This window comes from Acomys minous (assembly GCF_964271855.1).
Source record: "Acomys minous genome assembly, chromosome: 1".
Taxonomy (NCBI): domain Eukaryota; kingdom Metazoa; phylum Chordata; class Mammalia; order Rodentia; family Muridae; genus Acomys; species Acomys minous.
The window spans coordinates 182,450,129-182,594,307 of record NC_140483.1 but is presented as its reverse complement, the minus strand read 5'-3'; the positions used below and the strand labels follow the sequence as shown (position 1 = coordinate 182,594,307).

At 37.9% G+C, this 144,179-nt stretch overlaps 1 pseudogene across 1 annotated transcript; it reads right to left on the bottom strand.

Moving 5' to 3' along the window:
* Positions 1-30,276: 30,276 nt before the first annotated feature.
* Positions 30,277-133,808, bottom strand: LOC311607133 (dnaJ homolog subfamily C member 14-like; annotated as a pseudogene). Its single transcript, XR_014783548.1, has 4 exons — positions 133,778-133,808; positions 133,259-133,444; positions 34,574-36,531; positions 30,277-30,531 (listed from the first exon to the last, which is right to left on the bottom strand). The product of XR_014783548.1 is annotated as a dnaJ homolog subfamily C member 14-like (transcript).
* Positions 133,809-144,179: the final 10,371 nt, after the last annotated feature.

The window sequence follows — 144,179 nt, the reverse complement described above, 5'->3', positions numbered from 1 at the left end:
AAGTTGCAAAAGTAAATTTGTTTTTTGTATTCAATATTATTTCCTCAATTTTTCTCTTGGGAAACAGAGTGGTGGCATTTGTATGATACCATGAGCTCTATATTCTAGATGTGTGCAGTACCAAGCATGCAGATACTAGAAGCAAATATATTCCCCACGAAGAGCTAATATTTCAGTGGATGCAAAAATGTGGAGTTCTACCTTTCAAGATATTTTCTTAGTTCTGTATGTTTCTAGGATTGTGGTAAGATTTAAGGTAACTTTTGTTCATTAAAAAAGCCTGCAGAAAGGTATTGAAAATGTGTTTCCATGGGCGTTAATTGGAAAGCTATTAAGGTCATGACATCCTTGGAATTCTTCAAGGGATTTTTTTCATGAAATGATTTTTATTTATTACATTTATTTTTATTTTGTGTTTGTGTACACATGTGCCATAATATACATGTGGAGATGAAAAGACAACTTGTAGAAGTCTGTTAACTCCTACCATGTGGGTTCTGAGGACTGAAGACAGATCATCAAACTTGGTGGCAAGCATCTTTAAGGCAATGGCATCTTGCCAATCAAGAATTATTTTCCTTGAATCCATCACATGAGTAATATTGTTTCTCTTTTGCAGTTGATATAGTCTCTTCTCACTACCAAAGAGAACCGTTCTACATATAGTTCACTTTCCTCTTCAACCTACTAGATATTCAGAGTCAGATTCAGTCTAATAACTGTGTAATGCCAATTAATTTTTTTCCTCAAAGTGTACTACTTTTAGTCTATCTTAGTTTTTTATGATTCTGAACTTTTACATATTTTCATATTGCACAGATTGTCACACCACCCATGAGATACTTGGAATGTGGTGGAAGTAGTGAGGTAATTGCACAGGAACTCAGATATGTGCAATCACGTTTTCATCATTTAGTAGCCCCACACTTCTTCTTGTGTTTTCTATTTTGAGTGAATCCGTCTGGTTACAAGAAAACTTTGTGATGCTGTTTGTGAGGTGAAGTTGAACCTAGGAAATCAGTTCTTCATGGGTGGTCACCCTTGAAACTTTCCCAGAAAGTTTGTCAGAAATAAAGAATAACAGGTGTCAGTAAATGTAGCACCATTAAATTTTCACCCAGAATTGTAGACACAACTGTTCATTTGTCTAAATATAATGTTGAGAAGTTGATTGTGATTTAAGGTTAGACAGATAATCTTCAGTGTTTGGATAATAGTATATAGACAAAGAACTTAGGCATTAAGAGGAAGAGTTACAGCTCTATTTTAATTTCATGATGGAACATAAAAATTCACTATTTAAACTGAACGTCCATTCTTCTTTTATTCTCTGTTCCAGTTATTTATTACTTGGTAATAAACTGCTCAGTAACTTAGTTGTTAACATACAGGCCTTCCTACTAGCCTGCTTTGGGGACCCAATAGGCTCCAGTGTCATCTCCTGCCACCACCAGGTGAGGGCCAGGTGAGGGCCAGGTGAGGGCCAGGTGAGGGCCAGGTGAGGACCAGGTGAGGGCCAGGTGAGGGCCAGGTGAGGGCCAGGTGAGGGCCAGGTGAGGACCAGGTGAGGGCCAGGTGAGGGCCAGGTGAGGGCCAGGTGAGGGCCAGGTGAGGGCCAGGTGAGGGCCAGGTGAGTTCCAGATAAAAGGGACCCACCAGCCTAGCTCTCTCTCCCAGTCTCTGTGTCTCTGTCTGTCTGTCTGTCCGTCTGTCTGTCTGTCTCCCTTTCCCCCTCCCCCCTTCTCTCTCTCCCCTTTCCTCCTTCTCTCCTCCTCTCTCCCCACTGAGTCTGGGTAGCACTGTCCATATGCACACAAATGTGTGGCCATCTATCAGAGTGTGGGCAGCCTGTGCCAGGCCACAATGCCTGAAAAAAAAAAAAAAAAAAAAAAAAGGTCTCTTCTTCTCCCAACAACTTTTAAGATTCAAGAGTTTTTCTTTTTATTCTAGTAAAACTGATTATCAAAATTAAACATCAAAAATATTAAAACAAATTTCTTATATCTCAGTTATTTTAATTTGTAACTTTTTCCACTAGTTGGAAAGCTGGTAATTAGAAGTAATGCTAGCTAGAAAGTAATACTGAGTGAGGACTCAAGGGAAAAATGTTTCTTTGTTTCTTCTCCACAGGGGTGGCTGCTGACAATCTTGGCTTGAACCTGACCGCCCCCCCCATCTTCCCCCACACAAACACATAAACACTAATCTTCAAGGTCCTGTATTCTCTCTCTGATTTTTGTGTCTTCGAATCTCTCTCTCCATGGAAAGGTACCAGTCATTGTGTTAAAGGGCTTTTCTGTTGTATAGCAATTTCCTCTGAATTGAAACATTCTCTCCAGGAGGGAAGAGAAGGCACCTGAGACTCAGGAAGTAAACAAAAGATTATGTGTGGGAAAGTGGAAACTTGGAAGATTCTGGAAGTCCCCCTCTCTAGCTTTGTAGAAGGAGTAAACAACTGGGAGTTTTGACCAGCAAAATAGCTGAGAAAAGAGTTTCCCACTGATGAAGTGTCCGCCAGCTGTGCAGAACGCTCTGGTGGCATTTTCTGTGAACTGTCCCCTGTGCTGGAGTAGGCTTTCCTCTGTTGCAGCTGCTGCTTTGATTCATTCTGGTTCCTGTAAATTACAACTCCCCCATATTCCTGTTGGCTAGTCCCATGCAAACTTACTGGCTCACCGAGCTGGACTTTTATTATTACTATATTTTTTTTATTAGTTTTTTGGTCTGTCATGTGTTCTGAGATGAGTAGATGTGAGTCCCTCCAGAATAACTCCACATTCATTTGATAACTCTAAAAATGTTTATTTCTTCAAGGTATCACATTCAAAAGTATTAGGAGTGAGAATTTCAAAGTGATTTTGGAGGAACACAATTCCATCCATAACCTCAAACTCTGCCAAACTAGGCTAAAGGAGCGAAGGGTTTAAAGAAAGGATTTGTTGCTGCCTCTAACCTGTCAACCCCCTTTTCTTTTTTATTCTCCTTCCTTATATTGCCCCAATTTTCTTCTGAACTATAATTTAATTTTACAATAAATGTGTTTTTTAATTTTTAATTTTATTTTTATTTTTATAATAAATGTGCTTTTTATGCAATTCTACTACCTGAGTTCTACATGAGAACATAGGAAGGGTAAATTTTTGTTTTAAAGTGACATTAAATTTAATGTTTTAAAAAATTGTAATAAATTTTATAAGGTTTTATGAATTTTGATAGTGGTCTAGGTATATGATGTATGTATTTCTATATATGTGATAAGTATGTAGGAGAGAGGAAAGGAGGATGGGAGATTGCACTGGGGTCTACAACACTTTCAGTGAACAGACTGTGGTGGATGAGGCTGCTCTCTGATGAACCTTGAGATTAATAAAATACCTTTTCATCAAATAGAAATTTATCTGCTGCTTCTCAGGATGCTCTCATATGAAACAGAAATTAAACAATTTTGAGACTTACCAATAACAAGACCATGGAAAAGATTTACAAAGAAGAACTTGTATGCTTCCTCCCAAAGGTCACTGCATAAGAACCTGATGCTGCATCCACTATCTTGTGATGCTGAAGGAACCACCCCCCTTAAGGACCCCCATTGGGGCCAAAGTCTGGGAAAATGTAAAAGTCGCCCTACCCAGTTCTCCCTTAAGGACCCCCATTAAGGCCAAAGCATGTAAATTTCTAGAGGGTCCAGCTTGAACCAAGGACAGAGAGATATCAGATCACTGTTGGGGGGGGGGGCAGGGACAAGAAAAACCTTGAAGAGTACAACTTGACTCAAGGACTCAGTCTTTGCTCAGGGTCCAGCTGGACTCAAGGACAACCAGCTGTGTTTAAAATTTCCACTACCCCTCCCCAACTAAAATAGTTCTTAAACGCCCCCTGTGACTGCTTCAACCAATCTTTTCCGTAGGTTAACTTGCCCCTCCACCCACTATCCAACCACCAAACGCCAAGACTTGAATTCCCTGCTTGCAGCTTTTCTGCCCAAATGCCAACCAATCACATACTGTAAAACTCATTTCTTTGTCTAGAACCAATAAAAGGCCCATGCCTCTGCTTCTCGGGGTCTGCAGCTTGAAAGAGCTGGACAGATCCCGTCGCGTTGGCTCAATAAATTCCTATTCCTATGCATTTGCATCGATAATGGACTCCATCTCTTAGTGGGGACTCCGGGAATAGACTAGAGATCTCTCTAGAGATCTTAGTCTTACAATGCCTCCAGGGCTTTCTGCTAGCTAAGGCTCAGCTCTTCCACTTGGCCGCCTTGTTAGAATGATCTTTTCAAGTAGAAGCCTCTAAAGCATGCAGACAAGAGCATTTTAAATAAAAATACTTTCCGTATGATAATACCCGGTTTCTTTTATTAGTTTAACTGTATGCATCTTGAATGATTTTTTTTTTTCAGTTCATTTTTTCATTCCTAATAGGATGCCTGGCTTGGCCCTGACTACAGAACCTCTCTCAGAAGGAGGGACACACTTCCTTGTCCACTGACTTCACACTTTGCTTGACTTTCTTTGATGATTAAGTGGAAAAGCTCTGTGTCCTTTCTGGGTGAAACATATTCAGGAAGCATTCTATTACCTCTCTGCCAGGGATGATGAGCGTGTCCCCAGCAGGCCCTCCTCCTCCTTGGCCTGCATCCTGGAGTAATGGAGCAGAGTCCATGCCACTTCACAATGAAAACATGATGGAATCCAGTGTTTTAAACCATTGAAAATTCATAGCCTTGAGTCTTTAGAATACCTCAAAAGATTTCAGGAAAATGATATCAGTGCTTTTTCAAAGGAACAAAGTCTTCAATCTACTGGAGCCTTAGGAAATTTCCTTGCGTACTCATAACTTCGTGTTATACACAGCTGTGTCTTTAAGTGAGGTTTCACTCAATTCAATGATTAAATTATTGGATCTGCAGCTGATATTATTTCAATTTCTCTCTCTGTATTACATCAGGCAAATATCCAACCTCTTCAAGGTTGTGTCATCTAATCTAGAAAATGGAGACTGTAATACATTGTTTCATGTGATTATTGAGAGAATTCAGCGAGCAAAGCCGTAATTATTGATGAGGACAATTTTGCCACCAGGATACACGAGACAATGTCAGGCAGCATTCCTGATCCCTGTTATTGACACAGGAGCCAGTGTCTGGAAGGTGGAAGTTGGGTTACCCGAAAACTCCCCACACTTCTCAGGAAAGCCCTCACAGGTTAGGGTTAGGGTTAGGGTTAGGGTTAGGGTTAGGGTTAGGGTTAGGGTTAGGGTTAGGGTTAGGGTTAGGGTCCGTCAGAATAACACAAAGACATTAACAGAGTTCTTGTCAAATAGTAAAAACAAGAAAATGGTTGCCACATTTGGAATAGCAAGTAGGATTCAAAAACAGTCTGGAAGTACTTTTGCAATTATTAGCTATAACTCAAATCTAGTTTTATAACTTTTTTTATAAAGATCTGTGTTTCAAAGTGAACAACTTTGTGGTTGTCCCAGGTGTAAAATAAAGGAGGCTTGGAATGTGAGAAAGTTTCATAAGACTTTTTATAACATGCTTCAGGTAAATTATTGTTACCATACACTTTACTTTACACAGTGTTTATAAATCATATGCATTTAAATGTTATATAAATATATAATGCATATGGTAATCTTCTTGAATAATAAATGTATTTACCCAAGGTATAAGTAAATCAGCTTCTAAGAAGCTGTTCCAATTATTCAAGTAAACACTGGTGCCCATGTCTGCCTTTCTTTTGTTGTTTTGTGCCATAGGAACAAAACTACAAATACTATCTTATGATGAAGGTGGGAAATGACATTACCTAAAGCATGCCCAAATCCTCTGTAAAAACGATACTGTCTTACTGTCTCCTTTTGGCAGTGTTCAAGGACACTCTGGCATCTCTTTAGGAGTCTACTCTTCCTAAAAAGGGACTTAGTGGAAAATGAAGACTGTGTCTTCACTTGTAGGGAAAACTGTTCACCGGTGGAAAAAACACTGGCAGAACCCTGAGTTCAGATGCGGATGGCAGATCATCGTCTGACATGGAAGCACATGCTTTCTGTAGATAAAATATACTCATTCCAGGATGAATGTGGAGTTAAGTGTCTATGTGTCTCACCAGTTTAGGAGCCATGTGAATTAGGTCTCTGTGAAGTCCTACAGAACACTTACATTCCATGGCAATACTGTTACCATTAAAAATAGAGTGAGAGTAAACACTTGGTTTCCGGCGGCAGATGATGACATCAGAGGTTGCTAAGAAACCTCGAGGCAAGTCTCTGAGACAGCCAGATACTATGAAGTACCGTCCTTGTTTTTGAATGACATTTAAACGTGCATGAAAGTTTTAAGGTTCTGATTTATTGAGTTCATCTAGACATGAGTATGGCTTTGCTTTTAGATTTTTAGTGTTTAATTATAAATTCAGCACATCATCACCATCATAATATAGTTAACAAACATTGGGTATTTTATTTTTGTTACTTTTTAAACTTTTTTATTTTTAATTTATCGGTTTTACTTCTCGAATGTATTTCCCTTCCTCATCTCCTCCGGGTCCCACACTCCCTCCCTGTCTTTGCCATTCTATAGTCCTCTGCTGAGAATTCTGTTTAGCTTGTATCCCATTTTTCAATTAGATTATTTGGCTTAGTGATGTTTAATTTCTTGAGTTATATATATATATTGGGTATTAGCCCTTTGTCAGATGTAGAGTTGGTGAAGATCTTTTCCCAGTGTGTACACTGTCATTTTGTTCTGTTGACACGGTCCTTTGCCTTACAGAAGCTTTTCAGTTTCGTGAGATCCCATTTATTAATTGTTGATCTTATAGCCTGGGAGGTTGGTGTTCTGTTCAGGAAGTTGTCTCCTATACCAGCAAGGTCAAGGCTCTTCTCCATTTTTCCTTTAACAGATTTACTGTGTCTGGCTTTATGTTGAGGTGTTTAATCCACTTGGACTTGAGTTTTGTGCATGGTAATAAATATGAATATATTTGCATTTTTGTGTGTAGAATCCAGTTAGACCAGCACCATTTGTTGAAGATGCTATCTTTTTTTTTTTTTTCCAATTTATGGTTTAGGTTTTTGTTGTTGTTGTTGTTGTTTGTTTTTTGTTTTTTTGTTTTTTGTTTTTTGTCAAAGATCAAGTGTCCATAAGGGTGTGTTTATTTCTGGTCTTCGATTCTATTCTGTTGATCCACTGGTCTGTTTCTATGCTGGGGCCATACAGTTTTTTCTTACTGTTGTACTATAACACAGATTGAGATCAGGGATGCAGTTTCTTCTGGAAGATATTTATTGTACAGGATTGACTTAGCTATTCTGGTTTTGTTTATTTGTTTGTATTTGTTTAACTTTTTGTTTTTCCATATGAAGTTGAGAATTGTTCTTTCAAGACCTGTAAGGAATTGTAACGAATTGGCTATAAAGAATTGCCATTTTGATGGGCATTGCATTGGATCTATAGATTGCTTTTGGTAAGATGGCCTTTTTACTGTGTTAATTTTACTGATCCATGAGCATGGGAGATCTTTCCATCTTCTGATATCGTCTTCAATTTCTTTCTTCAGAGACTTGAAATTTTTTCCATACAAGACTTCACTTGATTAGTTAGAGATACACCAAGATATATTTTTTGTGTGTTTGTGTGTGTGTGTGTGTGTGTGTGTGTGTGTGTGTGTGTGTGTGCATGTGTGTGTGTGTGTTTATTGAGAAGGGTGCTGTTTCCCTAATTTCTTTCTCCTCCTGTTTGTCTTTGTATAAGGAAGGCTAATGGTTTTTTGGTTGATTTTGTATCCAGCCACTTTGCTGAAGGTGTTTATCAGCTGTAGGAGTTCCTCCATAGAATTTTTGGTATCACTTATGCTTACTATCATATCATTTACCAATAGTCATACTTTGACTTCTTCCTTTCCAATTTGTATCCCTTTGGTCTCCTTTAATTGTCTTATTGCTGTAGCTGGGAATTCAAGTAGTATATTCAAGAGATATGGAGAGAGTGGACAGCCTTGTCATGTTCCTAATTTCAGGGGAATTGATTTAAGTTTCTCTCCACTTAGTTTGATGTAGGCTATAGGTTTGCTATATGTTGCATTAACTATGTTTCAGAATGTGTCTTGTATCCCTGCTCTCTCCAACACTTTTAGCATGAATGGGGATTGGATTGTGTCAAATGCTTTTTTTTGGCATCTAAATACATAATCATGCAGTTTTTTTTCTTTTAGTTTGGTTTTATGGTAGATTACATTGATGGATTTCTGTATGAACCACCCCTGCATGACTGGGATTAGCCTACTTGGTCATGGTGGATGAGATTTTTGATGTGCTGTTGGATTCAGTTTGTGAGTATTTTATTGAGTATTTTTTTCAAAGTTCATGAGGGAAATTGGTCTGAAATTAGCTTTCTTTGTTGGGTTTTTCTGTGGTTCAGGTATCTAGGTGACTGTGACTTCATAGAATGAGTTTGGCATCCCTTCTGTTTCTCTTTTGTGGAATAGTTTGAAGAGATTTGGCATTAAGTCTTCTTTTAAAGTCTGGTAGAATTCCATGCTGAATCTATCTGTCCCTGGGCTTTTCTTTTGGTTGGGTGACTTTTGTGACTGTTTCTATTTCCTTAGGAGTTATAGGACTTTTTAAACTGCTTACTTTATCTTTATTCAATTTTGTTAAGTGGAATCTATCAAGAAAATTGTCCAAATCATTCAGATTTTCAAATTTTGTATCATATAGGCTTTTGAAGTAAGACCTAATCATTCCTTGGATTTCTTTGGTATCTGTTGTTATGCCTCCCTTCTCATTTTTGATTTTGTTGATTTGGATAGTCTCCCTTTGCCTTTTAGTTAGTTCAGCTAACTAAAGATGGTCTTGTCCATCTTGTTGATTTTATCAAAGAACAAGCTCTTGGCTTCATTGATTCTTTGAATTGTTCTCTTTGTTTCTAATTTATTGATATCAGCCCAAGTTTGAACCATCTGCTCCTCTTGGGTGTGTCTGCTTCTTTTTTTCCTAGGGATTTCAGGTGTTTCATTAAGTTGCTTGTATGAGATGCTTCCAATTTCTTTATGAAGGCAGTTAGTGCTATGAACTTTCCTCTTAGCACTGCTTTCATTGTGTCCCATATATTTGGGGATGTTGTGCTGTTATTTTCATTGAATTATAGGAAGTCTTTAATTTCTTTATTTCTTTCTTTATTTTCTGACCCAATCATTGAGTAGAGAATTACTCAGTTTCCATGTGTGTATAGGTTTTTTTATAACTTGTATTGTTGTTTAAGTTCAGCTTTAGTCCATGGTGATCTTATAAGATACATAGGATTATTTCAATCTTCTTGTATCTGTTGAGACTTGCTTTGTGACATACTATATGGTCAATGTTGGAAAAGGTTCTTTGAGGTGCTGTGAAGAAGGCATATTTTGTGTGTGTGTGTGTGTGTGTGTGTGTGTGTGTGTGTGTGTGTGTGTGTGTGTTTGGGTGAAAAGTTTGTAGATGTCTGTGAGGTCCATTTGATTCATGAGCTCTGTTAGCTTCATTATCTCTCCGATCAGTTTCTGTCTTGATGATCTGTCCGTTGGTGAGATTGGAATGTTAAAGTCTTCCACTATTAATGTGTGGAGTGCGATGTGTGATTTAAGCTTTAATAATGTTTCTTTTATGAATCTATGCCCTTGTATTTGGGGTATAGATGTTCAGAATTGAGATGTCTTCTTGGTGGAATTTTCCTTTGATGAGTATGATTAGTTTTCATTTTAGTTGATTAGCTTATCTATGTTATTAGACATTAGAATGGATACTCCAGACCTCTTCTTGGGTCTGTTTGTTTGGAAATCCTTTTTCAGACCTTTACTCTCAGATAATGTCTATCTTTGTGGCTGATGCGCATTTCTTGTATGCAGCAAAATGATGGGTCCTGTTAATGCATCCATTCTGCTAGTCTGTATGTTTTTATTGGAGAGTCGAGTCCATTGATGTTGAGAGATATTAATGACCAGTGACTGTTAGAACATTTTATTTCAGTGTTGGTGGTGGAAGTGTGATTGTGTGCTTGCTTGCTTTTGGTTTTGTTATAGTGAAGGTATTCGTATCCCATGTTTTACTTGGTGTAAATAGCTTCAGGTGGGAGTTTTCCTTCTAGTATCTTCTATAATGCTGGGTTTGAGCATAAATATTGTTTAAGTTTTTGTATCATGGAATATCTTTTTTTCCCATCTGTCATGATTGAAAATTTTGTTGGGTATAGTAGTCTGGACTGGCATCTGTGGTCTCAGGGTTTAGAAGACATCTCTCCAGGCCCTTTTGGCTTTTACAGTTTCTGCTGAGAAGTCAGGTGTGTTTCTGATAGGTTTGCCATTATATATTACTTGGCCTTTTTGCCTTGCCACTTAAATTTTTTTCTTTCATTTGTGTATTTAGAGTTTTGATTATTATGTGACAGGAGAATTTTATTTCTGATCTAATCTATTTGGTGTTCTGTAGGTCTCTTGCATTCATATAAGCATCTTTTTTTTTTAAGATTGAGGACTTTTTCTTCTATGATTTTGTTGAAAGCTGTTCAGGCAGCAAACTGTCTCTGTCATCTTCTCATTTGGAAAGCTGTTAACCTGGACTTCATGTGTATTCAAGAAACTCATTTTATTCCTTCTCAAGTCTCTGATGGGGTTGAAGACCAGACAGTTTTGTTTTATAACTGAGCTTAGTTTTTTAGGGGTTAAGATGTTTTTAGGTCTAGATAGATGTCTTGTGTTGATAATGATGAGATATGATAGACATTGACTTACATTCAGAAATTTAGACTCACCAAGATAGGAAAGATGGTTTCTTCAAGGCTGCTGAATAAAATAGCCAGGACACTATGAATGTAACACACACACACACACACACACACACACACACACACACACACACACACACAAATATATATATCCTGATTGTGTCATGGTTCTTCTTGCTGTAGGTAGTTTATTGTATGTATATATGTATGTGTGTAACAACATAAATATATGTAAAACATTTAATAAGGAATATATAGCTGAAAAAATTTCAGAACAACAACAACAATAGAAAGAAAATATTTTCTGCACCTTGGAGCTGGGTATCTTCTCTTTCTTCTATTCCTATTATTCTTAGGTTTCATCTTTTCATGTTGTCCTTGATTTTTTGGAAGTTTTGTGTCAACAACTTTATAGATTTAACATTTTTTTTGATGGATGCATCGATTTCTTCCACTATGTCTTTTATACCTGAGATTCTTTCATCCACCTCTTGTATTTCTTTAGTGATGCTTACATCTCTAGTTCCTGTTTTCTCCCTCTTCAAAATTTCCCCAGTTTGTTCTTTCTTTATTTTTTCTATTTACATCTTCAGATATTAAACCATTTTATTGATTTCCTTCACCTCTTTGTTTTCATTTTCCTTCATTTCTTCATAGATTTGTTTAATTTCTTCACCTGTTTCTTTGCATTTTCCTGGAATTCTTTCAGTGACTTGTTCATTTCCTCTCTAAAGGCCTCAGACTGTTTGTCTGTACCTTATTTTATTTCTTTAAGGTTTTCATTTTCTCATTTATTGTTTTCATAAGCGTAGATCTAATGTCATTTTTTTTTTTAGTTTCAATTGTGTTAGGGGATCTGGGGATGCTTGTTGTAGAATAACTGGGTCCTGAAGATGCCATATTGCTCTGGTTTTTGTTTATTGTGTTTTTATCCTGGCCTTTACCAATCTGATTGTCTATGATGTTGGCTGGTAGGTCCTGTTTCCTGCTGGAGTTCTCAGGGGTGTGGGAAGAGCCCTTGACAAGAAGCTGGATATTCCTGTAAGTGCCCTTCTCAGATTCCTGGGAATGGTTTTGGACTGGCAGGTGGTTTTCAGGGACTTTCTGGAGAATCTCCTCAGATGTATAATCATGGGGACCAGGTGAGCTGTTCAGGAGTCCAGTGACCTTCCTCATACCAAGAAAAGTTGTGGGGTAGGCTTTCCCATTACTCATTTTCTTGCTCCAAGGTTAATGAGGTACCATTACCCAAACACTGTATTCAGTCACTCTTCTCAGACACTGTGCTCACTGAGTCAGGAAGCCCGAGGTTTGGAGCTGCCTGCCCAACTCCACAGGAAGATCCAAGGTTGGGGCTGCAAGCCACAGTATCTGGAAGGTCTCTGTGCAGTGAGAGTGGGTGCCCACACTGCTCCTGGTATCAAAAGGCCTGTAGCTGAGGCCACACTAGAAGGAGCCTGGTATTTTTTCCAAGGTTTAGGCAGGTGAACTGGGTTGGACCCGTGAGTTTCCCATACTGTGGTCTTTTGTTTCACCTGGGAAAGATAGATGTTTTGGGTTTGAGGGTCCACTTCATGACTTGTCAGTTGCTTTGCTCGCACTGCAGTCCTGCTTTTCAGATATGGTGCATACTTGGGTGTCTCCTGGTATTTTAAATAGCAAGTGATTACAGTAAACATGATTCTGGCAAAATAAGCATATTGCATGTTTTGTCTCAGTTGATCATAAGAGTCACTGGCATTGGAGACATTATTACCCATTTTAGATGTGGGAAAACTGAGATACAGTAAACATTAAAGGCTTCTGCAGAGTATATACTATCATGAAGGCCACTAGCCAAAACCGCTCTCACAACCTCCATGCCTTATGGTTAGCTAAAGTACAAAAACTGACCCCTTTCACTGAATTGGTGGATGGCAGGTATACTTTTGCTAGGCTAGGGGTGTGTTTCCTATTCTCATTGCCTAAAGGGGTGGTCTATTTTATAAGAGGAGCTGTGTGGTAGTAAATGAGAAGGTGTTGTGACAGGGCTTAAATTATTGATGATAGATGAAATGATTAGTGACTTCCTTTACATTTAATACATGTTAGTATAAGTAATTCAGGTGGAATTAGGGAAGTTTGTAGTCATCAATCATCCTCTCATGACTTTGGAAATTATCATATTGAATCTAGACCAGTGGTTCTCAGCCTTCCTAATGCTGTGACCCGTTAATACAGCTCCTCCTGTTGTGGTAACCCCAACCATAAATTAATTTTGTTGCTACTTCATAACTTCAATTTTGCTACTGTTATGAATCATAACGAATATGTGTTTTTTGATGGTTGTAGGCAGCTCCTGTGGGTTGTTTGACTCCCAAAGCACTCACAACTCACAAGTTGAGGACCACTTGTCTAGATGGAAGACGGAACTTACTCAGTGCCTGATACATTTTAGAGAAGAGAACTACCATCTTCAGAAGCAAATGTGGTTTACACATGTTATCATTTGTAGAACCTACCATTCAAGAAAAATGTCTGCTGTAGAGGAACTCTAATTCAGAACATAGATGCTCTAGCAAGAGATCACATCCAAATACCTTCTATGTATGTGTTATCTGTGTGGCTGGAATACAAATATTCCTTTAATCCAGGATACAGAGGCAAATAGAACTGAGTTCAAGGCCATTCTGGTATAATACAAGTATCAGTTAAAAAAAAGAGAAGCTTATAGGGTGTCAAATCTCTTCTTGGTAGCCTGCTATCCTTCCTCTGAGTGCCACCAGGTCTCCCCAGTCACAGTCATAGGGGAAGGCAGTAAGAGGAAAATGGAAGGGAGGGAGGAATGGAGGGATGCAAGGGATGGGATAAGACTTTAGATATAATATGAAATAAATTAATAAAATATATTTAAGAAGAAGAAGCTTAGGTCCAGGCATGGTGGTAGAACCTTTAATCACAAACAATAAAGTCACATTAGTTTATAGGGAGATGCACACATGTTTGAAAGTGGTGTTTAATTGAGTGGCAGAAAAAAAAAATCAGGGAATTATTTGACAGAATAGGATAATCCAACTCTTGGGAGAAGAGAGAGGAAAGGGAAGCTTCTTAAGGGATGAGAGAGAGCAAGAGAGAGAGAGAGAGAGAGAGAGAGAGAGAGAGAGAGAGAGAGAGAGAGAGACAAAAGAAGAAGAAGGAGGAGGAGGAGAAGGAGGAGGAGGAGAAGAAGAAGAAAAGAGAGAAAAGAAAGCAGTTTTACAGGGACAGCAATAGAGAGACAGGTTGCAGAGAGACTCTGGTGGAGACCATATGAGCCAGAGAATGAGAAAGAGCTTGAAGAATAGAAAAGATTGCAGGAATTAGTTTGAGGCCACACAGAGCAATCCAGAGGCCAAGAGAGAAGTCAGATAGAATAAGTTGGCTGTGAAAGAAGTGTGAGCCAGAACATCTTAGTTGAACCAGCTAGCCTAGACCTCAATAGGAACAAGAAAGTGTGAGCTTATTAAGCAGTAAGTCCCAGAGTCTGAAAACATTCTAGGCCTAGGTTAGATTGTACAGAGATTAGAAGCTTCTAGGCCTAGGCCTAGGTTAGGAGAAGGAGTCAGTAAGCTTCCCAGACAACAACTGAAATAGGCAAATAAAAGTTCCTTTTATAGTCTAAAGTGTGAGAATTCATATTTATTATTTATTGATCTATAAGTTACCAGTACCAGTAGCAACTTGTCTTTCTTGGACAAAAATGTATCTTTCCTCTATTAGTTATTAAATAATATTAGAGATCTCTAAATAAAGTCTTGTATAGTTCCTAAACTATACCCTAGGGTACCTCTACTTAGTCTTAATAACTGTCTTGCTTTCTACCATCTTTACACACATTACATTGCTGGTCTGTATACCGGCCTTCTGACTTAAGTACTAGTGTTATCACTGTCTTAGAGATAAGAAGGCAGTTGATGTTTGGGGAATTTAGTAACTGCCCCTATTGCACATCTGAACCCTGGGAAATCCAGGCTTCAAGACTGGGCCTTAAGACTGCAGTGTTCATTCTCCTAACCACTGTGTATCGCTCTGCTGAGAAAAACGGATTTAGATTCAGCAACCACTCGTGTTCTCATATTTCAAAGTGTTTAGAACTCTTGTTCATGAGAAATGTGTTACTTAGACTTCAGTATAACATTTTAGAATTCACACCTGAGGAACACACACACACACACACACACACACACACACACACACACACACACACCTAGAATAAATAGGCAGCTATGCATATGTATCTAGTGAGAGTCTGTGTTTGTGAAAGTGGTTGCTCCTGCACTATATCGGGGTCACTATGATTAGCATCAAATGCTTTGTGTTTTAAGTTAAATAGACAACCTATTGTGGCTTTAATGAGAGAGAAATTCCCCTGGTGGACTTACTGATCAAACACATAATCCCCAGTAGGTGGTGTAGATTGTTGATGTTTAGAAGGCCAGGCCTTGCTGGAGGAAATATGTTCGCTAAGGGTGGGGTACGGGCTTATAATAGCCTCAGTGTGTTTCCAGCTTGCTGCCTTTGCTTCATGACTGTGACTGACATATGGTCTCTCAGTTTCTTGGTCTTCTTATCTCGCCAGTAGCTTGCTACCAATGCCTCACCAGCGTGACAGAATCTCCCTCTAGAACCAGAATAAACTCTTTCTTCTTCAGGTTGCCTTTGGCCAGGGTGTTTTTATCACAGCAACAGAAAAGTAACTACTCCATTCTCCTTATCTGCACTGACATTAGCGTTGCTCTGGATCTAACAGTCAGGTTTTGATCTGTTTCCCATTACCATGAGTTATAGGAGTTCTGGTTCCAGCTGGACTGATAAAAGATGAATCCATTTTTCATGGGCTGATCTGAGCTCAACTTATGCAGCACCACGATTCCTACTTGTGTATATGTTGCTTTTACCTAGTTTCTTAAATTTCTTGAGAAAAGATCAGTTACAATATTTCTTAAAAATAATAAAAGTACAGAAGATATAAACCCACAGTTTCTGTCCTTAAACTTCACAAGGCAAAATAGAATCTGTTTAGTCTGTAGTAATTTGGCAGTTTCAGTTTTGAAATTTGTATCACTTTCTGTTATTGAATTTAGAGCCAACTTCTTATTTCTCCTTTTGTTTTAAGATATCTGCACAGATTTTGTTGTATAATTAGCACAAAATGTTCTCTTTAGGCTTCTGTTATTTAATTTAACAGAATCCTTGCAGCTGAGTTTTTATAAATTTGCCATTTTTTTTTCACCATTCAAAAGTTGGGACATTTCTGTGGAGTCTTTGGTTATTTTGATTATTTTCTGTTCTTCTGAAAGGAGACTATCAAATAGCAAACAGCATTTAAGCTTGAAGAACACTTCGTTCTGTCATGTTCCTTTCTTCCTAATGATTTGCCTCATCCCTACTATTTCTTTTCTCTCTAGTCATCCCAGAAATCAGAATTTTCCAGGGATGCACATAGAACTGTAAAAAGAGAAAAGAACATACTTAAAAAAAGATTACTTTGCAGGATTTTGCAATAAAAAGTCTAACAAAGAGATGGGACACAATAAAATATAAAGAGTATCCTGTTTGCGAAGAGTCTGTTTATTTATTTATTTTAATTTATTTAATTATTTTTTTCAGATTACATCTCAATTGAAGAGTTTGTTTATGGTCTAAAACCACGTTAGAGCAAAATGTTTAAGCTTTTGAGATTCTAGCATCTTCCATCCGTGTATTGCATCTACTATTATTTCCTTTGCCACTCACAATCCCCATCCAACCAAACTGGTTCTTATGGTCCATGCAAAGTCTCATTTTTCATTAATAGAACAATCATTTTCAGAAATTGTATTCTTCCATTTATATTATAAATAATGAATATATAATTAAATTCCAGATCCATGTGTTGGCATTTGAATTTCAGAACAGACTAGGGTAGCTGAGGGCAGAAGGAAACCAGAGTATTTCTTTAATTATGCAAGGCCATTCTGCCATATGCTTATAGTATAAAGTGTGTGTGTGTGTGCGTGCAAAGTACATTTCTTAACATTAGCCTTTAACAATTTGGTAAATTCCTGATAGTATTACTAGAGCTTTCTTGCCTAAACACAATAAACTGAACCCGTATTAAAAGTTTTTTAAGTCCCGGTAGTTATCCAGCTTCAGAAAGAAACAAAACAAAAAAACAACAACAAACAAACAAAGATTTGGTCAAAGAGTGGATTGATCAAGTTCTCAAACAGATTCCTGCAGGAAATATGGGCATATAAGGCGGGCTATCTTTCCCTGGAGGCATTGATTAATGCAAATCACCCAGACAAACTTCTTGCCTCTGATTTCCTATTCACCTAGTATTTCTAAAATTATGCTTTATCATCTAATGTGTATTCATAAGATTCAGAATACTCTCATCATGTGGTCCTGGGTTACCACAGTTTCTACTGTTGATTAATTAATTGATAACTTTGTGCATTATCCTCTAGAAGCCTGGTTGATATAGACGATCCACTTATCTCCAGATCTGATATATTAGTTTTCTGAGTCTATATAACTGAAGGGCAGACCTTGAACTGCAATGAATTCAATAAAGGAAATGTCCTTTCAGCCTCTTGGAAGCCTGCCTGCCTGCTCCTCTGGGGACAATGTCACACTGCTGTGTTATTTCCAAATTCCACAGTTGCAATTAGAAGAAAGAACTCAACAAATAAAAATGTGTTTTTGTTGCAGAGTGTTTATCTCCTTCCAGATCAATGTGCAGAGATTTTTAAAGCTATTCTATACTTTTTTCCTCATGTTTTTTTCTAAGTTTCAATGAATCTTACCTATAGAGGTAGCTGATATTAAAATTATTTGAACCAAATATACTGGAAATTGGGAGAAAAATCAGCAAGGTTCAGCTGATGTTGGCAAGAGTAAGAGGAGAAAGACAAGTTCATTATCACATATGTAATTAATTTTACAAACTAGCTTTTTTTCTTCTCTGTTAAACACATGTGATACTGTGTATGCTGATGCCAAGAGAGAGCAAATACAAGTTAAGCATGTTGTCCATTTGTAAGTATGTTTGATGCTAAGAATAAATAAACATAACCCAATGAATAGGTAATATTGCTGATGGCAGCTGAACTGAATTCTGGTCATCATTAGGACTTTTCTGCAAGGTCAAAGCTGCCTGTTTACTGGTGAAACTCTTGGATCCTGTTTGAATTGCATGGAAGCAGCCATCTCATTTCTGAATTACAGTTTGGATTTTATCCCTTGTTTCAGTGTGTTTTCTGGCATATCTAAGAATTCTAAGACTTGGAAAGACTGGCCCTGGGCTCCTTCCATCTCAGGATGGGGACTTCTGTCCTCAACCTGTGGTGATAGATTTAGTTGTTCTATACAAGGAAAATTCCTTAGGACACTGATCAGGAGTATGTGTGTGTGTGTGTGTGTGTGTGTGTGTGTGTGTGTGTGTGTGTGTGTGTGTATCAGCATCACCTAGCTGAACCATCAGGCTTATATTTAGTGAGGGACCCTTAGGTGCTAAGACAGAAGTGAGAGAGACTATCTAAATACCTGATGTTCTTCTCTGCCTCTGTATGTGCATGCATAGACATGGATATCCAACACACACACACATACACACACATGAGAGAAAGAGAGAGAGAGAGAGAGAGAGAGAGAGAGAGAGAGAGAGAGAGAGAGATACAGAAGGGATTGGAATAAATTTCCATAGAATATGGATGCATACTTTGATTCAGCACTTAAAGGGTGTATGTACTCATATAGAATAAAGTTTATTTCCAAGGCAAATATTCATAATTTATAATGATAAAGTTTACTACTATTAAAAACTTCCTAACTCTCTGCAACATTTTATGATTTATCAAACATTTTCACACATTACTAGAAGAGTAAGGTAACATTATTTATTTCAGATTTGGATAAGAAACTAAAACTAGTAAAGAGGCTCATTGCCTTAGCAGAATCACACCATTTGTGAATACAGGTCTACAGGTCTCTGGGTATATAGAAAAAAAAAAAAACAGAATACGGGTCAAAAAATCCTCACATTTGGATTTCAGTAGCCTCATAATAGCATTGTATTAATTTGAGAACTCTAAATATATAGGTGAAGTGAGAAAACGATGAAATCATTATGCTCTGCCTGGCTGAAATGTTAAAATGAATTAGCTCATCGCAATTGCTATGAAGACATGATGCTGGAGAAAAATAAAAAATAAAAAAGACTATCCAAAATCCACAAGACATTCATTCAGTCTATTGTTTAACTCCTCAATAAATAATTCAGCTCAATATGGCAATTACTATGCTATCTCTCAAGTTATTGTCATAGACGTCCTACGGTGATTCAAGACTTCATTGCGATTTTAGCCTGGAGGGGAGGTAGACATTACTCCATGTGAGGTAGGAGACAGACAAGAACACCACTAGGGAGCTCTGAGGACAGAAGCTAGAAGCCTCAAACTTATTCAGGATCTGCGTGTGGTGTCTAAGAGTTCTCTGAGGAAAGACAGCATTTGATACGTGAAGCATGAACCTAAGTGCTGAAGGTGAGGGGAGTTAGGAAGGGTCTATGCACTCCTGGAAGTGAAAAGGGCCTGTGAATATATATTAACTGAAAAAAAAGTAATGCATGGAGTGCAGAAGTCAGATTAACAGAGTCTGTTGGGGTAAGTCATTTTTAAGTCAAGAGAGAAAAATGGCTAGCCGTAGGTGAACTTGTTGTTTCTTTTGAATGCTAGCCTATAAACTGTTGAAAGTACTGCTTGAGTTTAATTAGAGATAGGATTTTATCAAGGATGTGCTATTCAAAGGGTGACTCTAGATGGTTAGACAGATGATTTACAGGACACAACTTCCCTGCATAGAGCCATGACAAGTCATAATAGCCTTTACATCTCTTAAAGAAGTTGAAGTCATAAGTACAGAACCCTCCCAAGACAGCATCTAGGGCCACATGGCGTCACTGATGAATTTCATTAAAAATGCAGTGAAGAAAATGTACTAATCTTACAAAAAGACTTTCCCAAGGAAAAAAGTTTTTTTAATGATATTTTATGGGTTCCACCTCATCCCACAGTTTCACTACAAGAATAGCAGAGGCAAATATGTCTTATGGAAATAGACTGAGTATCAACAAAGTATAAGCAAATTGACTACATCAATATACAGAAGTTGAACGCATCACACCAAATGAAGACTTTCAGGAAGTCAATGTTGTTCTAATGTTTTATTCACAATTAAAGTAGTGCATCAGACAGACATGTTAAGGGAGAAAAATTCCCCACAATTATCTCAGTGTAGGAAAAAAAAAACTAGACAAAATTTAGCAGCCAATCTTATCAACAGCTAACAAAATCTTGGAAAGGGGGCGACTTCCTCTATCTAATAGATATTTTCAAATAGTGTCATCATTACAGCTCAGAGCCAAAGGACCTGATGCTTTCCTGAGGTCTTCTATTGAGCAATGTAGCACTTTATTCAGTCTTTAATCCTCCTGGAAGTCCATCAGTTCATGTATAAAGCAGGAATTATAACCATTACCAGTTTCTGCTTGTGAATGTGTTAACACACTAGAAAGAGCCAATTGGTTTGGTTTGACTTAACGGAGATAATAATGACTAACACAGAGAATTAAATTTGTTTAACATTTTTCTGAAGAGTGACCTGAAACCCTTAGCCTACATTTCCCCCTCAACTGTTTATTTCCTCTCTTTTATTTTTATTTTTTTAGAGTCCTGAAAGTAATTAAATTATTTAGTTAGCTAGAGTCTCCTTTTGACCCTTATGACTTCCTACTAGCTTTCCTCTCAGGGTTGGGCAGATAGTTCATGAAGCTAGTGAGATTTACAGCCAGTTCTTTAAGTCCTTCAGGTGGATCTTGGGGAGGAGCGAGGACAATTGATTAAGTCATTATTTGTTAGCTTATTGGTAGGTTTTAGGCTTTTGGATCTCTCTCTCTCTCTCTCTCTCCCTCCCTCTTTATCTCCCATCAACAAAGGCTTATCATCTACACTCAATAACCACACTCCATCATTTTCCTCTGTATATTAAGCAATGCGTTTCCTATCCTGAACACAACAGAGAAAGAATGTGTCATCTCTTAAGCTCTGCAAGACACAGAAAATGATTGTAATGGTTTCTAAAACTCCTTACTCATTGGAGCAAACTAATTACAAAACTTACAATTATTCTTGGTGCTTAACATAACTTTACAAATGGGGAACTGGAAAATACATGATATTTATGCAGAAGCTAATAAAGTCACTATTTTCCAAGCTATTTATATTATTGACAACATATAAATTTTAATGAGACTCCTCCCTTAGGGCTCAGGTATTTATAATTCAGTTGTCAAAATGTAAAAACTTACAATTCTATAACAACAATGAAAATTCTATTTTCATGTGGCTCAAACAAATTAAGAAATCTTATGACAGTTCATTGATTGTCACAAGTTCTACACTATAATTCTGACATTCTTCTGTTTCTATTATAGTTTTATTCCAATCAGGAAAGGAGAATGCTACGTGAGTTTTCCTGGAGATATTTGAACTACCATGTATTCACTCCAGATAAGCAATGAGAATATCTCAAAGAAACGATACACCCAAGTCTATCCTAGTGAACCAATGAGTTTATAAAGAATACTTATAGGTATCGAGTAAAAGTTAAATACAGGAGCATGAGTGACTCTAAGATGGCTGCTATCACTAAAAAGCCCACTCCAGCATGGACAACAACTGGAGGGCAGCTTGGGTGATCGGACAACCACCGGGCTTCAGTAACTTTTGCTGTTTATATGTCAGGACAGGGCTTTATGAATCTTATGAGTTTCAGGAGTTTCCTGAGCTTAGTAAGTTTCATTTCCTTCATGGGTCTTGTAAGTTCTGATACTTTATGATGCTGATGAGACTCCCTCAAGGAGAGAAATTTTTAATTGCAATTAAATAGCCATACTACAGATGATGAAAGTCTGAGACTGTGATAGTAACACAGGTTTGTCTTCAGTAGGAATCCAATTTTTGAGAAAAGTTAGTGCATTTGGAAAAGTAATAGACTTCGTGATATCAGAGATGTAGATATTGTCTTTCAAATGAGTGACTGTGGAGATCTGAAAGTATTAACTAAAGTGAGACCCAGGGTGAGTGGCTCAGTTCCAGATCTAGAAGAATTAAGGGTAGAGGTTAAGTCATTCCGGTGGCTTCGGTGACAATGGCCTCCATGGGCTCATAGATTAGAATACTTGGTCACCAGGATGTGACACTATTTTAAAAAGTCAGGAGATGTGGCCCTGTTGGAGGAAGTGTGTCACTGGGTGTGGGCTTGAGGTTTCAAAAGGCCCGTTCCAAAGTTAGCATTTCTCTCATCTTGCTGGCTGTGGATCTGGATGTAGAACTGCCAGCTATTTCTCCAGCACCATGTCTGCCTGCACGCTGCCATGCTTCCCATCATGATGACAATGGACTAAAAACCTCTGACACTGTGAGGCAGCCCCAGTGAAATGCTTTCTCCTATAAGAGTTGCTGTGGTCATGATGTCTCCTCACAGCATTAGAATACTGACCAAAACAGAATTGACAGGTGAGATTCAGAGATACTGCTAAATGGGACAAGAACAAGTAATACTTTTAAAATACTTTAAAATTTTTTACTTATATTTAAATGGAAGCCAGGAACTATGAAGAGGCTTATGAATTTAAAATTGAGTATATTTACAGAGGACAGAAAGTTGTACCTATACTTGAAATTAGAAAATTGAAAAGTGGCCTCATTAATATGTGGTTCAGGTTTGAAGCCTCCAAAATATATGCAGATTGTTAGCATGTGTGTTCAAATGCTTTAGTCTAACTCTTGCTAAACTAATAGGCAAACCTTTGAGCTAAGTATGGACTTAAACATTCTGGTCCTCATGTTTATGATAAGTAAAATATAAGAATTGGCTTGGTTTATTTTCAGATATTCTTCTAAGATCCACAACCTTAAAATTTGGGTGAAATAAATGAAATTAAGTATGTTCACTTTATATGTCTGAACTTCTTACTTTCTTTACCACCTTCTGCTGTGTAATTGACACAATTCATATTTCTTTGAGAAAAAGTCTCAAACCTTCAATATAAAATGCTCTTAAAATTCCTGACAGGGGCCAGTAAGATGGTTCAGCTTGCTGCCAAAACCTAAGTGTGATCCTTGGAACCCACATGGTAGAAAGAGAGAGTAACCTCTTATCAATGTCTTTTGACATTCTTACACGTGCTGTGGTATGTATGCACGCACATACATACACACAAATGAATAAATGTAGGAAGAATTCTTTAATATGATTATCCAAATTAAGAATTTCTTTAAGGTACTATACCATAATAAATGAAAATAAATGAATTATGTACACATTTCATTTCATTAATTGGCAAAGAAATAGCTCATTTCTTTCTTGGGGATTAGAGAAATTCCTTTTAATTTTAATGCATTTTTGATGTGTGATCATGATTATTATTTGCTTTTCATATGTGGTATTGTTCTGGTATATAGCTTAAACATTTTACATAAAGCAAGTTTTGATTTCTCATGTTCAGTTAAACCCTAAAATACCAACAGGGAGGAAACTCACTCCAAGCCATTTTAGTTATTAGGATAAGAAAAAGGACCTAATCAAGGGAGAAGCTATCTAATCTTTAAATGAGAATTTGCTTTTAATTATAGTGTGTCTTTTTTGTGTGTTTTAAGATTTAAACAAAAGAATTTTGAAATTTCATGTTTACTCTGTGAAATAGTATTAAGCTGCTTCATGATTTTGCCACTTACTGTCTATAAGAATTTAGGAAAACATTTAATATTGTTTAATATCTAACTTATTTCCATAATGTACAAAACGTGGAAGACACTGGTATCTAAGTGGACGATACTCACAGAATGCCTGGAAACAAGAAAATAATATTGTTATTTCCTTAGAGAAATTTTTCTTCATAATTTGTTTAAATAATTAAAGTAAAAAGGTTTTTAGAAATTGAGAAAAGAGCCAAAGTAAATTGATGTGGGAACCATTACTATTATATTCTCAGTATTTTAATTATGCTTGGTTTCTTTTTTCCGGAAGATAGAGATAAAGACATCTGAATTAATGTAGGCATAATTTATCCTTCTATAAACTAAGTAGTCTGAAAGGTGTTCAGTTGGCAAGAATTGCCTTACTTCTAAAAACTGACACATGAAGTCATCCAATTATCTGAGATGATGTACATTCATTATTTTATAGCACAGTTTAAAAAGATAATTGCCACAAGTTTAGAGAATAAGAAATCTGAATTTATGGAGCTAGTGAGTCCTAGATGGATTATTTGTTTAGAAATCATCAAACTTTAGCTCTGCTCCCATTTTAACCTATTTTTCAAATAATTTACTGAGTATTTCCCTGCATGCATATATGTGCATCGCATCCATGCCTGAGTATTTCCCTGCATGCATGTATGTGCATCGCATCCATGCCTGAGTATTTCCCTGCATACATGTATGTGCATCGCTACATGCCTGAGTATTTCCCTGCATGCATGTATGTGCATCGCATACATGCCTGTTGCCCACAGAGGCCAGAAGAGGCATCACCCCATTCCGTGGAACTTGGGTTATAGATGGTTGTGTGCTGTCATGTTTGTAAGAACTGAATCTGAATTCTCTACAAGAACAAAACATGTTCTGAACTGTTGAGCTGTCTCTCCAGCCCCTAAACTTTTTTTCTTAATCAAGGCCCTCCCATGTTCAAGGCACCTAAGTGTCTGTCACATATTTTACCATATAATATAGAGCCTAGTGTGGAATATGTGCTCAATTCAAGTTTGATGAATGCCATCATAAGGAAAAGAATTTGAGTGCCAAAGGAAACTAAAAAATATACTATTAGAAATTACTCAGGTGGCTCAGAGGATAAGAGAGAAAACCTGGATGTTGTTTAAAAGAAAGGTCATTAAGATTTAAAAAAAACCAAACCAAACCAAACCAAACAAACAAACAAAAAATGGAAGGGTGGAGGATATGGAGGGATGTTGGAGGAATTTGAGGAGGGGAAATATGATCAAGTATATTGTATAAAATTAAATAAAACTTCAAAACTAAATTAAACAAAAAGAATTCAAGCTATACCACTTCTGGGCATATACCCAAAAGATGCTCCACCACACAACAAGGACATTTGCACAACTATGTTCATAAAAAATATGGTGCATTTACACAATGGAATACTGCTCCAATATTAAAAACTAGGAAATCATGAAATTTATAGACAAATTGATGGAACTTGAAAGGAGAGGTAACCCAGACTTAGAAAGATACACATGGTGTGTACTCACTTATAAGTGAATATTAGCTTTATATTACAGGATAACCATAGTATAATTCCTGGGCCCAAAGAAGCTAAGTAACAAGGAGGGACCAAGGAAGGCCTCCTGGACTCTCACTCAGATGGGGAAATAGAATAGACAGTGGAAGAGGAAGCAGAGAGGGAACAGGGTAGGAGTCGGTGTAGGGAAGGAAACAAGGGGCGGCGATCAGATGTGGGGAGAGTAGGAAGGGGAGGTTTGAGGGCGTGGAGAGAAAAGGGAATCTGAAGGTGAGGGTATCACTGAGGCAAGCTGGAGGCCAGGGTTGGCTGTTGGGAGGATACGGGAATGTCTCCAGCTGAGCCTCATAGCAGCAGGGAACATGAGACTGAAGAGGACACCTTCTAAACAGGCAGGACCTATAGTGTTGGGATGAGAATACCAATCAACCAACAGAACCTTCCAACCAAAATTCACCCTGCCTACAAGATGTGCAGAGCTAAAGACAGAGACTGAGGGAGTGACCAAAAGCAACTGGCCCAACCTGAGACCCGCTCCATACGAGAGAGCCAACCTCTGACACCATTAAAAGTAGTCTGCTATATTCACAGACAGGACCCTAACTTAACCATTCTCTGACAGGCCCCACCCAGCAGCTCATTGAATCAGATGCTGAGACTCACAGCTAATCATTAGGCATAACACAGGGAGTCCTGTGGAACAGTGGGAGGAAAGAATAGAAGGACCCGGAGAGGAAAAGAATGCTGCAAGGAGACCAGCAGGGTCAACTAACATAGAACCATGGGGTTTTATAGAGACGAAGCACCAACCAAAAAGCATACATGGAGTGGACCTATGCCCCCTACACATATGTAACCGATGGGCAGTTTGACCTTCATGTGCATCGCCTAGTTAGCAGAGCAGTTGCTGTCTATGACAAGGACTCAGTTGTCTGCTTTCAATCAGATCACTTTATCCTAACATGGCTGTCTTGCCTGGCCTCAGTTGATGAGAAGGAACTCAGGCCTGATGCAATTTGATGTGCTTGGGTGAGTAGGTGGAGTGGAGCTCTTTTCTGAGGAGCAGGGAATTGGGGATAGGGGAAGAGGGTGGGTGGGATGGAGTGAGAGGGGAGGACGCAAGGGGCCTACCACTGGGATGTAAAGTGAATATATAATTTAAAATTCTTTTAAAGGATTCAAATTGGAAGAAGTAGAAAAGTTCTGGTGTTTGAGGAGAACAACTATAAACTGTTTTATCTAAAAGTTTACTGTGTACTCAGTGGGCAATATTATACAGACTTCTGATACTTTCAGGAGGAAAGGCCTTACCAATTGTTTGTTTGGTTTTGTAACACATTGAGACCAGGGGCTTAGAGGGAGAGTCAAAGTCCTGAGTAATTTCCTGTGGTCCTGAGAACTTCTGAGGATATCCTCAGCGTGGTCTCTGCTTACACTTCCTTTTCTTTCAGAGTACTAAACATTTGTCCCAGTCACTGTTGTCACTTCTCTAGATGATTGATTACAAGAGCTTCATTAATCAATTGCCATCCCCGGTTCTCCTCTTGGCCCACTTTCCTAAGCTTATTTTCAACCTGGCAACCAGAGGAATTCTTCTAAAACCCAAGTTGTAGCCTATAACTGCACAGTCCAACCTCTCAGCAGATAATAACTTTCATAGTCTCCGAACAGCTATCACTGCATTGTTAGCGGTGGTTTTTGACTCTTCTGAGACCCTGTAAGACCTGGTTCCTTATGACAGCTCTCTCCACCCACTGAAGTTCTTTGCCTTGCTCACGCTGCTCCTCTGTACTCCCTTTTCCTTAACCATGTCAAACATGCTTCTTCCTTTATCACTGCTACCTCTGTGTCCAGCATATTCTACGCCAAACAGACTCCCTCATCTTCTGCAATTGTTCGTTCATGTGTCACATGATCATCAAGCATTCTATCCAAATCCTGTAAGCTCTTCAGCTTTTTTTCCTCCTCTGCATTTGAGGTTTTATACTAACCTTTGAATAGAGGGACTAGAAATGTTACCATGAGAAATGAATTCAATTAAAGCAAAGATCATGTTGAAAGAAATCTGACAGTTGGGGTTTTTTGTCAAGCTCCACCCACTTCCCCATTCACAGATAAAATTAGCACAAAGAAAGAGCCACAGTGAATGAATCTATGAGCTTTAGTCACGTACCTCCATGCCTTCTGGATGCAGCTCTATGTCTGTTTCCTCATGATGATTCAAGGTAATCAACCCTGCAGATTTGAAACTTAAGAAAAGTGATTCTATGTGTATGCATTGCATGTATGTATGCATGTTCCGCATGCATGCCCCATGACTTTAGAGACAAGAAAAGGTTTCAGATTCCCCATGTCTCCTCTCCTGATCCTTAGAAAGAGGAGCTGCCCCCGCTAACCCACCAGAGCACAAGTTGCTTTAGGACTGAGCTCATCTTTTTCCCCTTTGGCTTAGTGAGACAATCCTGCCCGAAGGAAGTGATAAAAAACAATCAGGCAACAGAGTCCATGTCAGAGGCAGCCCATGCTACCCTTATTAGGGGGCCCACATGAAGACCAAGATGCCCATTGGCTACATCTGTGTGGAGGGTCAAGGTCTAGTCTGTGCATGATCCTTGGTTGGGCGCTTCCAGGGCGCTGGTTAGTTGGCTTTGTTGGTCTTCTTGGGGATCTCCTGTCCCATCGCTTCTACCCTTGCCCGAACTCTTCCACAAGTCTCTCTGTGCTCGGCCCAATGTTTGGCTGTAATCTCAACATCTGTTTCAGTTTTGGGTAGCCAGGGGAATAGAAGAATGAGTCTCAGTGGAAAACTCTAAGTATCATTTCGTGAGCCCTTTGTGTCTCCATGATAGAATATTCACAGATCCAATCCCATGATCCTATGAGGGTCTGGGGAAGGTTATCTCAGATGCTCTATCCAAGACAACAATAATCATGTACAACCAAGAGGAAATGGATACCACATTTCTGTGGAAATCATTCCTGAATATGTAAACTAGCCACACAACGTGTCTGTGGCTTTATGACTGTGTATCTTACAACATTTCAATTTTTGCCACTTGGTGGTTTCTGACGGTACCCCCATCCCCAATACCCTCAATCCTCCATCCCCTCCAAACCACCACCCTCCCTCTGCAGGAACTTCTGCCTTTATTGATCTCAGTTTTGCAAATGTCAACTTTACCTTCAACATCTGCATAGATCGTGAGCCTGCCCTTGTTCAAGGTGACCCTTCTCGTTATTTATTGAGATTTGATCCTGGTGGGTACTTTATTAACAAAGATAAGGAATTTGCAGACATTTTTGTTGATTCCAAAGTATCTAATTCAACTTTAGGAGTATATCTCAAGGAATTATGGGGTGCTTGCTGTCTGCTGGTCATGAAGCATCACATTCTGCTATGTTTACATTTGGTAGATCAGTTTTTAAACTTATTTTTTACGGGTCTATGTTCTCAGTTTTGTATTTTTTGATTTGCCACTTTGAGATCCTGTTTGTCTAGACAGTTTTCACAAAGAAACTTACTTCTTGGTAAATATCTCTTATATAACCCTTTAAGCTTTTATTAGGTTCATGTCCATTGGTGGGTTGTTTGTGAACGTTATTGATAAGGATAGAAGTGGTTATAACTTATTGTATAATTAGCATTCAGTTTTATAATGTCAATGTCCTATAGGGACTCTCTGAGGAAATGGCACTGTAGAGGGAGCAGTGGGAAGGGGAGTCTCCAAGTGCAACTTGCTTTTGTGGTGCTTGAACTGCTTAGTGTCAGTCACCAACAAGTCACAGCATAGAATCACCTCAGGATAGTCTCCATGGATAATTATCCAAATTAAGTGGCCCATGAGCATACCTGTCAGAGATTCTCTTGACTGCTAATTGAGGTGCTAAGATCCACCCTAAAGGTGGATCAGCTGGTCATGAGCTGGACCTGAAATGTATTTCAATAAAGAAAACAAGGCGAGCAGTAAAAGACCAAGTAGGCAGTGTGGATATAGTCCAGTGGTCCTTAACCTTCCTAATGCTGAAACACTTTAATACAGTTCTTCATGTTGTGGTGGCCCCAGCCATAAAATTATTGTCTTTGCTACTTCATAACTGTTAGTTTTACTACTGTTATGAGTCATACTGTAAATATTTTTGGAGATAGAGGTTTTCCAAAGGAGTACTGACCCACAGGTTGAGAACTGCTGGCCTATTCTTTTCTCTCCGTTCTTGATAGTGGGTGTGATATGCCTGCCTGCTTAAGTTCGCGTCTTGACTTCACCACAAAAATGGACTGTTACTTTGAATTGTCAGCCAAAGTAAACCTTTTCTTCTGGTTTTGGTCAGAATTTTTTTTTTACTTCAACAGAAAGGAAACTAGAATAATTTTCTAACATTGAATATATCTTCTACAGTGTTTGACAAGGTAAGTAAAGAGGAATTATTAAGGAAATGATGAAAGACAACACTGAGGCCAAGATGAACAGTTTTTAGATGAGAATTTTTTTTTTTTTAGTGTAGAAAAACTGAGAATTGCTTTTTTGACACTAAGGTCATTTTCAGCTGCTGAAATTATAATACAATTTATGAAAGTATGAAGAATCAGACATTCATAGGCAAATCTTCAAAGAATTAATGGCTTTCTTATTGTCCATACTCACAAATTTCAGCTATAATAATTAGCTTTTACTCTTCACTCTGATCTCTGAATATTTTAGGCTGCTCCTTCGGCTTCAAAGATATTTCTTTATAGTCATGTTGAAATTGCCTTCACCAATTAATAGTGAATACTTGTTTTCTTATCATACTGATGATTTTGGCCATGTAAAATTTAAGTTGAGTAAACATAGTAAAGTCTGAAGCAAATAATATATTTTTATCTTATTCCCTGAACTTTGTTTCTGTCAATGTCAACATTAACTAACATATCCTTTACAAATGAATTGCCAGTTTTACTGTGTTTCTTCAGTTCTTTCCTTTAGTAAGTGGTGTTAGATGGTGTATTCAGACGAATATACTGGAATTCTGTTACAGTTCTGACATAGTCTGAGAGTCTTGGGATAATGTATTTACCTAGATAAACCCCATCTTTTCTCAGTGAGGTTACAGATCAATTTATATTTGTTTTCAGAGAACACATTGAGCATTTACTGAGAATATTTACAAGCAATTAAAGAAGTTGTAGACCCTGTTATTTAGCTTCTTTAGGTTTGTGTATCATAGTGCAATTATCTGGTATTATGTGACTAATATCTGCTTGTAAGTGAGTATATATCATGCATGTCTTTCCGGGGCTAGGTTACCTCACTCAGGATGATTTTTTTCTAGTTCCATCCATTTGTCTGCAAATTTCAAAATATCCTTGGTTTTAATAGCTGATCAGATTCCATTGTGTAAATGTGCCAGTTTCTTCATCCATCCTTTGGTTGAGGGACATCTAGGTTGTTTCCAGATTCTGTCTATTACAAATAAAGCTGCTATGAACATAGTTGAATTAGTGTTCTCATACAGAACGGCAAATAGAATGGACACTGGAGACAGCTGAAGAGAAGGAACAGACTGAAGCCTACAATAGAGGTCCTCTGAAAGACTCCACCCAGCAAGGGGCTGAAGCAGATGCTGAGAATCACAGCTAAACTTAGGGGTGGAGCACAGGGAGTCTTGTGGAAGAGTTAGGGCATAACAGGACCGGAAAAGGACAGGAGCTCTACAAGGAGACCAATGGAGAAAACAAATCCGGGTGGGGTAGTGGTAGTTGTGGTGCAGAGACTGATGCACCAACCAAAGACCAAGCCTGGTGAGGACCTAGACCCCTTACTCAGATGAAGTAGATAAGCAGCACAGTCTCCTTGTTGCTTCCATAATATGGGGAGTAGGGGCTACTTCTGACATGGACACTGGTGTCCACTGGTTGATCATGTCCCCCTGGTGGGGCAGCCTTGCCAGACCACCAGAGGAAGGGGATGGAGGTATCCAGATGAGTCTTGAAAGGCTGAGGTTGGCTGACACGGGAGGAGGAGGGCTTCTCCTTTCTGAGGCCTGGGGGAGGAGGATGAGGGAGGGGGAGTAGGACCAGGAGGTGATGAGGACAGGAACTACAACAGGGATGTAAAGCGAACAACAACAAAAAGTTGTAGAGTCTTAATGGATGCTGATTTTCTTTATTCCATCACCCATACCCTCCTTTCCTTAGTAAATGATGTATGTGTTATCCCATTTAATTCAACATATAACTGTTTTCAGGGGCAAGTTTGGTTATTTTGCAATGTAAAGAACAATGACCTATTCACTGAATGCTTTATTTGTCTAATGACAGTACATTGTTTAACTACGCTTCTAAACAAGATGCTTCTTTCTCTCTGTCATAGTTCAGTAAGAGCCTTGAACTGGTTTAGAAGGCAGAGCACGGTGTATAGAGAGCAGGAGGCTTGTTCTCTCTCCTATTTACAATAACCCAAAAGAAACAGAGTTCTAAAAAATTTATTAAAAGAAAAAAATAACATTCTTTCCCAGGGAAATCACATTCATGTATTGTATTTTACTTGGGTCCTTTCTTAATTTTAACATTTCTTTGTTGTCTTTTCTCATAAAACTATTCATGGAGCTCAATAATTTTCCCTTTTATAATTCCTACATTTTATCTTAAAAATTAGAAGACATGTTGGTCCAGTAGTGCTTCTTAAGAACTGTATGAATTCGTCAATATCCCTTGAAATTTTTCCCAGAATGTACAAATTATTACTATTAATTATTTATAGAAATCAAACTAGAAACAATACTATATAAATAGTACTTTATGCAGAATATGATAAAAATTCTAGCCACAAAAACCTAACTTAAATAATTCTGAATTGTAATTAAATCAATAGCATTTAAGCATGTCATTGTCAGACCTTTGTATGAGTAAATTCTGCACACATAGACCTAAGCAACAAAAAATATATATAAACGTTGTATCAAATATGTACAAACATTTTAGTCTGTCTTTTTTCCATAAACACTACAATATAATAATTGCACTGACTAGCATAGTGTTAACTTTTATAAATATTCTATAGATTATTATAAACACAGGATGTATTCAGGGTTTATGCAGATGCAAAGGTACTTTGGAATGTCTAGAGTTGAGTATTATGGAGTACTTTGAAACAAATATGTCCTCTGTGGACACTGAGGGATGGGTGTAAAAATTAGGAATTAGAGTGTTGCCTTTGATTGGTGCCTACACTACACTGCTACACTACACTATACTACTGTAATGCTTGGAATTAATTTACTGAGTATGAGATCAGTACTACAAATAGTGTGCACTATAAAAACGCTCAGGAGTGATATGTTTATGCTTAGTAATAGATGTTTCTGTGGCTGAATAACTTGTTCTTTAAAAAAATATAACTTAAAATTCAATTGTTTGAATATCTTTGAAAACAAATCTGGAGCTGGCTGAAACACTTGATGTTAGTGTGAAGAATGCTTAGTAAGCATCTACAAAGCAATTATTAGCAAATGAGTGCACCAATAGAGTGTAGTTTGAGCAATTTGCTAATAAATGTTTAGTAGATGTTTACTATATCAAAAGCACTGCAGTGGGCTATGCAAGAAACAGAAAAACCACAATATTATTCGTGTTTCCAAGGAACTGATATGTTAGTAAAGATTATAAAGATATTGATAATTTGAGATTTCATCTCACACTTGTCTCTAGGCATAAGGTTATCCTGTAGTTTAAATTCTAATTTCCTTCCTAAATGTTGTGTAAACTCTGTTTCCCAGTTATTTTCCCCATATGTCAGTAAAGCAGCTTACAGTCAATTGATGAACATGGGAGAGAATAGGGCTGGATTTCCTGCCAGCCAAGGGAGGAGGAGTTAGGAGAGGAGGCATGGATTTCAGACACAAGGAGAGATCCAAGAAATATCAGGAGGAAGGAGATGGAGCCAAGGAAAGCTACAAAGTTCAGGTAACACTGTGATGTTCCCTGGGGGTAAGACAAAATAACATAGAGGGTTAAGAATAGACATAAACTGCTCAAGATTGTGTTGTGAAGCTTAGTTTTAAACAAATACAAAAGAGTTTCAATTATTTGTACTATAACCAGGTTAAGAAATAAGAGAAACAAACATTGTTTTATAAAAATAACTTCAACACTAGTCAGAATCATAATGATCGAGAAAACAACTGACAACAAATGTTAGCAAGGTTGTGGGGAAGAGGAGTCTTCATTCATCATTGGCGAGAATGCAAATTGGTCCAGTTACTCTGGATATAAGTACAGAGAATTATCAAACAACCAAAAATAATTCTTCAATATGGTTTAGCTGTACTCCTCCTTGGCTTATTCCCAAAGGACTCAACATGACATTCCATAGACTTTTTTTTTTCAGCAATTTTAGTGGCCACCATATTCACAATGGTCAGATAATGGAAACCACAAAAATGCTCTTCGACAGATAAATAGATGATGAAAACATGTTACTACTCAGTTATAAAGAATAATGGAATCATGAAATTTTCAGGTAAAAGGATCAGCCTGGGAGAATATTATATTGAGCAAAATGATACAGAAAGACAAGTCCCTCACATTCTCTCTTATCTCTGGGTCTTAGCTCTAACTCTTCAGAAATGAGTATACAATATAGAGAAACCACAGAAAGCAACAAAGTATAGAAGGAACATAGTTGCGTGTAGCAAGGAGTTTGGAGGGGAGAAGAACAGGGAGATACAGGTATATAAGATGGGAAACTGAAAAACTAGAAGAGTGGTGTACCAACTCTAAAGGAGGGAGTGATTCCAATGCAGAGGGAAGAGACATGAGGAACAAATAACATCAAGGTTGTGTGATAAAACCCCAAGAAGTCATATAGTTTTAATTATGTAAAATTATAAAAAACATATAAATATACACAGTACATGTTGAGGGACGGAGGAAAGAGGAGGAGGGACAGGGGTATTCAGGTTGACAGTGCTTCCCACAAGAGCCATCTACTAACAAAAACCCTAATATAAGTTATGAGAACCCTTCTTTTGAATGGTTGATCAGGGTAGTCCAAACACATATAGACTATTGCTGTTGCCCTTGGTTGCCTCTCAGATATTGAGGATAGGCTCCTATTGCTAAAGACACTGAACAGTTAAGTCATAGTACTTGGATTATTTGAGCTGGATCTAACCTGAAAGCCTAGCTACCATGGTACAGGGACACATATAGGCTGCCAAGAAAAGGAAGCAATAATCCTCCCCAGCTGAATAGTCCTATGAGTTAGTCACAACAATGACCAGCAAGACAGTATATACATAAAGGTGCAATATGCAGCACTCCTATGTTGGGTGATCAACAGCTCTCTAAATGGACTTACGGCCTGCTCAGTAGAAGGGAAATAATGTCCAGCCCTGGAATTCTAGCCAGATTTCCAAGGCTAGTGAGGTCATAGACCTTAGAAAATAATATACTCCAACAGCTTTGCTAACCCAGCATAATTCCTATTATATCCTAAACCTTACCTTATACCTGAGATAAGTGTAGCTACCCCCCCTCATCAAAAACTTCTCTTGACAGTAAATGGTGACCATTACAGAAACACGAAAATCAACAAAACATGGGGGAGGCTGTAGGTCAGCAGGAAGGGCCTCTGGAGTGGCCCTCTGCTGCCCGCTGGTGCCTGGTACCCGAGAACCAAATGAGATGTGGTAAGGAACTTGGTGGGTGTCTGGGGGAGATTCCCACACGCTGGAATCCAGCCCACTCTGTGACGTCATAGACCTTTCTGTCCATCAGTGCAAAGTAATGATCTTGAGGCCCCACACACTTGACTGCCCTGAAGTCTCCTTCCTCAGCCAGATGTAGCCTATTGCACCCAGCACAGTATCTGTCACTCTTAGGGTCCTGGTCCATTGCAAACCTATGCTTTCCTTGGAATTGGCTACACATCATAGTATTCATTGCCTCCTTGAGTTCATCTTGTAGCTTTGTCAGAAACTCATTCACTGATGGGCTCAGCTCGTTCTCTGCCATTTGTTTCATCTCATATTCCTTCCGCCTCTCTGGGTTACTGACAATGTCCCAAGCTGCACGCAAAACGTTGAAGGACTCTTCAGCCAGGGCATGGCGATTTTTATCAGGATGAACCATCATTTCCAGCTGACCTTCTTTATTCGTTCTTTATCCGATGCTGTATTGTCAGCCTCCAACACATAAAAAGGATTTAGTTCATCTTCAGGAACTCTACCCTCGTTCAAAAGTCAGGCTACTTCCTCTTCTGGCTGGCAATTGCGTGCGCTAGCTACAGGTGCACTACCCCACTTTTTAGTCCCCTGCTTGACCCAAGGCAACTCCAGCCAGCCTCACTGAACCAACCTTACCAGCTGCTGCCATGGCCTGCTGTCTTTCAGCAGAGTCAAGCAGCGATGCAAGGCTGGACAATCCGGCCAAGAAAATAGCCATGTGGCCTTATCCCTCCAGCCTAACCGGTCACCCAGTCTCACCAAAAAAAACCACCAGCCCAACTGTAGACAACCCAAAAAGAGAGCTAGAGCCAGGAGTTAGGAAAGTACCCACGAGCCTAAGAAAATGCGTCAACAGCCTTGCTGCACAGTAAAAGCTCTGAAGTAGAAACTAGAACATCATATGGGTCCAGCCCCCCAGTCTTCCCGCCCCGACTCCCACCCATGCCTCTCCGCTGCTTGCATGCATATATGAGATGGTCACAAGTCTCTACATAGTCTCTCACCAACACCAGAAGTTCAATCAGCCACCAGAAGCCTGCCGGGCCAAGCTGACACAGTTCCTCCACTCTCCACAGCCCCAGGCCTCTGCGCTTATCTGTCTGACTTTGTTTTCAGGCCAGCGGATGACGACCAGGAGACCTGGGATCCCTGGGTCCACTCTCCCGATTATCCTCCTTGGTCAAAAACGGTGCCCCTGCCTTCGGGATGAGGGTTTCTTTCTACTGGGAAATTTAAGAGGTTCTGCCTCATCGTATTCTTCTACCTCTTCATCTTCCCCCAAGGCTGGAGAGGTGCAGTGGTGGCAAACGTTGCTGAAAGAACCATTTCCTTCCTCGGAGTAAGTCCCTTCGGGGACTCCAGGGCTTTCCTGGCAGTTATAAGAAGACGGAATGGAAAGAAAAGAAGGGCTCACATCCTTCTGGTACCCAGTCTCATTTTCTCTAGAGAGTTCCCAGTCCACTCCTGACTCTTCTGAAAATAACTCGTTCTCATCAGGGTAGCCTCCTTCTTCAGGTGGTCCTGGACTCCTAGGAGAACCGTGACTTGGTTCCAAGCAGTGGGCTGGTTTTTGGGGCCCGTGTGTATTTAGGGCCAAAGTACTCTTTTGAGGCAGAGTGTACCATTAGGAGCAGTCTCTGTTGTGACCCTGAGTCTTGAGAATTTCAGGGTCCTCTGGGGTGCTTCTGGGCTATGATCCGGGGCCTTCCTGAGGATTTCGACATCATCATTGGCAGCTGGGTACCCAGGGGATGGCTACTGACTGAGCAGCAGCAGTAACTCCTCCCCCCTCAGGCGGCTGCACCTGACGTTAGGGGGCGCTACAAGAGCAGCTCCCAGGGCTCCGCCTCCCCCAAACCCTATTTCTTGATATAACTGAAAAGTCTAGAATTTAAACCATAGTCTTATAAGGCTTTGTGATCCAAATAGATTAAGAATTTTTGATACATTAAACGCTGTTTACACCTATTTCTGTAATTCACGGTGAGTATTAATATAAATAACTGATTTTTAAAATTCAAGGACTATTGTTGTGAAGTGCGGCAAACATGGAGTTGTAATAAATCTTTAATGGTCCAACTTCTGAAATTCTTGAGTTATTTTCTCTAAATCTTACACGAAAACAGAATTAGGTCAACTTTAATTTTAAGCTTTTTATTTTTACACCTTTGGCCAAATATAATAAGACAGAAATGTATAGTTTGATTTACTATCCCACAGGTTGGGACTAGCATTATTACCCAGTGTGACATTGACTTGTTATTGGATTCTATACATTTATTATTTTCTACTATATGTTATATTTAAATTCTTGTATTTTAACCAAATCTTTGTCTAAAGTTTAGTATAAAATTTTAACCATTTGTTAAGTTACATCCTTATAATTAAGTTAAAACCTAGCCATAGGACACTATGTGAATAAGAAAAAAGTTAATAGTTCATTAAGATTGAAACTATAGGCCACCTGGATTTGTTAAAAGTAACACAAATTCCAAGCTTTAATTATTCCCTATTAATCAGATTCATCCTTTTAAATGCTAGTAGTATTAGTTAAGTCATAGAAACATTCCACAGTACTTTAAAATAAACAATGACTTATTCACCTTTGTGACTATAACTCTGCCTATGTTACAAGAAAATGTACCAGGTGAATTGTCCTTGTTTTAACAGTATTTCTGCTGAGATGACTTGGCCATCTATTTGGGGCTCAGCATCACATAGAAAAACAGCACAAATGAGGACATTTTTCCCAGTGGCTTTTTGCTACATTTCAAACCATCTGCATAAGGAGGTTCTTCGATGCTCATCATCTTCTTAGAGGTAGGCTGGGTGTTGCCAGGAGTTAACCTGTCTCATTGTCAATGAATTTTTTTTTACAGTTTTTTATTAATTTATTCATATTACATCTCAGTTGTTAGCCCATCCCTTGTATCCTCCCATTCCTCCCGCTTCCCCCCTACTCCCCTCCCCTATGTCTGTGACTGAGGGGGACCTCCTCCCCCTGTATATGCTCATAGGATATCGAGTCTCTTGGATACAAGCAGAGTCGCTGGCCAAACTCTGCTAAGACAGGGTAAGCAAGTCCTCAATATTTCCTGCCTCACAAATATGTTTGTCAGATATATGGGGCCAGAAGGCTTAATAATATGTTCTAACGTTATAGAAAGTTTTGGGTGACTATTCAAGTAGAACACTGGCTCTGTCAAATTTTCATTTGGGAAGCTACTAACTTGCACTCTTGGCATACTCAGATAATCAAGTTTACTCCTCAAGTCTCTGAGGGAGCTGAAGACCAAGTAGTTTAGCATTACAATGAAGCTTAATTGTTTAGGGGTTAAGATGTTTTTAGGTCTAAATAGGTGTTCTAAGTTGATAATGACAATATGTGATGGAGATTGATTTACATTCAGAAATTTAGATGCACCAAGATAGGAAAGATGTCTTCTTCAAGGCTGTCAAATACAAACAGCCACACTAAGAATGTAACATTTATATAATTCCTGATTGTGTCATGGTTCTTCTTGCCATAGGTAATCTATTGTATATATGTGTAATAATATAAATGTGTATGTCCAAAAATAAAATAATTGAAAAAAATTGGGTTAAAAAAAAAAAAAAGAAAGAAAGAAAAACAGCACAAGCTTTGAAAGCCCTGTCTTGCTATACACTAGCTTTTTGCCATTTGGGAGTTTGCTTTATCCCCATGACTACAATATTGTTATGATGATTATTAGCAATGCACATAAGGCATTTATTCTTGCATTTTGTGCATACTGATAATTAGAACTATTATTAATTAACATTTAAAACAAAACTTATTAAAAAGAACACAGTAGCACCTGCTGAGAAATACCACTGACATTGATTTTACGATAGATTGTAACTCTTCATGTATGAAATGAACTGATTAGGGCTTCAGTAGCATATCCAACTCTAATCTTCTCACTTATATGAAACAACTAAATATAATTCTTGTATAAAAAAATGATTGTTCACCTGACCATAGGCCAGAACCAGAGCTTAGACTACTGTCTGGTGGTAATTAAAATGGCTGATATAATATAACTCATTAAAGAAATGCCATAAGTGTAATTTAGAGATGAATTAACTAAATTTTCTACTATTGCATGTGGAAAAAAACCAATAGCGTTTTGTCATTGTAGCCCTTTCTAAGTTATGGTTTCAGATTTAACATGTTTTGTGCATTAACAATGTACCTTGAGAATGTTCCTTTGACATACAAGATGTCTTAGGGGTAAAGAACATTGCCACCAAATCTAATGACTTCAATTTGATCCCCAAGACTCACATGGTAAAAGAGAAAACTGACTCCTCTATATTCCTCTGACCTCCACACATATGCAGTGGCATGCAAACTCATGTGCATTTACATACATAGGCAAACAACTGCAATAAAGGTGTGATTGTCATTTTAAATCTGAAGCCAAGAGAGAAACATAATTTAATAGCAAAAGTCATAGCAAGAAATGGACAGGATGTTGTTTTCTATCTCCAGAGACTTTGAGAAGAAAAATTTTAAATGAAAGGAAATATGGGAATCAAATGGTGAATGCATTTAAATGAATGTAACTGATAGAAATAAAGGCTATTAGTTAATATTTTAGTGTGGGTTTGGTTATTGAATTTATTAGTGCAAAATGAAATAATATAACATTTCCTCAATAGGAAATGACAATTATAGTAGAAAATATTGCCTTTGATAATTTTGGTTCACTTCCTTGTGTATTTATAATTCCATTTTACTTTAAACACTGAGCCACTTATTTTATTAATTAAATTAGGGCTTTAATAGTGTAATTGTGGGAAAGTTAGGAACAAATAAATAAAAAGTAAGTCTATTCTTGCTAAAGAATATTTCTTTAAAAATGTGGAATAAATATTTGAAAATTGATCATTTGGCACTGGGGTGGTTTGGGTAAAACAGCTTCCCCCAGACTTTTGGGGAGTGGCACTATTAGGTTTGGCCTTGTTGGAGTAGGTGTGGTCTTGTTAAAGGACGTGTGTCACTGGGCGTGGGCTTTTGGATTCAAATGCTAGAGCCATGCCCAGTGTCCCTCTCTCTTCCTCTGCCTGAGGACGTGGATATGGAAGTATAAGCTACTTCTCTAACATACTGTGTGCCTGGGTGCTGCCATGCTTTCTGCCATGATGATAATAGATTAAATCTCCGAATTGTAAGCTGGTCCCAATTTAAATGCTCTCTCATCACACCAATAAAACCCCATAAGATGACAGAAGTGTAGGCCTCATCATGTTTTTGCCTAGAGGAATATGGAACACTTTGGACCATAAAGCCAACTGGACTCTTTAAGTAGACCTTAATGTATCCTACTTTTAGGGGAATGGAATATAATGGTGCTGAGGGTGATTTGAATTATGGGGGCCCAGCTCAAGAGGTTTCAGAGGAGGATATTAATATATAGCCTAGAGATCATTCTTGTGATATTTTTGGTGAAGAATATACTGTTTTCTGCCTTTGTCCAAAAAACTATGACTGAGACCAAATTGAAAAGTTAAGGATTAACAGTATTGGCAGAGGGAATTTCTAGACAGCCTACTATTAACTGTGTTGCTTGGTTACTGGTGGCCATGGTTATGCAGACCTGTAATAAAAAGGGGCAAGATGAGCAAGGAAAAATACAAAATGTACAGTATGAGGAGAAATGGGGTACCAGAAGTAAACACATCAAAATGAAATAAAGGGAGTGGTGACTTCAGAGAAAGACTTAACCTGACTAAGCTTCCAATTAGTGAAAATGAATTAAAGAAAAGGTTATGGCTGGGCATGGTTGTACACACTTTTAATCCTAGCACTCAGAAAACAGGCTGACAGATCTCTGAGTTTGAGGCCAGCCTGATCTACAGTGAGTTCTAGGACAGCTAAGCTTAGACAGTGTAGGAGTAACTGCACAAGGTAGGGCATGTTCCAGCCTAGCAAGCAGCAGAACCAAGTGCGATGGCCATGTGGTTTTGGCTTTCAGGTCAAGAATAGAAGAAATGGGTATAGATTCTCCACAACTAGGGAATGCTGTTGAGGCCAAGCAAAGCTCAGGGTTTTCTCGGCATGAAGGCCTAGAGAAGCCATTGTGCGAAGGTATGAAAGTGAAGCCTTGGAGACCCTGAAGTGTTGGAGATGCCAGAGCCTTGTGATACCCAGGGAAGAGAGCTGCTAAGAGGGAAAACAGCCCAAGAGAAACAAATTGGTTTTTTTTTTTTACTGGCTATAAACATGTTTTAATTTTTATTTCAAATATGAGATGGTAAACAGACTTTGAGAGGGCATGTCATATTTGCCCGCTAAAAATGAACCTGCCTCTTGTGGAATAGGGGAGTGGTGAGGGTGACGTTTGCCAGTTGAAAATCATCCTGTATGGACTATGGGAGAACATAAATAGTCCAAATATAAAGATAAATTGTTTTTGCATCGCTTGGCTGTTCATCACTCCACTTCAAGATACTCCTAATGTTAGGACACTCCAGAGAACACTTCAAGGTTCCTGCTGCTGCCTTTGCAGTCATTTTTGCAGATTGCTGCTTGGTTGTTTTATGGGTCTGCTCGAATCCTGATGACAGCGGAGCATTGAGTCACCCCACGGAACTGAATCCGAGAAGGTCTACCTCTCCTGTCTCTCTTAACCTTCTTTTTCTCCTATCTAGGGTAAGTGGATTAGAAGGGAAGTAGAGGCATTAAAGAACTACAAACAAAGTAGGTTTTAAAAGACCAAAGCCTACATGTGTTGACGTCAACAAAGCTGAAAGGAGTTGGATATCTGAAGAATGATTTGACATCAGACACGGAGATGCAGAGTTTGGAGTTTGCTCAGCTAGGTTTTGGTCTTGCTTTGGTCCAGTATTCTGTCATTATCCTCTTTTTTCTCCCTTTTAGTACAGTAATTTTTATCCTGTGTCATTGTATGTTGGAAGTATGTGATCTGATTTTTCATTTGATTTTACAGGGGTTAACAGTTTAGAGATTGCCATGAGTCTCAAAGAAACTTTGAACTTTTAAACATTGTTGAGACTTTGATAGATTATGTGGACTTTTGAAATTGCACTGAAGGCAATTTTGCATTATGATACATCTACAAGCCTATGGAGCCAGGGAGTGGAATGTGGTGATTTTAATAAAAAATGGCCCTCATAGGCTCATAAGAAATGGCATATTGGAGGTGTGGCTTTGTTGGAGGAAGTGTGTCACTTCAAGGGGCTGGAGGTTGGGAGGGGATGCTTTGAGGTTTCAAATATTTAAGGCATACCCAGTGTCACTCTCTCTTGCTGTTTCTTGATGATTATTTTTAATTTTAAATTTTGTATACTTTATTCACATTATGAGTCCCAGCATCTGTCCTGATGCCCCTCTGGGTGGAGTCTCTCAGAAGACATCCATGTGGGCTAATATCCACTTATAAATAACTATATACCATCTATTTCCTTCTGGGTCTGGGTTACCTCACTCAGGATGACCTTTTCTAGTTCTATGCATTTGCTTGCAAATTCCATGATTTACTTATTTTTAATCACTGAGTAGCATTCCATTGTGTAAATGTACCAGAATTTCTGTATCCATTCTTCTGTTGAGAGACTTCTAGGTTGTTTCCAGATTCTGGCTAATATAAATGAATCTATTATGAACATCATTGAGTAGATGACCTTGTATGGTGGGGCATCTTTCAGGTATATGCCCAGGAATGGTATAGCTGGGTCTGAGAAAGCATCAGATGGATTTCTAAAGTGATTGTACAAACTTGCACTCCCACCAGCAATAGGAGAGTGTTCCCCTTTCTTCATATCCTCACCAGCATGTACTGACACTTGAGTTTTTTATCTTAGCCATTCTGACAGGTGTGAGATGGAATTTTGGAGTCCTTTTGATTTTCATTTCCTTGATGAATGAGAATTTTGAACATTTCTTTAATTGTGTCTTAGCCATTCAATGTTTCTCTGTGGAGAATTCTCTGTTTAGTTCTGTACCCGATTTTAATTGGGTTATTTGGCTTGTTGGTATTTAGTTTCTCGAGATCTTTATATATTTTGGATATTAGGCCTCTGTTGGATGTAGGTTTGGAGAAGATCTTTTCCCAGTCTGTAAGCTGCCATTTTGTTCTGTTGACAGTGTCTTTTGCTTTATAGAAGCTTTTCAATTTCATGAGATCTCATTTATTAATTCTTGATCTTAAAGCCTGGGCTGTTGGTGTTCTATTCAGGAAGTTGTCTCCTATGTCAATGCGTTCAGACACTTCCTGACTTTTTCTTCTAATAAATTTAGTGTGTCTAGTTTTATGTTCAGGACTTTAATCCACTTAAACTCAAATTAAATGTAGAGAAACTCAAAGCAATTTCCCCCAAACCAGGGACTATACAAGGTTGCCCAGTCTTTCCGTATCTCTTTATATAATACTTGATGTTTTAGCTAGAGCAAAAGGACAACAAAAGGAGATTAAATGGATCAACATCAGAAAGAAGAAGGCCAAATTGTTGCTATTGACAGATGATATTATAGTGTATATATGTGACCTTCAAAATTATACCAAGAACTCTTATAGCTGGTCAACACCATCAGCGAAGTGGCTGTATACAAGATTAATTTAAAAAATAAGTAGCCCTCCTATATATAAATGAGAGATGGTTGAGAAAGAAACTAGGGAAACTACACCCTTCACCATAGCCACAAGTAACATAAAATATCTTGGTGTAACTCTAAGCAAGGAAGTGAACTACTTCTATGAAAAGAACTTCAAGTATCTAAAGAAAGAAATTGAAGAAGATATCAGAAGATGGAAATATCTCCCATGCTCATGGATTAGGAGGATTGATGTAGTAAAAATGGCCATCTTACCAAAAGCAATGTACAGATCAATTTAATCCATATAAAAATATCTACATAATTCTTTATAGATGTTGAAAGATCAACTCTCAACTTTATGTGGAAAACAAAAAACTCAGAATAGCTAAAACAATTCTGTGCAATAAAAGATCTTCCAGAGGAATTTCCAGCAACAATAATAAAAACTGGTATGGTACTTGCATATAAGTAGACTATTTGATCAATCAAATCCAATTGAAGACTTAGAAATAACCCCACATACCTATGGACACTTGGTTTTTGATAAAGAAGCCAAACCATACAATGGAAAAAAGATAGAATCTTCAACAAATGGTTCTGGTCTAACTGGGTATCTACATGTAGAAAAGTGCAAATAGATGCATATTTATCACTCTGCACAAAACTGAGGGTTCTTATGTTGAACTCTAAGCTACTTGTCCACCGCCATGTTTGCCTTTGTGAGTTCATGATTCTTCTCCTGATGACAATGGACTAATCTCCAAACTGTAAGCCAGCCCCAATTAAATGCTTTTCTTTATAAGAGTTGCTGTGCTTATGGTGTATCTTTACAGCACTAAAATCCCTAAGACACTCCATATCATAACTCACACTTGTGGATTTAGAGAAGCTGTGGAATAGAGAAAATATGAGGCATTTGTCTTTCTGGGTCTTGGTTTACTTACTCAATATAATCTTTTCTTGGTCCATCAATTTACTTCCAATTTTATGGTTTCATTTTCTGTTCTAGCTAAATGGTATTTCATTATGAATATGTACCACAGTTTCATTATCCTTTCATCTTTTGAATGTAATTTATGTTGTCCCTTTTTCCTGGGTATTATGAATGGAGAGGGCATGAACATCACCGGGAAAGTATGAGTGGGATATAGTGTCGAATCTTTTAATAATAAGCCAAGAAGCGGTATAGTTGGGTCGTTTGGTAGATTTAAATTGCATGGGTTTTGCTTTTTTGTTGTTGTTGTTGTTGTCTTGTTTTATGGGGGTTTTTGGTTTTTTGTTTGTCTGTTTGTTTGAGGTTTCTCTTTACAGATTTCCAGAGTGTCTGCAGCAATTTGCACTCCCACCAACAATGACTTCTTTACAGTGAATAGTATTCTCTTGTGTATATGGAATACATTTTCATTATCCATTCATCTGCTGAAGGGCATTTATATTGTTTCTAATTTTGGGCTATTGTAAATATGGTGGCTATGAAAACTGATATCTGAAAAACTTCACCAGTTTGCATTCTAACCAAACCTGAAGATTCCTCTTTCTCCACAACCTCAGCTAGCATTTTTCTTTTGGGATGGGGTCAGTTGTTTTGTTGATCATGGCCATTCTGACTGGACAAGGAAAATATCTCAAGTTGTTTTCATTTGTATTTCTCTAATTTCTGGTATGATTAAACAGTTTTCTATGTTTTTCTTTCTTCATTATAATTTATTCAAATTGTATCCCAATTGTATCTTCCTGTTTCCACCCTCCCTCCCTCTTCTGCCCTATTCCCCTCCCCTCTTACAGAAGGAGACCTCCTCCCCCATCTTATGATCACAGCCATCAGATATCCTGCATGCCCTTCCTCTGTGTGCCTGCCAGGCCTCCCCACCAAGGGGAAGTAATCAAATCAGGGACAACAGAGTTCATGTCAGAGGCAGTCCCCGTTACCCCCACAATCATGAAGAATGAGCTGTCCATTGGCTAGGTCTGAATAGGGGATCTAGGTTCACTGCCTACGTTGTCCTTGGTTGGTTCAGCAGTTTGTACAGGCCTCCCTGGGTCCAGATCCCCAGCCTCCTTAAACATTTTAGTTTTTTTGTTTTGTTTTGTTTTGTTTTTATTTTGAGAATTTTCTCTTTAGATCCCGATACCATTTTCAATTATATCATATTTCCTTGAGTTTCTGCATATTGAGTTCTCTGTATATTTTGCATATTAATCCTCTGTCAAGTGCATGGGAAGGAAAGATTATATCTCATTCTGTGGTTTTTTTTTTCTTCACTCTGTTATTTCCTTCGCTTCACAGAATCATTTTAGTTTTATGAGGTCCCATTTGTCAGTTGTTATCCTTAAATCATGGGAAAGGGAGGCACTGTTTGCAGAGTCTTTTCCTATATTTACATCATATAAAGTATGGATAAACAGTGAGGAGGCTCCAACTGGGGATGAGGGAGAGAGGTTCATTTATACTAATAGAAAAAGAAAGATGTGAGGATGTCAATACCAGCATTGTTTGCTAAAGGCTCAAGAATATTACTATTTTATATTTACCTAAAATTATATATAATGCAGAGCAATATGTACATACACACACACACACACACACACACACACACACACACACACAATATCATACAACCAAGCAAGCAAGCAAACCACACGTACATACATACATACATACATACATACATACATATAATGTTTAGAAAAGAATAGGAACATGAGTCATGTCTCCATAGGACCAACAAATCAAACATTAGAATGGAAATTCTTGAAGAATATCCTTAGATATGAAGCCTGAATATCAAATAACACTGCATATTTTCCAGCCCAAAGGAAAATTCATGAGCAACAAAAATTCATTAGTATGTGATGACTTTTTTAAAGGTATTTTTATAATATTTTGCTTGGGAAAATTTGTTGGAGTTTTAAGTTTTAATGTTACATATTTTTATTATTTTAAAATGTTTCTAATTTAAGAGAGATTACAGAAATGCTTTCAAAATGTAATAAGGGAGAAAAATGACTGAGAGAAATGTGTGAGGCGTCTACATTGACCTGTCTGTGAGGTCTTTGGTGGTTTTCACAAGCATGTGCCACTGTAGTTAGAGATGCAGCTCAGTCAGCCATAGGAAAAGCCAAAGGAAGTGAACCAAGTCATTAAAAACATTTCGGCAAATGTTGAATTCAATTATAGAACAGGTTTTATACTCTTGATATTAATAAAGAATAGGCCCAAAGGCATCTTTTACATGTATTACTTATAAATTGCCCAAGACTTAAATGGTGTTTAATCTCTACTGTCTCATCTTATGAAGTAAATAGCAGAAGGATGATTTATAGATGAGGCAATCTTTTGACACCTATCTTTTTGGACTCCCTGGATGGTAAGCTATCCTTGGTTAATTCAGTGAATTTATCTGCATTGAATATAACTGAGGCATCAAACTTTAAATTTGCTGCCATATTTAGATATGTTGGTGATGCAGTGGTTAGCATAACTGTCTTCTAATAGAATTACATACAACGGTCACTAAAACTTATTAGGTAAGTTTGTTAATTAAAAGAAGTTTGGGATTTTATAATTTTGTTCTAACTTTGAAGCAGAAGCTGTGTCTATTGTGGTATAAGCATCGACACTACTGTATAAGTATAAATTTAAGTCTTATCAGCAACATTTACTCTGTTTCCATTATAATAGAGTAAATGTGGACAAAACTTAGAGGTGAATGTCCCAAACAGACATCTGTCAAAATCCACGGGAAATACTTAACCACATTTAGTCCTTGCTTTACTGGATTTTATACCAATTCTCCAGTTATTGATGAAAGACTATGCTAGTAATTTTCCCTCAAAACTCACCCTTGTATGCAGCTCAATAAAATTTCATTGTAATCAATACGTCTGACAAATTCCGAGTTGTCTATAAGCCCACCTTTTACACTCTCTCAGTTTGTTACTGGATTTTAAAAACCAACAACAGTTTTCCAAGCATGAGTAACTTATTAAAAGGGGTTTGCCATTAAACACAAAAAGCTTTGTTTCACTCCGGAAGTAATTCTGCCAAGTTTAATTGAGAAAGCAGGAGCGATTGCTTCCTCTGTGTTTGTGCCACAAAAAAAGTTCTATGTGGACATATACTTGAAACAAAGGTGTTAGCAATTGTTTCACTTTAAATGACAGACACAAGAAACTCTGTTGTTCCATAACATGATTTACAATGGTCTTTAAATATCATAGACTGTTTGATTCTTTGGCCTTTGTGGCTGTGGGCAAAAGAAACAGATAAGCGATCTTCAGTTGACTATGGAAAGAAACTCTTTTGCTTGGTGATGCTTGCATTTTAGACTAAAGTTTATTTTTAGTTTATCTGTGGCATTCTCGGACCAACCACAAATTTCTGTAACTTGGAAAGGAAATGATGGTGCTTTCTGTCTTCTGTGTTTAATTTTTAAACCAGTATAAAGAAGTAAATACTTTAATGGATAAAAAAAAAATGGGGGAGGAGGGACCCCAGTCAGAGATCTAAGGGAGATGGAGAGGGAAGAAGAGGGATGGCGGGAAAATAAAAGTGAGGGGATGAAAATTGGGGTGTTATACAAATAAATTATAGTCAATAAGTAAATAAATTAATTAAAATTAAAACTCACATTCTACATTGTAACAATTTATATAATTTTTCATAAAAAGTAAATTATGTAACCGTCACTAACAGCAATTACCTAGTTTAGATTTGAACTTTTAGTTAGATAGTAATTGTCAGTCATAAGTAAAAATATTATAAATTTGTTGTAAGTGAAATGACTTTTTAGAGATCTACTTTGACTCCTGGTCTTATTGCCTTAATTACTGGTATTTCAAAGAACAAAATCAGTGATCATATTAAATCAATTACAACAATACATTTTTGAAGTTAGCATCACAGTATATATTTCCAAAGCAAAAAAATATGAAGACTTCTTGTTAAAGAAAGACTGAATTTATCATAATTAATAAAATTTGAATTGTTCATTGTACTTCTCACTCAGGAATTATATATGATACAGAATTTCCAGGAGGCAAATATCTTCTGGCATCACACCTTCACCTTCCTTTCACATCCTGCATTATCTAATGGTTGGTACACTGCTGCCTACAGTAACTTCAGGTCAAACAAGTCATTGTTCAAACAAGTAAAAGGATATGTTTCTATTCTAACAGTAGAAAGGGCAAACTGAGGTGTTATCATTTTTATAGTAGCAACACTTACTTATATTAATATTAGCTTGTTAGAGAGTATCTTAATTAAAATAAACAAATATGTTTGTGAGAAGGAAAACACAGGACATGCTCACAGATGTCTACCTATTTGGGGAGAAAAGTTTCGGTAGATATACACAACATACAACACTATGTATCTAAATTAATTATATTTTTATATCCCCCAAATATCAGAAATATTATCAATATATCCATCAGGGTCTCTCATAGGTTATATCATTCTTCCTTTTATGTTATAGAGTCATTTTTTTATATCAAGACATTTGGCTCAATCTTATTGAAAAAACAGAAAAACAGAAAAAGAAGATAGAAATAAGGAAATTTTACTCAAGAAGGATTTTTAAAATATAATCTTGAGCTCAAGTTCTTTTTTTTTTTTTTTTTTTTTTTTTTTTTTTTTTGCTTACATTATTTTTTGAGGAAGAGAAAGTTTAGATCATATATTGAAAATAAAAGATACCTGATAATTCATGCTGATACTTAGAAATTTGGTGTTTGTGTTGTTGAAAGTTTCTTTGGGTGGTTATAGAAAGTAGTAAAAGAGAAATATAAAAACAGTTAAAATGAGCCTTCTTGAGTTTTCAAACATATAATTGAGTTTTCTGGCAATATCAAATAAGAAAGATAGAAAAGAAATTTCAACATTATTATAAACTCTTGAAAAATGTGCTTAATAACAAAAGTGCTAACCTTCACTTAAACTAAGCAATAAAATCTTATATGGAATCATGGCTGAAGTAGAATTAGATAGAAAAATTTAGTTATATTTTTCAAAATGCCAAGTATTTGCAATGACACGCAAGTACTTCCTTTAGTTGTTAGCTTTAGCTTTTTATCTTTATTTTAGGCCCAAGACTTTCATCTTCTGCTTGACTTGGAGATACTCTAAGAGGATCCTTTTGTAATAATTAAAACTTAGAGAAAAGCAAGAGTCTTTATGCTAGGAGCACATAACTATGTCTAAAAGTCTTTTTCATTAGTGACAATATAACCTAGAAGCTTTGCCAGGAAGATAAATATATGCAATGTGCATTTATCTTCCTGTACAGAAGGAAAATGCTTAAAACAGGAAGGTGGTCTGATGAAAAAATATTTAAATCTACGTTTGTGTTTTAGATTTGGAGTTATTTTTATATGACTCGCTTGGTACATTTCTCATTGTTGTGACTAAATACTTGGTGAGAAACAAAGCAAATGAAGAAAGCTTTTTGTTTCATTCTACAGTTTGAGCGGACACAGCCCATCTTGTTGAGAAGCTTGGCTATTGCATAAACATTTAGAAAGAAAAAAGCGTTAGGGTCTAGCTGTCTTTTCTTTTTTCTTTTTTCTTTTTATGCAGTGCATGGTCAGAACCTATGGATGACACTACTTTTGTCTAGAGCTACTCTTCCCTGCTCCCTGGAACATTTGATAGGCAGACTTAGACGTGTGTGAGTAGAGGGATCCTAAACCTGTCACATTTGCCATCAATATCATCCTTCAAGGTTGAGTTTATAAATGCATAAACACGGCACGCTATTTTGTTTATCCAGAGTCTATTTTTAAAAACCAAATCAATAAGAAATATGAAAGTAGAGAACTACTTAGTTTTATTCAATGTGAAAATGATTCCATTTTTAAAATACATGTTTAGTAATAGGACTTTCAAAAAGAATTCTTACCAGGAATGTGCTGACAGTGTTAACTTCTATGTAAACACAAATTCTCTCAGTTTATTATTTAAAATCAGTCTATATGGGTATTACATGTCACATCATTTGAAGGAAACAAAATTAAGTAGTTTGAAGTTGCGTATTACATTCACGACACATAATTTTAAGAGAAGATCGAGCTTGCCTTGCTTCTGTAACCTGTGCATCTTTTCTCTCTCTCTCTCGATGTGAGGGTAGTTTGTCTTCTCTCCTGAAAACATGTAGCCTCATCCTCACTCTCCCTCCTTCTGCTTATTTTCTGTCTACTTTCCTACACCCACATCTGATCTAGAACAGGACTAGGCCACCTGACTGACAGCTCAAAAGGAGCAAGGCCTTATGAGAGCATGCAGCTGTTGTCTCCTTAAATGTCAGGCACCCATCCAAACTTATGAGTGGATGGATGCCCTTTTCACTCCTGACATTTTAGGTTAGTTAAGAAGCCCTGGACATCTTTGTTTGGGAACAGGAACACAGAACTTTCAAGCCTGGCTCCACTCTCTTGTCCCACTTCTCTTTGACCACCTTAGATAGGGTGGGGGGGTGGGGGGAGGCTAGAGTTTATATCATATATTTATATTAATAAATTGGAGAACCATTTCACTTTAGACATTTTGACATCATGTTTGTGTGTGTGTGTGTGTGTGTGTGTGTGTGTGTGTGTGTGCGCGCGTGCCTTTAGGATTTAGGTACCAAAATATCAAAAACATTTAAGAAGATTAATAAATTAAGTATTCTTTGTCTACAGAGGCTACCAGAGAAAACAAAACAAAACAAACAAACAAACAAAAACCGCACACACGTTACATATGTCTTGTGAAGAGCAAGGAAAAGAGTTTCTGTATTATATCTACTCTGTATGCAAAGACTTAATATGGGACATAAAACATACAAATTAGGAGTTATCCCATATTTTATAAGACTAACACTACTTAGAATATATTGCCACTTAAAACATCTTTAATATCAAATTAATATCAGTCAATGAATGACTCAAGTAAATTGAAAACTCAGTAAGGCATAGCTTGAAGGTCACTATATTCAAAGATTATCCCATTTAAGATTTAGAAAGTAAATTAAAATTTTAATGGAAACAATTAGTGCCATGTATCTATGCATATAAAATTTTTATTAAGGTAAATGTATTCTTGGCACTTAGTTTATTGGGAACTTTGACTCAGAGCACAGATACATGCAGTTGTGTGACGTGTAAGTTGCAAATGTCTATTCAGTTCTGTTAGAGTAACAGCAGAGCCCAGAGAAACAATACCATTTAAGTCTAGCTTGGTTAGACATTGAGTGTGCTGGGGTTTCTTAGAGGGACATGGGTGACTAAAAGGCAGCTGAAAAACTGGAATGCTCACCTTGGCATACATGGCTGATGATTCATGAATGTGCCTCTCTGCTGCTTTCTACTTATTAAACATTTAGGAGATAGCTATGTCTAACTTCCTTCCTTTATAATTAAATAATAAAGTTCTGATAGTATAAGCAGTTAGTTGTAGGCTCCAACTTTTCCAAACCTACTTTATTTGGGATTCTTTAAATGTTTATACTGCCCTTCCAACCCACTTACCCTAGATAGGAGAGAAAGGAGATTTAGAGGAATAGGAGAAGTAGACCTTGTTGAATTCAGTTCCTAGGAATGATTCCTCTGGTATAGTTGCTGCTGGAACTTGAAGCAACCAGAACCCAGAGCCTCAGCCAGAGCCCAAAGCTCGAAGACTTCACTGGTGCAGTTCTCTCTAGGATTATCTTGAAGTGGAGCAATGAAGAGCCGAACAATATCAAGATCCAAAAAGGCCAGCATCCTGTTTTGAGCTTCTATCTATCTACCTATCTATCTATCTAATATATATATATATATATATATATATATATATATATATATATATATATATATATATGCCCTCTCAGAGTCTGTACTGGGATGTTTTTCAGCTGGAAAAAACAAGATCCCCTCCTCCCAAGAAGTGGTTGGAGATTGGACTTCTAAGTGGATAAACATCACTTGCTCTCTCACAAGTCTGTTCCCCATCCCACACTTGGGATCAAAACAAAAACATGTTTACATCCATTACATATCCCACATTTGAGATAAAAACAAAAGCATGTTTATATCCACTACATATCCCTCTTTCTATTAAAATAATAAACTATATACAATAAAAATAATTGTGAAAATTATACAGTAAATGTCACATTTACAAGGACCAGTCCATTTACAGTTGATACACTTGGAGAAGTTATTCCCCCATCTGTACTATCCTGCTGCGTCTTATCATAGTGTCCAAGGGTTTTCAATGTCACTTTATTATTATTTCCATTTATAAACCTCTAAACATGTTTTAGCTCTTAAACTAAAGCTTATAGTAATACTATGGCTATATAGTCTTCAACCCCCTTGGAGACTTAAGAAGGAAATATTATCTAACATGAAGGAAGTGAAGGCAAACAACTTTGAAAAATATAGACAGAACAGAGAGTTGACTATGTGGATAGTCACAGGTTTTTCTCTATCATTGGAGCATCCAGTCTTCAGCTTGCTGGCCCAAAATATCTAACAGACTGTTCCGTGAAGCAAATATTTTGAAGGACTGGCCCACCTGGTCTCTGAAAGGCTGGACAGCCAATTTCTCAGTATCCTACTTGATGACAGTTTGGACAGTCAGTCTTCTACAAGCAGTAGAGACGAGAACAGTTCCTCAGTCCAGTGGCTATTTTGTTACTCTTGTTTCTTTGATGCCCATCGTCTTCACTGAAGTAGATTGGAGATGCTGCCAGCATTGGATGTGTCTCTCTTTGTCAGAAAAGCTTTTTGTTATTAAATGCCATATTCTGTAGACCTCTGAAGTGTTTGAAGACCATCTACCTACTTACTATAGGGTATAATCATATCTATCTATCTATCTATGTTCTATCATCTATCTATTCTATGTATCTATTTATTGATCGATCGACTTATCTGTTTAAGTATATCTAAATAGACAAGCATTGCTTGTTTAGCTACACACTATCTGCTTAACTTGAAAACACATACAAGAAACTAAATAAAGCTTATTTTACAAGTAAACAAATATCTAACAAGACTACAAGTAAAATTTATAGGTGCCTAACTACTAACTTGTATCTCCAACCATTGCAAACTGTTTGTAGTAGTTAGCGCTCAGAAGACTATCACTTTACCATAAGACTATCACTTTTCATCACATTTTAAAAGAGAAGAATATGTAAAATACATTAAACAAATGATGAACAGAATATGTTCAATATACAATATGTACAATATGTACAATACATAAAGCAAAAGTCGAACAAAATAATCTTAAATTTCTATCCATCTATAATATCAATGTAAAATATTTGAGCCTAATATATTCAATAATCTACCTTTTATCTTATATTTCTATATCCTCCCCTTTTATCATTCTCTTTTTTCCCTTCTTTCCGCTAACACTAGATAGGATAGAAAGATAATAGAGAAAAAAAAATAGAGGAGAGAAAGAAAGATAGCCCTAAAGGTAACCTTTATTAACTTATAGCCAATCCCCCTTGACAATAAAAAAAAATTTGTAACTCACAAACAAACAAAAACACCCACCCTACATATTGAGAATGGGGGCATCAGGTTCAAATTACTTTTTGCTGTCTCAGAGTAAAAACATCTTTTGGGTACTCTTAGAAAAATAAGATATTGGCCAAGTGCTTGAAAAGCTAGCTGCATCTGTTTTTGTCCAGTCTTTTTGGGATTGATCCTTTGAGCTAGACCTTTTAAAGTTGTTATGCATGCAAATCCTTAGGGAAACAGTAGCTGAGGCAGTCTTCAAGGTTGAATCACCTGGGTACCTGCTTTCTCTTAATTATTATCTGTTTTTTGCTCTGAAAATAAGCAAACTTTTAAAAGTATTAGTAGAGGTACATTTCTACATATATGGAATATGCAAGGTATATAATTATATAAATATAAACATCTGCCCTATTTTTGAGCAGGTGTTTGAGCTGTAATATCCAAGCTGTATGAAAGGATGTCATGTTATAAAGACTAGGCAGCCCTTGAGATTCCCTTGCTATATGAACACATTCATGTTTTACATAGTACGAAGTCTTCCCAGGTCAGATCTAATCTTTATACGTTTTGTTGGTAACCATATTCTTTCACTCTCTATAGATACATAAACATAACCACATCCCCATCTCAAAACTATTGCAGGTTTCCAGTTCATAGTTGACAGATCTTTATAGTATATTTGTTGTCCTAGTTCCTTAATTTTTCTATAACCCAGTGTCTCTCAGCTGCTGTTGTGTCTTCATCACCAACATTAAGAAAATTTAAAGTCAATAAAGCATTATTTAATCTGTCCTGGGGGTCTTTACCCTTCCTTTTTGCTTAATAAGCATCTCTTTTAAGGTACAATTAACTTTTCTACAGTTGCTTGCCCTATAGGATTGTGTGGTATATCAGTAATATGCTTCATATTATAATATACAGAAAATGCCTTCATCTTATTAGATACATATGCATTGTCAGTCTTAGTTTGTGCAGGTATTCCCATAATTGCCATTATTTCCAATAAGTGAGTAATTGCACAATCAGTGTTTTCAGAACTTAAAGCAGTTGCCCATTGAAACTTTGAGTATGTATCAATAGTATATGTACATACCTTTGTTTTCCAAATTCTGGAAAATGAAACACATCCATCTGCCAGATTTCATTCCTTTTTGTACCCTTAGGGCCACTTCCAACAGACAATGGAGTTTGGTTATACAAGGAACATTTAAGACATCTTTTAATTATGTCTTTGGTTTGTTGCCAAGTAATAGATAATTTTTTTCTTTCAACATTTACTGTTAACATGATGCTTTTCATAAAACTTTTGAGGATTCTAACACATTTCTTATTAGTAACTGGTCAACTTCCTAATTTCCTTGTGCCAAGGATCAGGTAATCCCGTATGAGAGCAAATATGAGTAAATACAAGGGACAATTTCTACTTCTGATGGCCTATTGCAATTCGACGAATGACAAAGTCAACTCTGCATTATCAGGAGTAAATTCAGCAGTTTCCATATGCAAAACAATTCTTTGAGCATATTGAGAGTCAGTAATTATATTAAGAGATTCAGGAAAATCTAACAGCAGTATAAGAATTGCATTCAACTCTGATTTTTTTACTGAGGCATATGGGGTTTTTGATCACCTTAGTTATTTTATCTGACTTATAACCTGCCATTCCTGTCCTGTTTGCATCAGTATAGAAGATTGGTGCCTCTGGAATTGGTGTTCTCTTTACAATATGAGGAAGAATCTAATTAGCTCTTTTTATTAACTATATACACTCACTTTTCAGATATTTGTTATTAATTTCTCCCAAATAGTTACTACAAGCTCTTTGCCAATCTTCATTGATTACCCATGACATAATCTCAGCATTAGTAAGAGGCACTACAATTTCTGCTGGGTCTGTCCTGGCAGTTGGCACAGTTATATTCTACCTCTTATAATTAATTCAGAAATCTTTTCTACGTATATCTTCAAATTTTTACTTTATGTTATGTTAAGAAAACATTCCATGATTTTATCTTCCTTTTGCATAATGAGTCCAGTAGGAGAATGAGTTGAAGGTAAAATACACCAAAATACAACCAAGCTTAGGATCATTTCTATCCACATATGCATCTTTGTTCTACCAGAGTTAACTGCTTTTCTGCTCCAGCTGTTAGATACCTTGGACTGTTTAAATCTGAATCCCCTTCTAAAGTTTGAAACAAGTTACTTAACTCATAAGTAGCTGCCTCAGCCAGTTAATATCTCCCATCAATTTTTGAAAAATCATTAAGAGTTTGCAACTGGTCTCTACAGTTCTGTACCTTTTGTGGATGAATTTTTTGTTGCATTATTTTATAGTCTAAATATGTAATTGAATCTCTTCTTTGTATTTTTCCTGGATCAATCTGTAACCCCCAGCATGGCAGAATTCTTTGTGTTTCCTTAAATGTTTTCTCTAAAATGTCTGCATCAGAATCAGCCAATAAAATATCATCCATGTAATGGTAAATGATAGACTGGGGAAATTGCCTACCAATTATTCCTAATGGTTGTCACACAAAGTATTGACATGAAGTTGGGCTATTCAACATTCCCCGTGGGAGTGCTGTCCAATGGTATCTCTTCACTGAACCACTCCTGTTCAGAGTAGGTACTGAGAAAGCAAACCTTTCCCTATCCTGCTCATGTAAAGGTATAGTGAAAAAAAAAAAAACAATCTTTTAAGTTAATTGCTATGATAGGTCATGACCTAGGTAACAAAAAAGAAAATAATTCCATGATGTAAAGGACCCATTGCTTGAATTACTCTATTTACTGCTCTTAAATCCATTATCATCCTCCATTTTGTGGATTTCTTCTTACAACAAACACAGGAGAATTCAATGGGCTGGTAGACTTTTCTATGTGGTGAGCCTCCAGCTGCTCTTGTACCAATTGTTTAAGTGCCTGCAATTTTTCTTTAGGTGTGGGCCACTGCTCTTGCCACACAGGTCTGTGTGATATCCATTTTAGGGGCAAGGCTGTTGGTATATCAGCAGTGGCCCTTTTTATAAATTTGGAAACTCAATACTTGTGAAGTTCTGTGCTTGGACAATGGGCACAGGATGTGACTGTTCTTGATTACACATATCAATACCTTCTCCAGAAGCATCTACCATTTTATCCTTAATTTCATCATTGCAAGAATATTAGGGTGGCACTCAGAGGAAGGACAGCAGGTTACCAAGAAGAGACTTGATACCCTATGAGCATATACAGGTGGAGGAAATCCCCCTCAGGAACAGTCATAGGGGAGGGGAATAAGGGGAAAATGGGAGAGAGGGAAGAATGGGAGGATACAAGGGATAGGATAACCATTGAGATGTAACAAGAATAAATTAATAAAAAAAGAATATTAATTTGAGTACCCCATTGTTGTAAAAGATCCTTTCCCCATAAATTTATGGGTATGTCAGCCACATAGTGAATCAGCTTCCCTGTTTGCCCTTCTGTTCCTACACACTTATTACACCATACACTTTGTCTTATTTGAGATAATTTACCAATTCTTATAAATTGTGTATTAACCTTCTGAAGTGGACAATTTGGATCCCAATACTTTTGAGAAAGGACGATGACATCTACTCCTGTATCCACCAAATCTTTTATTTCAACACCATTCATTTGTACCATTAATTTAGGTGTCTGATCAATAATCATTTTTTTTTTGCCAGAATACATGTCCTTCGTACTTCCAAATGCACCTGTTCTTTTTACTGGAGCAGCTTTTCCCTTCATGTAAGGAAACAATAAGAGCTGAGCAATTCCATTCCCTACATTAATGTGCATCTCCTTCTTTGCATGGGCCATGAGTTTAATTTCTTCCTTACAATCCCCATATATAATACTGGGGTGCACAATGAAGCCTTGAGAAGTTAATACACTTCTTCCCCTGAATATTCCTATGTTCCCTGAAGGTAAAGAACTGGTAAACCCCAGTGGCTATTTTATAACATTCTACCTGTGGAGATAGTGTAAGAAACATCTCTGAGGGCAGATGCAAAGCTGCGCTGCCTTCAGTAGCATGCTTTAAGTTACTGATACCTAGTCTTCATTTTCCTGCAAGTTTGTTTACCTCCTGGCTGACCAAAAAAAAAAAAAATGGCTTATGTTGTTTTCTGTGGGACCTCAAACTAACAGGCCCCTCCTTTCATTTCCTGATGGCAAGAGATTACCTTGTACGTCTCTCTTGGATTGACAATCCCTAGACCAATGTTTTCCCTTTCCACAGTGGCAACAATACCCTTGAAGTTTTGACATATCATTTCCTTCACAGCCAGAAGCTCCTTGTACTCTTCTATGAGTACCATTTACTCCAAAGTTAGCGCCCCTGTCATTTTGAGGTCTTTGTATATGGCCAAATTCACCACAATTATAACACTGGGTGTTTTGATATCTGAGACCTCTAGTATAGCTTGTCCTATGATATTATTTTGATGTTCTGGAGAGCTAATATTAACTGTTTATTTTATGCATTCATTGAATGGGGCTCCTCATGTTTTTCATGGTCTAATTGCCCCTCTTATATTCAGAATTTGGATTCTCATACACCATAATCAGTGTCAATGCCTGTCTGGTCTCAGGATCTGGTATGGCTCTATCTAGAGCTGAACCCAATCTCTGTAAGAATTCTGTGAAGGCTTCTCCAGGGCCTTGAAATACCTTAGTAAATGAAGTGGTTGTTTTTCCAGGCTCCTCAACCTTGTCCCAAGCTCTTCAGGCTGCAACACGGCATTATTCAATTACTACATCTTCAGATCAGTTTATTCTCTTATGTCAGTATAACACCCTTCACCAAGCATTGGTCTTTAACAACATTTATCCCCCTTGTCATAATTTTTTGTTCTATTCTCATGACTTCATGTCTCTACTATTATAACCACTATAACTATTGAGCAGCTTCTAACATAGCTGACACCAATCCCCTAGAGTTACTTAACCCAGTTACTTAACATTTATCATACACTGAATGCATTCCATACTGTAAGACTGCCTCTTTAAAATGCTTTAAATCTAGCATATCTACTGGATGCCATGCCATCTCATCAGAAGCCTCACCACCATCATTAGCAGAGACATGTTGCACAAAGACTGGAAAAGCTGATTGTAACTATGTAGCCCTAGAGAACTCCTCTATCTGAGTGCTTGTCTTCAAAGCCCTTTTGGATTATCTGCTTTTTCATTCCTCCAGAAAATTTACAGCCTTTCCAGCTTTCCATTTTTCTCTGTCCCCTCCTGTATGCTGATGCTCTGACCACCTGGCCCATGGAGCAGGATGGGGCAGCGATTGTGGGAAACACTGGCTCTCAGCGCCTTTTGTGTTCCAAATTCTTCAACATCTACCCTCAAATTCTCTAGTTGTGCGGCCAACTCTGCAATCCTTTCCAGAATGATAGAATTTACCGACCTTTCTGTTTTTTGTATCTTATATGCCTTTCTTCCAATCATTTATAAAATGTTATGCAGTGAAAAGACCAAGAAAACAAACAAACAAACCAAAAATCCTCTGTGTATAAAGCAGGGAAGAACTTTGCAACAGCAGCTGTGATTTTGCTGACACCCCGAAAGGGCACTGCTATATCTTGAAAATCGGTATCTTCCTCCTCAACATTACAAGTTAAGTTACCCATTATGCCCAAACCAGGTCAGGCGCCACCTCTAGGCACAATTTTTCTAAACCTACTTTATTTGGGGTCCTTTAAGTGCTTATACCTCCTTTCTAACCCACCTACCCTAAATGGAAAGAAAGGAGATTTAGGAGAACAGGAGAAGTAGGCCTTGTTGAATTCCATTCCTAGGAGCAAATCCCCGGGCGTAATCCATAGGATTTTCAGCTGGTGTCTTGAAATCCACCAAAGTTGCTGCTTAGAGCAATCAGAACTTGGAGCAACCAGAACCCGGAGCCTCAGCCTGAGCCCAAAGCCTCCAAGCCTTCCCTGGAGCATTTCTCTCTAGGATCATCTCCAAGTGGAGTGATGAACAGCCAGACAATACCAAGACCCAAAACGCCCAGCGTCCTGTTTTGGGCCTACACACACTCTCTCTCTCTGTCTCTCTGTCTCTCTCTCTCTCTCTCTCTCTCTCTCTCTCTCTCTCTCTCTCTCTCTCTCTCTCTCTCTCTCAGAGACTGTACTAGGATGTTTTCAGCTGATAAAAATCAAGGCCCCTGTCAAGTGGTTGGACTTCTAAGTGGATAAACATCATTTGCTCTCTCACATGTCTGTCTTGGGATCAAAACAAAAACATGTTTATATCCACTACAGTTAGTGGACAGAGCTACAGCTCCATGCTGTCACTTGTAGAATAGTGAACAGTTCCTTCTATCTTTTAGAAACCTCTACCCACATCAAACTGTGATTTGAGGCTTCAATGAAGAAGAAAAGGATTTGAGGACTCCCCAGTAGGAAACAGAGTTGGAGATTTTCTTAAAGCCATTTTAAAATTAACTTTAAGCACAAGGGTTATGAAAAAGAATTATGTTCAGAGAGAAATTAAGACACCTGAGGTATAGGGCTCCCCAAAAGAGGAAGGAGGCAGTAATACACACTAACACTGTGGGTTTGGACTCCTCCTAGGAGAGCCAAAACTGTCTAAATGTTTACCATTTATACAATTTTAGTGAACTCAGGTTGGAAGAAGCAGAGGCAGTGAATGACTCCGAGAAAAGAGGGTCTTCATGACACAACAGGGCTGGCATGCATATGACTCACACATGGCAGCATACACAAAGCCTGAATGAGTTCAAACCAGACAACATCCCAGCACAGAGGAAAAGAAGTCGACACAAATGTGGGGATCTGTGCCAAATTCTTCCATGTCAGAAATTCTGTGCTTAGACTGTATGCTGTGACTTTCGAGTTACTGATCTTTACCTCACCACAAGGTCTTGTGTTCTAGGCTATCCTTGGACTATTTTCCTTTGAAAGAAGTAGAGAAGTCTCAACTTGGAACCACCTAGAGGATCTAGGAAGTTCTTACAAGGAACTACTCAGAGAACTAGGAAGTTCTACAGGGAGCGATTCAAACTATTGCATTCTTGCCCGGGGGCTAGGGTGAGTGAGATAAGAATAGATCCTATTGATCTTGCCCTATATATGTTCCTGCTAGTCAGCAATAAAGTGAATCTTGATCAGAAATTTCCTGACTTGATTTGTTATTTCTCATGTCTCTGTATCCTACTTTCAATCCCCATTCCCTCTTTCAGGTGAACCCTGATTCGGTTCTTCCCGCGGGCTGGGACCTGACACACAAATTCCCATTTGTAACCAAGAAGCTATTTGCAATGGATCCCTGCTGGGAAAGAGGACATCAGCTTTCTCCTGTGTAGTGCTACTGGGCATACTAAGCACAGTCCAGGGCAGGCCCACGCCCAAGAGTAGTTGACTAAGACCAAATAGATCACAGTTTGGGGGAACATAGTATTTTGGGGTATTTACGGCTGCTTCTGGGCGTCCATGACTGTGAACTGTGATGCTTCTTCCCTTCGTCATATTCATAAGCTTCTCTTTTTGTATTCCTTCTCTATAGTAATTCTATCTGATTTTAATTATTTCAATAATAACTCTTCACTTATGTACCATTTTCCCCTAGAAACTGCTAGAAATATAAGAAAAACTGAGACAGTTACTGCCTTCATGATGTTTTAGAATTAAAGGTCAGAAAAATGGCAGTGAAAAACACATTGTTTTTTTTTTTTTGTGGAAATTAAAAGGATAGCTAAATCAGAAATGGAATATGAAATGAAAAAAAACTTCAAAGATAGTGAAGAAAAATCAGTCATGAATTTATGTAAAGCACTGGAAACTGGAATGACTGGTTTCCTTTAAAAAGCAATGTCTTCCTCCCCGCCTCCCATCCTCCCCAAATATATACGAGCTCCTTTTAGTAGTGATGTGTCACATGGGAGCCCTCAAATACTTCACTTATCTCTCAAGGTCAGACACTCATCTATAAATTTGAAGTCATTTCTTTTCCTCTAAGGATGTTGTAGAGATCAGAAGCATTCTAATTTGTAATTTTATGCCTAGCAGTAAATGGCAAAAGCAACCCAAACACTTAGGTCTTAGATGTCAAACTCACCATACAGAAACAGGAAGCACCTTCCAGTTTGTAATGCTGACTTCCTAAATGGCAATTCTTTGTACCGCTGCCAGCTCTATAGTATTTGAAGTATATGGGAAGCAGAAATTTGTATTGTTACAGATTACCACTTATACATCATTAAATTTACTCTCTAAAATTAGACAGCTAATTTAATCTGAAACCAACTTTCCACTATAAAAATAAGATTTGACTTTGTCACTTGCTGTGGGTAATTTTATATCTAGTTTATTACCATTCTGTGACTTTGCAGATATTGCTGCATTTTTTTCTCTTATCTTCCCTGAAAGCTACATTTGCCCAAAGCATCTTGTTAGTGACAAGCTGTCCTTGTTTGATTGTCTGCTGTATCTAATAAGTTATTTAAATGTAAAAATCTTGCTTTATTAAATTTTATTTGTATATACCTAACAGAAAGAAAGGGAGAGCTGAATAAATTTGGGTAAAAGAAAGCTAAAGTAGAAAAATAATAAGGCCAACAAGAGACTGGGTAGGAGTTAGTATCATAGTTTTATATCGTTATTACAGGTGGGTGGCAAATCTGCCTTTAATGTTCTAGCAACCAAAAGAAATGGAGACAAACAATACAATAACTTCAGAGCTTTATTTAATAAAAAAAAGTATGACTTGTCTTGAAAAGAAAACTTTTTTCCTTTTTCATAGGAAATGATGTTCAATGTAGGAGATAAGATCTTTAATATCTCAGAATTTTATATAGCGGAATCTTATGATGTTTTCAGTAGCTTGAGAGTGAACATCAAACCACACATTCAGTGTTACTTTATGCCATGGTGCTAGGCAGGCATTCTAACCACTGGCTGTTACAACATTTTGGGCAGGGTTATTTTTACTGATTTTTGGAGGATGTTTGTTAGTATCCCTAGTCTCTCTCTCTCTCCTGGATACCAGAAGCAAATCTCCCAGGACCCCTTGCTGTAGTATCCAGCACATCTGAAGACATTCCCAAATGTCCTTGAGCACCAAGACCATCCATAATTCAGTACTGTCACCTCTCACAAATTAACTATTTGATAATTATTCCATGCAATTAGGAGAAATACTGAAGTAAAGACAGAGAAACTGTCCCTGGGCTACTAGGGAAGTACATTTCTGAGGAAGGAAGATCTACTTGACAACCCGAAGAATCAGAAGTTAGCAGCTGTACCTAACAGGATAAGGAACATTTGGTGTGGGCTCTAGTGTGCGGTACCTGTGGAATGTAGGTGTGACATTTCACTGAGATCAGCCTCAATGACTAATATAACAGCAGTTTCCTTCTTTTTTCAATCAAGATATGTTCAAGATCAGATTTTGTAGTATCCATCTAGAGCTCCGGAGTGGGAGGAGGCAAAGAGGTTTAAATTCTTTTAAGGATTTATCATGTGATCAAAGAGAGAAACATGAGGAAATAAAGCTACACACAGCTTGTGATACTTCTTCTAAGCGTAAAATAGGACCATACAGCAGAAAGAGGCTCATGACCTAAAGAGATTAGCAGCCTTATGATGGAAAGCATTTTTTGAATGTGTGGTTTGATTGTGCGTAGTGGACTAAACACACTTAAGAGGAAGGTAACAACATAAAATGTAGACAAACGTGGGATGAACCTGCAAATTTGTGATGGTACTATTTATGTCAGCTAGTTAGAAATTAGGGGCTTGGAACACACTGGGGGCAAAACCACCCAAACTATAGGGAACTAAACTATTGGTCAGGAGCATGGGAGCTTTGTCAGGTCTCTGGCCTTGGGTAGAAAAGTAACTTGTCTGAATTGACCTGAAGGTCAATAGTAGGTAAATATCTAAACCTGGATCCAAGACCCTGAGCTTTTATTAGATTATAATTTAGCAAGAGGTGTTCTGATTTAAAAAGTAATAATAATATCTGATTTTAAAAGTAATAATAATAAGAGAAAGAAAGAAAGATAGAAAGAAAGAAAACACAAAGACATACATTGCCCCTCCTATAAGAATCATTCTTTTTTTTCTTAGAGCTTCCAGACATGTTGTTAAGTTGTTTATGTGAGATGTTTCCATTTTCTTTTTAAACACACTTAGTGCTATGAATTTTCCTCTTAGCACTGCTTTCAATGTGTCCCACAAATTTGGGTATGTTGTTCCATCATTTTCATTGAATTTCACGAAGTCTTTTATTTCTTCCATGACCCATGTGTCTTTAAGTAGAAAGTTGTTTAGTTTCCACATGTGAGTAGGCTTTTTGTTATTTCTGTTGTTGCTGAAGTCCAGCCTTAGACCATTGTGACCTGATAAGATACAAGGTATTATTTCAATCTTCTTGTATCTGTTGAGGTTTGCTTCATGAAGATAAAAAACTCAAGTGACACCACACACTAGCGAGGATGTAGAGAAAGAGGAACATTCCTTCATTGCTGGTGGGAATGCAAACTGGTACAACCACTTTGGAAATCTGTCTGGAACTTTCTCAGGAAAAAAATGGGAATAGGGCTTCCTCAAGACCCAGCTATCCCACTCCTTGGAATATACCCAGAAAATGCTCTACCACACAACAGGTACATATGCTCAACCATGTTCATATCTGCCTTATTCATAATAGCCAGAACATGGAAACAGCCTAAGTATCCCTCAGTAGAAGAATGGGTAAAGAAACTGTGGTATATTTACACTACTACACTACTACTCAGCTCTTAAAAACAAGGAATTCCCAAAATTTGTGGACAAATGGATTGAACTAGAAGTTATCATAATGAGTGAGTTCACCCAGAAGCAAAAAGAGACAAATGGTATATACTCACTTATATCGAGACACTAGACCAAGGGGTGTGTCCCATGGAAAACTTTACTTACCAGGAAAGTGGGTCAGAGGGGAGGACATCCTATTGAGACTTTAGGTGAGAGAAGCATGGGAGAATGGAGAAATAGAAGGATCCAGAGGGTCCTGGAAACCTTCAAGAAGAACTTTATGACAGGCGGATCTGGGTCCTGGGGTCCTCCTCAAACTATGGTATCAGCCGAGGAAAATATAGGCAGTAAACTTCGAACCCCTACCCAGACCTAGCCGATGGACAGGACATTCTCCACAGTTGAGTGGAGAGTGAGATCTGACTTTCACATGAACTCTGGTGCCCCATTTCTGACCACGTCCCCTGGATGGGGAGGCCTGGTGGCACTCAGAGGAAGGATAGCAAGTTACCAAGAAGAGACTTGATACCCTATGAGTGTAGACGGGGGAGGAGCTCCCCCTCTGTCACAGACATAGGGGAGGGGAGTAGAGGGGGGAAGCAGGAGGGAGGGAAGAATAGGAGAGTACAAGGGATGGGCTAACAATTGAGATGTAATATCAATAAATTAATAGAATAAAATTAAAAAAAGAATCATTCTAAAATAAACCCTGTCATTTTCCTGCATGGGAACGAAACTCCCTCCAGAAAAGCTACTTGTTCTAGAGACATTTGAAATAATGTAAAATGTAGATTGGTGTAATATATTTTTGGACATTGTCCACCCTCGTCCCTTGAGCACGTGCTCTCTTCTATTCTGCAATACAGTTGACTATTTTCAGCATTGCTCCCTGTGTGTCTCATTTGAATACTTCGACATCACAAAGTTAAAGAGCCCCGAGGTTGTCAGATTGAGATACTGGTGATAATTCCAAGGTCCTTTGATAGCAGTTCAGGATGTTTTACTTCCCAAAGTCAGTCTAACTGTGTCAGGGCCAGGAAAATGTGGCCTTGTTCAATTCCTCATAGAGGATTAAACCTGCCAGGAAGGTCAGCAGTGAACGAGAATAAAGAGCTTTAAAACAAAAGCACATGGCAGATGGCTGTGCAAGCCATTGTAGTGAGTCAAATGAACCTCCAAATGGTGCCCCCCCCTCTCTCTCTCTCTCTCTCCCTGTCTCTCTCTCTTTCTTTAAAATTCTGATGCTGACATACTGCCAAATGTTTAGGGTTCAGAGTACATGCTTAGTTCCTTTACTCACAACGCTGACTCAGAGCAAAAGTCTTACTGTCTAGGGGTCTTAGGGAATATGTTTCTGTGACAGTTAAATAATTAATAAAAGGCAGAAAAAAATTTCAGTGCAAATTTTCAGATAGCTACAGAGATATCTAGAACACAGCAAAACAGATCAGGCAGAATCTACAGCAAAGGATTTCTTTTTTGGTAGGGCATTGGTTTTATTGAAAACAATAATTTTATATAATATATTATGATCATGATTCCCCCTGCATGCAGTTCCTCCCAGATGGTACACAGAGAAAAAGACCTTTCTCAAAGTAGGAGGAGGGTGTGATGGTCTCTCTCTCTCTTTCTCTCTCTCTCTCTCTCTCTCTCTCTCTCTCTCTCTCTCTCTCTCTCTCTCTGTCTCTGTGTGTGTGTGTGTCTCTGTGTGTGTGTGTGTGTATGTGTGAGATGTGTGTGTGTGTGTGTGTGTGTGTGTGTGTGTGTGTGTGTGTGTGTGGTGTGTAAAGCCAAAAATTCAGCTTCTTCTTGAGATGGGGCTTTTAAAGAGTCGTCCTACCCTAATTCAGGGTTTGTCAGTTTGAACAAAGACAGGATAGCTGATTGGTCCCTAACTGGACCCTCCTGATTTAACCTTGAACTTGTCTACTAGCAGAAGAAAACCCACATGCCCTTGCTTTTGTTTTAAGCTGCCAGGGTTTTTTTCTTGGATCAGAAGGAGAGGAAGAAGCCAGCTATCTTAGAAGTTTCTCATCTTTATTACCTAGTCATGGCTCATCTCCCCACCTGTGTGCATATGAAGCAATCTGTCTAACTCCTAGACCCTTCAATGTTGGGTGGTGTATCAGGTACTGGTTAAAAGCAGAATGACTCTTAAAAGATCACAACTAATTTCAATTTTTTGATATAATAGAAGAAATTAGCCCAATATAGATGTCCTCTTAGAGTCTCCACCTAGTGGAGGATTGGGACAGATCCTGGGACAGTGTCTGGGACCCACTGCTGGACTCCAGATGGAACACTGAGAGTGGTATGGAACAATCGGGGGATGAAAGAACAGAGAGGGTTCAGGAGCCTCACAAGGAGACCATCAAGGCCAGGGGATATGTGCCCAGGGGGGCCTGTACAAGCTGTTGCACCAACCAAGGACAATGCATGTAGTAAACCTAGGCTCCCTGTTCAGCTAGGCAATGGACAGCACGTTCTCCAGGGTTATGGGGAGAGTGGAATTGCCTCTGACATAAACTCTGGTGCTCCCACTTTATTCACTTCCCTTTGGTGGGGAGGCCTGGGGGGCACACAGAGGAAGGTTAAACAGGCTACCAGGATGAGATCTGATAGGCTGTGGTCATATCGTTGGAGAGGAGGTCCCCTTCAGTCAGGGGTCTAGGGGAGGGGAATAGGGCAGGAGAGAGAGGGAGGGTTGGACCGGGAGGATATAAGTGAGAGGATAATAATCAGGGTACAATCTGAATAAATTATAATAAATTAAAATTTCTAAAAAGAGAAAAGAAAAAAGAACACCTTTAGACTAGTCAAATGTTTTCTTACTTTTGTATTAATTGAGACAATGCTTGCTAAACTAGTTGCAGTTCTACGGTAAGCTTTTAAAATAGATAATTGGGGTATCATATTTTAGGGAGTATAGATAAATAGAATTTTATCTTCTCTAAAGAATGGAATTGCTGTAGTCACTTCCGGTAATCTTTTCTGTCTTGGAAATGATTGACAGTGATGACATCCAAACACAGGTCATTATCTACCAGGAGAAAAGTTCAATGAGCAAGCTCCTGTCTCCTTGCAGTAATTGCCTTAGCTACAACCTGGCATAAAATTTTAAAAAAGATATCTCATTGTTAAATCCTCTCATGAAGATTTTCCTACTATTCATAGTGTTTATGCCATACATATGTGAAATGTATCTTTCAAGCATAAATATAAACAGATTCTTATATGACCTGAAAGTAAGTAATTGTCATAAAGTAATTCCATCTCATCTTTCTCAAAGGAGCTAAAAAAAAAAAATACAAAGAAGGAAAACATCAAATATGTTGAGATCATTAGGGGCCTTCAACCTATCAAGAGGAATTAAATTCAGGATCGTTTTTTACTAGACAGTTAAGACAAGAAAAGCTGACAGAAATACTGAAAAAGCAGGGAGTTGAGTTTAATGATCGACAGGCAACAGAGGACATGGATATTTGTAGGCTGAAATGAATACAATTTTTTTTGGAGGCAATATGGTGCTTATCTATGAAGACAACTATAATGGGGACCAAGAAGCCTGGTGGTTTGCACTGGAAAATGAAGCTGAATATTTGTGGGTACCAGAACCGTTAGAAACACTGTGAAGGGACATAAGAAGGGCTTGAATGAGCTGTGTCAACACAAATACTTCTCAAGTACGCGATGTCTGATGTGATTTCTTAAAGATTGTGTCATTTCCTGGCATGACATGAGCACATGCCTATTCACCCCAGACAGGTGAGCAGGCACCATGGGCAGGTCAAAGGGCACGTCCATTCACATCTAGCTCCACTAGCCAATGAGTTTATTTGGATTACTTACAGGAATTTGGGTAAAAGGTTGAGTATGGGAAAACTAAAGGCAACTTCTGACAGCAGTGTCACCACAGTCTGGATGTTACCTATGGAGGCTGCATCCTTGAAGCTTCATTCCCAAGTCACAGTTAATTCCACCAAGGAGTTTGCTATTTCTCAGCAAGTCTTTACTGCATATGCAGCCTTGGGTAAGAGCCTTGGGTCTTTCGACCTGCTGAGTTTCCCAAGCCTTGTAGGGTTGGTTAGCTGGTGAGGGTGAGGAAGGCTCAGCTGGAGAACGTAGCTCCTGAACTTTTCTATCTGCCCTCTTTTCTACAACATCCTCTTGAGCTTTGGGGATGCGGTGGATCTACAGATGCTTCATTATTTTCTTCCATTTACGGCTGAACACTGTGCCACACCACTCCAGCAGCGTCTACTTATTTTTAGCTGTTTGAATGGTTATGACTCTTTCCAGGAACTACCAACCAACCAACAACAACAACAACAAAAAGTTTCCCTTCGCAAATGAGGCTGACAGAGGGAGTAAACTAAGAGTGAAAACACAAATTTTTGGAAAAGCATTTCACAGGCAAAGCACATCATTGTTCTGAGGTGTTTGATTGTTTGGCTTGGCTTTTATATAGTTAAAATTTTTTTTTAAATTTTTTGAGACAATGTTTCTCTATGTAACAGAATCCTGGATGTCCCTGGCACAGCACATCATTTTAACCAACCAATAGTATTGGCTTCTCGTTTAGTGGCCAGAAGCTGAGAAACCAATGGGAAAAAAATTTGTTTTGTTCACAGTTCTGGAGGCCTCAGGGTATGACAAGGGTCATCTTGTCAGGGTATGACAAGATGTGGTTCAGCTCAGGTGAAAGACCCTTTTCTGTCTCCTAAGTAAGTTATCCTGGCTGCATTGTGTGACAAGAAAGGGAGAAATCATATAGTAAATTAAGAAGAAAGATTGGGAAAGGAGTCTCAATCTCTCTCTCTCTCTCTCTCTCTCTCTCTCTCTCTCTCTCTCTCTCTCTCTCTTACAATAAATTTCTTGCACAAAATGCACAGAATCCTACGAGATACATATCAAACTCTTTCAAAGCTTCACCTTCCTCAACGATCTGAGCACATTTCATTAGGCCACACTTTTTCCCCCTTTATATCCCAATTGTAGGCCCTCCCTTCTCTCCTCCTGGCCCCTTCCTCCCTTCTTCATCTCCCTATCACCCCTGCTCCTCAGATGAAGGGAGCCACACTGCCCACCCCCCATCAATCCACACCAGCACATCAAGTCCCATCAGGACCGAGTGTATCTTCTTTCCCTGTGGCCTGGAAAGGCAGCCCAATCAGAGGTAACTGATCAAAAAAACAGGCAACAGAGTCCATCTCAGGGATGGCTCCTGCTCCTCTTTCTAGGGGACCTACATACTAGCCAAGCCACCTGTCAGGTACATATGTGTGAGGGGCCTAGGACAAGTCCACGCATGATCCTTGGTTAGCACATCAGTCTCCATAAGCCCCTCTGGGCCCTGGTCACTTAGCTCTGCTGGGTTGCTTGTGGAGATCCTGTCCCCTCTGCCATAAGACTCCCTGTACTCCACGCAGTATTCGGCTGTGAGTCTCACATGTTTGTATCTGTTGCTGGGTGGAGCTTCTCAGAGGACTGCTATGCTAGGCTCCCACCAGCAAGCGCAGCAGGATAGTATTAATGCTGTCTGGGATTGGCTGTCTCTCATAGGGTAGGTCTCAGGTTGGGCCAGTCATTGCTTGGACAGTCCCTCAATATCTGCTCTATTTTTTTTTCCTGAACAGGCAGGGTAAATTTTGGGTCAAAGATTTGGTGAGAAGGTTGGTGTTTTCCTCCCTCCACTTGGAGTCCTCTCTAGTTACATGGTCACCTCTTCAGTCTCCATGGCCACTGCTACTAAGAGTCCCAGCTAGAGTCACCGCCATATCCTCACAGGAGCCCACCCTGCCATAGGCCTCCAGCAGGTCTCAAAGATGATCCTGCCCATGGTTTCTCTTCTCTGTACAAGCCCTCTGTCCTCCCACACCCTTGCCCCACGTCTGATCTCCATCCTCTTTTCTCTTCACTATCATTCTCCTACGCTGCTCTCTCTCTAAAAATGTTCCCCCTGTCCATTCTATTTCCTTTTGGTGCGTGAGACTTAAGTACCCTCCCTTGGTTACTATCTTCCTTGGGTCACCACATCCCAATATTGCTATATTGAGGAACAGTCTTCTAAACCTGTGAACCCTAGAGGGACCAACTCAAATCATCCATACTGTAGTAACTTTGTTTCATATAGAATTCTAATTTTAGATTTTAATATCTTATATATTAATTCTTAAGAATAATTTATTTGATTTTTATAAATAATTCAGTTACCAATATATATATATATATATATATATATATATAAAATGATATATCCATTATTTTATTTAAATCCAATTGAGATGTTTAGACACACCCTAATCAAATTATCTAAAAAGTAATGGTGACTAGGCGTTTATGAAACAGATCTAAGAATTCACACTTTTTACTTTCATGTATCATCCTTTCTGAAAATCATTTATTACTTACTCTTTCATCACTTTAAATGTAAAAGTCCCATTGAAGAGTTGTTTTTTATTTTTCTTTAAAATGTGTAAGGATTCATTAAGCTTAATAGATCTAAATGCCTTGTGTCTCACTCTTTTGCAGCTGAGGAGAAAATGGCTTCATAGTCTGGATATCCTGAAGACAGTATCATACTAAACACATATTCTGTAATTGGTTGTGACAAATTACTCTATTGATGGAGAAATATGTACCAAACTTCCATGTGGATATGTTTCTTTGAACATCAGAATTATAATAAGTAAACATCTTCAAAGCATGTTTTTGAAATGAGTTAGCTATGTCTTTGGTTTTTAAATTACATGATAAATACTATTTTCAATCAAACAGTGGCAAATAGAAATCAAAGAATCTCTATATTAGGAGGATGATTTTCAAAGCTCACTGCTTGAAAATCACCTAGAAATTGTTTTATTTTATCTTTCCAGACACAGAGCTTTTAAAGATGTGATTGAAATTATATTTCAGTTTTAAAAACCAGCATTTCTTTTTCTTTAACTCCTTGTGGTAAATTGGACATTGAAAAGAAACAAGATGAAAACTTGACAACTTCTAAAAGAAATTACAGGTAAATAAATCATCAATTAAAATTCTGAGGGGATGTCACGTTTTGTACTATGCACAGACTTTAGAAATAAACTTACCCTTTTCAAAATTTATTCTATGTAGGTACACACATATAATGTACTTTGATTATTTTTCACATTAAATCCCCTTGTCCATTTTCTCCTGCCACCAAACCCCTACTCTGGTGTGTGTGTGTGTGTGTGTGTGTGTGTGTGTGTGTGTGTGTGTATGTGTGTGTGTGTATGTGTGTGTATGTCTGTGTATGTGTGTGTATGTGTGTATGTGTGTGTATGTGTGTATATGTGTATGTATGTGTGTGTATGTGTGTGTGTGTGTGTGTGTGTGTGTGTGTGTGTGTGTGTTGCCGCTTAAGGATGGATGAAGCCACGTGATCCTGTCCTCTGTCCTGATGGAATGTTAAACAGTATTCTTGCTATCAATCCTGTCCTCTAGACATTCATTGGTATAACCATAAAGAAATGTATGGGGTCAGTGTGGTTTTTTTGCTTAAAGAGGTTTTGTTTTTATTCTGAACAAAAATATAATTTCTTAAATATGATTTTTATAGTAAATCTATACATGTGACAGGATACATTTTGTAATATTAGAGACATCACTGCAGTATTCACTGACTGTGTGTGAGAAATTGTCAGTGATTAAATTAAAGTCCACTCTTTGAATTATCAATTAACTGGCAATTGCTCTTGAGTTTTGGTTTAATAGCAGTTGGTGACCATACCACCTATTTGACCCTATGCCTTTTTATTTGTAAAACTGTATTTTTTATTCCTACAGATATATTTGAATTACCATAGATTGAAATAATGAATTTCTAGATTCTGAATCAGAAAACTCTGAAATAATTTAGTTCATATTGAGTCTAAAAACTCTTTTCTAAGCAAACATCCAAAGGTAAATGATTTTCTTATGATTTGTACTTCATGTGTAAACATAACACAACTAACAAACACATCATGCCTACTTGAGAATTAGAGCCTGATGATTGTTTGTTTACATACTTGTTTCACTGTAGCCTCTTCAGTATATGTTATACTAGAATTGTTAATTATAACACAAATTCACATAAACTGGACACCACCTATATATGTTGGCAAATCAAACAAAACTATATCTTAAGCATCCTTCTGCTAATCTTTCAGGCATTTCCTAGTTCTCTTAAGAAGTATAGCACTCTTTGCTAATGTAATTGCTCAGAAAAGCATTAGCTGAAGGCAAACCATTTATCTGTTTAAATGAAAAGAATGCACCTACAAAGGATTTTCTGATGATAGCCCGTGTATGAGAATGGCATGTTTTATACCATATGGAAATTATTTCTCTCAATATAAGAAATGATTCCAAGAAAACATCTTCAAAGTTGTTTTATGAAAATGGATTAGCAGTGACTTCAGTCTGTAAGTGACACCTATATATTATTTTCAAAAGAATTATCATTAAATAAATTACAAATTACTGTGTACATAAAACTTCAGGAGGTGAAGAATGAAATAACGAATACAGTCTCTCTTCCCAAACTTGCATCCAAATGAGAAAAAGGACAGCAACTAAATCACCATCATGTCTCATGGTAGATGGAAGTGGGTGTGTGACTTTTGGGACAATCTGACAAAAACATATACAATGCTATTTAGCATTTTTGTTTTGTTCCAAATACTTATGACAAGAGAAATCATATGGCTCTTTTTTTCTAGTTCTCTTGGATTGTTGAAGAAAGAATAAGGCATTCCACTAAGGAAATGCCAGTAATTTGACCATCATGAGTTAACAACTTTTCATGTTCTCACATTCTTTTATAACAGCTATCCAAAGCTATATGTATTTTATATAGTCATTAATATAGCATAATTGAGGTTTTTATATGCTACAGCTGCTAACAAATGTTGCTTTATAAAATATTGCAATAATGTCTTTATAATTGTTCTTTTTATAGTGAATGTAATATCACACAAGATCCCAAAATTTGCTTGAGCAATTCTGCCTTATTAAATATTTATATTTTCTCAAATATTGCCCATCACAGAATATCGTTATAGATACTACTTTATTTTTCTGTTGAATTATTTCATGGGAGTAAAATTACAAGGTCATGGGTCACTGACACTTTAATAACTTTTATTATGAGTTCTTGCCTGTTTTCTAAAGAATCTGGGCCAATTCCCTATTGCAACATGACCGTAGATTTGCTTTGAGTAAGTTACATCTTTTATTAAGTAAACATTCAGCAGACACTGAGAGTATGCATAGTTTGGATCTGAACAAATTAGTAAGATTTAATGCTAATTATTACTCTGAATTGATCTGAAAGGAAAAGATGAACACAGAATCCCAGTGGGTGCAAGGGAAAGAATTTGAGTTTTAGAAAAGACATTTGACATGTGCTGTCACATTGACGCATGGAGACCTGATCTGCTTCATCTTGCTCCCGACCACACTGACCCCTGTGTAGCGTCCTGGTGATGTTTCTGCCCTCTCCACCGTTCCCCATGGACCACTCACTGTACCATCAGCTTTTCAGTGGGCTCTACCTGCGTATTGACGTCCTGTCTACAACATCTAACAGGTCCAACCAGTGATAACAAGTAGGCACAGCTGCAGCTCAGCCAGAATATCACTTTTAAAACACCCGGTGATGCTAAGGCAGCTGTTTCCATCTCAGTCAAGGGAGGATCACAAGCAAACAAAACTTCTGTCCTGTTAAGGGCATGACAGAGCAGCCTACTGGTAACTGCTGCACTGATGTAACCTTCTGACACTTCCACTAACATTTATAAATTCCAGAATGGTACATATGATACCATCCTTAATCTCCACAAGTTGTGAACTACTATAAATTATTTCTTCATCGAGAAGCAAATGAGGGTACCTGATAACATACAGAATCTATTTTATACCATACAGATAGTAAGTTGTGAATCTGTCATTCAGGCCTTCCGCAGAACAACTGTGAAAAATGTCGTTTTATTTAGGTGCTACAGTTTTCACTTTCAGCTTTAGGTGACATTTTTAAAGGCATGTGTATCTGTAAATTGGCCTTCTTTCCCTTCCAATTCACATTTGTAATTCCCTCTGCTTGGAGAAACAAGCACTATCTAACATTTGTGTATTCTGTGACATACACAACTATCTCCTTTAGTCTATACAGCAGCCCTAAGAAATAAATATTATTCTTAGATTGACTTACAGTGGAAGGTATGGAATTCTGAAGATTCACAGAAACACGCTAAGATCCCACAGCCTTGGAAAGAACTAAAAGGTAGCAGGAAGAAAGCAGCAGACTCAGTAGGCATCAAGCTCACAGTTTCAGAATCAAGTGATCGGATTTAACGTGAGGGGTAGATTAGGGGTTTCAGACCTGCACATGCCATTGGCTTATGACGGGGGGCTGTGTAAGGAACCTTCAAACCAATATTTACTCTACCTATGAGATGTATAGAGACAAAGACAGAGACTGAGGCAATGACCAACCAATTTCTGGCCCATCCTGCAACCCACCCCATATGAGAGAGTCAACCTATGACACCATTAATGACACTCCGCTATGTTTACAGACAGGAGCCTAAGTTAACGGTTCTCTGAGAGGTCACACCCTGCAGCTGGTCAAATCAGCCAAGCATTAGGCAGAGCTCAGGGAGTCCTGTGGAAGAGTGGTGGAAGAATAGAAGGACCTGGGGAGGACAGGAACACTGCAAGAAGATCAGCAGAGTCAATTAACCCAGATCCATGGGACTTACAGTGACAGAAGCACCAACTAAAGAGCGTGCAGGGACTGGGCCCCTTATATATATGGTATATATATGGTATACATAAATACACACACACACACACACACACACACACACACACACACACACACATATATGGGAAGTTTGATCTTCATGTGAGTTTCCTAGTAAGTTGAGTAGGTGCCGTCTATGACATGGACCCTGTTGCCTGCTTCCTATCACTTTGCCCCGCTCTGGCTTCCTTTCTTTGCCTCAGTGGATGAGAAGATGCTCAGTCCTGATACAATTTGATGTGCTGGGCTGGGTTGGGCTGGGCTGGGTTGGGTTGGGTTGGGTTGGGTTGGGTTGGGTTGGGTTGGGAGGACCACCTTTTTTCTGAAGACAAAGGGAGGGGGAAGGGGGAAAAGGTGGGAGGGAGGGACAGGGAGGAGAGGAGTGAGGGGCTGTGATAGGGAAGTAAAGTGAATATATAAATTAAAAATAAAATTTAAAAAAGGATCTGTCCAGCCTGGAATGGGCAGTCAGGGATTCAGTACACACAATCTGATTTTATGAAGAAAAACTACAAAAAAAAATAATGCTGTCACACATCAGAAAATAATAGTTGTCAATTAACTCAGACTTCTATCCTGGATTGCTTTAACCATTTCCACTGATTTTACAGGAGACCCATGCCAAGCACCTGCTCCTATAGGACATGACATTTAGAAGTTGAATACTACTGAAAATTACCTATGGTGAGATTTTAAATTTCATTTCTGCAGAGCCATGTGTACTGAGAGTTAGCCAATAATATCTACCTAAAACATAATAATGCTTAGATACAAGAAATCTCTAAATACTGAAGAAAATGTTGTGTCTATGACATATCCTTTGTATTATAAATATGAAACAGTGAACCACTCTATACCCCAACTGCAAATCTGAAACAAACCCTTTACAGGATGACTTTGTAGGCCATGCCATTTGTTCAATATGTCGACACCTTCTCCTGTGTCCTGTTTTTCTTTTCATTTCTTTCTTTCTTTCTTTTTTTTTTTTACAACAGCAAAGTTGTCTTATCGTCTTTCTTTTTCTTTTTTCTTTACATGATTCACTGGTGAACACTACTTACAACATTTGAGAAGCCAGAGTAGCATCCTTTATGTTTAAGGAGATTTTAAACTTCTTCAGCGTTTGGAAAGAATGAGAAGTGTGATGTATCAAAGGAAAACCAGTAGGGCACCAGGCAGGCCTGTAGCGGCTAGGACAGGGAGCAAACCTGAAATTATAAAAATCTTGCCTGGACTCATGGTCCCTGGAGTCTTAGTCTGAATTTTATGCAAGACTATATAGTGATATCCTTCTATGAGTATTTGTTTTTCTATTTCTAAGCCCTTTATGGACTGTTTGTAAATATCAGTGCAGAAAAATCTGGGTAAGAAACCAAACCCCACATAACAACAATGCTAACACCATACTCACTTTTTGTAATTTCACTGATACTCTATCTACGGACCCTCTGGAATGTTCTGCCACCCACTGACAGCAAATACTTCAAGAATTGAACTATTGACACCAGCTATTTTCCTAACTTCCCACTGATCCCCAAACTCTTCTTTTGTTTTGTTTCCATGACAGGGTTTCTCTGTGTAGCCTTAGCTATCCTGGACTCACATTGCAGACCAGCCTGGCTTCAAACTCACAGAGAATTGCCTGCCTCAGCCTCCTGAGTACTGGGATGAAAATCATGCACCACTGTGTCTGGCTAATCCTGAAACTTTAAGTATTTCTATATTACATGTTCATGCCAGATAATGAGGCTACAAAAAAAAAAATATATATATATAAATGCTCTGACCTCAGGAAATTCATAATGGCCTACTATGAGAAAAAGATGTGCCACTGAAGAATTAAAGCATAAGCAGTATGACAGTCACTATTTTTGACTAATTCTCTGAAATTCAACCCATCACTTGCAGCCTGTCTCAACCAGGAGCAGTCACACTGGTGAAAAACACCCTGAGGTGTTTTAATAGTAAACACCCAGGCACTGCAATAAACTAGTCTAAGAGACACTTTTAGTCACGAGGACCTTTCTGCTTCTCACAGTACAAAAAGCGAGCAGAGACAGGTTTTCAACTTACTTAATGATTTGGGTACCTTGAGAGTTTAACTGTGGTTCAGAAGTCTAACATGGCTGAAGTAGGTTAGAGGTCAGAATTAGTGTTCTAGGAAGTATCCACGATGATTCCCTGTAGCCAATGCTGAGAGCCACTGAGGTAACGCAGACCCATTCTTCCCCTTGTTCTGAAGAGGACCAGGATGGAGCGAGAAGTGGAAGAGAAGCATGCGCTTGCCCAGCCTCTGCTTCAGTGAGAATCACTAAGTAGTAATATGTTTCCTTTGAAATGTCTATCAAGAAGTAGTGTCCACATTTTCTTTTGAGTTCCAAGTCTGGATCCCATGCTTCTGTGAACTTTTTCTTATCACATTTTATTTTATTTTATTGGTTTTCATTTTCTTGAGGTAAAAAATAAAATAAAATGGACTATAATCCTTAAAAGAATTCTTGTGAACAGTTGACGAGTAATAGAACAAAAAGGCTTAATTTATAATACCTCAAACCTCCAAATTTAGAAATACACAGACTTCTGTGTGAAATTATTTACATTGTAGGGAAAAGAAAATACTTTAGAGTCTAAATTTTAGACCTTTAGACTTCATGTGAAATAATTTCAGATATCACTGTACTTTGTAACTCTCCCTGTACAGTTTGTGGGTTGAGAGTGGAAGAATGCATTCCTCCCTCCCAAGTGTGTCTGTCTGATCTACTGGGCCAGAAGGCTGAAGAAGATGCTCCAACATTACAGAGAGTGTTGGGTGACTGCTCAGGCAGCAAACTGTCTCTGTCCTCTTCTCATTTGGAAAGCTACTAACCTGCACTCCTGGTATACTCAGGTAACCAATTTATTCCTTCGCAAGTCTCTGATGGGGTTGAAGAACAGATAGTTTAGTTTTACAATTAAGCCTAGTTGTTTAGGGGTTAAGATGTTTTTACATCTAGATAGATGTTTTAAGTTGGTAATGATGGGATATGATAGATATTGATTTGCATTCATAATTTTAAATGCAGCAAGATAGGAAAGATGTTTTCCTCAAGGCTGCCAAGTACAAATAGCCAATACACTAAGAATGTAACATTAATATAATTCCTGATTGTGTCATGGTTCTTCTTGATGTAGGTAGTTCATTGTATATATGTGTGATAATGTAAAGTATGTCTAAAACTTTTTTAAAATTAATGAAAAACAGCAAGAAAGAGAGTAGAGGAATGTAAAAATAATTGTGTGTGTATGTGTGTGTGTTTGCATGCACATATGCAAACATGCACCATGTATACCAAACCTAAATATTTTATCAGTCATGATAGAACATAAACATGCATGAATTCCTTTCATTCTGTTCTTAGCTAATATCCTATTTGTATCTGCTATAGATATGTATATATTATTTATATATATTATAGATATCAATAGATCCTATTGCAAATTATCCTTAAATTAAAGGTTTCAATTTCTCAATAGCAGAGTGAAGACAGCTTTCATTTAAAAGGAACAGAATCTCCTTCCTAATTATGAGGCAAACAATGTCTAAATGAGTATACCAATATTAACTGACTACCCAAAGAGTATCCAGGGCTAGCATGCAGTTGATCTCATGTGATTATTACAATAGGGATTTATTTTCCTGTAACTCCTAAGCATTCCTTCTGGAAAGTATTTTCTTCTAATGTGTTGGGAAGCCTTAGGCTTCCAACAACAATATTTATTACTCTCAATATCAAGATAGTCTCCAATTTGTACCTGTTTACAACATTCATAAAACATTGGCCATAATGCTGAAATCAGTTTTTGAGAGAGTAAACTGATGGTGCTCTCTGAGGTGGGGCACTTTGAAAGTCTAGGCTCTGGAAGGCTGTAATTACTTCAGTTCTCACACTTTAATAAGCAGTATCTTTATTAGTAGGACACGACTGCTCCCAAAAACCAGCATCAAGAAAAGCTAAAAGGAGAGAAGAGAGTTGGATCTGCGGTAGGAAGAATTAAGCAGGTGACGAATGGCTGGTTAAGGGAAACCAACCATTGGTTGAACATCTAGCTAGAGGAACTCGTTGTTGAAGAGAGATTGAAGAACAGAGGAAAAAGAAATACTTGAAGACTCAGGCATACGAGGTACAAGCTGGAGGTCTTAAAGCCCAGGAGAACTTTTCTTCTTGCTCTCTATCTGTCTGTTTCTGTCTTGCTTGCTGTCTGTCTGACTCCTTGCTGGTTGCTCGCTAACTTGCTTGTTATTTTTCTATCTAGCTCTCTTCTTGCTTGCTGTTCCCCATCCATCCATCTCTCTTGCCATTCCCATCTTACTGTAGCTTACTATCTCATGCCTGTTACTTGTTTTGCCCTTTCTTCTTGGGCCAATCCAAGGAATATTTTACTGCAATGAAGTTCAATTTTTTTATAACAGATTACAACATGAATTTTTTTTTATTTTACAATCACTAGGGCAATCAAAAATCAACAGAGTAACAAGGAGATACAAAAATTTCTGTAACCTACAACAAAGAACACAACAAAAACCAATCAATTTTCAAGCAGTGGCCAGCGTAACCTGATTGTTACTTCTTAAACAATACTCAGGAAAGTTTAATCATAAATTTCCCTGGGCTAAAGTCATGTGTTTACAAGACTGTCATAGCAACATAGCTTGAGCTAAATGTTCTCTAATAAAGAAAAAACTTGTCCTACTTCCAGTCCCTGACCAACAGGTGTGCTATCCAAGCCTAGGCTAACTGCCAAGTGGTCCTGTATTGTAGAATATCTGTAAAGCATGATATTTCAGGACCACCTTCTACTGTTCTCAAAGCAGATTCTAAGGAAATGTTTCTACAGGTAACAGTATCTAGCCAGGTACTGTTGTGTCAACTCTTACTCTTCTTACATGCAGTTTCTGCTTGGGTGCTCACATTCAGAGCAAAAAACTCTATCGTTGTCTCAAGCCTTTGGCCAGATGCCCTCTTTCAACATTCTTTGTGGGAAAAAGTTTTCCCTGTATGATTTTCCTTAGGGCTGAGAAATAAAGTGAAAAAACAGCTTTAGGAGAAATAGCAGATTTTAGACATTACACCTGGACCACATGCAATATTTATAGGCAGTGGTGATCAGCCAGAGATCTTTGAAACTTTGTCAAGCAAAGCCACCCAGGCATGCATATGTGCCTCCACAGGTGTACTTTAGAACCAGAATTGGAAAGTGCTTAAGAGGATTCCTTAGTTTGAAAACTTTAAAAACATAGATCAGTTGTGTAATATTGAAGTAAAGTTATAGCCTCTGATTCTGCTTTTTAAGTCCTGATGATCAGGTAGGCTCCCAGAAGTTTGTAGGGTGACCCTAGCTGAGACTCCAAGCAGCAGGGGTTAAGGGGCCTGAAATAGCCACCTCTTGTAGCCAGGTGGGACTTCCCATGGCACAAGGGTGACACCAACCTACCCATAATACCTTTGGTTCAAAATTTGTCTTGCCTATAAGAAGTGCAGGGATAAAGATGGAGCAGAGATTGACAAAATTGCGTATAAATGACTGGCCCAACTTGAGACCACACAAGGGAGAGAGCCAGCCCCTACCATTATTAATGATACTCTGCTCTGCTTGCAGACAGGAACCTATCATAATTGTCTTCTGAGAGGCTTCAGCCAGCAGCTGATGCAAACAAATGCAGAGACCCACAGACAAACCATAGGCCTAACTCAGGGAGTTCTGTGGAAGAGTGGGAGAATGGATAGAGGGAGAAAGAGAGGACAAAGATGCCACAAGAAGACACTCTTGCTGTCTCAGGCTGTACCTGCTGTTGTCACAGGCTTGTATCATCACATCCTGCAGTTTGATGGATTTCGATACTGTTGTTTTTAAGCTTTGCTTGGATGATTCATTACTAAAATTGATATAATGAATTTAAAAGTATTTTGTCTGCTTCTCTAGCTTTACAACTCTGTAGGATATGTCAGACTTCAACAAGGAGAAAATTAACTCCAGAGTAGGCTGAGAACATGTCACCTGTGTTTTTAGCGTGGACTTCATCAAGTCTCTTTGGATTAATGTTTCCACTAATAACCATCTATTATGCCACTAACTTATAACCACTGGAAAGACTTGTAGATTTTCTGGTATTGCATCTGTTTGATGATGCAATAATGTAACAGGAAACACGTACCAGAAGAAAGTGGAAGATTTCTTTATACATCATTTTACAATGCCAAGCAGATGGAGTTAACATTTATATTTAATAAGAAGAAGTGAAACTAAAACAGGACTTAGTAAGAATGCAGTAAACCTTGCAAAGAATGCCTATGTTTCATGCAAAAAGATAAATATGTATCAATGAATCATTAAGTACTAGATCTTTATCAACCACTCCTGCAAAATCCTATTGATCTCAAGCTATCTGAATAGCGCAGTGAAATAAACTGACCTGTAACTAAAGCTACAGATTTGACCACTCAGAAGTTGACAATACTAATCAAAGGGGAAACACATTTGGAGATTTCTATACAGACAATCTTATAATAAAAAATATACAGGCATATTTTAAGATGAATTTTCAAACAAATATTTCAATTTAGAAATACTGTGGCCATTGTAATTCATTTAAAAGAAAGATAAAACTGCAATACATTTACACTATGGAATACTACTCAGCTATTAAAAACAAGGAATTCCTGAAATCTGTGGACAAATAGATTGAACTAGAAATGATCATAATGAGTGAGTTAACCCAGAAGCAGGAAGACTCAAATAGTATATACTCACTTATATCTGGACACTAGCCCAAGGGGCATGTCCCATGAAAGTCTTCACTTATCAGGAAAGTAGGACAGAGGGGAGGACATCCTACTGGGACTCTAGGTGAGAGAAGCAAGGGAGAATGGAGAAATAGATCCTAGAAACCTACAAGAAGAACATTATGAGGGGTAGATCTGGGCCCAGGGGTCCTGCTCAAACTATGGCACCAGCTAAGGACAATATGTGCAGTAAACTTTGAACCCCTACCCAGATCTAGCCAATGGACAGGACATTCTCCTCAGTTGAGTGGAGAGTGGGGACTGACTTTCACATGAACTCTGGTGCCCCATATTTGACCATGTCCCCTGGATGGGGAGACCTGGTGGCACTCAGAGGAAGGATAGCAGGTTACCAAGAAGAGACTTGATACCCTATGAGCATATACAGGGGGAGGAGTTCCCCCTCAGTCACAGTCACAGGGGAAGGGAGTAAGGGGAAATGGGAGGAAGGGAGGAGTGGGAGGAATCAAGGGATGGGATAACCATTGAGATGTAATATGAATAAATTAATAAAATGTATTTAAAAAGAAAGATAATATCTATGTGTTAGTCATAGTGAAAAGAACCCAATTATTCAAACAGCCCTTCTTCAGTGTTGTAGAACCAAATTGATGCCTTGTTTTCCACATATATACAGTGTATGTTTAGATTGTGAAAAAGGCATAGTAGTGATTCTGACAGAAGAATAGCATTTTGTTGATTACTTGTTTTGAATTAAAATTGTTGTAAGTATTTGTATATGATTTATCTGGTGAAAAACACAATACCCCTCTAATGAGAAGCACACAAAATATCTCAATTATATAATGTATCAGCATCAAGGTTTGTGTAGAATCAGCATTGTGTGTAATAGATACTGTAGAAGAACACTGAAATTTAAATTTTGTGATTAGAACGTTATTTTCGAGCCATCGAACTTTAACTATCACTTATGGAGCACGTACTTTGCATAAGGTTCTGTGCCTCGATCATGTGGAATTAAGCAAGTAATAAAAATCGTTGTGGAAATAACTTGTGTACACTTATGTAACATACAAGAGTAGTTTGACATGTCCTGACTTTGGGATAAGTGTGCTTTCTAGGATTCTCACTCAGCATTTCCGCAAGTCAGGACAGTGCTACACCAACAAGCGCACCCTGGTTCTCAGATCTTTACCACATTAAAAGTACATTGCTAGTACTTGTTTCATGAGTCAGCTGCCAATTGTCTTGTTCACTGAGTTGTGTTAGGAGCGAGATCTCCACATCACCAGCTTGGGAACTTGGACATCATGGAGGGGGGAGGGAGTCTAAGAAACTGGATCCTGGCTCTTCAAAGTTACAAACAGCTGAGAGCAATACCACATACCTGTAGTACTAGCACTCTTAGGGGGGAGGAGAATTCAGAATTTGAGGCCAGACACACACACACACACACACACACACACACACACACACACACACACATACATATTGAATTCAAAGCTAGGTTGTACTACATAGACTAGGACAAACCTGATTCTAGGTCCCCTCATTCAGAAAAAATTTTTTATCATGAAGTGTAACTCAGTACTTCCAATTCTATATTATTGTTCAAAATAAGCCACACAGCTACAAACCTTAATCGGAAAGGATATGTAATCTGTCATGCATTTGGAGGAGAGACAGAGTTTTACAAATTCCTGACCACCTTGACCCTTGGTTTATTCTCTGGTACAGGACTTATTCTCATTTAAAGCAATTGATTTTTTTCACAAAAAAATCAAATATATTTTCTTAGATATTTTCATAGATATGTAACATAATTCTGGGCACATTCTCTACTTGGTGAATGAGTGGAATTATGTATTCTACTGACAAATTCAAACAGGCAATGCTGAGTCTAGCGACAAATGAGCAATTTAGAAAATCCACCAGTTTTGGCTTCAAATCTCAAGACAAGGGAAACAAACAAACAAGCAAACAAAAACCAAAAATTCAAACCAACAAAACCTGAGACAGTTCCCCATACACTGCCACAAGGCATGTCTCAGGAAAAGATACCAACTAAGACTTCAGATACTATTCCCAGCCAGAGTTTACCTTCAGAAAGTGATTGGAAAATCAACTCCCATCTTTCATAAAACGTGAGCGTATTTTTCTTGCCTGTCTAATCATGGTGCACCAATCACATAGAAACAGGCTCATCCAAGGGACATTTTCATCAATTACCAGGGCTCTAACAGCACTCTATCAGAACGCTTCATAGCAGCTCAAGTGTGATTTCCTTCCTCTTTTCATCCTGAGATGAAACACAAATCATTACAGCCCCTATCAACACTTTCTCACCATAAACCATTCACTATCTCAGCCTCATCCTGCGGGAGAATCTATTACTTGTTTGAATTTTGGGATTAATTGATGATTTTTCAACTGCAATCTTTTAAGGCAGTAGGAAGGGAAGATTTTATTTCATCTCCTGAAAAATATAGGAATCAGTAGGTAAACTTGTCACAACAAGTCTCTTTTCTTTGTCAGGGATATAGTGCACCAGGGAGGATGTGCACATTGTATCTGTTCCCAAATGCTTAGGTCTACATAGTTAACACATTTCCCATTCCTATTAACCTACAGTCCTAGGGAGATTCTCAGTAATAGTCATATTCCTAGCAATTACTAACAAACTCTGTTCTGCTTCATCATGTGATATGTTTCCAATGGGAGCACTGGAAGCTGGGGTGGTCATGCTCCTCTCATGATCCGAACTGCTCATGTCAGTTGTTCCTGGAACAAGGATGTCCAGTGGGCCAGAGTGTCCACCACCTGCTCCTGCTATAAAGATTTCCTGTGAGATTAAAGTGAAAGGAACAAGAAGAAACACCAGCACACAGACAGCCAGGAAACAGGTTGGTGCCCTCGAGCCCGGTTTCCACATCTTGGGTATCTGCCAGAGGCCTCCAGGAGACTTTGCTATATCAAGCACCTGTCTCCGGTCTGAACATGCTCCTAGCCTGTACGGCCGCATGTCACACAGATTCTACTGGAGTGGGTGTGGCAATTACTGACATGTTTGTCTTCTTCTATATTTAATCAGTCTTCAAAGTGAACTCCGTTGCCTCCTTACGTTTCCACGTCAGAGCCTAAGAAGACTGTGCTGGAGAGCAGCCGGGAGGTCACACCACTTTCCTTTTGTAGCTTTCCCTTGCCAGGCTTATCTCTTTTCTGGGATTGTTTTTCTCCCTAGCCTTGATATACTATGGATACTCGACATCATATGTGATTAATGTGCTTCCATTCTGAGGATTAGCAATAACTAGGAAACATTCAAAGCCATTCCTTTCACCTCGCTTGGAGTGGAACAGGAAATGAAGGTTAATGGCTTGAATAACTACTTTTAACTGCCCAAGTACTAAACAATTCATCCATTACTTTGCAACTCTAAATGCAAGGCCAAGGCCTTTATAACTCATTAAGTCTAAGTAACTGGCAGTTTACAAGTCACTGAGAATAAACTTGAGTGTTTACATACAGTATGCATCACTGTTTTTCAAAACCCAAATAAATATTTAACTCTTTGTCTTGGTCTACTCTTTTCATATGGAGACACTTGTACTTTGAAAACAATGTGAACCTTTGTCCAAGGGTTGCAGTGTAGCTGTTGGGCAGGGAGGCATGGACAGGACATTTTTTGACTTTACCTGTCCTTTTTAGAGTTGAGTGCTTGCCCATGGTGCTGTTAGCCCATGGGCTGTGGAATAACAGAAACCGTGTAAGGCACCTCTGTGGTAGGATATTAGGTCCAAGGCTCATGTGTTCCCAGCTTCAGCTTTCTAACTGACAAAACAGGTATACTCTCGGGACCTGGTTAGGATTGTTTTGAGCACTAAATGAAATAAAATTTCAAAGTCTTTATTAAATATTTGTGGCAGAAACACAATGAATTAAATATGTATTTATTTATTTATTATTTTAATTTTTAGAGTATACTGACAACTTAAAAATGAATATGAGGAAAAAAGTGATATATGTCAGGATCTGATTTCAAGATCTGTGAAGAAATAGGATGCATTGGACAGTACCATTTGCTTCAGAAACTTGTGAAGTGGGAGTGACGGAGACAGACAGTGAAGCAGAGGGAAAACGTAATGAAAAAGCAATTTTGTGGAATCATGAAAAATGGTATTCATATTGGTGGGGCTAAAGAATTCAAGAATAGAAACATTTCCCTAGGGTTCTGACCTTGTAAAATGATATATAGCTATAACATTTGGAAAGAAAAAAAATACCATTTCTTTCTAAGAATGGACAGGACCTTCTCACTTAGGAGTAGATATGGTAACTGTGTAGGTACTAAGGGCTTGGCCACGTCTACTCTAACTCTAGATTTAGGGAAAAAAATCAAGATAAAAAGTATTTAAATCTTCCCATATTGTTAACAACTATTCAGAAAACGTTGGTCTGGAATATGTTTGGGCTACCATACTGATACTATACACGTTATTAAATTCTTAGACTGATTTAAACTTCTTCTATTTCATTGAAATCATTGAATAGAACACTTTCCTAGAAATAGAGACAGAAATTGCAACAGTAGTTGGGACCAAGAAGCAGTGAAATTAACTAAGTAATATGCTTTAGTTTCATGGCTTTCGTTTACCTAAATCAGGTAGAATCACCTGAACTTCCTAGAAATCAGTGTTCTATATGAGGTTAGCTGTCTATGCTTATCAAAGTCTATAAGATTAAAATGGGTATCCTGCCCTGTATTTCCAAATGGTAATGTACCATGGCAATACCACATACTTTTATGTTGTCTTTTGTGACAAAAGAATCATATAACACTACTTCCAGTATTTGGTAGTACTTGGTAGTACTTGGTATTACTATTGTCCATGTCATCCTCGTTGCTAAGAGAACAGAGACTATACAAGTCTCATTCTGAATCTAACATTATGCTCTCCATGTTGCCTGGAAGCATCATCTATCGATACATGCATCCATTTAGAGAGGGTAAACAAAGTTAGATTTATCTATGCTTCACCTTAGCCTACCAGGTTGATGGTTAAGAAAGTTTTCTCATCTTGGGATTTTGTCAAGCGTTGACCCTATAATGATATGTCTTAACTGATCTTCAAGTCAGTATACCTTGAGAGATTTAAAAATAAATTAAAAATACCCTATTCAGCTTTTGTAGAGATAGAACTACATGTAACTACTCATGCCTTGGCTAGCAAGTATGACTAATTAAACTGCTGGACTATTGATATCATCTATTGGAACTTGTTTAGTAATTATGTTTTCCATTACGCCCCTGTATGAGATGTTCACTGATTGTCTTGTGTCCCTTGAGGGACGCCAGAGCATGACAGGGAGTGCACATCTCCAGCAACACTTACTTCTGGCTTGGGATCCTGGTAATTAATTTCATCTTTAACAGATTATTATATATTTTTGTTCTAGTTTTCTTATTTTCTGTGATATGATAAAAATATGTGTATGGTGTAGGTTTGTTCTAAAAGTAAAGCTGGTGATACATATTAAATACGAGGCAGTGCATCTGTATTACAACAATGTACCTGGAAGCTTAAAATATTATCTTTTTAAACCTCCAACTTGTGTTTTTATTTTTATGAGTTCAAGATAGTGTTTATTCAACTCTCTTGGCCCTGGTAGAATCTCCAAGAACACAGACCGCCTTATCCTCTAACCCACTTAAATGCAAATTCTATTCTAGCTGTCTGTTTTATGGCCCTCTTTTTGTGCACGTATCACTACTGTCCACCACACTAACCTTGCCTTTTATGTAGCCTACAGTTTCCATGATTTAGGTGTAACAGGGAAGGGAGGGAAAAAAACCCACACAAAATGCAGTTTCTACAGAAAAGGAATATGCCAGTTTTAGACAAAAAGATGATGAGTTTAAAATGTAAGTTCATTTTCAATATTTCAAGGTAACACTTTACATACAGTTCTGGGAATATAGCCAAAATGACAAGGCCAAGGGTTATATCTGACAGATATTATGAGGGCAAGAGCATTCACAGATATCCAATTACTTCTATAATAAAAGTACCACCCCCATTCTTTTTTTCCCCACATCTTGGTTTTAGAAAGAAAGGAAAGGGGTTGAGGTATGAGGTAAATCTTTAGAGCTTATTTGAAAAGTTACTCTTCCTCTTACTATCTTCCTTTCTACAGTCAGACTGAAGGAAAAATGCAGGGTAAGTCTTAGCACAGGAATTCATTTTAGAAGTTGACTAGGAGCAAAGTTACAGTGATGTATGATACACAGCTTGAGTGTCTACTATGCCCATCAGTGTGATGCATGCTGGAGATGCAGGCAAGGGATCAGGGTACTACCTACATACTCACATGCTGGATGCCCAAGAACTCTTCCCTGCTCTCTCTCATCACGGTGAAGGAGCCTCCACTCCTACCCATCCCTAGCTCTTCTTGCATAGGGGGCCCCACAAATTGCTCTTCAAAGACACCACCTCTGTCATTGTCTCCTCAATTCTGACTGTCAGTTTTTCTCCTTTTCTGTCAGTAGTGCTTATGCTTTTGATAACAGTGGGTTTCCATTTATACTATGATTTACCCTAACCCCACATCTTTCCTTACTACCACCCCCTTTTTCCAAAGCCATGGGAAAACACTTGAAGTGTTTGTACTCTTTTTCCTTTCAGATTTCCCTGAAACTGTTCCACGTAGCCATTTATTTTCAGCATCCCACAAAGCATGTCATATCAAGACAAGGTGGTTTTTATTACCAAATTCACACATCCTAGAGATACCAGAGAAGACTGGCAATGAAGGACTGCTAGATCAGTTTGGTGTGTGTGCAAGTCTGGGAAGGATTTTTCTTAGTTGGTCAATTGAAGTGGGAAGAACAAACTGGGTACGCATAGCACCACCACTACGGAATGGCTAGACCATGAATCGTACACGCTTCAAACACGGGAGCTGAGCAGCGGCCATGCTTGAGTTGGCTTCTCTCCAATCTTGTCTGTCGACATGATGTGACTGGCTCTTTAAGCTCCTGCTGCCTCAGTTAACTACAAAAATGGACTATTACCTGGAGCCGTAAGCTAAAATAAGCCTTCTCCCACCAAGATGCTTTTGGGCAGAGTGTTTTGTTACAGCAACTGAAATGAAAGCAGGATAAAGGATCATCAAGAATTGCCACATGGCCAGTCTTCGCTTCATTCTCAGTTCTTGTATTGCTTACCTGGTCCCTTGCTACAAGACTTGCTTTCTGGACACATTCTCCTGACTCAGAGAGGAGCTTCTGCCAGCCTTCTGTGTTGTCTCCTCTTCTTTGTATTAATTATAAGTTGTAGAATTCCATGGAAGCCAGACATGAGTCCTTTCTTTGTCCATCCCCCATAACTGAATCATTTCAGTCCAATATTTTAAAGGTAAAACATGTTTCTCCATCCTTAATAGTTCTTGAAATTCTGGAAGACAGACTCTTTCATGACATTTTTACAGACAAAACTCCACCTGTCTCAAACTTAAGCCCCAGTTTCTGTCTGAGACCCTTGCTTTTTGTTTTTTGTTTTTTGTTTTTTTTTTCATCTTGATCAGTACAGCTCTAATCTTCAGACTTTGAATGTCCTCATTTGGGAGCCATTCTTGATTCCTCTTATTCCTACACATCCTCTCAGAAAGCTCAATCTTTTCTACATAAAAAATATGTACAGAATATGCTCTGTCCCTCAACTTTACAGAAATTGACTTATACCATCAAGATCTTCCTGCTTCACAACTGCTACAAGCCATATGCTGTACTTCCTTGGCCATGCCTTCCACTGTGTTTTCTATGGAACAGAGATGGAAGGACCCAGGGTCCAGAAGCCTCACAAGAAGACGGTCAAGGCTGGAGGATCTGGCCCCTGGAAGCCTGCACAAACTGCTGTACCAACCAAGGTCAAGGTTTGCAGTCAACCTAGACCCACTACTCAGATCTAGCCAATGGACAGTTTATTCTCCATGGTTGTGGAGAGATCAGAGACTGCCTCCGACATAAACTCGGGTGCCCCCAATTTGACCACTTCCCCTTGGTGAGGAGGCCTGGTGGCACTCAGAGGAAGGGATGCAGGCTATCTGGATGAGATCATATGGTGGGGGAGGGGGTTCCCTTCTGTCAAAGGTCTAGGAGAGAGAAATAGGGTGAAGGAGACAGGGAGGAGGAATGGGAAGATCCAAATCAGGAGATAACAGTCGGGTGTAATCTGAATAAATTATTTTTTTAAGTAAGTCAGGTCAATGTCTCTTGAAAACTTTGTGCCTATGTCACCTAAGATAAAAGGTTTTTGTAACCTTCATGGTTCTCTGTAATTCTCCCATTCTCCAATTTGCCTTATCTAATCTTCCATCACTTCACTCAAAATATACTGACTAGTTGAATTTTCATGAAAATATAAAGTAGATTTGAGGCCTTCTTTCAGTGGTCTTTATACTTTGTTTCTTCTATGAAGAATTTCCCTTTCTGAGTAATTATTGTGGGTCAAATAATAAAGAAAACATTTCTAAGTTGATGAATCCACCCCAACAGTTGCTAATTACAGAGACTGGTGTGTTTTTATGCCCTCACTTTGCCATGTATAATTCATAATATCACCACTTGCTATTTGTGCTACTTGCTTTTGTTGGTTTCTGACTGATGAGATGCCAGGTTAACTGCTGTGTCCTACTACCTAGGGTAAAGCCTACCCAGTACTTTGTCAATGGTTAGTAAATATTTCTGAATGCTGAAGAACGCAGATGAAGTTTGTTCCTCTCTTAGGGAATATTTTGTACTGACAAATATCCATAAATAAAAGCATTATGTTTTGAACATAGTGTTCCTCAAAAGGCTCATATATTACAAGATTAAATGCCAGTTGGTGGGCTTTGGGGATGAAACTGATTCCTAAAACCCTCTGATTTAATAAACTGTTTTGTAGGTTGATAGATCCCTCTATGCATTCACAATGAATTGCACTGTTGGAATGTGATGTCTAAGAAGAGCTATCAAATTGCTAGGACATGCCTTCTGAATACATCCCTTGTCCCTAACTCCTTGCTGTCTTTCTCTTTCTGCTTTTCAGCTACCACAAGGTGAGCATCTCAGTTACTGTAGGCCTCCTCCACCTCAGACACACAATAGTGGACCAAGCAGCTATCAACTAAAGCGTCTGAAAACATGAGGCAAAATAAACACTTCCTCTTTTAGCTCACTTTTCAGATATTTGTCACAGCAACAAAAATTCACTAGTATATCCAGTGAACAGACAAATGAAGGCTTACAAAAAGAAGGCTTTGCCTGAGGACATAAGCTTGAGTTAAACAGATAGAGTACAAGTTTTGAATGGCTAGTTAGGAAGGTCTTCAGGAGAATCTGGCATCTTATGACAAGGATTTCATGCCTCCTATGCTAAAGGCAGAACACTCTTGTTTCTGAAGGTGCTGGCAAGGGCAGTGATAACATATTTAGTCCATAACTATTTTACAGAATATGTGCACAGATCTTTGATAAACATCATCTAGAAAGAGTAACAATGTCTTCCTATAGGGAGGAATGTTGACAGAGAGGACTACACATATGAAGAATCTATTCCATCTTCATATAGAGAACATCTTCAGTGAATTCTATCTGAACTTGGATGTTTGTTTCCAGTGTACATTTTGCATATCTTTCAGGAGAACATTTTAAATGAAATTTCTGCTGCATGATTCCCATCCTCATCTTGCCTAAGATATTAAAAGTTACTAATGACAAGCATATTGAAAAACATAATTATTGCTATTGTCATTACTAGAAACTTCCTCTGTGGCCTTGACTGACTTAGAACTTGCTATGCAAGCTGGCTGGCTTCAAACTCACAGAGATCTGCCTGCCTCTCTGGCATTTCTTCATGCTTGTTAGTATGTTTGTCATTGCTGTGCTTGCTGAGTTCATGTTTATGGAGTCATGTTGGTAGATTTATGGGTGTAGCTTCTAACATTCCTATTAGGCACAATTTGACAGCAGACTCTAAGTACCTTTGGATATTATATATACTTCCACTACAAAGATCCCGGAGTCTTAGGTGCTGGAGTTGTAGATGTTTCTGTTGAGACTGGACTCCACAAGTCTATTTTGAGTGGTTGTAGAATTGGTTCTCCATTCCCAGTCCACTCCCAAGTGATCAGTCATGCAAACTTTCCTACAAGTATTATTATACAGATCAAGTAGGTTATATTTATGTATTTAGTAAATATATATACATGTGTATAAAATATGTTATGTGTACAAACAATTAATTAAAAACTGAGGCCATGAATTTAAAAGAGAGAAAGGGAGGTTTGGCTGGAGGAAATGGGAGGGGGAAATGATATAATTATATTATAATCTGAATTTTAAAAAAAGAAATACTTTAAAACTTTTTTAAAATTAAGAAATAGCTAACTTGAAAGAACCAGTATTTTGGGCATCATTGAGTGTTTATTACATTTATTGAACACCTAAGGAGTCTGTTACCTTATGAAGATCTATAACTATGTCTCTCTCATTCAACTATTCAAATAATTGTGTGGATTTATGTACCATACTCTACTCAGTACAGGCATTAAGTACTTAATGTAGAATACATTTTATGAAAATTTTTACCAACTATCATTTCTCAAATCACAAATTAGAGTCAAGGATGATTACAGATGAGACAATATATTTTGAATAGTCAGGTCTGGGATTAGAATCCATAGTTGCTCAATATTCAGTGTGTGTTCAGTTACTTCCTCTGATAACGTTTTTTATTTCTCTGCTATCCTTTTGTATATCTGACAGTTTAATAAAATTAATATACTGTGAACCAATCCAAGATGCTTTGCTAATAAATTTTCTGTTTTCCTATCTTTGGTAAGCTATTCAGGGTGACATTTCCCTTTCACTCATTTTGTTTTTCTTTCACCCATTCTTGCCTTCCATTTCCTTTCTGTGAGATTGTCTTGAATCTGTTTCCATTCCACACCCCCTGTGCATCCTTCAGTTTTCTTTGCACATTTCAGCAAAATTTCAGCATCATCCATAGGCACTCATCACTTTCCTCTCACAGGCAGTATTTTTCCAGCTGGCACAACTGCCTGCGTCTTGTATCCCTCTTGGTCTCAAAGCGCAGTGCCAACTGCTGGTGGCAGCTCTTTGGCTGACCACTTGGTGCCAGTCTCTTTCTGGCACATATTGGCCCCAGCCTCAACCTTAAACTCTTCCCATCTGCCTCCTCTGCTCCTGGGGCCTGTCAAAGTTTTCTTTGTAAGAGCAGAGCCTCTAATAAAAAAATAACTCAACAACTCCAGATGGATCTTTATCCCTCATGGGCTTTGTCTTTCCATGCAGAACTACTGTGCAAAACCATGTAAAAACATGAAGCTACAAAATTCTTATGAGAATGCTAATTCATTTTTCAACATTTTAATTGAAGCTATAATTATGGGTCAAAATATCAATGAATATCAGTGGTTTACTGCTCTTTATTTTTGTGTGAATGTGAGACATGAGTAAGCATCCCATTTCATGTTAATTTGAAAAGAATCAGTAGTGCTGTTGGGCAATATTTGATTCCCCTCCTTCTACTCCATTTATCTCCCTGCTAAAGGTGATATAAGATATTAATATTTCAAATTTACTGTCAGAAAGACCTAGGACTCAGGACTGGAGAGATGGCTCAGTGGTTAAGATCACTTATTGTCTGTTGTGAGTTTGGATTCCAGAACCCAGGTCAGAAAGGTTAAAAGTGCATGTAACTCTAGCACAGCCCCGGAGGACCTGGCACTCTCTTGTACCCTTCACTGACCTCTGCAGTCAGATGCACCTACCCTGCTCCCCCAACACATAATGAAAGACAAAACAAACCTTTAAAATATCTGAAGACTTAAAGCTGAATCTAATTCACACGAAAAAGAAGGTATAGGCTATGCTATGAAAAGAAAGTATATACATTTCCCATCCGTGTTTTCCAATTTTTAAATGGAGAGGAGTGGATTTTTAATCTGCTCTGTCTTCATGAGAGTTATTAGAAGTGGTAAGTATGTCCTGTGTATGAACCTAGGTCTGTAACCCGAGATGTAAAGAAAACAAGCTTTCTCCACTAAAAGAAAATAAAGTCTCATGTTTATCTTCAACTCTGAACTGTGTTGTGCTGCTTGCAATACAAATACCTAAACTTAATTTAATTTGTCTCTTAATTTCCACTCTCTACTTTCTTTGAGGAACAACATCCACTAAGGATGTCACACGGTGCTAAGATTTTTTTTTCTGGTAGGTCTTGGTGAGGGACATTTGTTCCGAGCTTTGAAGTTTATTCTGAAGGCATAGGAAACTCTAAAGCACCCTTTAGGTCCCACCGCTCTGGTTTGTCTTCTTGACAAGACCAACCATGGATATTCTGTCTCCTATGTACTCTGTTCTGTTGTCTTTATCACCACAGTGAAGGCACTGGCTTTCTCTGTTTTCTGGATATTTATTTTTTCACTTTTTTTTTCTGCTTCTTCTACCAAAAAAACCCTTTTAAATACTATAGGACTGGGTAGGGATGAGCACTTAAAAGTGCTTCCTGATGTTGCAGAGGATCTAAGTTGCCAGCATCCACATCAGGAGGTTCACAACTATTCGCAACTCCAGCTTCAGGGGGTCCAGCACCACTCGTACACACTAGGTGTACAAATAAAAACACACATACACAAACACAAGCACACACATATATAAAAGTCTTTAAAAATCTCAAAAGTATATGTTCCTGCTAATATTTACAGTTTTCACAAATGTTCTTTCTGCCATACTTTTTCCTTTCAGTATTAAGTATTACTTCATTAATGGTGAGAAGTTCTAGAAGAAAAGAACAAAAAACAACAACAACAACAACAACAAAATGAGTCGCTGTCCCCAAACTCCTTAGAGGAACACAAACAGAAATTGAGTTTCACCCTTACTTGAATGAAGGCTTGGGTGGGTAGGGATTAAAAAAAAAACAAACAGGAGACCTGGAGAATGGGAGAAAGAGACACCTAAATTAGGACACAAAATTACTGCCTTCATTGCAGTGCCTCAAAGATTTCTCACTATGCCTTTCCACAGCACCTGCGCCAGAGGGGCTGACTGCCAGGCCACTGTGGCAGCGGATACACTCAGTCCTGATGTGACATGATGTGCTGTCGTGGGTTGGTGCCCAGGCTCCTCTTTTCTGAGGTATAGCGGAGGGAGGATGGGGGAAGAGGGAAGGAGGGAGGGATCTGGAAGAGAGGAGAGAGGGAACTATGATAGGGATGTAAAGTGAATAAAAAAATAGATTTTAAAAATTGATACTTGACTTTTACATTTCTCTGATTAAAATTATATTTTTCTAAAATTATATTTACTGGGCAATCATTTTGAGATAGTTGGCTATTATCAAACAAGGGTCTGTGATTATGGTATTGAGCCATATTAATTGGTGAAAGGTAACAGGGGTGGGACAGGATCAAATGGCACATTTAAGCCCCCAGTATACCATGGAATACAGCCACCAACAGATATGCACAGTACCTCAGAAGCTGTTGGAAACGAAATCACAAGGAAAACATAAACTCCTCATCGTTTATTTTTGCCTTCTAAGGCATATTGCTTTGGGAAGGCATGTCAGTGTGGGAGCATTTCTTGTGTGGGAAGGCTGAAGATAAAGTTCCCTAAGAAAGAAGCACGGTCTCTGCTCCCGACATTGTAAGAACCAGATTGTTTCATGTTACTTTGGGATTCTACAGCCACAGCCCTGCTTGACACAGAAACAGCTGTCGCCTGAGGTGGAAGTTGCAAGTCTCATTTGCACAGCACATCTCAGGTTTATAACACTTTTTATGCAGCACTTCATCTTTCTGTTAGACTTTCACAACATTTCTCAGAAAGGATGTAGGTGGTTCTCATAATTTCTATTTTTTTGGCTTAAAGAAAAGTTGAAACTTGAAGAACTTTCTTGAATTCAAGGAGTGAAAAATCAGTCCAGAATTAAGGAAAAAAATTCTACATTTTAATATATTTCATAGCCTTCGAAAAACATTCAGAAAGTGTCCCTTTGCTTCCGAATGTTTGCTGAAATAACTGTTTTTGTGTAAAGCTGACTACTCAAACTAATCTTTAGCAGAGCATCTGAATTATTTTAAAAAATGATATGACCCGTGTTTTATTTTTAAATTTAATTATTTAATTTATCCCTTCATTTATTTTATATGTATGGGTGTTTGCCTGCAGGTATCTATGTGCAGAACATACATGCCTGACATTTGCAGAGGCTACAAAGGGTGTGTGGGTGTCCTAGGACTGGTGTTACAAACGGTTGTTAGCTGCCATGTTGGTGTGAGGGATTGAACCCAGCCTCTCTGGGACAGCATCTAGCGATCTCAACTGATAAGCCATCTCTCTAGCACTGCGTTTTTGCTATCATTTACTCATATTACTCTAATGAAGGTTAAATTTTCAGGCATGAAACTGTATGAGTTAGCTTTTTGTCAGTTTGCCATAAGAGTCATTTAGGAGACGGGACCCTCAACTGAGAAAATGCTGCCATTAGATCGGCCTATGGGCAAGTCTGATGTGGAATAAATTGTGTTATTGTCTGCTTTATAAAAATTTTAAAATATATTTTATTAATTTATTCATATTATATCTCAATTGTTATCCCATCCCTTGTATCATCCCATTCCTCCCTCCCTCCCATTTTCCCCTTACTCCCTTCCCCTATGACAGTGACTGAAGGGGACCTCCTCCCCCTGTATATGCTCATAGGGTATCAAATCTCTTCTTGGTAGCCTGCTATCCTTCCTCTGAGTGCCACCAGGCCTCCCCATCCAGGGGACAGGGTAAATATGGGGCACCAGAGTTCATGTGAAAGTCAGACCCCACTCTCTACTCAGCTGTGGAGAACGCCCTGTCCATTGGCTAGATCTGGGTAGGGATTCGATACAAAATATTTTTTACAATTGACATCATGCTTTTGTTTTTTGAACTTGTTGTTGGGGAATTTTACTTTCCTGTGATTCCTAAAACTCTGTTCTCTAAGTAGGACTTCAAATACTATATTAAAGAGATGTGGAGGGAGTGGACAGCCTTGCTCTGCCCCTGATTTCAGTGGAATTTACTGAAGTCCCTCTCCATTTAGTTTGGTGTTAACTATAAGCTTGCTCTATATTTCTTTTACTATGTTTAGGTATGTGCTTTGTATCCCCTAGCTCTCCTAGACTTTTAGCATGAATGGGTGTTGGATTTTGTCAAATGCTTTTTCAGCGTCTAAGAAGATGATAATGTGTTTTTTTCCCTTCAGTTTGTTTATATGATGGATTACATTAATGGATTTCTGCATATTGTACCACCTTTGCATGCCTGGGATGAAACTTACTTGATCATGGTGAATGATATTTGATGGATTCAGTTTGCAAGTATTTTATTGAGTATTTTTGCATCATTTTTCATAACGGAAATTTGTCTGAAATTCTATTTCTTTGTTAGGTCTTGATATGGTTTAGGTATCGAGGTGACTGTAGCCTCATAGAATGAGTTTGGTAATGTTCCTTCTGTTTATATTTTATTTTGTAGAATAGTTTGAAGACAATATGTATTAGCTTTAATTTGAAGGTCTGGTAGAATCTCCACTGAATCCATCTGGCCCTGTTTTTGTTTGTTTGTTTGTTTGTCTTTGTTTTCTTGGTTCGGAGACTTTTAATAACTGTTTCTATTGCCTTAGGATATATAGGACCATTTAATTCATACCTGATCTTGATTCAAATTTATTAAGTGGAATTTGTCAAGAAAATTGTCCATTTAATTTAGATTTTCAATTTTTTTTTTTTTTTTTTTTTTTGGTTACAGGCATTTGAGGTAAGACCTGAGGATTCTCTGGATTTTTCGTTATGTCTCCTTTTTTTCATTTCTGATTTTTTTGATTTGGATACTGTCTCTCTGCCTTTTAGCTAGTTTGGCTATGTTGTTTGTTTTCTATCTTGTTGATTTTCTCAAATAACCATATCTTAATTTCACTGATTCTTTGAATTGTTTTCTTTGTTTCTGATTTATTGATTTCAGATCTGAGTTTGATGAATTCCTGTCATTTACTCCTTTTTACTGTATTTACTTCTTGTTCTAGAGCTTTCAGGTGTTCTGTTAAATTGCTAGAATTGGATCTCTCCAATTTCTTTGTGAAGTGTTTAGTGCTATGAACTTTCCTTTTAGCACTGCTTTCTTTGTGTCTCATAAGTTCAAGTATGCTATGCCTTCATTTTCATTGAAATTTACGAAGTCTTTAATTGCTCTTTTGTTTTTCTCCTGACCCAGAGGTTATTGTATAAGGAGCTCTTCAGTTTCCATGAGTTTGTTGGCTTTCTTTTGTGTCGGTTGCTGTTGAGTTCCAGCTTTAATTCATGATGATCTGATAAGATGCAAGGGGTCATTTCAATCTTCTTGTATCTGTTGAGGTCTGCTTTGTGACCAAATATATGAATTTTGGAGAAAGTTCTCTGAGGTGCTGTTAAGAAGATATAGTCATGTGTTTGAGTGAATAGCTCTGTAGATATCTGTTAGGTCCATTTGATTCAAGAAATCTATTAGCTTCACTATTTCTCCACGTAGTCTCTGTCTGGGTGACCTGTGTATGGGCGAGAGTGGGGTATTGATGTCTCCACTATAAATGTGCGCAGCTTGACGTGTGGTTTAGGCTTTAGTAATTGTTTTATGAATGTGGGTACTCCTGCATATGGGGCAAATGTTCATTATTGAGACATTGTCTTGGTGTACCTTTCCTTTGATGAGTATGAAGTGTCCTTTCCCATCTCTTTTGATTAGTTTTGGTTGAAAATCTATTTTCCTAGAAACTAGAATGGCTACTCCAGCTTGCTTCCTGGATCTGTTTGCTTAGAATACCTGTTTCCAGCTATTTTCAAAAAATTTTATTGAATATATATTTTACACATATATACAATAAACTACCTATAGCAAGAAGAACCATGATACAATCAGGAATATATAAATTTTACATTCTTAAGGTTTTGGCTATTTGAATTTCACAGCATTGAAGAAAACATCTTTTCTATCTTGGTGCATCTAAAATTCTGAATGTAAATCAATATCTATCATAACTCATCACTCTGAAGTCATATCTATATTTATTGCTGAGTTGTTCCTTGTGTGCAGAAGAATGATGGGTTCTATTTTCATATCCACCATTATTTCATCTTATGTCTTTTTATTGGGGTGTTGATGCCATTGATATTAAGAGATACTAATGACTAGTGAAGCAATAAGACAACTAAAGAAGATCAAAGGCATACATATTGGAAATGAAAGTCAAAGTATCACTATTCACAGATAATACCACAATATACATAAGTGGCCCAAAAATTCTACCAGGGAACTCCTGCAGCAGCTGATAAACACCTTCAGCAAGACAGCTGGATATAATAATGATGATGATGATGATGTTGATGATGATGATGATGATGATGATGATGATGATGATGATAATAATAATAATAATAATAATAATAATAATAATAAATAGTAGCCCTGCTATATACAAAAGATCTCCCATTGTCCTGGATCAGAAGGACCAACAAAGTAAACTGTCCATTTTACCAAAAGCAATCTACAGATTAAATTCAATCTCTATCAAAATACCTACCCAATTCTTTACAGACCTTGAAAGATCAATTCTCAATTTCATATTGAAAAACAAAAATCCTAAAATAGCTAAAACAGTACTTTATAATAACAGCTCTTCCAGAGAAAGCTCCATGCCTGATCTCAAGCTGTGCTATAAGCAATAGTAATAAAAACAGCGTGGTACTGGCATAGAAATAGACTGGTTGATCAATGGAATTGAATCTAAGACCAGAAGTAAACTCACACACCTAGGGATCTTGAATTTTGACAAAGAAGCCAAAACCATACAATGGAAAAAATGTGAGCATGGTATGGAAGAACTGGGAGATACAAGGACCCAGAGGATTCAGGAGTGCCACAAGAATACGATCAGACAGCACATCTGGACACAGGGGGCCTGCATGAACTGTTGCACCAAGGACAATACATGCCATAAACCTAGACCTCCGTTCAGATCTAGCCAATGGACACCTTATTCTCCATGGTTGTGGAGAGAGCTGAGACTGCCTCTGTCATGAACTCTGGTGACTCTGATTTACTCACTTCTCTTTGGTGGGGAAGCCTGGGGGCAATCAGAGGAAGGGGAAGCTGGCTATGCAGTTGAGATTTGATAGGCTGTGGTCATATGGTTAGGGAGGAGGTTTCCTTCTGTCAGAGGACTACGGGAGGGGAATAGGGCAGAAGACGGAGGGAGGGTGGAATGGGGATATGCAATCAAGAGTATAACATTAGGGATGCAATCTGAATAAATTATAAATAAATTAAAGATTAAAATAAAAGATAGCATCTTCAACAAATGGCACTACTCTAACTGAATGTCTACATGTAGAAAAATGCAAATGGATCCATATTTATCACCCTGAGGAAAGCTAGAATTCTCAGCAGAGGAACAACAAATGGACAAAAAAATGCTTAAAGAAATGCTCAGTGTCCCTAGTTATCAGGATAATATAAATCACAATGACTCTGAGATTCCATCTTATAACTAACAGAATGGCTAAGATAAAAAATTCAAGTGAGGATATGGAGAAATGGGAACATCCTCCTTAGCTGGTGGGAGTGCAAACTTGTACAACTACTTTGGAAATCAATCAGACACACTCTCAGAAAATTGAAAATAGTGTTACCTCAAGACCCAGCTATACCACTCCTGGGAAGATGCCCAAAAGATACTCCACCTTATAACAAAGACATTTGCTCAACTATATTCACAGTAGCTTTATTTATAACAGCCAGAATCTGGAAACTACCTTCATGTCCCTCAACTAAAGAATGGATAAAAACAAACTGTGGTACATTTATACAATGGAACACTGCTGGTGGGAATGAAAACTAGTACAACCACTTTAAAAATCTATCTGGTACTATCTCAGAAAACTTGGAATAAGGCTTCCTCAAGACCCAGCTATTCCACTCCTTGGAACATACCCAGAAGATGCCCCAGCACACAACAAGGACATATGCTCAACCGTGTTCATAGCGGCTTTATTCATAATAGCCAGAACATGGAAACAGCCTAAGTGTCCCTCAGTAGAAGAATGGATAAAGAAACTGTGGTATATTTACACTATGGAGTACTACTCAGCTATTAAAAACAAGGAATTTCTGAAAATTGTGGACAAATGGATTACATTAGAAATGATCATAATGAGTGAGTTAACCCAGAAGCAGAAAGAGTCAAATGGTATATACTCACTTAATACTGGACACTAGCCCAAGGGCATGTCCCATGAAAGTCTTCACCTACCAGGAAAGTGAGATAGAGATGAGGACATCCTATTGGGACTCTAGGTGAGAGAAGCATGGGAGAATGGGGAAATAAAGGATCCACAGGGTCCTAGAAACCTACAAGTAGAACATTATGATGGGCAGATCTGGGCCCAGGGGTTCTGGTCAAACTATGGCACCAGCCAAGGACAATACATGCAGTAAGCATCAAACCCCTACCCAGATATAGCCAATGGACAGGACATTCTCCACAGTTGAGTGGAGAGTGGGGACTGACTTTCACGTGAACTCTGGTGCTCCATATTTGTCCACGTCCCCTTGAAGGGGAGGCCCAGTGTCACTCAGAGGAAGGATAGCAGGCTACTAAGATGAGACTTGATAGATAGCCTATGACCATATAGTGGGTAAGGAGGTCCCCTTCAGTCACAGACCTAGGGGAGGGGAATAGGATGAAAGCGGGAGGGAGGGAGGAATGGGAGGATACAAAGGATGGGATAACAATTGAGATGTAATATGAATGAATTAATAAAAAAATAACATAAAATCTTGTAATTTGCAGGTAAGGATAGAACTAGAAAATATCATCCTGAGTGATTTAACCCAGACCCAGAAAGACATGCATGGTATATACTCACTTATAAGTGGATATTAGCCTAACCGAGATGTCCTCTGTGAGACTCTACACAGCAGGGGATGGGGACAGATTCTGGGACTCCAGGTTGCATTTTGGGCAGAGGACTGAGAGTGGTATGGGTGTGTGTGTGTGTGTGTGTGTGTGTGTGTGTGTGTGTGTGTGTGTGTGTGTGTGTGTGTAGGGGGTGGGGAATGGAAACCTGTGTAAACTGATGTACCAACCAAAGACACTACACAGAGCTCATTCTCTAAGGTTGTGATAAAAGCAGGTACTGCCTCTACCGTGAACTCTGTTGCCTGTGATTTTATCATTACCCCTTGGAGGATAGGCCCTGCAGGCACACAGCAGAACGGGATGCAGGCTATCCACATGAGACCTTGTAGGCTGTAGTCAGATATGGGACAGTAGGTCTTCTTTTCAGAGGTCTATGGGAGGGGAATGGGGCAGAAGAGGGAGGGAAGGTGGGTAGGAACAAGAAGATACAAGGGAGAGGATAACAATTGGGATATAAGATAAATTATAATGAATACATTTTTAAAAATTTCAAGTGACATCACATGCTGGCAATGATGTGGATAAAAGGAACACTCCTCCATTGTTGATGGGAGTGCAGACTTGTATAACCACTTTGGAAATCAATCTGGTGCTTTCTCAAAAAAATAGGAATAATTCTACTTCAAGACCCAGCTATATACTCCTGGGCATATACTGGGCATATGCTCCACCTTACAAGGACATTTGCTCAATTATGTTCACAGCAGTTCTATTCATAGTAGCCAGAATCTGGAAACAACTGAATGTCCCTCAGCCTAAGAATGGATAAAGAAACAGTGGTACATTTACACAGTGGAATACCACTCAGGTATTAAAAACAAGAAAATTAAAAAAAAAAAAGAAAGAGAAAATATCAAAATCTGCAGGAAAATGAATGGAACTATAAACGATCATCCTGAGTGAGGTAACCCAGACCCAGAAAGACATGCATGGTATATATTCAGGGATTAATGAATATTAGCCATATAATACAGCATAACCACTGTACAACACACGGACCATAAGAAGCTGAGTAACAAGTGTGACCCTAGGGACAAGGCTTAGTTCTTATACAGAAGGGCAAATAGAACAGACACTAGGTATGCTTGAAGAGAATGAACAGGACAGGAGCTTACCTAATACGTCCTCTGAAAGACTCCACCCAGTGGGGGGTTGAAGCAGATGCTGAGACTCTCAGCCAAGCTTGGGGTGGAGTGTAGGCAGTCTTATGGAGGAGTTGGAGGACAGAAGGACCTGGAGGGGTCAGGAGCTCCACAGGGAGATCAATTGTGCCAACAAATCTTGGTGGTGGTGGTGGTGGTGGTGGTGGTGGTGGTGTGTGTGTGTGCTGCAGAAGTTGAGGCACCAACCAAGGACCATGCATTGTGAGGATCTGGGCCCCCTGCTCTGATATAGGCTTCCTTGCCAGGCCACAGAGGAAGAGGACACAGGCAGCCATATGAGATTCCATAGGGTGGGGTCAGATGACAGGGGAGGAGGGCTTCCCCTTTCTGAGGACTAGGGGAAGGTAGGATGAGTTAGCAAGGGTGGGGCCAGGGGTGGCTGAGGGAGGGGGCTGCATTTGGGATATGAAGTGAACAAGTTAAAAATAAAAAACAAAAAACAAACAAACAAACAACTCTGTTTCTCTCCCTCTCACTTATGTTAGAGTAAATTCTTTGGAAATATGCTTCTGACTTTAGTCACTTATCTGGTAACTAGGCCACCAGCCTTGTGGGACAAGCATTAAGAGAGATCTCACTCTATAGATCATTCTTTTTATTTTTTATTTTTTTACTTTTCATTTTATTTACTTTACATCCTGATTGTAGCCCCCTCCCTAGTCTTCTCCTGTCCCACTCCCTCCTGTGAGAAGGACTGTAAGTTTTGTCACAAGTGAAAGCAGTCTTGGCAGGCTTTACCCTTGGACACACCACGATACTCCCTGAGATACACTGGGTGGAGTGTCCTGGGCCTGGAATTCAGGAAGTGGACCTGGGGACTCCACCTGGACTACTGTGTTTCTAATCAACCCTCAGTGGGAGAGGGAGACCGCCCCTTGCACATGACAGACAGGCAGGCGGAGGGGGCAGAGAGGAGAGCAGCAGGTGGAGACTGGGCTTGAGCACATGTGGATGGAAAAGAGGATCAGCAAACAGGCTGCACCAGCGCGCAGGCCAGAGACACCTAGGGACGTGTCCCATGGAATGGATACTGACAGGTTCACTCTTGTTTCCCTTTAACCTTTTTTCCCTTTTGTGTAAGCTAGTTGGGTTGTATAATAAAGTTTAATTATTAAGAAACAGAGCCAACACCGTCCCTCATCCTCTCCCTCCCCTTGTCCTCAGAAAGGGGAGTCACCTGACCCCAGCCTATGCAGTCTCATCTGGATTGTGGACCAATCTTAACACGAGTTGAAGTAGCAGGTTTAAAATTCTTTACGTTCCACTAATATCAATTTTGGACAAAAACATTGTCAAAATCTCCTATATGGTAATTTACAGGAAATGAAAGACAGAGCAACATGAGCTAAAGTGATATTGACATCAAAGACTCTTAGAAGACTACTCTAAGCAAAATGAGGTTATACTAAATGAATAGTTTTCATCATTTAAACTGCATGCTCTGAGCTATGGTTTGTCAATCTTTCATCAGAAGAAATGAGTTTGCATTTTATTTACTTTTATGTGTGTTTTATTTTTTCCCTTTGGCTGTTTTCTTTTGCTCATTTGGAACTGTAACTTGACTGTCTTTACTGAAGAACTATTGAGATTATATATGCCTATACGCTTTCTTTCTTTCTTTTTTTTTTTAATGCTTTCTTATTATAGGTAATGGTTGATTCATTAACCCTGAGCCCAAAAGTTATAGTAGATTTATGTCTGTTGCTGACAGGCTAATCAGGGAATTCAGAAAACAAAGGTACATTGTCTCATATCCTTTAATAACATTGTTGAGAGAGAAACACAAAACATAGAGGCTGTTACTCTGGTACTTACTAGAGACTTTTTTTCTAAGACAAAGAGTCAATACAATGAAATCTTCATATTGGTTTGTTTATGCACTGTGACATAATAATAACAAACAGCCCAGGATATTTTGTTCTGTAATTGATGAAACCATACAAGTTAATTTATAGAACCATAATTACTACTTGTTCTCCTGAAGAAGCATGTTTCATATACTGCAATATAAAGTCTTTTGCTTTTAATATAAAAAATGGCTGAAGAATTGTAGAAGCATAATTTTCACTACTGTAAAAATATTGACACAGAAAGAAAGTTGAGAGGCCACTCTTCCCTTTCTGTTCTTGTTTTATGTTGAAAACAAAACCTTCAGGAATGCCTTCATTACGGAATGGGTGAGATTTGTTTTCAGTTCACATGTAATTTATTTGCCAGTTTGTCATCCCTGGAAGGGTTGTAGTGTTCTATTTGCTCCCATTGAATCTAGGCATAGTGCCTTCCATTAAAATGGCACACTCAGTATTACCCTTCACGTAGATAATACTTATACCCAAATACTCTTTGGTGCTTGTGAAGATATAGAATTCTAGGGCATAGATGCTTTTACATTAATTATTATAACAAAACGCTGTAAATTTTGTTTCAACCATGAAAATACTGTTTGCATTGGTCCTCAAGGTCTGTATCATATAATATTATATCTATTGTTTCACAAATTCTCAGGTAAGAATTCTGAGCACTAGACACAGGTAGTAGGTCTTCAGTGAAATATAGAGTCACATACTGTGATTTGATAAGGTAGACTAAACTACTATTTCATATGTAGGTTGATGATACACTCACAGTTTTTAAATGACATTATATTGTTCACATTCAACCTGCCATCTATTTTGAGGACATACCTTTTTTTTTTTTCTTGCAACTCTCTGGTTAATTCTCTCTAAGTGAAAACATTCTAAGTCATTCTACCTTTTATAAATTACTGTGTTATTCAGGTTTATCTCATCCTGTGTTTTTCTTGTTCTGTGTGTCTGTTCTTTTCTTCTATATTATAGTTCTTTCTTCCTGATCCTGGAGCTTCTAATGTAGTGTGTCATGTGACTTGAGAAATGGTGATCATTGTTAACTACTTAAAAATAGAAAAAAAATTACATTTTGCTGTCATTTATTTCCCAATAATTTAGCATTTGACAAGTACTTGATACACAACATTACTGGATACACAACATTTTGATTTCCACTGTATATTTGTGTTGACATACTTTTATATTAACAAAGAACAAGATGTACTAATTCTTAGAGATAGAAAAACAAGTTAGTGTATAATATTTCAGTTATCAGTTAAGATTAATACATTCAAGCAAATTAATTTAACCTGTTCAAATTTACCTAGGGAAGAAAATTGATGACTTGTTTTTGATGTGATCCTTCCGTTAGGGTTTTGAACCAGGGGCTGTACTGATTCCTAATACTAGCTATCATTACTATTCTTCTGATTGTTGGAAATGGCCGTGTTAAGAAATGAAAGTCCTCTATGTGATATATTCCCAAATGCAGAAAAGTACTTGACTAGATCCAAAATTAGTGGTATTCATAGAAAGGCCTGCCATGAGCTTGGCCTTAGCAGGAGGGATCCACTTCCCTGTCCCGTTAGCAGATGTGATAGCACAAAATGAGGTCTACAATAGCTAAGCCCCTATGCTGCTGTCTTGACTAATTTTCTTAATAAGTTGATGGACTTAGAATCACCATGGGAAAAATGTTTTCCATTTATGTTTTGGGGGGATGTAGAATAGCTTAATGGACCTGGGACAACCTATCCTAAGTGTGGTTGGTACTGTTCCATGGGCTGGGATCCTGGACTAGATGAAAAGGAGAAAGCAAAATTAGCATAACCATTCATCTCTTCCATTTCCTAACTACAGATGCTGTGAGCACAGCACCTAAATCTGTGACCACTAGGGCTACATCATTGTGATATCAGAACCACATGCCCAAACAAGCCATTCTTTCCTTAATTTGTTTTTGTTGAGTATTTTATCAAAACAACAAGACATGTGACTATAATACAGCTTCATTGTCATTAAGTAAACTGAACACATCATATAATCCCAATGCTCCATTAAGAATTATCTCCTTTCATTTATCTTACTTATAATTAAGTAAGAATATGTAACCAATTTCTATATCAATTTAAATAATTTCAGTAAAACATTCAGTAAACAACTAGGTACGGCATAGAATACTTCTATCAAAGACAGTGACAAGTATTACTTATATTTTATTTATTTATTTACTTTTTACATATACATTTATATTATTACACATATATACAGTAAACTACCTACGTCAAGAAGAACCATTACACAATCAAAAATTATATAAATGTTACATTCTTAGTGCTTTGGTTATTTGTATTCAGCAGCCATTAGGAAAATATATCACATAGTCGGTCACAAAGCAAGCCTCAACAGATACAAGAAGATTGAAATAATACCATGTATCTTATCAGATCACCATGGTCTAATGATGGACTTCAACAACTAGAGAAATAACAAAAAGCCTACTCACACGTGGAAACTAAACAACTTGCTACTTAATGATACATGGGTCACAGAAGAAATAAAAAAAGAAATAAAGGACTTCCTGAAATTCAATGAAAATGAAGGAACAACATACCCAAACTTGTGGGACACATTGAAAGTGGTGCTAAGAGGAAAATTCATAGCACTAAGTGCCTTTAAAAAAGAAATTTGAAACATCCCACATAAGCAATTTAACAACACATCTAGAAGCCTTAGGAAAAAAAGAAGCAGAAACACCTAAGAGGAGCAGGCATCTGGAAATAATCAAATTCAGGGCTGAAATCAATAAATTAGAAACAAAAAGAACAATTCAAAGAATCAACAAAACCAGGAGCTGGTTGGTTTTTTTTTTTTTTTTTTTTTGAGAAAAATAACAATATAGACAAACCATTAGCCAAACTAACTAAAAGACAAAGAAGCACTATCCAAATCAACAAAATCAGAAATGAAAAGGGAGACATAACAACAGACACTGAAGAAATACAAAAAATAATAAGATCCTAATTTAAAGGCATACATGCCACAAAATTTGAAAATCTAAGGGAAATGGACAATATTCTTGATTGATTCCACTTGCCAAAATTGAATCAAGATCAGATAAACAAGTTAAATACTCCTATTTCTCCTATAGAGATAGAAGCAATCACTGATAGTCTCCCCCAACCCCAACAAAAAAAACCTCAGGGCCAGATGGTTTCAGTGCAGAATTCTACCAGACCTTCAAAGAGAAGCTAATACTGGTACTTTTCAAGCTATTCCAAAAGATAGAAATGGATGGAACAGTATCAAATTCTTTCTATGAGGCCACAGTCACGTTGATACCTAAATCTTACAAAGACCCAAGAAAAAAAGGAGAATTTCAGACCAATTTCTTTTATGAACATTGATGCAAAAACACTCAATAAAATACTTGCAAAATAAATACAAGAACATATCAAAGATACCATTCATCATGACCAGGTAGGCTTCATTCCAGGCATGCAGGGATGGTTTAATATATGGAAATCCATCAATATAATCCGTCATATAAACAAACTAAAAGAAAAAAACCCCACATGATCCTCTCCTTAGATGCAGAAAAAGCATTTGACAAAATACAACACCCATTCATGTTTAAAGTGTTGGAGAGATCGGAGATACAATGCACATACCTAAACATAAAAAGGCCTATATACAGCAAGCCAATAGCCACCTTCAAATTAAATGGAGAGATACTCAAGGAAATTCCTCTAAAATCGGGGACCAGACAAGGCTGCCCACTATCTCCATCTCTCTATCTTTTTAAATTTTTTATTACTTTAATCTTGTTACATCTCAATGGTTATCGCATCCCTTATATCCTCCCATTCTTCCCTCCCTCCCATTTTCCCCTTATTCCCCTCCCCTATAACTGTTCCTCCCCCTGTATATGCTCATAGAGTATCAAGTCTCTTCTTGGTAACCTGCTGCCCCTCCTCTGAGTGCCACCAGGTCTCCCCCTACAGCGGACATGGTCAAATATGAGGCACCAGAGTTCGGGTGAAAGTCATATCCCACTCTCCACTCAACTGTGGAGAGTGTTCTGTCCATTGTTTAGATCTGGGTAGGGGTTTAAAGTTTACCACCTGTATTGTCCTTGGCTGGTGCCTTAGTTTGAGTGGGACCCCTGGGCCCAAATCTGCCTATCATAATGTTCTACTTGCAGGTTTCTAGGACCATCTGGATCCTTCTACTTTGCTATTCTCCCATGCATATCTCTTCAACATAGTTCTTGAAGTTCTAGCCAGAGGAATAAGACAACACCAGGAGATCAAGGGGATCCAAATGGGAAAGGAAGAAGTCAAATTATCCTTATTTTCAGATTATATGATAGTATACATAAGTGACTTCCAAAATTCCACCAGAGAACTCCTACAGCTAATAAACACATTCAGCAAAGTGACTGGATACAAAGTTAACTCAAAAAAGTCAGTAGCCTTCCTTTATACAAATGGCAATCATACAGAGGAAGAAATTAGGAAATCTACACCGTTCACGTTAGCCACAAGCAATATAAAATATCCAGGAGTTACTCTAACCAAGCAAGTGAAGGACTTGTTTGGAAAAAAATTTTAAATCCCTGAAAAAAGAGATTGAAGATGACATGAGAAGATGGAAGGATCTCTCTTGTTCTTGGATCAGGAGAATTAACATAGTATAATATCCATCTTACCAATCCCATCAGAGACTTGAGAAGGAATAAAATTGATTACCTGAGTATACTGGGAGTGCAGGTTAGTAGCTTTCCAAATGGGAAAATGACAGAGACAGTTTGCTACCTGAGTTTTAGTCACCTAAAACTCTATAACACTGGAGCATCATCTTCAGCCTTCTGGCTCAATATATCCAACAGACATATTTACCAGGCAGGAACTACTGAGGACTTGCTTACCATGTTTTGGCAGAGTTTGGCTGTTGACCCTACGTGCAACCAAGCTTGCCCTTTTTTAAGCCAGAATTCTGTTTCTCATAGAAAGGAGGGCACTTTGACCAGTGGCCTGTTTGCCACATTTGAAGCCAAATACATATGGATGTTCCTTGATGCTCACCATCTTCTTTGAGGTAGGCTTGGTGTTGCCAGGAGTTAACCTGTTTCATTGTCAGGGAATCCTTAAAATAATAAAAACATTTTAAAATGCCATATTCTGTATGTCTCTGAGGCTTTTGAAGACCTTATCTAAATTACAGTATTTAAAGCGCTAGTGTAGGCTGTTTAGGATAAATAAATATTACTTCTATTAAAGATAACACAATTTCAGGCTGGAGAGATAGAACAGAGCTTAAGAGCTTGTTGATCTTTCAGAGGGCCCAACTCACTTTCCAGAAGCCACATAGCAGCTAATCTTAACTCCAGTTCTAGAGAATTGCAAACATAAATACATGCATGTGCATGAACTAAAATTAAAGATAACCATCTTAACATTGGCTTACCAACACATGTCCTCATTGACATTGTCACATAATAAACATAAATAGCATCATTTACTGTGCTCTGTGAGTCACTATTTTAATTTTACCTTTTCATTTGTTTGGGGAATATCAAGAACATGTTAGATATTTATTAGCTAGTCGAGTATACTCACCACAACCAGTGCACTCACTTAGTCTGGGTGCTAGCGTGTACTCAGCACAGGAGAGCTTATATAAGTGTGTATGTAGAAAGGGATGAGGTGGTGAGCACATCCTGGACATTGTGCAAGCTGGCTTTCAAAAGCTGCATCTGCATCCTGACAGGATTGTCTAGATCATGCCATTTTCTACACCAAGCAGAACACAGAAGAATATCGAATTTGGGCCCTGATGCTCTGTTCTAGTTGAGCACTGCTGATTATAGCAAGTGAAAGTCGGAGCACAGGGCCACCTGCAGGACTGCTCTTACCCTGACCTCTGCCTTTCCTATCTCTCTTTGTCCTAAGCCAATCTAACCCTTAACAATCGTCCCGCCTTCTCCGGCAATCTCGTATCTACTACTCCACTAACAAACGGAAGCAGATAAAAACCAATCCCTTCTTCTAAAATCTACGTATCTCCGTCTATTATCATCACTTTCATTTTGGTTATCATACTTACTGAAAAAGTTTCAGAGGATTTTATTTTTTATTTTTATTTTTTTTACTTTTTTTTTTTTTTATTATTAATTTATTCTTGTTACATCTCAATGGTTATCCCGTCCCTTGTATCCTCCCATTCTTCCCTCCCTCCCATTTTCCCCTTATTCCCCTCCCCTATGACAGTTCCTGAGGGGGATTACCTCCCCCTCTATATGATCATAGGGTATCAAGTCTCTTCTTGGTAACCTGCTGTCCTATTCAAATGGGAAAGGAGGAAGTCAAATTATCCCTATTTGCAGATGATATGATAGTCTACATAAGTGACCCTCAAAATTCTACCAGAGAACTCCTACAGCTGATAAACACCTTCAGCAAATTGGCTGGATACAAAATTAACTCAAAAAAGTCTGTAGCCTTCCTATACACAAATGACAAGCTTGCAGAGGAAGAAATTAGGATTTTAATTTATATTTCTCTAGTTCATTCTTCAGTAAAGTTCATCTTAAAACAAATTCTATCTTGTTCCAGCAAGGTGGCTCAGCTTTCACCCAAAATTGACAACCTGGCTTAGATCCGAGGAGAGATTAGTAAAAGGAGGAAGCATTCTCACCTCCACATCCTCACTGTAGCACATACACACATCTCCACCACAATAACTATGATAGTAGTAATGATAATTTGAAAAACTAATTTTTTCACTTATGGTAGTTTTTACTTAAACTGTTTTTATTTTTAAATTATATTACCTGCAAACTGGGCATATTACTTTTCCCAGTGTCTTAAATCCAAGCTTGTACTTCTGATCTCTCCTTTGTGAGCTGGATCTAGGAGTCGGCTGACCATGCTTCTCATCCCTTCCTTGACAAATGGCTGGCGTCCAGATCGTCAGTAAAAACAAATTAGAGGGAAACTGAAATATATAAGGATGGAAAGATGATCATCCCCCATCACTTTCTCTGCCTTTTGTACATTAAGAGCAATGCTTCAGTAGCTAAAGGCAGCCTCTGAGACTTGTTGGACTAGTGCTACCCTGGTATGCCATTTCAGGAGCAGCAGGAGCAGAGATATGGACAGGTTATCTTATATCTTACGTCTTTATATTTTGTCAGCCTCCTTGCTTCCTATCTGTCTTCCGGGTAATGCAGATAACACATACTTTCTTGTTATTATTTCAGGATTTGCATATGTTCCATTAGGCTTTTATGGTTTGTTTGGTTTTTTGTTTGTTTGTTTGTTTGTTTGTTTTGATACCTGTATAACCAGCTTCCTGGAAAAAAATCTGTTTAAATGACCAGTGAGTTTCAGTTGTACTGAATGGATCCCGATTAAGAGAATATGATGCGTGCTCTTCCTCAGCATGCCCACTTTCACAGCATTTCATTTGCATTTGCATCAGGTATGATTTTTTTTTCTTTTAGTGGAGAGACAGAACAGCATAAAAGTGTTTGCTACTGTTGAAGAAGACTGGCTTCCTCTTCAAATTCCGGGTCTCAGCACATAAGTCATTTAACTCTCAACTGCTTGTAAGTACATCTCCAAGGGATCAGACACTGTTTTCTGGTTGCACAGGTGTTGTGCATGTTCATATACATGTGCATGTACATGCACAAACACACACATGCATACACAAATAAATGAAATAACAATAAATGACTTTAAAATGAATTATTATTGTTATGTAGTTATATACCAACTACATTATGCAGGCATTTTTTAAAAACATTTTTGGACCTAAGGTTCTTCAAATTTATATTGGCAAAATAATTGTATATACTTTAGAATATGTACTAAGCTGCACTATATACAAAATAACATGAGTACTCCATATAACTTAGTTATTATTTTATTATTTGCATAACTTATTTAACAAACATATACTGGGATAAAGATATATATGGCACTATTGCCTTAACAAAGAAATGAGAACCTAGTAGAAAAGACAAAAATCTAATAAAGACTGTATTCTATATAAGACTTATAATTATTTATAAGACTATATATGTACATACAAAATACTATAATCTAACAAAACATGCAAAATTATCAAAGTCTTAATTGATCACAGTGAAAATATCATTGGATATTTGATGTACTGGATACAAATTCATTACAGAATTTTACAAGTATAAGGAGTATATGCTACAGAAATTATGACAGCATACATAGATTTCTTAAATCATAGTTTTCTTATTTTGGTTTGATAAAATAGAAGTAGCAGTTAACAATCGAAGTGTTCACACTGAGAATGCCCCTATAATTCAAAAGAAATAGGTAAAATTTTTTCCTTTCTAATTAATTTCACTTGGACGATGTACAAGAGACTGAAGATAAGTAAAAGGCAAGTTATTGTCTCCCATGTCCTATCCTTGACCAACTGGTATCTTTTACAGAACTACTGTATTTTGATTTGAATTCTAAATTGGGAACTAAGTCAGTAGTTCTCCTGAGAAATCAACATTGGTCTTTAAATACCAGAACATAATGAGTGGCTAATTCTGCATGACTGATTAGTCTCACCAGAATTTTTTGAGGTCTTTGGTCAGTCTTTCCTGGATTAAGTTACAGTCACATCATGTGGTAGGTCAGTCAATAAGGGAATTCATCCATGCCACAGATAATGCCAATTCTTCACAAATTGTTATAGGAAATATAAACAAATTGTAAAACATAAGAATAAAAGTAAACCATATTTATTTTTCAACAGCATAGTGTTAAAATCTCTAATGAAATATTATAGTATTGCAATAATATATGAAATAATATTTATTGCATCATAATCAAGTAAAATTTATCCTCATTAAAAATGTTAATTTTGTTTTGAACAATAAATAAATTGACATTATTGACTATAAAAGAAAAAGACGTGTATTTGGCTCATCAAATGCAGAAAACTGGTATGATTTCTTTAAGTAGAATAAGAACTTTTAAAATGTTCATCTAAAGAGAAATACTACCAATACTAGGCTTTATGTTGAAAACAAATGCTGCTCACCTTTTGGGATCACAAACAACATATGAGTGTATTCCTTTAACATTTCTATTAAGCATTGTATGACATAACTTAACTCTGACAAAAAAGTGATACAGACAGATACACACACATAAACACACACATACCACACACATGCACACATACACACACACACACACATACACACACACACACATACACACACACACACACACACACACATACACACACACACACACACACAGAGAGAGAGAGAGAGAGAGAGAGAGAGAGAGAGAGAGAGAGAGAGAGAGAGAGAGAGAGAGAGAGAACACCACAGTATTAAAGAAATTTAATAATAATTAATTTTAAAATTCAGATAACATGATCCAATATACAAAAACCTAAGATACCCACTAAAAATAACATATTTAAAACTTGAACCTACTATGATAGATGAATTCAAAGTCAGTAAATAAATAGCAATGTTATTTTAAATTAGCAATGAATAAGTGTGAACTAAAATTTTAGTATGCAAGTGCTTATAATAAAAGCTGAAGAAAGTAAGAAAATATTACCATATTATCACCAGCAGACATTAAAATACATACTTTCCAGTAACTAATTAAGAAATAAAATGGGATACAACCCCTCCATCTATAGTTGTCACTATAGTCACTATAATGCTAAGTAAATATTACTTAAAATGGATGTATGGTCTTGAAAATGCATTGTTAGGTTTCATCAGTGTGCGAGCTTCATAGAGTGTATTTTTTATGTATCTACACAATACTTCCTGCAACAGACACACACACACATCCCAACACACACACACATCCCAACACACACACACACACACACACACACACACACACACACACACTGTAGTGTGTGTGTACCTTTACACTGTAGTAGATTGTATCTAAAGCGAGAATGTATTAAGCAGGAGAAGATTAAATGAAGCACTGATGAAAATTGTGCCATGAAGAGTATAATACACATGAAACGTTCGAGGCTATTTTAGAGTAACTCAGCACATTGTCTAACAGTAAGCCTTAGTTGTGAAAAGTGATAGTGCACTCTAAAATAATGATAGATTCATGAGAGTCCTTCACTAGTACTGTACACAGTTGTATGAGTCATGTAGTTTATGTTTGTCTGTTCAGTATCTTTTCTTATACCAGCAGTATCATATAAACAAAAGGAATGCCACACACTATGATGTTTTGATAACTACTCTAAGTGAAATGTAGATTTTTTTCTGTCCGTTATACTTATGTGTTCTTGGCCATCATTGGCTAATCTTTTTTTTAACACATTTTTATTGAAAAATGAAATAAGTCATATTACATCTCATTTCCTATCCCATCCCATGCATCCTCCCATTCCTCCCTCCATCCCGCTTTCCCCCATTCCCCTTCCCTATGACTGTGGCTGTGGGGGACCTCCTCCCCCTGAATATGGTGCTAGGGTATCAAGTCTCTTCCTGGTAGTCCGCTATCCTTCCTCCGAGTGCCGTTGGGCCTCCCCAACAAAGGGACATGGCCAAATATGGGGCACCAGAGATCCTGTGAAAGTCAGTCCCCAGTCTCCACTTAACTGTGGAGAATGTTCTGTCCCTTGGCTAGATCTGGGTAGGGGTTTGATGATGACTGCTCGTTTTGTCCTTGGTTGGTGCCTTAGATCAAGCAGAACCCCTGGGCTCAGATCCACCCATCATAATGTTCCTCTTGTAGGTTTCTAGGACCCTCTGGATCCACCTACTTCCCTATCCCATATATTTTTCTCACCTAGAGTCTCAATAGGATTTCCTCACCTCTATCCCACTTTCCTGGTAGGTGCAGACTTTCATGGGACCTGCCCCTTGGGCTAGTGTCCAGTAATAAGTGAGTATATACCATTTGACTCTTTCTGCTTCTGGGTTAACTCACTCATTATGATCATTTCTAATGTAATCCATTTGTCCACAATTTTCAGAAATTCCTTGTTTTTAATAGCTGAATAGTATTGCATAGTGTATATGTACCACAGTTTCTTTATCCATTCTTCTACTGAGGGACACTTAGGCTGTTTCCATGTTCTGGCGATTATGAATAAGGCAGTTATGAACATGGTTGAGCAAATTTTCTTGTTGTGTGCTGGAGCATCTTCTGGGTATATTCCAAGGAGTGGAATAGCTGGGTCTTGAGGAAGCCCTATTCCCATTTTTCTGAGATAGCACCAGATAGATTTCCAAAGTGGTTGTACTAGTTTGCATTCCCACCAGCAATGAAGGAGTATTCCTCTCTCCCCACATCCTCGCCAGCATGTGTTGTCACTTGAATGTTTGATTTTAGCCATTCTGATGGGTGTAAGATGGAATCTCAGAGTTTTTTTGATTTGCATTTCTCTGATGACTAGAGATGTTGAGCATTTCTTTAAGTGTGTCTCAGCCATTTGATATTCCTCTGTTGAGAATTCTCTGTTTAATTCTGAGCCCCATTTCTCAATTGGGTTATTTGGTTTGGTGGCATTTAATTTCTTGAGTTCTTTATAAAGTTTGGATATTAGACCTTTGTCAAATGCAGGGTTGGTGAAGATCTTTTCCCAGTCTGTAGGCTGTCACTTTGTTCTTTTGACAGTGTCTCCTGCCTTACAGAAGCTTTTCAGCCTCATGAGGTTCCATTTATTAATTGTTGACCTTAAGGCCTGGGCTGTTGGTGTTCTGTTTAGGAAGTTGTCTCCTGTGCCAATCATTGGCTAATCTTATGCATCCCATGACCACAGTTTAATTCTGTAAAGCCTGCCAGAAGACCTTAGTAGATACAAACATTAATACCAGGAAAAAGGTGAAGCGTCAGGGACAGAAGTATGCATTGCACTGGGTTATCACGTTGGAAGATGGGTTTGGATATAAAATTTGACTATATGATTATATTGTTTCCCTCTCCAAATGCTATCCAAGTTGTAATGAATACCAAAATTAGAAAATAAAAATTATTTGTGCAAAAGTAAATGAATTTTAGAATTTGTTTGCAAAATGTTGGAAGGTTAATTTATTGTTTGTTATTTTTACCCACAGGTGTAAACATTGAGCCCGTGAATTATTCCACTCAAACATCTCAAAGAAAATGTCATCTTTAATTCTTAGGTTTGGAGATAAGGGTTGAAAAGAAGAAGGGGGAATGTAGAAACATATAAGGACGATAAAACAAAAAGTTAATTAGTTAAAAAAAGTTAAATTAGTTAATCTACTCCCCAACTTAATGCCTTAATTGTTACTCACAAGGTTATTTTTAATTCACTGGTATAGCATTTTGTATGTAGATGCAAAATAAGTTTAAATTTAGATACGTTGGTACCAAATTCAAATTTAAGATTGTTTTTCACACATATTATATATGTAATATGTATATATATTTCTACTCTAACATGCAGTATTGTACCCATACAACTCAATTATAATACAAGGACTACTTCCAATACTTTGAAACTGCTTTTGCAAGATGTTTAGGGTATATAAGTTAATTGTTAGTTGATCAAACCGTGATCATATCAATTACTAGTCTAATTTTATCACAAGAATATAAATCCTAGATGTAACAGATAGATATGACTCTACAGAAATATAAGGTAAAATCATTAGATAAGGTCTTCAAAAACTTCAGCGACATGCAGAATATGGCATTTAAAAATGTTTTTATTATTTTAAAGATTTATTGACAATGAGACAGGTTAACTCCTGGCAACACCCAGCCTACCACAAAGAAGATGATGAGCATAAAAACAAAAACAACAACAACAAAAAAAACCCTCCTTATGGAGATGGCTTCAAATGTGGCAAACAAGACACTGGGCAAAATATCCTCATTTCTATCACAGACAGAATTCTACCCAAAAAAGGGCAAGCTTGGATACAGGCAGAATCAACAGCGAAACTCTGCCAAGACAGGGCAAGCAAATCCTCATTAGTTCCTGCCTCGTAAATATGTCCTTCAGATATATTGAGCTGGAAGGCTGAAGATGGTTCTTCAACGTTAGAGAGAGTTTTGGGTGACTGTTTAAGCAACAAACTGTCTCTGTCCTCTTCTCATTTGGAAATCTGCTAACCTGCGCTCCCGGTATACTCAGGTAATTAATTGTATTTCTTTTCAAGTCTCTGATGGGTTGAAGACCAGATAGTTTAGTTTTACAATTACGCTTAACTATTTTGGGGTTAAGATGTTTTTAAGTCTAGATAGATGTTTTGAGTTGGTAATGACAAGACCTGATAGATACTGATTTACATTTAGATTTTTGGACTCACCAAGATAGGAACGAAGTTTTCTTCAAGACTGCCAAATAAAAACAGCCAATACACTATGAATGTAACATTTATACAATTCTTGATTGTTTCATGGTTCTTCTTGCTGTAAGTAGTCTATTTTATATATGTGTAATAATATAAATGTATATGTAAAAAATTTTAAATTATTTAATAATAGTTTTTAAATAAAGATAAAAAACAAAATGTCTTTGGGTTTTATCTATACGTATAGCATGATGCTTTGAGAAATTGTTTGTTACTACAGCTGTGATATGTATGACCAAGAAGATTTCATATTACCTGGCTGCCATGTGAGATGGAAACAGTCCTCCAATTGGCACCGTTCCAGGTCAGTTGTTACAAAGGTGTGTTCCTCACATGTTAGAGAAACAATTCAACAAATGTTTCTCTCCAGCCACTAAGCGGCCTCTGCACAGTATAGCTCAGTAAAGAGCTGAAGAACACACCTGAGATTTATCTGAGAGGAGAATTTAGTTTTAAAATATTAGCTAATGCTAATTGTCTTCAGCTCAGATTACTACATATGAAGAAGGATCATATAATTGCTGATTGCTGATTACTACCACACCTTCATTTGAAATCTTATATATTTTCATTTTTGGACAGTAATTATTTTTCCTGAAATATCTATATAAATTAAGTTTATGTTTCTTTTTTATATCTAACATTTTAAGTTAGACATATACATATGTATATTTGTATACATATATATATATAATCTCAAAGCAGTCTTCTATGATTGTTACTATTTTTACTTTTAAATTGAGCATACTGAGAAATAATTCCTATTAGTAATTTGCTGATACACATAAATTCAGAGTATTTAGATAGACTATTGAGAGAGAACTAGAGTGTCACTAACTTTTACATGCCTGATGCTACCCATAATATAAGTTGGCCCTGTGTTGTTACTGATATATTATGACCAAGAAATTTGCATACTGAGCTTATCCATGAGAGCAAAATAAACATTATCCTGGATTATGTAGTGGGTAGAGATTCCAGACAGCAGTCATCACTACAACTAAGCAGGTGAAAGCTATCCGACACATTGTTCCACTGACACAGGTCCGTCTGATGCCCGTGCCTATTACATATAAGAAAGACTCCTGTGTCAAATATTAGTTTGACAGAAAAATATCGTGATAAATACATGCAAGTTTGTGCTATGTCTATAAGACACTTGAAAACTTTTAGCTAGTCAACTACCTTAGACTACCTGTACTCTTATGTATATGGTATAATGCTAAAATTCCCTTTAATTTAATGATTATGACAGCTTGTATTGTGGGGCTGATTAGTTGAAGAGGTGCAGACATGAGAACTAACATCTTCAAATTGCTTTTGTGCCATTATGATGACAATTCTCCCCTGTAGTCCACAATTCATAAACCAATAGCAAATTATTATAAGAGGCTTAGCCAATAGTCCTTGCACTATTATGCTCACATAGGCCAGGGTCCATTTGGGCAATGAAAGAAACAAATGATAATCTAAATCATAGGCAACACATTGATTTTAGCAGTAAACTCAAATGAGTCAGGATGATTGCAGTGGGTGAAAAGCCAAAACTAATAGCTGTTAATCAATTGTCTCCTTTTACTACTAGTACTAATTAACATGGTGATCAATATTAATGCTAAATTTAACATTTAAAATAGCTTTTGGGTTTCAGGCCTAATTAGTGTTAATATATTTGTAACAGTCACTAATTATTGATGTCTAAATAAATTTATGATCATTATTAGGCTATTATAAAATTAAAAAGTATTCCTATATAATAAAGCTCCAAGTAAGGATAATAAGCATGTTAGGTCAAAATACTTTGAGGGATGCATGGAAATATGGATAATTAATTATAATAGTTACATCTACATATTCCTAAGACAATTAACCATATTTATAATTCTAACAACAGATAAATATGAAATGTTTCTCACTATGCTAATAGAGTAGAATATTGCCTTAATCACAATATCTAATAACACTATACTAGTTATGAAAGCTACTCAAACATAATGCATTCACATCTCCTCAAATATTCTGAACTAGAAATATCTCCCAACATAACTTAAAAATTTTTTGAGAATGATTATTCTTTGTTTCTATCAGTATGCACATTTATTATTATTTGCATCCTGACTGTAGATTATCATGTCTTAGATTTTAAGCTATTCAATGAAAAGCAATATAAGAAATTCATCCCGCCACATGGGGTGGGATCAAGTCTAAAGGTCCCTGAAGGATACCAAAACTATCAGTCATTGTAACAACTCCCACGACAATGGAAAACCATTATCTGAGACCCAACAAATCCCCCATTACTGTAACTGAAATCATGCAGATCAACAATCTTCCTAACACAGAGATTTAGGAGAAAGGGCTCAAATCAGCAGAGCATATGTGAAAGACAAGGAAATATTTGTAAGCTTTATTTTGATGATATTGTGGTGATGAGAGATTATGTGAATGCTGGGTCTGGGTGCATAAAACCTTTTATGCAGTGGCTACTAACGCTGCGAGAGGATTTTTTGGATTTTTTTTATCATATGATATCAAATTGTAATGCCTGCTATTTTAATTTGTATACTTTAATAGATATCTTTGCCAGAATATGGCAATAGTCATATCCAATTTACTGATTTATATATTAATTTTTTAGGTAATAACCTTTAGCATGTTAAAAGAATTAATGTTGCTCTTTGCTCTTGTGATAGAATCTGAAATGTCTTAATTGGGATGGATAGTTAGTTAGTGTAATGCAGGAGACAAAACAAAAAAGAAAGAAAACCTGTCTTCGTTCAGTGCTCAGGTCCTGCTCTCATCTCACCCACACACAGTGTGAAGCATTTTCAGGTCCTTTGCTTTCTTATTTCTACCTCTTCTCTCAAACATTTACTCCAACTACACTTCCAAAATGGATCTAATGTAATGAGTTAGAATGAATGAATGAATCATTGGGCACAGAGTAGAAAATTTTAGGCATCCTGTTGAAATCTACCTTGTAAATACTTTTTATAATCATATAATTAAACTTCTTGTCTGGTAGTTTCAAGATATTTTGGAAATTTTTGGAATTGCTCGACTTCTGTTTTTGCTATGGCATATGACTTTTCTTTTCATATTTTTTTGGTAATTTTTACTGTTGTTGTCATTGAGGGCTGGACATGGTTGATACATTGTAGAGAGGCTTCTCTCTCTCCATCAGTATTGATTTTTGTTGTAGTAAACACATAGGTTATTATGACCTTCTTTAGCAGTTAATGGGATACAACAGCACTTCCCCCCTCACGCATGGAAAATTTAAGACATCTCCTATGACATTCTCAGTGGGTGATATTTAAATTCTTAAAAATGACCTCTGTGAAGGACAGCAACAGCTGTTTACAGATTCTGCCAGAGTCCTTGTATTACCTTCCATGAGTATTTTTTCTTCCTCAAATGTTTGAGTGCATTTGCACTTAGAGTTAAACTTTTACACCCACCTAAATTTTTTCTAGTATTTAATCACCTCAATTTCCAGCTGGATACTTTAGGCCCTCATCAGTATTGCTGCAGTTTTGTGTTTGAGTTCAAGAATCCCTTCTTCCCTGGTTTAGTGAATGTTCAATAGAAGAGCCAAATTAGCATAGTCCTCATGCTGCAATTTGCTGCTTAGATTAATTACCTGTACTACATCTTGCTTTTCTTTGCTTTCCAGGGCTTGTAATGATTTACTTATATTTTTAATATCCGTTCAAATTTTAAGTTGCTATGTTTTAGAAAATACGGTTTCAAATTAGCTACAGGGAATTTAGAACCAGAGCTTCAGGAGAGAGTTTAATGATCCTGGTCGCGTGAAAGGCAAAACATGGGCTTATTCATGTTTGCATTCCCTGTAGTAGTTCTTTTTTTTTTTTTTTAATTTAAAATTTCTTTATTTAATGTTCAAACTTAATTTGCCATTTTTAAAAAATGTATTTTTATTAATTTATTCATATTACATCTCAGTTGTTATCCCCTCCCTTGTATCTTCCCATTCCTCCCTCCCTCCCATTTTCCCCTTATTCCCCTCCCCTATGACTGTGACTGAGGGGAGCCTCCTCCCCCTGTATACGCTCATAGGGTATCAATCTCTTCTTGGGATCCTGCTATCCTTCCTCTGAGTGCCACCAGGTCTCCCCATCCAGGGGATATGGTCAAATATGGGGCACCAGAGTTCATGTGAAAGTCAGTCCTTACTTCCCCGTAGTATCTTGTGGCCCTATTTTGTTAAAGGCACCCATGAGTGCTGGCTGATTGACAGTTAATTATATCTGAGCAATTGAACAATACTGGAGAAAGTGACACCACAAAGCAGGTTTATGCCACTATAAATTCATGATCATCAGCTTCAAGGAGGTCCAAACCATGGCCTGAAAATTCTGTTATATTTCTGTTTTCAACCCATTACCTCACTTTTATAATGAGTACTTCCAATTTTTGTGTCCTCCTTAGATCTCTGGCAATCTCATGGTATCAAGTCCACTGTTCCCACCACAATTAGTATGTGACCTAAGTTCTTGCTGTATATTGGATAATTAGGTCATTAAAAAGAATTGTTTTAGATGTTTGCCACCAAGCCTACCACTCCCTAGATCAGTGAAATGATTGGAACAATGACAGTGCTCGCACTTGTAACACTGGGACATGGTAATTCCCATACAAAATCACATCAGCATAACAGAGCTCGCCAATGTGTTATTACTGTATACCTGGCTATTTTTCATAACATTATTTGAGAAAATTTCTGGGATCCAATGCTTGCCCTTCCAAGTGAATGAAGTGAGGAAAATATTCTTTGATTTCTCCTATTTCTTGTGTTATTATCTAACTCTTTTTCTGTCTCCAGTTAAATTGAGCTATTAACTAAACTTCTGCATTTATAATCTATTTATATATGTATATATCAGCCATTTATCATACCCTTTAACTAGGTTTATTTTATCTAGCAAAAAATATTTTTTCTCTCCAAACATCTCTTTAATCACTACCTTGTCTTTATTAGTACAGTTTCCCAGAGAAATACCTCAGTAAATTATTCATATGTGAACTATATAATTATTGTCTACTTCTTCTACAAGCCAATCTACCAAACTGTCTAAATAAAATGAGTTCTTCCTATCAGACATATGGCTAATATTAACTGTAGTCAATAAATATTTTATTGTTGCAGTATATTATAAGAAACATATTGTGGCTATCAGATTAATTACACCCATAAGGCCCACTTAACTGTCTCTTAGTTTAGGTGCTATACCTTACTTAACTGTACAGTACAACTGAGCTCAGTTATTTCTAATTCTGGCTCAGAGATTTCTGAGAGACAAGGTCCCCTCAAAGTACATGCAGATAACATGAAATTTAGGCAATGCCTGTCCTTATAGGACTCATTTAATTGTCTCTTCTGAAAGGAAGAGCTAGCATAATGACCTGACTGAATTCTGCATAAGCAAAGGGGATAATTATCACAACTCTGAGGGTGAAAGACCTCAGTCAGTTGGTTTTCCCATTTCCTGGCACAGACTACCCACCCATTCCTGCCACCAGCATTGCAAAAATCATTGACAAAACAAAGCGACTCTAGCAGGAGATTGTATCATTATTAACATTTGGCCCACACTGAAACAGAGGAGCAGCCTCAGAGAATCTGGTCAGCTAGGACCTGTTGCTACCTCAAACCCAAGAGTCTTATTTGACTTGATCTCAAGTTTAGTCATGACTATGCCAAGCCTTTGAAACCCTGTTTGCCAGTGTTCTGAGACACCAAGCATTTCTACTTTTTAAATGTATTTATAAATACATCTGAATAATTTTCCTACCACATTCATTATATTCTGCCCTGCCCTTGTATGCTAAATCCCTTCAGGTATGTTTCAGGTATGTTTCTTGCTTTGAACTTGCTGCCTAGGCACTGTCACCCATAATATTGACATCATATATTATATACTTGGTAATGCCTATCTTGACGTCCTGACAAGTACTCAAATCTCTTTAACACAGACATTAACCATACATTTTTATACAATTACATAAATACATATCCAATAACTTCATTTAAAAACTTCAAAGAAAACTTAAATGCAACATGTCCAAAATTAAGCTAATTTTCTTCACTTTAAAACAATTTCATTAATTGTAACTCACTTCTCATCTATAATGTTACAAGTTAAAACACAGATTAGCTTCTGTTAAACAGAGACTGAAAATAATGTTCAAGTCCAGGATTTTCTGTCCCTCCCGTGGCTGCTGTGTCACTCAGCTTTACTCCACCTTCATCATCCCTGTGGATGTTCTCTGTTTAACTGAATTCCTACCTTCTCATCATGAACATATGAATATATTACAAAAGCATGGTGTAAACATCTACACAGGCTTAAACGAATCTCTTGACAAAACGTTTACTATCAGACAGCCTCTTTGAAGGCTGCAAGTGAAATTCCTTGACCTGATATGTAAGATGCGAGATGTTTCCCCTTGAATATCTTTCCAATCTTGTCAATGATCCTTCTATGAAAATGGCATTCTCTCAGTCTCTCGCATGCACGATTTGGTTTTTGTTAGTTTATAGAAGCTCTTCGTTGTCAAAAGGATCTTTTCTTTGCCTTCATCTATTCTAAAGTACTCAATTATCTAATAACTAGATTAGGTGGAATTATGCTATATACTAGTATCTGGAAGCTCCTCTTTTGATAAGCAAAAGTGTGGCTATGTTATGGGCTAAATCTACTTTGCTAAATTGTCCTTCAGATTTCAACATGAGTCACTTCCATAAGGAAGCCAAAATTGACCTTGCAAATTTCAATGCTGATTCATTTATTATGTACTTTCCTAAAACATTTCTTGCTTCAAGCTTATAAATATATATTACAGGATGATTGCTTAATTAATGTCTGTCTATATAAGTAAGTCAAAGGCTCCATTCAAACGTATATCACATCTGGTTATGTTCACAAATTTATCCCTAGAGCCTGGCACAGGCTTTGTTTTAAACAAATATACTCAATATTTTCAGATGAATGGTTGCCTAAGTTAAAGATGAAACCTAAATGATACATAGTTCTATAATATGGTTAAGGTAGGAGCAATTAAGAAAGAGTAATGGAAGGAAGAAAGAAATAGGAGAATTAAATGTTACTTTTATCAATTACTGAAGTCTACTTCAGTTGCCATTTGCTATGTATGCTGACATTTTTATCTTTGTCTATTTTTATGAATGTAAAAAGTCCGACTTACAAGATCTAATTTTTTAATTGCTCATTTTAAGTGATTCTATAAATATTTTAAAAATGTATGTAGATGCTACTTTAGATACCTGAAATAAGTTGTGGATCCTGGCCTCATATTGATTAGTGCTATAGTCTACATCTTGAAAATCAACATGTACTAAAGACTTAGTCCCAGGAAGGCATTGTTGGGAGAAAGTAAAGCTATTAGAAGGTGCCCAGTGGAAGTTTCAAGTCACTGGAAACTGCCCTTGAAATGAACTATGGAGCCTCAGCTGCCTTCCTGTTTATTTCAATTTTGCTTTCCAGCTCAAAGAGTGAGTGCCTTAGGTCTATTATGTATTCCTTGCTGTGATATGCTGCCTTGAGAGAGACTCAGCACCATGGAACCAACAGATAATAGACTAAGTCACCCCAAACTGTACTCAAAGTGAGTATTTTTCCTTGTAAGTTGTTTATTTCAAGAATTTTATCATAGTAATGGAAAACTGACTAATATATCCCATCTTAGAGGGACAAGATATACAGACCATTGAAACGTGATACCATCCACATCGGTTTGACAGGAACAGAGAAATAAGAGTTATAAAACAACCATAAATTCTCCTGAGTCCAGATTGACTGGGATTATTGCCTTCAATTTGCATAAAATCGAAAGGAGGGAGCAAAAGGTACACTCTCAGTTACTGACTATGAACTAGCAGAAACATTCTGGTACCATGTTAGAAATTGAATAAAATGATTAGTTTGAGAGTTTGGTTGCACCCGTCATTTAATACCACATAGACAATTCTGTGAGTGGAAATGACGATCAAGGCCAGGTTTCTGTGACTCTGGACAAATGAATGAACAAAAGGAAAGGTCCTAGGAGATGTCTTGACGTGGTAAGACCTTATTTCCTTCCCTACTCTTGTTTGGTTAAATAATGTATAACCGTTGTGCTGGTTAATTTTATGTCAATTTGAAACCAGCAAGTTATCTGAGAGAAGGAACTTTCAGCTGAGAAACAGCTTCTATGAGCTTGGCCTATAGGCAAGTCTATATAACACTTTTTTGATTAATGATCGATGTGGGAGGCCCAAGACTTTGTGGGTGGTGCCACTCTTGGGCAGGTAGTCCTGGATAGTTTAAGAACGCAGGCTGAGGAAGCCATACAGAACAAACCAGTAAGCAGCATTTCTCCATGGTCACTGCTTTAGTTCCTGCCTCCAGATTTCTACCTTGGGTCCCTACCAAGATTTCATTGGATAACGACTGTAACTTGTAGGCTGCATGAGAAAATAAACCCTTTCCTCTCCAAGTTGCTTTTCATTGTGGTGTTCATTACACCAATAGAAAACAAATTAGGACAGACATGGAAGTCTTCTTAAACTAAAAAAATGGCATGAGTGTAATGATCAGTATATCTAGCCTTATAATCTATCTCCCAGATTTTGTCAGGGATTCATGGTTCATTTGATGTCCAGTCGAGTCAGATTTTATGTAGACATTTCACTGACAAAATATAGATTTTCTGTGGGACACATCCTAAAATTGAGATAGCATTCCAACTCTTTTATTTCATCTGTCATTTAAAATACAACTCTTGGTTTAGATTACCACTAAGCACCAGATAATGGAACAAGTGTTAATTGTGCATTAAGCCCTTCTGTTGATTATGTGAGAGTAGTAGGATTGCTCTGATCTTTAGGAAATCCAGGATTGTGAAAATTGTCACTTTCTAAGATTAATGGGCTAGTAGGACTGAAAGTCAAACATGAGTTTATTACACTTAGGCTGCCACTCTCAGTAGGTGAAGGTGTCTACAGGGCTCTAACCAGGTGAGACAATAAAAATGTAAGGGCTCTCAATATACATAGGACACTAAGGCTCACAACGTCACATTACTTCACTGTTGCTTCCATGCCTTCGAAGCCTTCAACAAAGTAGTTTGCTTGTTTCTTTCCCACTGCTTGGAAAGGTAAAAATACCTTGTCCTGAATGAATAGCTCAAACCAAAAGGCAAAAATCGAATGTTTTCCATTGAATTATAGTCTCCAGTTTCTCTGTTTTGGTGTGATGCCTCTCAATTTTCACATTGGTAGCATGTCCTATATAAATAGTCATTATGTCACTGATGTACTTTGTCCAATCGACCTTGAGAATATTTCCACCTTCCATTATCCAAGTGGTTCATAGGCATCTCAGTTCACAGATGAAAAGTTGCCAAAAATGTCATTTTCTTTGTTTTCTTACTATGTTTTCTTCTTATTCTCAATTCTTTCCTCTTATATAATCTAATGGGAAAACATTTCATCGTTGTCAGTCTTAGATAAATTTATTCATTTGGTTAGAGCTCTTCAGTCAGTACAAGGTATTTTTTTTTACCCTTTCAACCATTTTTATTGTCTTACCTAGTTACAGTCCTGTAAACACCTCTACTTACTCAGAACTCCATATGTTTCCGATGCTCTGGGAGAAATGACAGGTAGGCATACATTTTACTTTTATGACCAGAAACCTCCTCCAGAACTTTTATATCCATATGTGAAACACAAAAATAATTGGCTGTACTAAAATTTTCCTCTTTCTACTAAAAGCTATTAAAATTGTCTAATATCTTTTGTATAAATATATCAAACAATATCATGCTTTTTTTTCTTTTAGGTTCAGTCATATCTCTCACAACGTTTATGGACACTACTTCCTGTAAATGTCAATTTATTTTGATATTGGGCCTTTGAGAACATGATCAGCTTAAGATGATCAGCTTAAGCTTACAGTGGGCCTTAACCATGTGGTACTAAACATTAACATCTTCATAAGACAGGATTTAAGACTTAGATACTGGGAGGCGGCAAAAGATAGTCTGTGGCAGAGGCTGATGTTGGAGTGGTGCATCTATAAACCAAAAGTACTAAAAACTACCAGTCACAAGTAGCTGCAAGAGAAAGATGCTACAGCCTTAGCAAGAGATGGGCCTACTAAGTCCTTTATTTTTGACTTTTATCTACTACAATTGTGAGTAATAATATATTCTTTTGTTTATTTGTGTGATTCTTGAGACAGAGGTTCTCTCTGTAGGCTTACTGGACTCACTTTGTCAACCAGGATGGCCTGGAACTCACACAGACATGCCTACCTCTGGCTCCCCGAGTGTTGGGAATACTGGCGACCTTCAGTGCCTGGCTGACAGTACATTCTTATTGTTTTCAGGCATCTGTGTTCTTTCAGAAGATCCAGCCCTCCATTAGTGTGCAAACAGATAGGCAGGTACACACAGATACAGGAGTGGGTGGATAGAGATGCTTGCTGCTAAGACTGACAACTTGCGGGTAGACCCTGGAACCAGCATGATGGAAGGAGAGAGCTACTTTCTACAAGTTCTCTGCTCTTCATACACATACACTACATATATCACATGCATGCACACACACAAAATAAAATGAATGTAATAAAATAATGCTAGCTGCATAGTTTGAAAGATTAGTGGGACAGATGAAAGATATCATAGAAGTTAGAGAATTCTTCATAAATAATCTTATTACTAATACCTCGTATCCAAAATTCTTGTGATTTTTCACTGTGCATAATGTATCTCTTTCCTTGTAGTATATTTTCTGTAAGTATAAGAAAAGTTAATAAATAAAAAAACATATTTGTCAAAAAAACTATTAAAAGTTTTTATGTGTAGAAAATTCTTGTTATTTCTTTTTCTCCTCCACCACCTTCTCCTCCTCCTCCTTCTTCTTGATTTTTTAAATCTAATTTAGAAGTCACATCATACACTAACTACACTTGTGATTTATCCTAGAGAAGGGAGGAAATGGAAGATGTAATAGTCAATGCTTTGCTGAGGTACTCAATACTAATGCACTTCCTTTGGCTTTGTGCGATTTTAAGTTTTAATTTCCCATTTTATATAGATTCATAAAAATTATACTGATCATTCATTATTCTACACTTACAATTTCTTATTGTTTCCAGTCATCTGTGTTGTTTCAGAAGCTCCAGGCCTCCATTGTGTGCCAACAGATAGGCAGGTACACATAGATACAGAAATGGGTGGACAGCCCTTGAATCTGCCAGAATACTAGTCATATGTATGAATCTCTAGTTTCTTGTAACTTGAAAGTCTATTCCTTCAAACATTTCTTTCATATATGTAAAAGTTATATCTTAAAACTAAAAATCCTTGCGTACTAGCCCAAGGGGCATGTCCCATGAAAGTCTTCACTTACCAGGAAACTGGGACAGAGGGGAGCTCATCCTATTGGGACTCTAGATGAGAGAAGCATGGGAGAATAGCAAAGTAGAAGGATCCAGAGGGTCCTAGAAACCTACAAGTAGAACATTATGATAGGCAGATTTCGGCCCAGGGGTCCTGCTCAAACTATGGCAGCAGCCAAGGACAATACAGGCCATAAACTTCAAACCCCTACCCATATCTAGCCAATGGACAGGACATTCTCCACAGCTGAGTGGAGAGTGGGGTCTGACTTTCACACGTACTCTGGTGCCTCATATTTGACCTTCAGGAACAGTCATAGGGGAGGGGAGTAAGGGGAAAATGGGAGGGAGGGAAGAATGGGAGGATACAAGGGATGGGACAACCATTGAGATGTAACAAGAATAAATTAATTAAAAAAAACTCAAAATCCTAAGATTTTCCCCCTTTATATGACTTCTAGTTAGCAGTCTTTCTTCTAAGACCTGCAAACTTGTGAATAAATGATAAGAAATTCTTGGATTAATTTTCTAAGATCCTGGATTGTCATTTGCACCATTACTTGAGCCTTTTTAGAGTCATCATATTTGAGGCTTTGAATATTTAGGAGCTCCTGGGATTTCCTCAGCCTTTTTCTTTCTGCTGTTCTAGCAGATTTTCCACACAGCAGTGAATATTCTAGAATAGTGGAATGACACTTGATTCAGCAGGAAGATGGTAAAGGAAAGCCTGAGTGAAAGGGAAGTTGTAGGTTGAATTTTACTTCCTGGTTCTATTTAAGTCATTAAGCTGGTATTAGTTCTAGGATACAGGCTTGTGTCATCCTTGATGTTGACCTATGTGTCCAAGAGCCACAAAGGGAATATATGCATATGAGAGAAATCAGCAAAAATAAAATAAAAATTCCTAAGGCTTTGACCTCAAACCGGGAGTGGAATCATAGTGCACAGGGCTGACCTTGTGAAGGAATCTGCATATGGTTTATTCTTCTTGGCACACATCGCTGACTTTCTGTTGGCGTGTTGGCACAGTGCCAGTTCCCTTCTATGTTTCTTCCCCATATTGTGAAATGTGGGCTCCCAGATACTGCACTTCAGAATCCTTGTCAGTTTACATTATATCAGGAAATTATTGCTAGATCAGGACTTTGTACGTAGGCAATTGGTTGTTTCCTTGGATGTACCCTATGTCCTCTTTTGACCTCACCTCTCCTCCAAATAATGAAAGTGTTAACACTATTGGTTTAGAATTCAGCTACAATATGCTTTCACCTTTCTTTAACACAGCAAGCAAAAGCTATTTGGTACAGACATCTTCCTGTTTCAATAGGCAACCCTTGTAGCTACGATGTTATAATTATCATTGGAAACTTAACACTCGGGATGTTTAATCTTTGAGTTCCAGGAGAGTTTCATTGGCTTACAGGCCTCATGTGACATCCTACACTTATAGTTTCTTACTTCAGGAAAAGTTGGGAAGCTAAGGTGACGTCATCGCCCCTCCACTCCTCTGTGAGTCATCATTATTCTGCCAGGCCCCTATGGTGAGTGACCCTTCCATGTCAACACTTGTGTTTTCAGTTCATTTTCTCCACTATTGATAAGGTGTTCAGTGTTGTTCTCAGGTCACAAAGTGACTCACCTAAGCTGTAATCTTTGTGAGTGCAGAGATTATACTTAAAAGTAAGTTTTGTAGTTCAGTGTCTAACAGTTCTCCTTGACAGATGCTAACTGGCTTGCCTGTTTATTGACATCTCACCATAAGACAAAAGACACCCTCTTCTTAGCACTTTCAGGACCTGTTCGCGGGTGCTATTTTCTGATTGCACACTCAAACTGCCTCATCCCTCAGATGCTATGTGTTAGGTCTCAGGCAGTCCATATGTCTGGAAAATAACTCAAGCTCGACTATAGGATTTCTGTCAAGTAAATAAAAACCAGAATTCCTCAGGAACTTGTGACACCAGTCCCCATCTTCCAAGAGGAGTCATTTCCCTTACCTCTGGCAGAAGGAACAAATGGCTACCTGTACTTGCATATCAAAGCCCATACAGATCTCCAGACTCCCTCAATCCCTGCTCACAAGTATTTGCTAGACATTTGCTAGACATTTGCTAGTCTTTTCTAGCCTTCCTAGGCTTCCCTCCTCTCAGACACTCCCTGTTTCTCCTTATAAGGGCAAAATCCAGCCCTGTCCCTGCTATCCCCCCTTCTCCTGCTGGTAGCCCTTGCCATGCCTAGTCTGCTTCTCCTTCTCTTTCTTCCTCTTCTGAACTCATCCAGATACCTCGAGATATTATTGTGTGTGTGTGTGTGTGTGTGTGTGTGTGTGTGTGTGTGTGTGTGTTTGTGTGCGCGTGCGCATGTGCGCACGCTAGTTAGGTTTTTATTTTATTTTTTACCTTGACACAAACTAGTGTCATCTTGGAAAAGGTAAATTCAGTTGAAAAACTGCCTTCTTCGCATTGTCTGTATGCAAGTGTGTATAGGATTTCTTTAAATTAATGATTGATGTGGGAGAGCCCAGCCCATTATGGGCAGTGCCATCCCAGAGCAGGCAGTCTTGAGTTGTATCCATAAGTAAGTTGATCAAGTGACAAAGAGTAAGCCAGTAAGCAGTGTTTCTACATGATTGCCCATTCAGTTCCTGCCACCAGATACCTGTCCTGCTTTGAGTTCCTGCCTCGACTTCCCTCAGTGATGGACTATACCCTGAGAGTTGTAAGCTGAAATAAAGCCTTTTCTCCTCCATTGCTTTTAGTCATGATGCTAATCCCAACAACAGAAGGGAAAATATAGCAAGAAGATGCAACTGGGCATCCTAATTGGAAGAGCAAATGATAGGTGATATTATTAAAAGAGGACCTTACAAACACCCAACAAGCTGAGCGATGGTGGCTCATGCCTTTAGTCCCAGCATTCAGGAAGCAGAGACAGGCGGATCACTGAGAGTTCGAGGCCAGCCTGGTCTACAAAGAGAGTTCAAGGGCAGCCAGGGCTGTTACACAGAGAAACCCTGTTTCCAAAACAAAACAAAATTAAACAAAACAAACAAACAAAACCAAATATACAACAAAAATTAACTGAGGAAGCCAAATAAAATTCCCAGTGGAATCTCCTGAGCTGAGCACAGCATCTCCTTTCTCTTACCTGAGGCTTCCAAATAAAAGAACACAAAGTAGCAGACAGGTAACATCAGCAAAGCAGGATACAATCGTCCTGCAGAAACGGATTGGGGAAGCCCTGCAGGAACAGTCACACTAGTGTTATCAGCTGAGAGCTGCAGGCAGAGGGGAGCATTCTCTCCGTGGATTACCTTCTGGATTTCTATTCCCACTGTAGGTGTTTTTAATATTATGGGGCAAACAATAGTAACCTCTAGGACAGCCAACCTGTAGATGTTCTTTTACCTACAATGAAAACTGTTTTCTAAAAATGAGTAGTCACATTGGCAGTTTCTGTACTGTATCTCCTTTTATATGTTGTGTTCCTTTATTTACAAAACGAGAATAATTACTTCTTGCTCTCAAATACAAGAGTAGCTTCAGGGTCTAGTTAGAAAGCCAACATAAACAAGAGTTTTTAGAAACTTTCATGCATTCTTGGTTATTAGCCCACTGCACTATTTTCAGCTAGTTTAGACAGTTTTTCTTCTATTCCCAGACCTACCTTCAATCATGTCTGCAGCTGTATACGTCATGCCCTTCTCAGAAACCTCACGTGGACTTCCCCATGGTCCAACTTATTCTTTGGGATGAAAGTGAGGTAAAGGAGGGGCACACCACCATTTAGGTCTTTGTTTTAATTCAATGAGCTAGGTTCTATTTCAGGTGGAACTCTGACCTTTGAACTAACCCATTAAATAATTAGGATGTTAATGTGGATCTGGAAAATTAGCAATCCTCTTTATTCCCTTAAAATTTTGTGTATTTCAACTATCCATCACCTATAGTTGTTTTTATCCACTTGTGACATGAAAAAGGAAGAGAGAAATAAATAACAAACATGGAGATTATATATTCATTCTTCACCTTTGTTTAAATCTTTAGTCATAGCGATAAGTATAATTTTATGATTTTGATTCATGCTGCTATTTCCTTATAAAAGGATAGCTATGATTGCAGTGGTACTTATAAAATATACAATAAGAACTGTCCATTTTGTTTGTGTATTTCACTTTAGTTTTAAAAAAAAATTAAATTCTAGCCATGGTGCATAATTCTGAATGAGCCAATTTAAAAATCACACTTATGGTGTTTTAATAGACACGTAATTGAAGTAAACTACTCATAATACTTCCATATACATATATTTAAAAAGATGCATACATAAACACACACATATATATCCATACATACACACACAAACAAATATATATATATATATATATATATATATATATATATATATATATATATATCTGAATAATTGTTATAAGTCCATGGTTCCATGTTTGCCAGAAGCCATGTTCAGTGCTTTGTGGAGAGTCTTAAAGATAAGAAATCAGTGCAAAAGGGAAGTGGAGTTAGAGAAGGAGGAGATTAAAACCTTGGGTCTTGTGTTATTTATTTCTTATTGCTTTTCCCTTGTCAGGTATCTGCAATATCATTCCAATAGACATTCCTCTTCTTTATAAAAAAAGTAATTCAAGTGGATCATGTGTCATTTATAGGCAAGAATAAGCTTGATACTGTGGTATAACATTGTAGAATACCTACTGCAAATTAAAACCAGTGGTAATGAGAGAAGTGATAAAAATAAAACTGCAGTGGGAAAAGAATAAAGAATCACAGAAAAATGGAGTTGTATGTCATGAAAATTTAGACTTTTGGGAGGAATTTTGTTTTTATTTCATATGCTAATTAGATACTTGAACACACAAAATACTAAGGGCTTTGAGGCAAGGAAAGACCAGCCTTTCTGGAACCAGCATTCTGTCCAGGAGCATTGCCATATCACCCATTTCCTACTTGGCATAAACATTATGGAAAAAGTTACTATTGTTTTTATTTTACACTGAGAAAAGTCCCAAACACATGCTTTGCCCAAGATCTAGACTGTATTAATCCCTCCATGGATGGAGATCAAAAGATAAATTATGGTGCATATGACAATCTGACTTTATTCAATATGCTATGTGTGTTACAAACTTGATCAGTGAGAAAAGAAATAGAGTTTCTCTTTCCTGGCTTAGATGATGATGATGATGATGATGATGATGATGATGATGATGATGTGATGATGATATAATTCCAACTTCCATGTATATTTGTGTACTTAGAATACCATTCCTAGCACATGCAGGTAAATGAATATACATGCATGTGAGGTATTCAGAGTAGTCTGCCTTGACTACAGGCTTGCTCAGTTTACACAGGATTCTGGGCATGTGAAAAGTAAGAGGCAGACACAAACTCATTCTGACTATAACTTTTCCCATAATGTGAGATCCAAAATGTTAACGACAGAAGATGTTTAGTCTTTCATTTCCTAGTATGGTTCAAGAACACAGACTGAAAAACCCTAGTGAGGCCACCTCAGATCTAACAAGTTTTTATTTGGGTGGATTCATGCCTCAATGACTCTCAAGGTCCCTGCCAGTTTGGCAATTCTCTGTGTTCTGATTTCTCAGTGTGAAAATGCCTTATGTCTTCTACGCTCAGCCAATAAAGCTGTAAGAAGGGATACTTTCAAAATGAGCCTTTTAAATTTCATTCTTTGGTATTTGTACAACCAGAATACAAATGGTGTCAGCCCCATTATCTCCCTGCACAAAGTGTTCCTTCCTCAAGGCCAAATCGGTGGTAGGGACCATGGATGTGTGCTCCAAGTCCCTCAAGGGCAGCAGGCCACTTCTATTTCTAGATCCCAAACACCTGCATTTCTCAAAAGCTGGTCCCGATTCAAGAGGAGACGTTTGGAAGTCATTAATATCCTGCTTGCTTACTGTGGGTTTGAGAACCTTGAAATGTCAAGTTGTAGCTCGAGGCCAAGTTGAATTTGTGAGCCCTTGTATTGATGGGTGATGAGATCATTTGCATTGGATTATACCTCCAGTGTGTGTGCAACTCAGTAAATGATGAGTACAGTGAGGGTTGGTGCCGTACATCTGCTGGGCACGTTTATAAAACGGCTCTCTTGTCTCACCTCCTAGGTGTGCAAGCTTCAAGCAGGAAACATATTTGAAGCAGAGACTCAGGTCTCTCCAGCCACGTTACCCGCTCCTTGCTCTTCTGCAGGATGTAGATTTGTCCACTGCTACATGGAAAAGTACACAATTAGAGACAGAGGCTCACAGCCAGAAAAGGATGCAGTCTGAAAACCACCTTTGATGTACCTGGCAGGCCCTATGCTCACTGCTGTTAGGAGGGACAGTAAGCATTTTACGGAAGGCATGGGGATGGTGGGGAGAGGGAGAGGGAGAGAGATGGGGTCTCTTTCTTTTTTTTTTTTAACCTCAAAAGTGAGAAACTGAGATGTCAGTTAACATTCAGTCAATTGTAATATGAAGATTATCCTGTTGGCCCTCACTGGATTCTCAAAGCAGCTCTGATGATGTGCACTTCAGTTGCCATTTTGGTGAGTTAATGACTGCAAGACCATAAACCGTGTTTAAGAAACAAAGAGTAAAATTACTTAATCACCATGATACGTTGCAAGGTGCTCCTATAGCAACTGCATGTAAAGCAATCCTGAGTCAGTCCGGCGGCTCTCAGGAGTATGGTTGGACCCTTTATGAGAGAAATGCATGTAGAACTGAGGTAAACCAGATATAGAGGAAGTCCCCACAGGAAACTGGAACAGGCCCATTAATCCATGCAACAGTAACGCTGAGTCCTACTCACCTTTGCCTACTGCATGACGGAGGTTACCTTGGCGCTTCCTGCTGAAGGCTGATTAATTCACTCACAAAGGCATCAGCTGTTCTGTGTTGAGTGCTTCATGTGCCGCTGGTACAATGATAATAAATGGTTTTCCGAGTTGAAATCTAGACTTTATCTAAACCCTTAATAATTTTAAGTCAATCATTTTGTCAACTAGGAGTTTTGTTTTGACTCTAATAACAGCAGTGTATTGGCAGTACTTAAATATGGGGTTTGTTCTGTGGGATGGGAATCCAGATATGGCCTCTTGAGAAGAAGGCAAAGTTCTGTATTTGCCTCTGGAGTATTGTCAAAAGCCCCAGGCCTCTGTGTCACGGGGATTGATTCAGTGTACTGTACGGTACAAGTCCACTTGCTTAGGAATACATGCTCTTCCCCTGTGCTAAATAGGTCTGCAGTCATTTGCACACTTGATTCCTGAAACTTGAGGGAGGCAGGTGTTTTACTCTGGACTTAAGTTTAATGCTGGGTTGATAGAAAGATTGGAGTAGCATCTCCTTAAGTGTTCCTATTCAGAAGAGGAAAGGTAAACCAAAGAGCTATTTTTTTTTTATCACAGAATATGTAAGAGACAAGTGTATGTTCCTACCCCCTTTCTAGGGGTCATCTCTCCACCAGCAATGTTATTTTCCTCTCCTAAATGGAAAGAATGGTGGCCACCTCTGTCTAACAGCCACGGCGAGGAAGGCTACTTATCTGTTCTTCACTTTCTGACCACTCAGCTGCTACCACAGAGCATTTTATCTGGTTTCCACCTTGTCTTTTGAGGCTAATATTTGAATAAAAGGGAAAAATGTGTTTAGTAACAAATAAGAACTCTGTCTCCAATCCAGTTTAACTTGTATTTTCATGAAGATCACGTTAAAAAAAAATACAAAGACACAATGAAATTGCAGCACCAGATGAGGTATTACAGATAATGTCAGAAAGCCACCAAAACACTAGAGTTCTTCTCCCCTCTCTCTTATGACAATAAGATGGCACGTGGGGGTTGCAAAATGAAATATTTAGAAATCTCTTCCTAATCCACTTAATTTCATTGATTATCGCTCTCTGCAAAAGGTTAAGGAATATCATATTAGTTCTACCTGGATGCAGCAGAAAGAATCTTGTAATAGAGAAGGTTAATGTAGATAGCATCTGTCTCTAATTAAACAATGACCTTCAGGAAAGACAAAATGTGGTGGAAAACCCCAATTCTTTCAACACTAATCATTTTTACTGGATATTTTCTGGCATTGGGCAGGTATGCTGGCTCGATTAAAGAAACGGATGACTTGTGACAGTGAACACCTGCCATCCCAGGTGACTGCTACGAGGGCCATCCCACAGCACAGCACTTGTGCACTGTGGTAAACTTCGGTAGGTTGGAAGAAAGAGTCATGTGTACATAAGATTGTCTGTGAGGGGACTCTGTGCTGATGTGGAGTATATATCCAAGTAATGTTTTAAAATAAAGAAGGTGGATAGGAACTTCTAGTTTTTCACTGTTTCCTAACAAGTTACTATTTCTTCTGTAATTTCTCCCGGGTCACTTATCTCAATCTTGGTAAACATTTTTAAAAGATGCTTGAAGGATCAGTGGGGTGGTTCAGTGGATAAAAGCATTTACTGGTGGCAGTTTTTTGGTATTTTTTTTAATACTATGGACCTGTGGGTGGTGTAGAGGATCAGTTGGTGTACATTGTCCTATGACATTCACATATGCCTCCAAAAATGCACACATATGTTCACAATAAATAAATAATTAAATGTAAATGTTACTCCATTAAAATATAGGACCCATAACCCAGATTATCTTAAGTCATACTCATGTTTTGGTTCCAGCATCTAAATTAAGTTTTTGATAAGTTGGTCATGTAATAGCATGTCAAGTATTTAAAACTGACAATATGAGCAGCTGAAGACCTGTCGTGATATTACAGACTAGCTGTACGCCTTTCTTCTACTAACTCCTCAGTTATCAATCTAAATACCCACTCAACCTCAAGTGATGAGGATCAGAGGCAAATTAAATTTCAAATTTCATCTCTACCACTTTCAATTTTTTAAATGATTTCATGTGACTTGACTTTTTTGATCTTTTTCTGAGAAGGAGAAGTATCTCTTAGGTTGAAATATCACTAGGAATTAATGGATTTTTTGAGATTGAAAAGTGTGAAAAATCCATTTGATAGAATTAGCATATAGTAGGCTCTTCATAGACAGCAGCATTTTTTTTTAAGTAGTTTTTTTCAAAAGTAGTTTTTCAATGTGTGGTGATGAGTTGTTTTGATTTTTGTTGTTTGCATTCTTCCGTGTTCCTTTAGTCATCTTGCTATCTCTGGTGTTGTGTGGTAGCTTCCAGATTTGACCACGTCCCCTGGATGGGGAGGCCTGGAGGCACTCAGAGGAAGGATAGCAGGCTTCCAAGACTTGATACCCTATGAGCATATACAGGGGGAGGAGGTCCCCCTCAGTCACAGTCATAGGGGAAGAGAGTAGGGTGAAAATGGGAGAGAGGGAGGGAGGAATAGAAGGATGCAAGGGATGGGATAACAATTGAGATGTAATATGAATAAATTGATAAAATATATTTTTAAAAAGTAGTATTTCATATAATATATTCTGATTGTAGTTTTCTTTTCTTCCCAATTTCCCCTTCCACGTTGCCCCCGCTCTTTCTGTCTCTCCTAGGAAACAAATAAGCATCTAAGGGGTAATAAAATAAGTAAATAAATAAATAAACAAACATCAGAATATTTCATACAATCAAATAAGAAAAAGAGTCAAAGGGGAAAAAAGCACAAGGAATGTACATAGACACAGAGACATACATGTTGAGATACAGGAATGTCATTAAAACCAAAACAAAAGCCATATGTGTGTACACACACACACACACACACACACACACACACACACACACACACACGCATGCAATGGACCTGTAATGTAGAAAAAAACCATGCCCTGACTTAACAGTATGAGGCAAAGAACCTCAAAGATGCCATTGAATTTGTTTCCTATTGGTTATCTACTGCTGTACATGGGGGCTACACATAAGAGTGGTTCGTTTCCTCCGTGAGACTCCTTAGGAGAAAATTCGTTCTTTTGTTTGCAAGTAGCTATCAACTGGAGATATCTTCTGGGTTACAGATAAGGGCATGTGTCTAGCCCCAGGACCCTATCTATGTACAGACCTGTGCAGACCACAGTCTCTGTGAGTTCTTATGTATGCCAACCCTGTTATGTCTAGGAGTTCTTAATATCTTGGTCTCCTCCACCACCCTTGGCTCTTAGATTCTTTCTGCCTCTCTTCCACAAGGTTTCCTAAGCCCTGAAGGGAGAAATTAGACAGAGATGTCCCTTTTCAAGATTAGTGTCCCAATGTCTTTCACGTTCCGCACCTTGTCCAGATGTGGGCTTCTGTGTTTGTTTACATCTGCTACAGGAAGAAGCTTCTCTGATGATGGTGGAGCAAGCCAAAGATCTTTGAGAGTAGCACAATATCATTAGGAGTCATTTTATAGCTACAATCCATTAACAAAGCAGTAGCATTTGGTTTTATCCTAGGTCCCTGGCTTATAAAGTCTCAGGAGCTTGTCCATGTAACCTGAATTGGCTATGGATTCCATCTCATAGAATGGGCCTTAACTCAAATCAGATATGTGTTGGTTTCTACAACAAGCTTTGTGCCACTGTGACACCAGTGTAATTTGGAGGTAGGCCACCCATACATACCAAAGGGTTTATAGTTGGTTGGAATTTGGTATGCGGATAACTTTACAGTGCCACGAATACTAGTCTGCAGGGCTAGTAGAGGGGTGAAGCCTCTAGGTAAACACTAGCCCAACTACTCCATGTTCAATGAAGTACGGTGTTTTCAGCAATAAGGCCTTATCATAAATTTGTGGAGAGCCGCCAATAGCTTTGGCAACACCCTGAGATATTTGGGGTTTCCCAAGAGACTGCTTTGTCCAAAAACTTCAATTAGATATAATCCATTCCTAGTATTGCAAGCTTCATTTGCTGATAAGAGATGATCAGTTTGGCCTCCATCTACCCTGTTATTTGGTGATTTCATTTATATCAGCCTCACACATATTATAGAAAACTTATCTGTTATGTTTGCATATAGTCCCTCAAATGGACCTTAGTTTTAGCTGTTCCTCCCTGTATTTCCCCATTCTTTCCCTCTCTGTTTGATCCTCCTATTTTAGGCCCTACCGACTCCATTTCATAACTATCTGTTGTGTTATTTAATTCAAACGATCTCTTCCTTTTATAATGTTCCCGCTCCTTCTTTAAATAAATATTACAAATAAGGTTTTAGTATATGTTTCCTCTCTCAGTGGAGTTATTGTAGCACAATTTGGTCATGTAAACCTAGACACTTATAAAGACAAGGTAGAGTTGTAAGGTGGAGCTATTTCTGATGAAACAATAGCAAAAGGTTGAAAGAAGCCACATTCCCATCATTGTGTGTAACCTTTCTATAACTGTTCTCAGCTCTGCCTTCCGTTCCCTCACCTTCTCTTCTTCTACCTTACCTTGGTCTGGCTGAAATAACTATTTCTTTGATAAGTGTTTGATTCATTATTGCTTGGTTCGTGTTACCATTGCTAATAGAAGAGGCCTTAAAACGTATGTAGTTTGAATATGTTACAATGAATATCTCTTCATTGTCTGCACACTCCCAAATGGTCTTAATTAGAAGATGCCACTCTTTCCCTTTCCTAGTTGTTGTGCAAAAGTCCCTCTTCTGGGGGGTAGAATCTCTGAGAAGTATTTAGAACAAAATACAAGCTGTTCACTTCAGATAGATAGTCATAAATTTGTCTGTTTGGACCCTATAACATCTATTTCTTACAACTCTAAATCTGAGAGTTAGCCATGCACCTTTATGGAAAATATAATAAGATTCTGAGCTCTCTTGGAAGGACGACTGGAAAATGAAATATGGATTTGGCTCTGTCTTTATCCTACTCTGCCCTATTCTGCCTTGACACTATAGCAAAAGTGTTTAACTTTGTACTGTCACCTTTCCTCATGAGCAGACAGTCAATAGCAAAGGTTCATAGTGTTGTTAAAAAGATTATATCACCTGATTTTTTGATAAGTGCTTTAAAGGCTTAATAAAAGTAAGTCAAGAGCACTGAACTGACTGACTTACTGGTGCTGTGGGATGAAAGTTCCTTGTCCTCTGTGATACGTTTGAGCTAAAGAACACACACTTAAGTGAGTCTTTCTGAAGAACCGAGACCTTTAAAACCAGATGACTTGCATATATATTCTTTTAGTGAGTACACTTTTTAGACAACTAATAATCCTATTACCTTAATCTGCAACAATTTGTGTCTGAGAATGAAGACAGGCTTTCCAATTTGTTGTTTTGTGAGGAGCAGGTTCTAAGTCCAAAGCAAACTCCTCAAGCTCCACGTTCTCCTATTCTTGGCATAAGTGCTCATATTCCAGTAGAAAGAACCTGGAAAACTACATGAAATATTTTTCTTTCTTTATAAGCACAAAGGGCATATGGGAAGTAAAAATAATATGAATTATTTTGTCAAAGAATATTTATTTATTTATTTTTATTTTTACTGTTCAGTGGTATGTGGTGGTGTGTGTGTGTGTGTGTGTGTGTGTGTGTGTGTGTGTCTGTCTGTCTGTCTGTCTGTCTCTCTCTCTCTCTCTCTCTCTCTCTCTCTCTCTCTCTCTCTCTCTCTGTGTGTGTGTGTGTGTGTGTGTGTGTCTGTGTGCAGTGCACCCATAAGCAACTCCTCAGAGGTTGGCCAGGGACAAGAACTGTCATTTTTCTATTATTCTCTGCTTTATTTTTCAAGGAACAATGTCTCTTTCTGAGTCTGAATCTTCCCCTTTTATCTAAGCTGGTTGGCCAGTGTACTCCAGGGATTTACTTGTGGTGTGTGTGTGTGTGTGTGTGTGTGTGTGTGTGTGTGTGTGTGTGTACTGCTTCCTTTGTTATAGGTAAGTCAGGCCTGGGATTCTCTCCTTCCATAGCTGGTAGGGGTCTAGGGTTTACATCGAGGTCTTCATGCTTGCACAAGAAGCTCTCTTACCTACTGAACCTCTCTAAATATCTCTAAAGATTATTTGTGTTAAAAGAAAAAGGTGGTCATTTTTGGTAACCTGTATTACATAACTCTATATAGTATGTTCAGTTTGTCATTTTCCAAACCTGTACTACATATATTATACACAAACTCACAAAAACGCTTAGAAGAACTTGAAAATCTTTATATCAATGATGAGAAAGGAATTGAGAAGAAAATATTACTGATGAATATAGCCTTTAAGAATGTTACTTCTCGGTTTCTAGGACACTCTGGATCCATCTATTTCCCTATCTCCTATATTTTTCTCACCTAGAGTCTCAATAGGATGTCCTCCCCTCTGGTCCACTTTCCTGGTAAATGAAGACTTTCATGGGACATGCCCCTTGGGCTAGTGTCCAGTTATAAGTGAGTATATACCATGTGAGTCTCTCTGCTTCTGGGTTAGCTCACTCATTATGATCATTTCCTAGAAACCTACAAGAAGAACACTATGATGGGTGGATCTGGGCCAAGGGGTTCTGCTCTATCTAAGGCACCAACCAAGGACAATACATTCAGTCATCATCAAACCCCTACACAGATCTAGCCAAGGGACAGAACATTCTCCACGGTTAACTGGAAACTGGGGTCTGACTTTCACATGATCTCTGGTGCCCCATATTTGGCCATGTCACCTTGTTGGGGAGGCCAACAGCACTTGGAGGAAGAATAGCAGACTACCAAGAAAAGACTTGGTACCCTAGCATCATATTCAGGGGGAGGAGGTCCCCCTCAATCACAGTCATAGGGAAGGGGAATGGTGTGAAAGTGGAAGGGTGGGAGGGAGGGAGGGAGGAAGGGGAAAATGCAGGGGATAGGATAGCAAATGAGATGTAATATGAATTATTTCATTTTTCAATAAAAATGTGTTAATAAAAAAAGAATGTTACTTCTTATAGCTACTTCTTGGCTCTTTAAGCTGGAATAAATTCATTGAAATGTTTTGTAAGATAATAATAATATACTTTGACAAGCCACCGGTTTGTGTTTGCTGCCTCAGGCTTTCTATGATGATGGGAAAAGGTCCCCTCAAGCTATCAACTCTATATCTCAGTTCCTGAGCCCCCATGAAGACCTTTTTCAGCAAAC